Source organism: Zingiber officinale, chromosome 4B, assembly GCF_018446385.1.
Source record: "Zingiber officinale cultivar Zhangliang chromosome 4B, Zo_v1.1, whole genome shotgun sequence".
In the NCBI taxonomy this organism is placed as follows: Eukaryota; Viridiplantae; Streptophyta; class Magnoliopsida; order Zingiberales; family Zingiberaceae; genus Zingiber; species Zingiber officinale.
Genome location: NC_055993.1, coordinates 128112759 through 128254913, shown reverse-complemented (window position 1 = coordinate 128254913; position 142155 = coordinate 128112759). Strand labels below are relative to the sequence as shown.

The 142155-nt window shown below is 41.0% G+C and overlaps 10 protein-coding genes and 1 long non-coding RNA gene across 17 annotated transcripts; 3 read left to right on the top strand and 8 right to left on the bottom strand.

The window, feature by feature from the left end:
• Positions 1-200: 200 nt before the first annotated feature.
• On the bottom strand, positions 201-3836 carry LOC121976638 (histone-lysine N-methyltransferase family member SUVH9-like). The gene is made up of 2 exons (XM_042528889.1): positions 1690-3836; positions 201-776 (listed from the first exon to the last, which is right to left on the bottom strand). The coding sequence occupies exon 1, from the start codon at positions 3751-3753 to the stop codon at positions 1786-1788; it is 1968 nt and encodes a 655-aa protein (XP_042384823.1). The 5' UTR covers positions 3754-3836; the 3' UTR covers positions 201-776; positions 1690-1785.
• Positions 3837-17605: 13769 nt separating this feature from the next.
• LOC121976637 lies at positions 17606-19014 on the bottom strand. 2 transcript variants are annotated; one of them, XM_042528886.1, is made up of 3 exons: positions 18306-18987; positions 18009-18181; positions 17606-17925 (listed from the first exon to the last, which is right to left on the bottom strand). In XM_042528886.1, exons 1-3 carry the CDS (start codon positions 18930-18932, stop codon positions 17799-17801), a joined length of 927 nt encoding a protein of 308 aa, XP_042384820.1. In that variant the 5' UTR covers positions 18933-18987; the 3' UTR covers positions 17606-17798. The 2 variants fall into 2 exon arrangements, with proteins under 2 accessions (XP_042384820.1, XP_042384821.1); XM_042528887.1 differs by lacking the exon at positions 17606-17925 and having other exon boundaries at positions 18070-18210; positions 18306-19014.
• Positions 19015-44002: 24988 nt separating this feature from the next.
• On the top strand, positions 44003-49004 carry LOC121976636. 2 transcript variants are annotated; one of them, XR_006110666.1, is made up of 5 exons: positions 44003-44166; positions 46571-46760; positions 47337-47464; positions 47832-47968; positions 48720-49004. It is a non-coding gene; the product is annotated as an uncharacterized LOC121976636 (long non-coding RNA). The 2 variants fall into 2 exon arrangements; XR_006110667.1 differs by lacking the exon at positions 44003-44166 and having other exon boundaries at positions 46624-46760; positions 47742-47968.
• LOC121976634 (actin-related protein 2/3 complex subunit 2B-like) lies at positions 44789-48504 on the bottom strand. Of its 2 annotated transcripts, none has more exons than XM_042528884.1 (10): positions 48387-48504; positions 48198-48264; positions 47705-47909; positions 47279-47448; positions 46847-46924; positions 46622-46754; positions 46311-46405; positions 46193-46249; positions 45298-45349; positions 44789-44997 (listed from the first exon to the last, which is right to left on the bottom strand). In XM_042528884.1, the coding sequence occupies exons 1-10, from the start codon at positions 48443-48445 to the stop codon at positions 44789-44791; spliced, it is 1125 nt and encodes a 374-aa protein (XP_042384818.1). In that variant the 5' UTR covers positions 48446-48504. The 2 variants fall into 2 exon arrangements, with proteins under 2 accessions (XP_042384818.1, XP_042384819.1); XM_042528885.1 differs by having other exon boundaries at positions 44865-44997; positions 46198-46249.
• A 2745-nt stretch (positions 49005-51749) lies between the features above and the next one.
• Positions 51750-54191, bottom strand: LOC121976633 (cyclin-dependent kinase inhibitor 5-like). The gene is made up of 3 exons (XM_042528883.1): positions 53737-54191; positions 52242-52418; positions 51750-52103 (listed from the first exon to the last, which is right to left on the bottom strand). Exons 1-3 carry the CDS (start codon positions 54114-54116, stop codon positions 52034-52036), a joined length of 627 nt encoding a protein of 208 aa, XP_042384817.1. The 5' UTR covers positions 54117-54191; the 3' UTR covers positions 51750-52033.
• Positions 54192-59531: 5340 nt separating this feature from the next.
• LOC121976632 (putative cinnamyl alcohol dehydrogenase 4) lies at positions 59532-63082 on the top strand. 3 transcript variants are annotated; one of them, XM_042528880.1, is made up of 7 exons: positions 59532-59656; positions 60487-60595; positions 60972-61085; positions 61425-61652; positions 61861-62146; positions 62460-62610; positions 62711-63082. In XM_042528880.1, the coding sequence occupies exons 2-7, from the start codon at positions 60507-60509 to the stop codon at positions 62905-62907; spliced, it is 1065 nt and encodes a 354-aa protein (XP_042384814.1). In that variant the 5' UTR covers positions 59532-59656; positions 60487-60506; the 3' UTR covers positions 62908-63082. The 3 variants fall into 3 exon arrangements, with proteins under 3 accessions (XP_042384814.1, XP_042384816.1, XP_042384815.1); XM_042528882.1 differs by lacking the exon at positions 59532-59656 and adding an exon at positions 59752-59770; XM_042528881.1 differs by lacking the exon at positions 59532-59656 and adding an exon at positions 59785-59980.
• Positions 63083-63552: 470 nt separating this feature from the next.
• On the bottom strand, positions 63553-67386 carry LOC121976631 (1-acyl-sn-glycerol-3-phosphate acyltransferase LPAT1, chloroplastic-like). Of its 2 annotated transcripts, none has more exons than XM_042528879.1 (6): positions 67200-67386; positions 66930-67091; positions 65458-65864; positions 64968-65069; positions 64583-64872; positions 63553-63798 (listed from the first exon to the last, which is right to left on the bottom strand). In XM_042528879.1, the coding sequence occupies exons 1-5, from the start codon at positions 67300-67302 to the stop codon at positions 64645-64647; spliced, it is 1002 nt and encodes a 333-aa protein (XP_042384813.1). In that variant the 5' UTR covers positions 67303-67386; the 3' UTR covers positions 63553-63798; positions 64583-64644. The 2 variants fall into 2 exon arrangements, with proteins under 2 accessions (XP_042384813.1, XP_042384812.1); XM_042528878.1 differs by having other exon boundaries at positions 66930-67100; positions 67200-67385.
• Positions 67387-93285: 25899 nt separating this feature from the next.
• Positions 93286-95323, top strand: LOC121976629 (scarecrow-like protein 8). Its single transcript, XM_042528875.1, has one exon. The coding sequence runs from the start codon at positions 93406-93408 to the stop codon at positions 95140-95142; it is 1737 nt and encodes a 578-aa protein (XP_042384809.1). The 5' UTR covers positions 93286-93405; the 3' UTR covers positions 95143-95323.
• Positions 95324-95433: 110 nt separating this feature from the next.
• Positions 95434-97544, bottom strand: LOC121976630 (NADH dehydrogenase [ubiquinone] 1 alpha subcomplex assembly factor 3-like). Its single transcript, XM_042528876.1, has 6 exons — positions 97372-97544; positions 97153-97224; positions 96528-96644; positions 96357-96391; positions 95818-95918; positions 95434-95743 (listed from the first exon to the last, which is right to left on the bottom strand). The coding sequence occupies exons 1-6, from the start codon at positions 97482-97484 to the stop codon at positions 95660-95662; spliced, it is 522 nt and encodes a 173-aa protein (XP_042384810.1). The 5' UTR covers positions 97485-97544; the 3' UTR covers positions 95434-95659.
• A 5933-nt stretch (positions 97545-103477) lies between these two features.
• LOC121976628 (ATP synthase subunit delta', mitochondrial-like) lies at positions 103478-106545 on the bottom strand. The gene is made up of 2 exons (XM_042528874.1): positions 106154-106545; positions 103478-104128 (listed from the first exon to the last, which is right to left on the bottom strand). The coding sequence occupies exons 1-2, from the start codon at positions 106427-106429 to the stop codon at positions 103784-103786; spliced, it is 621 nt and encodes a 206-aa protein (XP_042384808.1). The 5' UTR covers positions 106430-106545; the 3' UTR covers positions 103478-103783.
• Positions 106546-109143: 2598 nt separating this feature from the next.
• LOC121976626 (putative casein kinase II subunit beta-4) lies at positions 109144-112478 on the bottom strand. Its single transcript, XM_042528873.1, has 5 exons — positions 112037-112478; positions 111285-111503; positions 110021-110130; positions 109779-109944; positions 109144-109598 (listed from the first exon to the last, which is right to left on the bottom strand). The coding sequence occupies exons 1-5, from the start codon at positions 112245-112247 to the stop codon at positions 109468-109470; spliced, it is 837 nt and encodes a 278-aa protein (XP_042384807.1). The 5' UTR covers positions 112248-112478; the 3' UTR covers positions 109144-109467.
• Between the last annotated feature and the right edge of the window lie 29677 nt (positions 112479-142155).

Here is a 142155-nt window from a genome sequence, read left to right as displayed (position 1 = left end):
AAAAATGGCTACCTTTGAGCATTAGAAAAACAAACAAACAAAAACAATGGTAAATAACTTTAAACTTTAGCTCATTTCAATTTTGAATCATGAAAAGGAGACAATTTCACTTTCTTGAATATTAAAGAACAAAAGTAAATCATTTTAAACTTTAGATCATTTGAATTTCCAATGATGAACAAATATAGTGAACTAAAATAAAAAAGGGAAAATACTGACTTCTAATATTATTAATCAAATTCCTAACCACAGAGTCAAAAGCAAAATGAATACATAAGTAACAACTAAAAGGTCTTATTAATAACCATTGAGTTCTACAGATTGCACTCCCAATTGATCATCTTGATAATCAGAGCAACTGTACATCTTGAAGACCCACTTTGGAATAAGATTGCATTCCTTCAAATTTGCTTCACCAAAAGAAACCACTTATCCAGGTTTCACAATCAAACAATTGAACATGGGCGCAGATTGTCCACAAGAAAGCATCATTACACTGTACAAACATATACATGTGGGCCAAATACATCTGATGCTTAAACTACTTGAAAGTTTCAAGCTCCAGCTCTTCCAGTTTTACAAAACTACATCTTCTGTGTGCCATTAGTGGCATGCATCTTCTGAAGCTTGACAAAATTTCTAGCAGATTTTCTTCTTTTTTTTTCTTTTCTTTTTCTTTTTGTAGAACGAACAGGTGCAGTAGTGATATAGATAGTCATTAGCTCCCAGAGAGAACATATCTTTTGGAATCTTGACTCCATGAGATTTAACTTGGTCTGCAAAGCATCAAACCAGACATTTCATCATGGAACATGCATTAAAAGTAAATTTAAACTACCAATGACTCATTTTCTACAGCTTGGACAACTAGAGCTACTATTACACAAATGTTTATTATGAACAATACCCGATGATCATCTTATTGTGTAATCTCTAAGGACACTTAGAATAGATAGATGAGCTATCTCTACTCAAGAGTGCAACCCAATAAAAGAATCATCCTCTAACAAATATACATGTCCATTTGTCTCAATAGACTCTTATCAGGGTTTCCCATTCAAAAAAATAAATAAAAAAAATCTGAAACTAGAGATCACCAGAAATTATGTTTTGTCATTAGGAAAGAGAATGTAAAAAAACTAAAGGATAATAAAAGAAATGAGAATCAGTATGGAGGTTTCTATATGTACTCCTTTCAACGATAAGTCATTTGGTAAGTGTTCTAAGAAAACTCTACTTAGCAAACATTGAATTGTATGCTTGTAATTGAAATCATCCACGTAGAAGTTACACATAATTGCTTGCTGTTGGTGGAAGAAAGGTCTGGGTATGCAATAATGCAAATAGACAACATATTGGTCAAATAAGTTCTCAACAAGCATCCAGAGAGCATCATATTCCGATATGTGTGAATAGTAAAAACTCATATGTTAATGCACATGAAAGAGAGAACATTAATGTCAGAATTCCAACTTAAGTATTTGCATTAAGTGAGAGATGTATGTGAACCATGAACAATAAAACTACATCTAAACTAAAAAAAGTATTACTAAAGACAACAATTGTTGCATTTTGAATCTGGAGCAACAAAGCAAATAGCTGGGCAGTGTAAGCAAATAGAAGCAACTATGCCACAGAATACAAAGGAAACACGGATCTAATATACTACACAAGATTGAAAAAGCTTACCAATGAACCATTGGACTGTATGCCCCATTGATGGCATGCTATAAAAAAACAACATAATTTGACTTCAAAATCTCACTCTGAACGTCTAAGTCACCACTACATTGTTAGTTTCTCCACAGGTTCTCCAACCCCATAATCAATACTCAGTTCCCTCAATGGAGGTATGTTCTCCATTGCGAAGATCATAGCATGAGGATATAACAAATTATTGTGATCATATAGTACAAACTGTGCAAACACATTTGGCCTACAACTATGACTCAGATAACATGCAACATTCCTCGATTTTGAAACATCGATAGAGAAGTTCAGCCTTGGCAAGAATGGAAAGTTTGGTGAAACATATTCAGGAATGACATCTGAAATGTCTCCCCATTCAACCCATCTTCCAGGAAACTGGCCAGGATGCACTAAACAGTGGCCTTTGGTTGAAAGAATCTCAGTTTGTTGACCAGTTTGTATAATGCCGCTGAACTCACAAATGAATGTCCCTGCTAGAATCAAATCCAATGATCTCACTCCCCATGATCCTGTCTCATTTGACCTAAACACCTCTAACTGATGCTTCACCCCTTTTTGACTCACTCTGTTGGGACAACTCGGTGGACAGCGACATGAGGGACCACACTCATAAATCACTGGCTTCCCCCTCACAAGAAATCCATTTGCATCATATGCAAAGTGTCCGCCATTTTTCTTGGCACAGTAACATCCTGCTGAGCAGTTCGAGATGCATTCACACCCATTTCCTGCATCAGCGTTTACCTTCCCTTGAAAAGCTTCAGCTGGGAAAACTGGGTGGGCAAGGTATTGAAAGAGCAATGGTGCCTGATCGTCATCTATGTTATTAAACAATGAAACAGGGAAATTCTCCTTACCCATTGAGATATCAAAACTCAAGTAACCAGTTGGTCTGACACCCAATGGATTCACCTTCAACTCTTCTGCAAGCCTAAGAATTTCACTTCCCATCTCCTCCTGGCCTTCAATTCTCAAAAGCTTGTACTTGCAAATGCCAAACCCAGACTTGCCTACGTCCATCCAGGAATTGACGATCTTGTAAAGACCATCGTAGAAATATATTTTTCCTGCAGGACTCTGACGACACTTAATACCACGAATTACTCGAATTTCAATGCCATAATTCATGCTCCTTTCTAGAGCAAGATTTCCTCCTTCCAGTTTCTGATCCGTGCAATGCCTGAACATGTTAGGGCCACGGCCACCTTGGCCAGTGTAGACGAGCATGAGGCCACTATCCTCGTCATCCTCGTAGCCACCGGACACAATAATGCTGGTGGCGATGGGCTCGCCAGTAGCACTCCGACTAGCCGGAACGTAATCGATTCCTGCCTGAGGAAGCCCGTGCAAGCCGAGCACGCAAAGCTCCGCGCGTAAGAGGAAGACGTCACCGACGCGGACGCCAGGAATGGAGCCGATGATTCTCCTGTCGCGGTTGAGCCAAAGATCGCGATCGGCCATGAGGGTCGACGCCTTGAGGTCAGGGCGAATCTTTTTGCCCCAGTTTGCATCAAAGCCGTCTACCTTCTCTTCCTCCCGGAGCAAAAAGGCACGGAGGGAGTCGTACGTGATCCGGGTTCGGCGAACGATGTCGCGGTAGTGAACCAGGTCGCTGACGTTGAGCGAGGAAGCGCGCACCATCTCAGCCGATCGAGCCTTACGCTTCTTGCGAGAGGCGGAGATGGCTGAGGAGCTAGGGTCGGTATCAAGAGGCAGATTCGGTGGAGCAGGGACTATGGAAATAGGGTTCTGGTCGGCGGAGGAGGCAGCAGAGGCGAACAGGCTGGCGAGGCGGAGGTACTCGGAGAAGAGGGCGGTCTTATCTTCGACGGAAGAGGAGTCCAGGAAGGTACTAGCGCCGGGGATAGGGCTGGGAGGAGGGAAGAAAAGCTCGATTGGGCCGGCGGGACCAATTTCTGTCGGGCAGAGATGATCTGCCGGCTCAGTCTTGGGCTCGATCTTGGGGAAGGGAACGAGGCTGAGATCGAGGTTGAGGTCGGGGAAGAGAGCCGCAGGCGGCGGCTGCGACGGCGACGGGATCATGCTTGGCGAGCCTGCGTCACCGGAGAAGGGAGAAGGGAGAAGGGAGAAGAGGGCAAGCTGCCACAGGTTTTGGGGGAGAGAGCCAGGGATAAAATGGGAACGAGAAACTGGCGCAGCACACCTAGCCAACAAGGGTGTCTTCGTAATTTCAACGCCTTAAACTTCAAACTGCTGTCTGGAATCCATCAGGGAACAGCTTAAACGAACACGTGGTGAGCAACTGGTGCCGTATCTGTGAGTTTCATCTCCTTCAGTTCACTGGACGAGTCAGTTCTCTGTCCGCTGTAGCAGCACGTGCATGGCATACTAGCTGAGAACAACATGACTCGTCGTCGTGTACCGATATAAACGACGACCGATACGTAACAGTTTAAGTGGAAGATAGCGGGATCTCCGCCCTCGATCTCTTCACAGCTTGAGTCACGACTTATCTCGCGGCCGCCAGCTGCCCATACTTGCCAGAGTCGACATTGATTAAAAAAGCGTCTTTATTTTTATTATCATCGAAAGAATATCTATTTTTTAAAACGGTAAATTTTATTGACACAAATGAATTTATCCAATTAAAAAATTAATTAAATTAGTTTAAAAAAATAACTAAGTATTATTAATAAAAATTAATTAGATATTATTTTTAAATTTTTCATATAAAAATAGGTAAGAAAGAATATAATTGACTCATAAATATGATATTAATTGGACATTCTTAATAATAATTTTAAAAATTATAAAAAAAATCTATTTAGCTGGCCAAATTCTAATCACTTAGGATTATCCTTTTTAAAAAATATCAAAAATGACTCGATCGTTACGTCAAAAGCCATACAGTTTGTAGCAGTAGCATTCAATCTCAGCTCTTAAATTGCATTAAAAATATACAAAAATAAAGATAAAAAATATAATTGCGCTTTGTAATTTATCTTAATAATTAATAAAAAATATTATAAAACTAAATACATCATTCCAAATTTGATATTTTAGTTTATCTGATTGTTCTATAAAAATTTTTTTTACTTATTATCAAAATATATCATCCCAAATTTGATATTTTAGTTGACACTATATATATTAATTTTACAATAATGATTATTTTAGCTCGAAATTTTTTTACTTATCATTAAAATATATCAAAAAGTATTAATTAAGCCCTTTTCTCATTAGAGGGAAAACCTACTAACTAATATTTAAACCTTAATCCGGGACAGAAGTCATTTAAATGTTTAGATTAAGGAACATTCAATGTGCAATAAATATACACAACTAATATAAATAATCTATTTGGTTTAGTCATAACTAGCTATTATTAGTAGCAATATATATTTTTTTATCATAATATGGCCAGCTAAAAATGAATTGTAATATATGTATGTACATGTATGTAATTAATATATAAATATGATATTACTAAAATACTCATGTATATACATGCATGTATTCGGACTGGTCAGATTCTGACCATTTAGCATTACCCTATTAGTAATTAATACACCACAATATAACTACTTTTATGACAAATGATAGTGATAAGAATATCTCCAATGTAAACTTTATTAAAAGTTTGTAAAATTTAAAAATCTCATTAAAAATTTTTTATGATTGTGTAGGTGAGGTTTGAGGTTTTTAATTTAATAGCAGGTTTCAGTTTTCAAACCTACTCTTTCTCTTGAAGGTGGAGTCAATAATTAACGTACATGATTGATCCTTTTTAAATAATTTAAAAATAATGTATTTGATGAGTTAATTATAATCTTTTAATTTATAAATAATTAGTAATAAATAAAATTATATATTTTTTCCTTTTAAAAATAAATATATTTGAGGTAAATTTTAAAAAATATACAAATGGCTATAATTAAATTAAATCATTAAATAATTAAATATTAAATAAAATAATAAATTATATTAAATTATAAATTAATTGATTTATTAATTATTAATTATAAATAAATTAAATTAAATATTATAATTAATTAAAATATCAAATGAAAACTATATAAAGATATTAAATAAAAAAATTATATGCATTTTTTAAAAAAAAAATTGTGGAAAGAATAATAAATTTGTATTGAAATTGATGTAATCTATATGGAGTAATGCAACTACATATGGAGAGTGATCCGGTGATAAGGACGGGGGATCCTCGTTGACATAAGGTTAACGACACGTGGAGGTCAATGGTCAAGAGGGTCAACCCCAGGGTCAAGCCGAACGGACAGATGTCATGCCGGGCGGACGGATGTCACGCCGAGCAGACCGATGGGCAACCAAGCACCCAGCTGACCAGACATCCAGCCAAGGGTCCCCAGACCGTACGAAAGATAGCCCGACCAGGGGTCGGGTTTCCGACGCTCAAGGTAAAAGAGTCTATGGTCGGGCGGACGGGCCGCTCGTCCGAGTCGCAGAACAATAAGGCGCAATTCCAGCCGAGTACATGAGCAGGGCTTCCCCGCCCGGGACGAGGTATGTGTATTCCCGGAGGTCAATGAGTGTCGAACGGCTGTTCCGCTCGGCCCGGAAGCAGACAAGAGCGCTAGGAGACAAAAAGGACAGCTGGTAACTTCATCCTCAAGACATCTGCCGCCGACAAACAGCACGGTCGGCGGCCGAAGCGGACAGAGTATCGTACGGTGGAAGTTTCCATCGTCACATCCGAGATATGCTCGGACGATTGCGGAATGGCGTCAGACATGCTTTTCTGACACAACTCTACTGAGGTATGTTTGGGGAAGCGTGCATGCATCGAGAAGCGTGCTCGCGCCTCTCCGGGGTCCTATATAAGGACCCTCAGACTTCGACGGAGGTATGCAATCTTGATCACTGTAGCCACAGTAACGTTACTCTACTTCTTCGTTGCCTGACTTGAGCGTCGGAGGGTCGTCGCCGGGAAACCCCTCCCGGCTCGGCATCTTTGCAGGTTCGCCGGAGATCTACACCACCAGTTGGAGACAGCGGAGAGTGTCACGTCCCTAGCATCCATCGACTCAGCGCTCGGACAGGATCAAATTGGCGCCGTCTGTGGGAATGCACCTGAATCCGAGCAAAGACGATGGAAGAAGCTGGACGCCAACTCACGGTGACACTCTCCTGAACAACTAGATGCACTCATCCAAGCGCGGGCGGCCAAGATAGTTGAGCAACAGCAAAATGCTCAAGCCGATCGGATAGCTCAACAGGCAACGTCGGCATCAGGCGGTCGGGCGACACCAGACGACCGGCCGGAGCAGCTCTCAATATGGGGCCAGAACAAAGGTTTGACCGGCACTCAGGTGGAAGCTCCGCCCGCCCCGATACCATTCCATTAGGTTTTATTCCAAACGCCGTCGGAAGTCGCTCAGGCCAACCTCGATCGAGGATCTTCGTCAAACGAAGCCCCCGCGCGGGACAATAGAAAGGGCAAGGCGCCTTGGACAGACTCGTCTCCCGAGCGGATCAATAAACAGTTCTCCGAGGCCATCCTGCGCGACCTACTGCCAAGGCATTACACGCCCCCGGTGATCGTGGAATACAATGGGACCACTGACCCGGACGACCATCTGGGTAAGTTCGACAACACTGCCACTTTACATCAATATACAGATAGGGTGAAGTGCCGAGTGTTCCTCACCACCCTTTCTGGGTCGGCGCAACGATGGTTCCGGAGGCTGCCGGACGGATCAATAACAAGCTTCAAAGAGTTTTGCACGGCGTTTCTCCATCACTTCGCAAGCAGCAGACGCTACCAGAAGACCAGCGTCAGTCTGTTCGCCATCAAGCAAGGCGCGAAGGAGTCGCTCCAAGCTTACATCCAACGCTTCAACCAGGTGGCTATGGACATCCCAACGGTCACCTCAGAAACTATGATGAACGCGTTCACACAGGGGCTTGTAGACGGTGAGTTCTTCCGATCGCTTATCCAAAAGACACCTCGTAGCTACGACCACATGCTGAACAAAGCCAACGAGTACATCAATGTGGAAGAAGCTCAGATGGCGAGGAAAAAGGAAGCACAATCCGAGCCAACAGTCCACGCCGAGCAGAAACCGCCTTCCAATTATCAACCACCGAGAGGGCCCCGCGCAGAGATAGCTCGTTCTCCTCAGCAAGTAAGGTCGCACGCCGTTCAACAAGTGGCGGCTGATCGACCTAAGCCAAAAGGGAAGGTATGGACTCCCATGTTTTGCAAACTCCACCAATCCGCCACACACAACACCCGGGATTGTCGGAGTCTCCCTCCGATCGCTCATCCCGTTCCCAGGAGTTATCGCCGCCGATCCCCCTCACCTAAGAGGCAACATCGGCAACAAGAGACCGGGAGGCGGATAGCCAGAGAATCCCCCGAGCGGCATCATCACTAGCCGCACAGAGCTAATCCCCGGGCATCGCATGAACGGCCTAGGCCGACCGCTCGGGAGGAGGCGAACAGAGGAAATGCCTCGAGGGGCGAGATCAATATCATCGCTGGAGGACCGACCGGAGGTGACTCCAACAGGGCTAGGAAGGCGCACGCCAGGCAACTGACGATACATGCGGTGGGCTGCAGTCAGGAGCGGGCGAACGAGCCCGAGATCAGCTTTGGGCCAAGGGACCTCGAGGGAGTCTAAGTCCCGCATGATGACGCCCTCATCATCCGAGCGGTAATAGCTAATTATACTATTCATCGCATCTTCATTGATACAGGCAGCTCGGTCAACATAATCTTCCGGAAGGCTTTCGACCAACTACAAATTGACCGAGCCGAGTTGCTGCCGGTGACCACCCCCTCCTACGGGTTCACCGGTAACGAAGTTTTGTCAGTCAGACAAGTCTGACTGGCTATCTCGCTGGGAGAGGAGCCACTCAGAAGAACACTGACCGCCAACTTCATCGTGGTCGATGCTCCCTCGGCGTACAATGTTATCCTGGGGCGATCGACTCTCAACGAGTTCCGAGCGGTCGTCTCCACCTTCTGTCAGAAGATCAAATTCCCAGTGGAAGACCAAGTTGGGGAGGTCCGAGGAGATCAGCTTGCTTCTCGGTGATGCTATGTAGAGATGGTCCAAGCCGAGGCTAAATCCTCTCGGAAAGTGTCACAAGTCGAGGTAAACGCTATAACCAAAAAGTCACCTTCTCTAGTTTATAAAGAAAAGGAGGAGGTACAGATCCACCCTGCCCGACCAGAGGCCACTACTTTCATAGCGTCCGATCTGGAAGCAAGCCAGAAAGAGAAGCTGGTCAGATGCCTCCAGAAAAACTACGACGTTTTCGCTTGGTCGACTCACGAGTTGCCAGGAGTCTCACCGAGCATAGCGCAGCACGAGCTTCACGTCCGGTCGGATGCTCGGCCTGTAAAGCAAAGGAAGAGGGACTTCAGTGTCGAACAGAATATCATCATCATTTGCTTTACAGGCCTCCAAGAGCTTCTCCACATAAGGGAGGTGTATTTCCCGAGCTGGCTCACAAACGTGGTGTTGGTCTCAAAGCCAGGGAACAAATGGAGAGTCTGCATTGACTTCTGGGATCTGAACAAGGTATGCCCGAAGGATTTTTACCCTCTGCCCCGGATCGATCAGTTGGTAGACTTTACCTCAGGGTGCGAGCTAATATGCATGTTGGATGCATATCAAGGCTACCACCAAGTGCCGCTCGCTCGGGAGGATCAGCACAAAGTGAGTTTAGTTACTGCGGACGGCACCTACTGCTACAACGTGATGTCGTTCGGACTCAAGAACGCTGGGGCTACCTACCAGCGACTGATGAACAAAGTATTCCGAGAGCAGATCGGGCGCAACCTGGAAGTCTACGTAGATGACATATCAAGTCTCTCCGAGCGGCCGACCTTCTCATAGACATAGAGGAAACCTTCCAAACACTGAGGAGGTATGGAGTCAAACTGAACCCCCAAAAATGTCTGTTCGGAGCAAAAGGCGGGCGCTTCCTGGGATATATTGTGACCGAGCGGGGCATAGAGGCGAACCCTTGCAAAGTGAAAGCGCTACAAGACATGCCGCGCCCCAGGGATCTAAGGGAAGTGCAACGCCTCACCGGCCGGATAACGACATTGTCAAGATTCATCTCCAAGACAGCCAACCGGAGCTTGCCGTTTTTCAAGAATCTACGCCCAGCCACCAAATTTCAGTGGGATCAGGAGTGCGACCGGGCATTCGAAGAGCTAAAAGTCTATCTCAACTCACTACCTGTACTGGCTAAACCGAACGTGGGCGAGCCGCTCCGCATATACCTATCATCAACCGAGCATGCTGTCGGCTCGGCACTGGTAAAGGGAGGCGGAGAAGAGCAGCCAGTGTATTTCTTGAGTCATATCTTAAAAGATGTTGAGTCCCGCTATACTGGTCTCGAGAAGCTCGCGTTCGCCCTAGTCTTGGCCGCACGGAGGCTCCGTCCTTATTTTTTGGCGCATACAATCATCGTAATGACGAACAGCTCGCTAGGAAGGGTGCTCCTGAATCCAGAAGCGTCCGGGCGGCTCATCAAGTGGACAACGGAGCTGAGTGAGTTCGACATTCAGTATCAACCCCGCTCGGCGATTAAGGCATAGTCCTTGGCAGATTTCGTGACCGAAGTGCAAAATCCCGAGCCAGAAGCTATGTGGAAAGTATTTGTGGACGGATCGTCCACTCAGCTCGGAAGCGGAATTGGCGTCGTGCTGCTCTCCCCTCAAGAAGAGCGGATGCACCTGTCCGTCCGGCTGGACTACCGAGCAACCAATAATGAAGCAGAGTATGAGGCCCTCCTAGCCAGCCTGCAGGCCGCGCGGCACGTGAGAGCCAGCCGGGTGGCACTATTTTCAGATTCCCAGTTGGCTGCTCAGCAACTCTCCGAGACCTTCGAGATAAACAGCGCGATGCTCAGGCTCTACGCAGAGGCCTTCGAAAAGCTCAAGACCAACTTCGTAGAAGTCGTCATACAGAAGATCCCCCGAGCCGAGAACAAGTCTGCGGATGAGCTAGCCGAGCTAGCCAAGCTGCCCAATTCGATATTGTCGGTCGTCATCCAGCAACCGATCGAGCAAGTGTCCCTAGTGGCGCACATCGACTGGATGGAAGGTCTCACATTCCCGAGCGATTGGAGGACGTCCATAATAGAATTTTTGCGATCGGAGGCAACGCCGTCCGATCAGGAGGAAGCCCAACTATTGAGGAGGAGAGTCGGCCGGTTCACGCTCATCGGGGATCAACTCTACAAGAAGGCATTTTCCCGGCCGCTGCTAAAGTGCGTCAGCTCGGAGGACGCAGAGTACATTCTCCAAGAGGTGCACCAAGGATCCTGCGGAGGTCATCCGGGCGGCCGATCTTTGGCTAGGAAGATCCTGCTAGCCGGTTACTTCTGGCCAACTCTACAAGAAGACGCCGCTCGGACCGTCGCTACCTGCTTTTTTTGTCAGAGGTACCACAATTTCTCCCATAGGCCTACGATGGAAATGAAGGCGTCCACCGTATCCTGCCCGTTCGACCAATGGGGCATGGATATCGTAGGGTCTTTCCCCATGGCGACTGGTCAGCGGAGGTTTCTACTAGTGGCAGTCGACTACTTCTCCAAATGGGTCGAAGTTGAACCACTAGCCAAGATAACTGAACAGATGGTCAAAAAATTTATCTGGCAGCATATAATCTGTCGGTTCGGCATCCCTCGTCGACTCATCTCGGACAACGGCCGACAATTCGTTGGTCAGGAGCTCAGAGAATGGTGCAAAGGATACGACATCCAACAACACTTTACTTCCGTGGCGTATCCTCAAAGCAACGGTCAAGACGAAGTAGCCAATCGAGAGATCCTGCGAATACTTCGTGTGCAACTCGATCACATAGGAGGAAGCTAGGTGGACGAGCTATCCGGCGTACTATGGGCCATCCGCACAACCCCAAAGGAGGGAACGGGAGTAACACTGTTCCACTTGGTGTACGGCGACGAAGCGGTCGTCCCCGTCGAGGTCGGGGTGGAGACCGATTGGATCCAAAGCTACGATGAGGACAATGCCGAGTGGAGGCAACTGGAGTTGGACCTGGTGGGCGAAGCAAGAGCTAAAGCAGCCGTCCGGCTAATGGCGTACAGACAGAGAATGAGGCAGAATTACAACAGGAGTGTAATTCCCAGAGCGTTTCAGGTCGACGATCTTGTATGGAAGAAGGTGAAGTCGGTCGGCGATGTGAGCAAAATGGCAACTCCCTGGGCGGGGCCCTTTAAAGTCATCGAGAAGTTCCGATCGGGTGCCTACTACTTGGAAGATGAAGGCGGACGGCAGCTAGATCGACCCTGGATCGCAAACCACCTCCATCTGTACCGTGCTGGATAAAAGGTGCACCATTGTGATTCGTTTCATGTACGTTCCATTCGTATGTATCCATTGGCTGCAGGATTGAAGATAAGAAAAATTACGAAGAGTCTGAGCGTTATTCGCCGAACGACAACCCACATGAAGACCGTTGAGTGGCGACGTTAAACTCTAGAGTCGGACCGGCGACTATAAACCCCCCGGCTTGAAGATCGTCGAGCGGCGACGTTAAACTCTAGAGTCGGATCGACGATTATAAACCCCCCGAATGGGACAGCGCCGCGCAAATATACTGAGGCCCAGTATCTAGGGTCGATGATCAGCAAGCCTTGATCCTAAGGACAAGGGGAAAGCAATGGCGTGCGCTTACCAGCGCCAATCAGCAAACAACATTACGGAAATTCCATACGGAGGGAAGGTCGATGGACCGAGCGGCGCAGTTGAAAAGGACACGAACAAAGAACTAACGGAACTCCCGTACGAGATAAAGGTCGTCTGACCGAGCGAGGAAGTTAAGAAATTACATAGCAGGAGAAGGGTCGAGCAACCGGTCGGCGTAGTTACATAAAGCACTTAAACGAAAAGCTAACAGAGCAAAAGTTGGCATTCCAAAATTACATTTAAAATCTCGCCGAACAAGGGCAAAGTTACAGATGTTATTCACTAAATCAAGGCTGTTTAAGCCGACCGGGAGAAGTATGGAAAAAAGAAAGCAAGTCTTCATTAAAGATAAGGCTATTGGAGCCGACCGGGAGAATTACAGAAAATACTTTCACTCAAGAACGTCGAAAATGGGCTCGAGAATGTGCTCCAGCAGCCCGGCCAGATCCTTGGGGGGGATAGAAGCCGCCTCCGGAAGCTGGCCCTTGGCCTTCAAGTACGTAGTTGTGGCTTGGATGGCTTCTTCAAAGGCAAGGACCAACCGATCGCTGAATTTGTTGCCAAAGTCATCTGATCGGAAGTAATTGTTGTTGGGGTTGCAAGGTTGCAAACATAGTCCCATATTGGAAACACATGGGAAAGATCATGGGTTTATAAGAGAAGAGATATCTCCATTGGTATGAGGCCTTTTGGGGAGAGCCCAAGAGCAAAACTATGAGGGTCTAGGCCCAAAGTGGACAATATCATGTCATTGTGGAGATATCTAAATTCTTTTCGATCCTACAATTGGTATCAGAGCCCGGACTGCCAGAAGGTTTAACCACCAACTGTGCACAAGAGCTATGGTCTGATTGAGCCATGTGAGTACAATATTGACCTCGAACAAAGAAAGTGGGGGCTCCTATGTTCGGATCAAGAGGACCAGACACCAGGCAGGAAGTCCTAGTTGCGACTAGGCAAGGAAGTCCTAGTAGGTCGGGTGGACCGAGGGGCAGGAAGACCTAGTGGGTCGAGGATCGGACGTGGGAAGTCTATGGTCTTTTGTTTGAGGGGAGGATTGTTGGGGTTGCAAGGTTGCAAACATAGTCCCATATTGGAAACACATGGGAAAGATCATGGGTTTATAAGAGAAGAGATATCTCCATTGGTATGAGGCCTTTTGGGGAGAGCCCAAGAGCAAAACTATAAGGGTCTAGGCCCAAAGTGGACAATATCATGTCATTGTGGAGATATCTAAATTCTTTTCGATCCTACAATTGTGCCTCATCGTCGCAAAGTGTCCTGATTCGCCATCTTGGTATTCTCTGAAGGTGGCTCGAGCGGCTTCTAAGGCGTCTTGTAGATCTTTAATGTCTCCTCGAAGTTTAGCCTCAGTAGTCGAGCGACCCTTTTGCTCAGCGAAAAGCAGATCGGCTAACTCCTGGACACGCCGCTCCAGCGCTCGGGCCTGTTGATTCTTGGCCTCTAAATCGGAAATGGTTGTATTTTTTCTGTTGGTCGCCAGCTTCATCTCCCGGTCGTGAGACTTGACTTGGGCCTCAAGGCCAGCTACCCTGGTCTCCAAGCCAGAGGACTTGTGTCGTTCGGCCTCTAGTAATTTCTCCGATTTGGTCAGTTTGGCTCGGAGCGTGGCATATGATGGCCCTTGAGCTGGCGCCCCTCCGGAAATTTGAAGCTTTTTTAACTATTCCTCCAGGGCAGCCAGGCAATGGCTGACCGCAATGTTCTCCACCCAGTACTGTTCGGGTGGAATAATGTCAAGAACCAAGATTAAGCATACAGTAGGTTCAAGAGCATACTCCGGTTGTTTGTTGTAGATGGCTGTCGCCGAGCTGCCCCGGGGGTCATCAGGACAACGCGAGCCCTCGCATCTTCCCATACTTTGGTGAGCGGTCCTCGTATGGTGATCTGATGCTCCGGAGCAATTGGCCGATCAGCGGCCAAAAGGTACTCTTCAGTGGGAAGATGGAGGACGACCTTGATCGTTCGAGGCCGCTCGGATCGGATTGAGAAGAGATGGACCGACCGGATGACTCGCCGAGCGGAGCAGAAACTATTCCTGAGCGCCTGAGCCGAAGACGAACCCGCGGCAGAGAACTAACGGGTCGCGCTTCAAGGGTGGCTGCTGGTTGGTCGAGCTGGGAAGGAGTTCGGTCCGAAGAGATGGCCTCGGTTGAAGCAGGGACTGGGTTGACCGCTTCAGAGGGGGCGTCAACTGGCTCGGTCACTGGTTCCACAAGTGTGAGATCCGTTCGGCGCCGTTTGCGTGTTATCAAGGGGGAGTCACCGGCCGACTGCCCCACGTCTTCAGAGGTAGGCTGACCGGCGGACGAGATTGCGTCACCGATCGCTCCGGTTGCAGGGATTCTACCGGTAGACTCTCGGGCCTCTGTTGGAGCTTCTTCGCTCTCGCCCTCACGCGAGCCGACCGGTACGATCCCCAAATCGGCCATCTCCTTAGCCGCTGCTGCCTCTATTTAGGCGGCCTTCAATTTCATCGGCTCGGTGGCCTTGGCGCGCCACATGATGTCAGCTGCATAAAAGAAGAATAAATCAATTAGACCAAAAGGAGCGGGGACAGGGAAAGCGCTTACCCATGCCGCTCGGAAGCTTCGTTCGGATCGGGCTCAATCCGAATATGTATAACACCCCCTCGTGAAGTAGCTTATTTATACTGAACCTCTGGCCGGCTAATAGATTGGCTGCATGAAGATAATCCGGCTGTCTCTTGTATTTACCGAGGTCCGGAGGGCTCGGCACAGTGGTCTGCCATTGGGTGCGAAAGGATGGCAGTTCGGGAAAGCGAAGGTAAAAATAACTTTCCTTCCAGTGCTTGTTCGAGGTCGGCATCTTGTCGAAAAAGACAAGACCGATCTGCGATTGGAAGAGAAAAGTACCCCACTCGGACTGTTTGGGATAGTAAAAGTAATGAAAAATTCTGGGGACTAAGGGAATGCCGTGTAGCTTGAAAAGGACTACTACGCCGCACAACAACCTAAAAGAGTTGGGGACAAGTTGGTCGAGCGGGATGCGGAAATAATTACAAACCTCACGGATAAAAGGATGTAGAGGGAAGCGCAGACTGGCCACAAATTGGTCGTGAAAGAAGCAAACAGTGCCGGTCGGCGGATTGTGGGGCCGATCGGAAGAGGTGGCCAAAATCAGTCTATGGTCAGGAGGAAGTTCGAATTCGTTAAGGAAGCGTCCCGCGTCATCCTCGTCAAACCGGCTTACCATGGTCATATACCATAGGCCAGGAGAGGGATCAGAAGGTTGCGAGGTGCTAGCCATCGCTGGAGCAGTACCGAGGAAGAAAGGACCAAGGAAAGAATGAAATGGTTGACGGAGGGGATCGAAACTGTATCGAACTGGCGTAAAGGCCACCGGAAGGGAAAACACGGAGGAAGGTAAAGATATGAGAAGGCTTACTGGGAGGCGAAGCGTGAAGAAGGAGGTCGAAAGTTCGTCGGGGCGCCGAGGCAAGTGAACGTCGGGAAGATGGACGCGAGAAGAACCACCAAAAGCACGAAGGCAAGAACGATAGAAGGAGAATCAGCGTCGGCGCCTGATAAACCCTGGGCTCAGACCACAACAGCCGTTCGATCCAGGTCATCGAAAGGAACGATGACATCGGACCGTCGGATTTGAACCGATGTTTGTCCCATCGAAGCTGACGCCCTCGTCGTACGATGACGGCGGACTTGCCAAGTTGCGGTTAGTGATTGGGCAGCATTTAATGAACATCATTACTCGTGCGTGGGCAACTTAATGAGGATTGGCACGAACTCCGAGGAGATCCGACGACTCCTACCGTCCTTGGAAGCGGTAGTGCGACAAGCAGCGAATAGAAAGCCGGTCGGCCGAAAGCCCCAAAGCCGAGCGGAGGTACACTTTTAGGAGCGGCAGGGTGGGTGTCGCTCGACCAAACTCATAGTCCAGTCAGTCGGACTTAGCGCCTCCTTCGACTAGACTTGAGGGGAAGACATGTGATCCGGTGGTAAGGACGGGGGACCCTCGTTGGTAGAAGGTCAACGACACGTGGAGGTCAATGGTCAAGAGGGTCAACCCCAGGGTCAGGCCGAACAGACAGATGCCATGCCAGGCGGACGGATGTCACGCCGAGCAGACCGATGGGCAACCAGGCACCCGGCTGACCGGACATCCGGCCAAGGGTCCCCAGACCGTACGAAAGACAGCCCGACCAGGGGTCGGGTTTCCGACGCTCAAGGTAAAAGAGTCTATGGCCGGGCGGATGGGCCGCTCGTCTGAGTCGCAGAACAATAAGGCGCAATTCCAGCCGAGTACATGAGCAGGGCTTCCCCGCCCGGGCCGAGGTATGTGCATTCTCGGAGGCCAATGAGTGCCGAACGGCTGTTCTGCTCGGCCCGGAAGCAGACAAGAGCGCTAGGAGACAAAAAGGACAGCTGGTAACTTCATCCTCGAGACATCTGCCGCCGACAAACAGCACGATCGGCGGCCGAAGCGGACAGAGTATCGTACGGTGGAAGTTTCCACCGTCACATCCGGGATATGCTCGGACGATTGCGGAATGGCGTCAGACATGCTTTTCTGACACAGCCCTACTGAGGTATGTTTGGGGAAGCGTGCACGCATCGAGAAGCGTGTCCGCGCCTCTCCGAGGTCCTATATAAGGACCCCCAGACTTCGACGGAGGTATGCAATTTTGATCACTGTAGCCACAGTAACGTTACTCTGCTTCTTCTTTGCCTGACTTTAGCGTCGGAGGGTCGTCGCCGGGAAACCCCTCCCGGCTCAGCATCTTTGCAGGTTCACCGGAGATCTACACCACCAGTCAGAGACAGCGAAGAGTGTCACGTCCCCAGCGTCCGTCGACTCAACGCTAGGATAGGATTAGAGAGAATTACAAAAAAAAACTCACTCAAAGTTTTAAACGATTGAGAATGTAATCAACCCAAATCCTCTGGAACGCATTTTGCGATCCAGAGGATGGTCCCTTGATGTGGATTGGTGGGATGAATGGTCCCCTCCTATTTTATGAATGGGGACCATTCATTTCATCAATCCATGCAAAGAGATCATCCCCTGGATCGCAAAAAACGTCCAAAAAATCTACCCTCGAATGTAATGAATTTTTATAATATTTATATGGCATGTTAGAATTTTTTTTTAAAAAAAAACTCATTCAAATCTTTAACCATTAGAGATGCCTAAGACAACTCAAAATTAACCTCTATGACAGTGTCTACTAAAACTTATGTTGTCATATATAAGTCTTGATTTTTTCAACAATTTCTCAGGTTCAACAAAAACATAGCACGGAAAAATCTCTGGATTTTTTTTTCCAGCAATTGGTGGCCACATGCAGTGGCTCTTCAAATTGTAGATTTTTAAGAGTTCAGCAACTGCGGTTCATGTTGACACTAAGAAGTTCTTCTCAAACAATCACAGGAGGAGCTCCGTCGCGGCTAAATTTCATGGAGAAATCTTGCAAGTCTCCGTCTTCTTCTTCTTCGGCTTCCTCTGTTTCCCACAAGAAACCAGCATACGCTGCAAGGACATGACTGCCAATCGCGCAAGTCGGTTCTCAGAAGAAATTCATCGGGTTAGGGGAGTATGTTTTAATGGATATAAACTCGATGTTTACCTGTCTTGTGGAGATGCTTGAACCGCCTGCTGGAAGTAGATCGAAGCTCGTTCTCCATCGTGGTGGAGCTCCCACACTATCTTAGCGTACTGTGACAGGATCTCGCCGTCTCCGGGAGCCGCCAGTATTGCTCGGGAGTAGTATTCCTCTGCTCTTCTGAGATCCCTCTTTGTCTAGAATCATTTTTTATGATGATTGTTAGCTGCCGTTGTTGAATCAATCACAGTCAAATCGCAACTCAAATACAAGAGATCGGCGTCTTCCGTGATCAATCGAATCAAGGAAGTTGAATTATACCTGGTAGAGGAACTCTGCGTAGTTCCTCAAGAACAGAGAGTCGCTCGGATTCTCCTCCACCATCTTCTTGTAGTACGTCTCCGCATCCGACTGCTCGCCTCCGCTCCCAGTCAACACGTCACAGGTTCCCCCGCCGCATCCGCCGAAGTCGCCGCAGATGCCGCAGTCCACGGCGGCGAACAAATCCGACCCAACCCTGTCGATCCCGAGTCCTCTCGCGAGGAACAGAGGCGGTAGGGCGGCGCTGCCCGAACCAATCGACCTCAAAGAGCCCACGGTGTCAGACCCCTCTCGATTCGCACCGCCGTCCTCTCCTTCTTCCTCTTCCTCCTCGGCGACCGCGTTAGTCTTGTAGAGGGATAAAGAGGGGATCGGCTCTAGGAAAGAACTGGAGCGCCGAGAGGAAGAAGAAGAGCACTTCGGAGGGGGGCGATGCTCTTCATCGGAAAGAATAGATAGGACGTTTCCGTCTGAGCGGGTTCGCCGGATGCCGAGAGGGGGGTCGTGGATGCCGTCGGAGGCGGGGGAAAACTGGCAGGCAACAGGGTGGAGGTGTTGGGCGCTGAGTCCGTCGCCGGAGAGGTGGAGGGAGCCGAGGATGGGCGTGGAGGAGCTCCTCAACATCATCGAAATCTCAGTGAGGAACTGCGTCGAACATCTGAAAGGCGACAGGAGCAGAAAGCGGGTATTTAAAGCAGGACAGGCGGTGCGAAACAACGGTGTAAATTAGTCGAGGGCTCAAAAATATCACGCGGCGGACGCGAGTCACGTGATGGGTTTGCCTTGAGCTTCTCGGAATGAACGGTGGAGTGGCGTCCGGAGGACGTCGGCGGGGAAACGTGGAGAACGTGAGTACGCCTCGAAGAACGATGAATAGACGAAATGCTTCGGTCGATTAGGATTTTTTTGATTTTTTGTTTTTTAGTATTTTTTAAAAAAATTAATGGTGCGGTCTTGTTTCGATCTATAACATTCTTTTACGCCACTCAAGTTTAGCAAGATCTTAGTAGGCAAATGCCTCTTTTGTTTGTTCTTAATATTCTCTAATATTCTCTAGACAGGGGAAAAAAAACTAATATATACCACATCAATTGCTATTTAAATCGTAAGCTTATGCATACATTTTTTTTTAAAAAAATAAAAGAGCATCTTTAATCAGAATCGTTAAAAAAAAAAGATCTTTTACTTTTAAAAAGTTAAAGGAACTTTATTGCATATTTTATACTATTTTTAATTTTAATATTATTATTGTGGAATATAGTCGCTTGACTAAGGAATGAGACGTTTGATAGGTTTATTAAAAGACGAGTATCAAATAAACTATATTTGATTGGTTGTATGATTCCCATGCTTTAGTTCATGTTTTCAATGAGACAAGTTTATTTAAAAACTATGAACTTGCTCTAATAGAGGAAAAGGTAAAGTGCTCGGAAAAAGAATCATTGAGTTGTAATTTACTTATCAAAAGAAGTTGCTCTTGATGTGATAAAGATGAAGTGTTCACTCTAGTGCATTCGTCAATATGAATATGGACGTAAATTACAATAATTAAGGAGGTAAGTGGATGAAGGATGAGTTATATGAAGAAGATGCTCTTGATGAATATACTATATGTTCTCGACACGAGGAAAAATATGATTTTTGTAAATTTGTTATACAAGAAGAAATTGAAGACTATTATAAAAGTAGAGAAATTTATAATTTCTAAGAATGATGTATTTATAGGACAAGGATATTTAACAAAATATTCAAACTAAGTATCAATAAAGATAATATTTCTAGTTATATAATTGAGTCTTCATTTAATTTCATGCTCACTTATCTCATATTAATTTTAATTCAATTAAATTTATGTCAAAACATTATTTGATTTCATGTCCAAATGAAATTATGAAAAATGTGAGATTTACATATAAGTGAAAATTACTAGAAATTCTTTTCTAGAAATGAAAGAACAACCAAATTACTTTAACTAATACATTATATACGTCAATCAAATAGTCACTTAACTGGAGGTGAAAAAAAAGATATTACATTACTTTTATAACATCTTGGTTGAGAATTAATTGGAGAAGAAAATTAAAATTCTACAAAATAATTGAAGTGGTGAAAAATTTTCAATTGAATGTTTAAACTTTTGTGAAGAGAATGTATATATGATCAATGTTATGCTTATGCATATATACTAAATTACTAACAAATCTTTAGGGAGAGAGACATTACTAATAGTTTGTCATGTACACAGTCGAATTCCATCAAAGAAAACTAAAACTTCTCCATATGAAGTATGGAAAGGAAAGAAGTTAAATCTTAAGTTACTTGAAGATGTGAGAATCTCAAATCCTAAGAGGAGAAAGTTAGAAGCCAGAGCTTCTAAGTATTTTTGTGAGATATACTGAAAATTAATAAAAGACATATAGATTATTGGATATAGATTCTAATATTATTATAAAATCTAGGGGCGGGGCTAAGCAGTGAGGAAGGATCTAGTTGAAAATTAGGCAATGAAAGTCATAGTGGGGTCAGGCAAGGAAAAAGTTCAAATTAGTCAGAGGTTGACCAGACACTTGGTGATAAAAAATCCAACGAGAAAAGTTAGCACGAGATGGAAAGTCTAAGTGACCGAACACTCTCTTGCAAGTCAAGGTTGACCAGATGTTAAGTAACATGAAATCCCAACGAGTCATGAATGACTTTAGAGTTGGACAAAGGAACCTAAATTCGAGTTTAGAGTTACTCTGCAGGTTTTGAATGGTCAAGTTGACATGACAATCGATTAAGGGTAAGTCAATCGATTAGGAGGCGTCGAAGTAACCCTAGAAAAGGAGTTTTCATGAAGATTTGAAGAAGACTTGTTTTAGCCAGTTCTTAGATGTTCGGAGAAGAAGTGTTGTTACATTTTTCAATCACCAAGAGGTAATCTAAAGTAAAAAAAGAGCAAGCAAAACAAGGTTCATGTTGTAGAGTCATTTTTTATTTACATTGTAATCTAGTTTGTGTTTCTTGGTTGTTTTCTTGTATTTGAGCTTGTATGATGCTTTTTCGCCTCCGGGAAGGAAATTTTCATAATGCATCTATGAGAGTAAGGAGTTGACCCTTGTATTAGTCATCTTAAGGAGGTAGATACTTGCCTCAGGGCGTAGCGCAGAAGGTGTGTGTATGACATCTTTGGTATAATGTCCAGGGGTCGATTCTTAGGAACTGACGACATGAGATTTACTTCATCATGCATCTATGGCCTATATATCTAGATTTACCTCCTTTCATATCCGTGGGGCTGGCACTAGAGGGTCGCTAAGGTAGTGGATCTACCTTTTTATTAAGGAGGTGGATACCTAAAATAGAGGTCTTAGCATTGCTTCAGATTTTCCCCTGCAACATTAAGTAGGGGTGAGCGTTGGTCAGTTTGGTTTGGTTTGCTATACCACGGTTCAATTTTTCAGTTTTCAATTTGAAAATATTCGGTCTGAAACCAAACTATTTTTTATTACGGTTTGGTTCATTTTTTATAATGCAATCCGCTTTTCGATCGGTTATATACGATTTTAATACTTAATTGAACTAATTCTGTACGATTACAAATATTAGTTTTGATCCTGTCTGGAAGCTGAGAAGACGAACCTGCCGGTGTGATGTGTCTGGAAGGTTGACCGCATCCCCATGACCCGGTCGATGAGCTGTCCGCTGTGTTGACCAGATCGTCAGAAGTCCTCCTCCGGTCAACTGTACCTGTATCCAGCGACCGGGTACCTCGGTGCTCGAGGCGAATCCCACAGATATATGAGCAATCCCACAGATATATGAGTAATCGAATACTAATGACAAAATAGTTAACTAAATGTAGAAAAGGTACGAGAACGTACCCTGGCCCAGGGGGGCGCCCTCGGATGGATGGATGGATGAGCTGGTCGTGACAAGTAGATGGGTGTAAACCCGCTGAGAAGTCAAATCTAATGGTGGCGGCACGGAATCCGATGCAGCCCGATGGTGGGAACCTCCTCGACTCGATGACCGAGCACTATCCCAACTCGAAGATCGGAATAAATAAATCTGAGTCCGTCCGATGATGGCTGTCCCGTGGGTGAAGAAGGCAGATACGGTAATCAATGGCGACGCCCACAGCCGCCTACGACCGTAGGAGGTGACAATAGTGGTGGAGGATGTCGCTGACCGCTGGGGAAAGTGGCGACGGCCGCCGGAAGCACCGGCGATAGCTGGAAGGGGCAAGGGCGGAAGCATGAGCAGGCGGCGGAACCCACCAGCTATGGCGTGTGGAGACGGGTCGGCCAGGGAGGTGTGCGGCGATGGCCAGAGGTGTCGTCAACGACTGGAGGCATCGTTGGCGACCGCCAGAGCTGTAGACGGCGTCGAACGCTGGAGGTGATGGCCATCAAAGACGGCTGTGGCCGTGGCTACACGGGACGATGGCGCTGGTGGCCGGAGATGGCTGCGACAGTGGCTGCAGCGAGAGGTGTCGGCGTCGGCAGCCTCTAGAGCCCGGCGATGCTCCAAGGGGGCCATCGGCGGAGAAGACCGGAGAAGAGAGGGGTGGCGGCGATTTCAACAGTGCCTCTTGTGTCGCGGTGGTTGCGGCTCGAAGAACACCCCGTGCCCTTCATCTCTCCCTTCCTCTCCTTGATCTCTGCCGCCGCCTCTCCAAAAATTCCCCCTCCGCGGTGGTGGCCGTCTCCCACAAGCCCGAAGCAGCCCCCCCCTTCTTCACGAACCAGCCCTCTTCCCTTTAAAGCCCTAGCTTGTAAAAAGACCTAAATGCCCCTGTCTTTTCCTCCTAATTTCCTCTCTGCCACTCAACTATATCCGGATCACAAGCCTCCCCTTCAAGTCTAGTCGAAGGAGGCGTGAGTCCGACTGACTGGACAGTCTATTGCAAAGAATTGAACCGCTCTCGATGTCAAAGTAAATCGCTGAACCAATAATATGATGTCGCTCGAACGGTCGCTATAATAGTGGTGTCGAATGAAATAGTAACAAACGCATGACGAGGGCAAGCATAGCAGACCGAACAACACGCTGGACGACAAATAGACCGAGCGGACGAGCGATGCCTAGTACGCGACCATGAAGATACCGATCGGATGATCGAAGTGCAGTCGATCGGATGGATAGATGCTAGACGAACGCTGTCGTGCGAGCGGTCGAAATGACGGCGATCGGATGGATAGATGCGGGGCGGGCGATGCCGCGCGTGCGACCGGAATGATGTCGATCGGTCGGATAAATGTCGGGCGGATGATGTCGTGTCAACGATCGTAATGCTGCCGATCGGATGTATAGATGCCGCGCGTGCGACCGTGGTGACGTCGATCGGTCAGATAGATGCCGGGCGGACGATGCCGCGCGTGCGACCGTGGTGACGTCGATCGGTCAGATAGATGCCGGGCGGACGATGACGCGCGTGCGACCGTGGTGACGTCGATCGGTCAGATAGATGTCGGGCCGCGAGGACTGCTCGACCCCGAACGGGGGAGATAGATGCTCGCGACGGCTACTCGACCCAAACGGGGGAGATAAATGTATGATATACGGGTCCGATATACTGGTCCTCCCGGTCGAACGGCTCGGGGGCCTTCGGCTTCGAGCCTGTGGCTCGGATATAAACCTCCCGGCCGATCAGCTAGGGGGCCTTCGGTGATAACTCGACCCCGAACAGGGGAGATAGAATATATGATATGCTGGTCCGTGCAGAGGTCTTCAGCCCGGGAGGTTTATAGTCGCCGGCCCGACTGCGTCCCGACTCTTGGTCGGTCGCCCGGGAGGTTTATAGTCGTCGGCCCGACTGCGTCCCGACTCTTGGTCGGTCGCCCGGGAGGTTTATAGTCGCCGGCCCGACTGCGTCCCGACTCTTGGTCGGTCGCCCGGGAGGTTTATAGTCGCTGGCCCGACTCTCGATTTTTAACGACGGTGCTCGTCGGTCTCCAAGTGAGACTACATACCCGGCCGAACGGCTCGGGCTTTCGTCGTCGAGGGCTTGGCTCAGAAAAACATATACCCGGCTGACCGGCTCGGGCCTTCACATCGAGCGCTTGGCTCGTATATAATCCTCCCCGAGGTAGTCTCGGCTAAAATGTACCTAGCCGAGCGGCTCAGGCCTTCGCTCCCTGAGGTAGTACTCAGCTAAAATGTACCTGGCCGAGCGGCTCAGGCCTTCGCTCCCTGAGGTAGCACTCAGCTATAATGTACCTGGCCGAGCGGCTCAGGCCTTCGCTCCCTGAGGTAGCACTCAGCTAAAATGTACCTGGCCGAGCGGCTCAGACCTTCGCTCCCTGAGGTAGTACTCAGCTAAGGCAATAACCTCCCTCTATCATCCTGAACAGCGCAGGGTTTTGGTTTCCCATCCTGCCATAATAGTATGCAGCCCGGCCGAACAGCTCGGGGTCTTCGTGTTCGAGCCTGTGGCTCGGATATAAACCTCCCGGCCGATCGGCTCGGGGGCCTTCATCTTCGAGCCCCTGGCTCGGATATAAACCTCCCGGCCGATCGGCTCGGGGGCCTTCGGCTTCGAGCCCCTGGCTCGGATATAAACCTCCCGGCCGATCGGCTCGGGGGCCTTCGGGACTAATACAGATCATATAACTGACAGGATAAATACCAGAAAAACTGACCGTGATCATGAGGATGGCAGAACTATACGGCGTCGTTCATCTTCACGTTCCAGATCAGGCGCGTTCCCACAGACGGCGCCATTTTGATCCTGTCTGGAAGCTGAGAAGACGAACCTGCCGGTGTGATGTGTCTGGAAGGTTGACCGCATCCCCATGACCCGGTCGATGAGCTGTCCGCTGTGTTGACCAGATCGTCAGAAGTCCTCCTCCGGTCAACTGTACCTGTATCCAGCGACCAGGTCGCCCCGGCCTCTGGTACCTCGGTGCTCGAGGCGAATCCCACAGATATATGAGCAATCCCACAGATATATGAGCAATCGAATACTAATGACAAAATAGTTAACTAAATGCAGAAAAGGTACGAGAACGTACCCTGGCCCAGGGGGGCGCCCTCGGATGGATGGATGGATGAGCTGGTCGTGACAAGTAGATGGGTGTAAACCTGCTGAGAAGTCAAATCTAATGGTGGCGGCACGGAATCCGATGCAGCCCGATGGTGGGAACCTCCTCGACTCGATGACCGAGCACTATCCCAACTCGAAGATCGGAATAAATAAATCTGAGTCCGTCCGATGATGGCTGTCCCGTGGGTGAAGAAGGCAGATACGGTAATCAATGGCGACGCCCACAGCCGCCTACGAACGTAGGAGGTGACAATAGTGGTGGAGGATGCCGCTGACCGCTGGGGAAAGCGGCGACGGCCGCCGGAAGCACCGGCGATAGCTGGAAGGGGCAAGGGCGGAAGCATGAGCAGGCGGCGGAACCCACCAGCTATGGCGTGTGGAGACGGGTCGGCCAGGGAGGTGTGCGGCGATGGCCAGAGGTGTCGTCAACGACTGGAGGCATCGTTGGCGACCGCCGGAGCTGTAGACGGCGTCGAACGCTGGAGGTGATGGCCATCAAAGACGGCTGTGGCCGTGGCTACACGGGACGATGGCGCTGGTGGCCGGAGATGGCTGCGACAGTGGCTGCAGCGAGAGGTGTCGGCGTCGGCAGCCTCTGGAGCCCGGCGATGCTCCAAGGGGGCCATCGGCGGAGAAGACCGGAGAAGAGAGGGGTGGCGGCGATTTCAACAGTGCCTCTTGTGTCGCGGTGGTTGCGGCTCGAAGAACACCCCGTGCCCTTCATCTCTCCCTTCCTCTCCTTGATCTCTGCCGCCGCCTCTCCAAAAATTCCCCCTCCGCGGTGGTGGCCGTCTCCCACAAGCCCGAAGCAGCCCCCCCCTTCTTCACGAACCAGCCCTCTTCCCTTTAAAGCCCTAGCTTGTAAAAAGACCTAAATGCCCCTGTCTTTTCCTCCTAATTTCCTCTCTGCCACTCAACTATATCCGGATCAAGTTTTAAAGACAGAAAAATAACACTAGATTAAAATTATGAGTTTACATTTAAAATGAAAACCAAAACATAAAAAAAAATATTAAAATTTTATTACAAACTAATATTAATATGATATATCATTTGATTAATGCAATACAAAATATAGACTCAAGTCACTCAACGACAATAAAACATAAATTGTTCCAATATCAAAGAAGTAATTTTAATAATTAAATAAGATAACTTGTTACTATTAAATATAAAAAAAATTAAAAGCTCAAATGCATGGTTTATAGTTTATAAAATATGAGTAAATTATTAAAAATCTAAATATATATCCAATATTTCAGAAAGAGTGAAAATATTATTGGAAAACCTGATCGAAAAAATCGAAAAGAAAGTTTCTTCAGTTTGTTTGGCCGGTTCGATTTTTTCTGTTCGATCGGTTTATGCCTGCCCCTAGCATTAAGTTTGAAGAAGTGAAGTGAGCTATTCACCCTCCCCCCCTTTAGCTCTCTACATGTCTTAACAAGTGGTATCAGAGTGAGATCGCTCTTCTTTGGACTAATCGTCGAAAAGAGAAAAGAGCTAGATGAAGAAGAAGAAGGTGAAATCTTGAAGCCCTAAATTGCAACAAGTCAAAAGACTAACCATTGAAAGAGCTTAACTTTACAATGGAACCCCAACACGGATTCGGGTATGGCACCCGAGCGCCTCCACCATCAAGGTGCACTTTGTGTACTTCACATGCAATCAAAAAGAGACATTATTGGAACTAATGTCCAAGGGGGAGGAATCCGATCAAGAACAAAGGAGGAAGCTCAAGTCAAGAAAGATAAAGTCATGATAGAATGCATGCTAGAAATAACTTTTATGATTTTAGAGCATGTTAACATGAAAATAGGAAGCATGATAATCCTAAGGAGAATTATAAGTCATATCATCTAGAACAATCCTACCTAAGGATAGGAAGGTAGGAAATAATTTAGGTAAAAATTCTAACGATGTAATTAGATATATGCTTAAAAGCAAAAATGCTCAAGGAAATCATGAAAATCCAAATTTGAGGATTTATGGATAGAAAATCAAGTCTTGAGGTCATAACTTGAGAAATTGGAAATGACCCTAGAGAAAATGACAAATCATGTCAAAGAGTTAAAGAAGCAAAACCTAGGGCAAAATAAACAAGAGTCATCTAAGGGCAAAAGAGGTTTATGATATAAAACTAAGTCCAAGAAAAATGTACCCTCATACCATAAAATTCCACATAATTATGGAACTAATGTAGGTTTAGAAGTCAAGTCAATGTTACAACAGAAGTTATCCCTAGAGTTGACTTTGAGGAAATTAGTGTGACTAAGGCTTCTAAGAAGTCTAGGAAGGTATCAAGGGAAGTTATCCCTAGTAAATACTTGGCACACCTAAGGAGCACTAATAGGTATTGGGTTTGTAATAGTGTGTTCTCATCACACTAAATGGGTTTAAAGTGTGTCAACACTAATTAGAAGGGTAGTTAATCCTGTTAGGATCGGTTGAGCTTGAGGGGGGGAGGTGAATGGCTCACTTCGTTTTCTTGATTTTGCACAGCGGAAACTCGAAGGCAATGCTAACTCGGATATTTACTTGGTATCCACCACCCCAAGGAGATGACTAGTCCAAGGATCCACACCACTCACACTCTCCCACTATCAAAACCCTGTTAGAGTGTATACTAAAAGCCTAGCTTTTGGTATAAACACTTATCTAGAAATAAGAATCACATTGGTCAAATGTCTACATTTATGATAGATGTAGTTGCTCAATTAATTTATATTGTAGATAACATGGTGTGTGGTGTCACACACAGAAGATCATGTTATCGGTTCCTTATAAATTATAAACAGTAGCTCACGACCAAGATGAAAAAGGAACAAACCATTGGAAGGTCGTAGTGTAATTAGGTATTAGTTTATCTTAACTATATAATTACACTAGTACACTTAGAGTGTATTGAGTAGGACCATTTGAGGTCGTTCCTTTTATACTGACTTTATGAAGGAACAAAGACCTCAGTTATTATGGAAGTGTGTGCTCTTAATCCTAATATAATAACAAGCACATATATTTGATATTTATTTCTTTAATTTATCAATGGGTGAGATTTAGTTCGATAAATCAATAAGCCCGATAAGTTGGGAAATGATATCACTTATAGTGTGTGTTGTTGATTATAGAAGGAAACTGTGTCCTAGTGATCTAGGATGAGAATGTCCCCAAGAGGAGCTCATAAGGATTGTCATGTTAAACCCTGCAGGTGGACTTAGTCTGACATGACGATGAAGTTGAGTGGTACTACTCTTGGAGCTAGATATTAATTAAGTGAGTTGTCAGTAACTTACTTAATTAGTGGACATTTGTTATCTTAAACACAGGGAGACTAACACACTCATAATAAGGAGCCCAAAATGTAATTTGGGATTGGTGCGGTAATTCAATAATAGTTCTTTAGTGGAATGAATTATTATTGATGAAATTAAGTTGTGTGTTCGGGGCGAACACGGGATGCTTAATTTCATCAGGAGACCAAAACCAATTCCTCCTCTCGGTCCCTATCGTAGCATCTAGTATATAGAGATTTATACCCACCGCATACCCACCTTCTTACCCATCCAATAGGGCTAGCCAAGCTAGCTTGAAACCCAAGCTAGGGCCGGCCAAGATCAAGTGGATGAGTCATGTAGGTGGCCGGCCAAAGCTTGGGTCCCAAGCTTAGGTGGCCGGCCACTAGAATATTAAAAAAGAATTTTTATTAAAATTATTTCTTATGTGGATATCATGATTTTAAAAGAGAGTTTAAAAATTAAAAATTTCCTTTTATAGCTTTCTACAAAAGATTAAGAGAAGAGATTAATCTCTTTCCTTATTTGTAGTTTAAAAGGATGGTTTTAATTTTTGGTAAAAACTTTCCTTATTTGTAAATCATCTACATGTTTAAAAGAGAGTTTAAAATTTAAAATCTTTCCTTATTTGTTGATTAAAGGAGGATTTTAAATTTTAAGAAAACTTTCCTTTTTAATCATGTTCATGATTTAAAAGAGAGTTTAAAATTAAATATTCTCTTTTATAAGTTTCTACAAAAGATTAAGAAAAGATTTGATATCTTTCCTTATTTGTAGATTAAAAGAGATTTTAATTTATAGAGATAACTTTCTTTTTATCCACATGTTTAAAAGAAAGATTTTAATTTATTAAATTTCCTTTTTATAAACCAATCATGAAGGGATAAAAATTATTGAGAAATTTTTATAAATTTCCGGAAGCAAATAAGGAAGTTTTAATTGGTGTTTAAAATTTTATTTGCTTGGAGATTTCTTGGTGTGGCCGGCCATTGCAAAATTGAAAAGAAAAATTGTTTTTAATTAAATAAATTTTCCTTTTCAATGGCAAAAGAATTAAGGAAGTTTTTATTAAATTTTCCTTATTTGCCAAGACCAAGGATTATAAAAGAGGGGGTAGAGGAGGCTTCAAGGCTAAGAACTCTATTCTATTTTTCCTCTCTTTTCTCCTTGGGTGTGGCCGACCCTTTCTTTCCTCTCCTCTCCTTTGTGTGGCCGAAACCTTCTCATGGTGGAGATAACTTTGGTGGCCGGATCTAAGAAGGAGAAGAAGGAGAGAAAAGAAGCCTCTTTTCTAGCATCCCTTGGAGCATGGTGGTGGTGGCCGAACCTCTTCATCCTAGGAGAAGTTTTGATGGCCGAAACTTGCAAGGAAGAAGAAGGTGATTGGTGGTTTCTCATCTCGGAAGATCGTTGCCCACACAACGTCCGAGGTTAGAAGAGGAATAAGGTAGAAGATCAAGAGGTTTTTCTAAAAGGTATAACTAGTATTTTTCTTTCCGCATCATACTAGTTATTTTTGGAAATAATACTAAATACAAGAAGCATACGATTCTAGAGTTTCGAATTTGTTTTCGATATAGTGTTCTTTTGTTTTTCTTTTCCTTGTGATTTGATTGTTCTTTTCGGTAACCTAAAGTTATTTTAGGAAATTAAATATTAGCTTTCAATAAAAGGTTTTGTCTAGTCGGTGGTGGTTGCTCCCATATCCAAGAAGGCCATGTGCCTCGCCACGTCAGTACTGGGAACCAATTATGGAAATTAATATTTAATGGAATTAATAACTTAAGGTGACTTGGGTCGAACGTGTTAAGTTCCGCAGGAGATCCAAGTCAAAACCTAAAAGAACAAATAGATTAAGTTTTGGATCAAACGTGTTAAGTTCCGCAGGCGATCCAAAATTTAATTTAAAAGAACACATGGTAGCTAGGAAAAGGTTCAGACCTTTGTACAAAATTTTTGTACAGTGGAACCTCTAGGTTTTCCGAGTAGCAACCAACAAACCCTCCTTCTCGGAATCACACCGAAGGTGGAGAAACCTTACACGGTTACAACTCTCCCTCTCTAAAGTAAAGGATCACACTCACCACAATGAAGAAGAAAAGAAAGATTACAGGCTTTAGAAAGGCTTCTTCTTCGCTGAGTGAGATTTGAGAAAGTAGCGAGAGGGAGATTCTGAACTTGAGCACTTTTGAAGATCTTGAGCACTTGAGAGAGTTGAGACATTGGAGAGCAATGAAACAGTATCTCTTTGTTTTCTTGTGTCTTTTCTTTTTCTTCCATGCCTTTAAACGTTGAGAAAACTAGCCGTTTCTCACATAGCCGTCGCCGTGAATCGATCAGAGTCATATTTGAATTGATTCATAAGTATCCGTTGGAAACCATCGCGTCACGATCAACGGCTTAGATTGCTTCACTTGAGTTTGAATTGATCGGTGCAATTCTTGAATCGATTCAGACCACTGCTCGTGAAATCGCAGCTCCGTGAATCGATCGTCCGATCGATCCAAGGGAAATCTGTGCTTCTCATAAAGGCTTCCTGGATCGATCGCTCGATCGCCCCAATCGATCGGCTGATCGATCCAGAAGCATTCTGTGCTTCGCACAGAAGCTTCCTGGATCGATCGCTCGATCGATTGGATTGCCCCAATCGATCGGATGATCGATCTAGAAGCATTCTGTGCTTCGCACAGAAGCTTCCTGGATAGATCGCTTGATCGATTGGATTTCTCCAATTGATTGGTTGAACGATCCAGAAGCACTCTGTGCTTCACGCAGAACCTTCCCAATCGATCGACTGATCGATCCAGAGGCATTCTGCCTCACAGTCGTGTTTAAATAGATTTTCCAATCGATTTCTGATACGTGAGGGATCATGCATCCAACTTTATGACATGCAGGAACTTCTTTTGCCAAGAATCCGGTCATCGACCTTCTTGGACTTCTCTTGCCTTGCATCCGGTCTTCTGACCTGCAAGGATTCTTTTGCCAAGAATCCGATCCTCGACCTTCTTGGACTTCTCTTGCCTTGCATCCGGTCTTCCGACCTGCAAGAACTTCTCATGCAAACTCACACTGTATGTTAGATCCAACGTATTAACCTAAACTTAAATAATTGTCAACACATTGAAACTTCCAGGGCATGATTGCAACAACAATCTCCCCCTTTTTAATGTTTGACAATCTATTTAAGTTTAGGCCAATTTCCAATATACCATAATAGTACAATTGATAAATAATGATTGCAACAACGCTGAAAATCATAAGCAGTAAGTATGAGCATACATAGTAAACTTGAGTTTAAATTTAAATTTTATTTAGCATGAACTTCAACATATATCTCCCCCTTTGGCAAATATAAAAAAAAAACAGAACTCCCCCTCAAAATGTGTACTAAGTAAACACAATAAACCCTCCCCCTAAACCACACATATATCAACAAAATATAACCACGTGAATTGGAGAAACAAAAGAAAAGGTAGAACAAGTAGCATATCATATATCCAAAAATAAAATAGAGTTCACATAAGGACTCCATAACAACCATCCATAAGACATACAATAACATATCAAAAAGAGACATAAAACTCGATAAGATCATCGCCCGAATGAGGGGGATCAACAGCAGCAGGAGGAGGAGCCGAAGTAGTAGCTGGAGCAGGAACCACCGCAGAGTTAACACCAGCAGCATCCTCAGCTTGGGGAACGGGAGCTGTGGATGGAGCAGACTGAGACGGATTACCCGTCACCCAGGAGCTCACTAAATCCACTAATGTATCCATAGTCGCCTACATCGAAGTCTGTCGATGGACCATGGTCTCCATCATGGAACGCAGGTCGGCTACCTCCATGGTCAGCTCCTCCAGGCGAGTGTCGACAGTCTCCTCGAATGTCGGAGAAGCTGGCTCGGGGATATCCTCCTCAGCATCATCCGCCGCAGGAACCAATGCCTGTGCATCCCCCCTGCGGCGAGCCCTGGGTCCCTCACCAAAAGCACGTCCATCGCGCCATCAAACTCCCGCTGGACCACCAACTAAGCCCGTCTTCGTGAAGGAGTGGGAAGAAATCCGAGAATAAGCCACAGTCATGTGCTCCAGTCGTCCCCGGGAGACATCTATCTTCTGGGACTCCAGCCAATCTGTGATAAGATGCCCGAAAGACATATGGACCGTCTGCTGCACGGGCTGGGTAAAATGAATGATGCAATGAAAGATGTTCAGAGCGATGTTGATGTCAAGGGAATGACGAATGACATAGAGGACAAACATGTGAGGAGGTCGCAGAGCGGCTAAGGCATGAGAAATAATGGGGAAAAGACAGTTGATGATCACTTTAAATAAGGCGGCGTTCTCAGCCGATAACTCAAGTGAAGAAAACTTAGTGATTTGAGCATTTGGCCCATCCAGACGAGGACGACCAAAGAGGAACTGATGCATGGATGCAATGCTGATATGCTCAAAAGGCGGAGGCAACTTATCGGGAAGATTGGGATAAAAGACAAAATCATTGGTGGATGGTAGACAGTCAAGAAAAGATTGAAGGATCTCATAGGAGAAGTCCAAGCTCGGTTTCGCAACGCGAGTGCGATAATTTACACCATCAGAAGTGTGCAAATTATTATAAAATTCGGAGACAAGACTTACATTTACATCCCTCTCACAGGTTAACAATGAATCAAGTTTATAGTGCTTGAACCGGTTGTAGGTATCAAAACAAGACGTCCTATAGTATTGCAAATCAACTGATCTAGGGGTTATGAGTTTGAAGGTGTGTTTGCTAAAGGCTTGCTGCATGGCAGCATTAGGGAATCTTGGATCAGTAGGAGGTTGAGGACGTGATGGAGGTACGGACGATCCTTCGCCCGATTCACGAACCTTTTGTTTCTTTCTGTGGGATAGGAAATGAAAAAATAAAACACAAAAGGTGGCACACGATTTTGCAGTGCAACAGAAAAATGCAGGGAAAGATATGCAAAAATGCAAGGGCAGTGCAGATAATGCAATGCATGACGAAGTTGACACTTTAGGCATTTCTAAGGTATTGTGATTCCTTGAAAATGAGAAGTTGATTTTTATTATTAAGGAGTTTGAAATGTGTTAATAGTAAACTTTAAAGGTTTGAGCTTAATCAAATTGACACAAATAGGATAGAGTTTAAGAGTATACCAAGTTGAGACTTTGGTACTTTCTAACGAGCTAGGACAACTTATGTTTATTTTGACATAGCGATTAGTTGATGATACTTAGATAGAAAATTTAGGAAATTATTTTGTGTTTCAATTACCATGATTATATGCTCTATCATATTTTGTGCTTCAACTACCATGATTATATGTGATATCATATGTCATGATGTCATATACATTCATATTTGTATGAAAATACTATATGTCTTATCATATATACATTTTTAAGCTATAATAGTTTTTCCTTCGAAAATGCTTATTTTATGCATGTCATATTCATTTACAAGCATAAATTCCTAATTTATTAAAATTAAGGACAATAGCATTAATTGACATCCTAGGTAGCATGATCAAAGTTAAAATGTCTAAATAGAGATGTGTGATTCCTTAGTTTTAGGAAAAAATCATTTTACATCTCACAAAGACCATGGAGTTGACTTGTATGTGTATTAAGGTACATTAGATACAAGTGAGATATTAGGAGGATGAACAAAACTCAAGATATTAATTTAATGCATCTATTTAACTCTTAGTTTCATCCAAATATATAGATTATGTGAAGTCCAATTATGGGGAAAGCTAATGTGGAAGTCATCTGTTGGTGCGGTTAGCATTAACGATTTAACTCAAGTTTTGGCGAATGATAAAGTAGGTTAAGTTAGTTTCATTGTAATATAATATTGTGACCAAGTATGCAGAAGAAGCCCAACTAGATCAACGGACCGATCGGATAGCTAACACGAAGTTCAGACAAGTTGACGGGCTGACCGAATGTCTGGCACGAAGCCCACCTAAGTCGATGAGCTGACTAGATAGCTGGCACGAAGTCCAGACAGGTCGACGGACTGACCGGATGTCTGGCACGAAGTCTAGATGGGTCGACGGGCTGACCGGACGTCTGGCAAGTAAGGTGAGGTAAGTCACTGGAGGGGAGTGACTGTGAAGACACGTTCTCGAGAAGGGAACTTAGGCGTCGATCTAACTTAGAACCATTTCGGAACTCTAAGTTGAGATCTTGACTAGATTCCGATCTCGGTGAGCACGAAATCTAATTACTATTTTTTTATTATTATAACTATACTATGCTAACACTTTGTTTTGCAGGATAGTTTTTCATTTTACCTCGGACTAACGTTTTCTTGCCAGTTGCGGGAAAATAGAGGTCTGAGCGCCCGGAATACAAACTTTATCCCCTTGCTGCGTCGCCACGTGGAGCTTCATGATTGACTGAGCTACGTCACACTCCAGGCCCCCGGAAGGGATCCGGGCACCTGAAGCCTCCTATATAAGGAGGATTCACCTTGGAGCAAAGAATCAACAAACAACAAAGCCTTTCAACGCTTACTTTGTCGTGTTGTGCTCCTGCGACGCTGAAGCTTCTCCGACAAATGCGCTGTCTTTTTTTATTTCTTAATTATTGTCGGTACTTCATTTCTTTTAGCATTCCTATACTTTCATTATGTAACTACTCTTTCGAATTGCTAGTGGATTGTCCAACGAAAGCACTCAACGAGTGCGGGCCTTGGAGTAGGAGTCGACGAAGGCTCCGAACCAAGTTAAAAATTACTTGTGTTAGCATTGTTCTATTTTTTATTTTTCCGCTGCGTACTTGATCTTCTTGTTTAAATTCTTAAATCGTTATTCACCCCCCCTCTAGCAAATTACTCGATCCAACAAGTGGTATCAGAGCAGGTACTGCTCTGATTTGGTGCAACCACCAGTCAGACAGAGGGTGAATTTTTTTGTCAGCTTTTAATTTTACGTTATAATCGGGGTCCGATCTGATCTGGTTTGCCAGTCAGAGAAGGTTCTGATCCCGAGGGGAGAAGGTTCTGATCTGATCCGACCTTTGACACAGGGAAGTGTCAAATGACCGACGCTCAAGGGAGTAGTGGACGCGGAACGGAAGAGGAGACGATGTGCAGAAGTCGGGCCGAGCAGCTACCTCGCTCGGCCTTGCAATAGGACTTGGTATTAGCACAGTGGAGTTCCGGTCGGTCGGACGAGACACAAGAACAACGGAGTTACGACCGAGTGGACACATGCACCGGAGCAGCGAAGTTCCAGCCGAGCGGCTAACCCGCTAGGCCTAGCAACATACTCCCTCTGTTATCCATCGACATCTTTTTGGGAGTTAGTACGGTTGACACCGAGCATGGACAATCAGAAGATCGTGCGGCGGAAACTTCGACTATCACTTCAGGGATATGCTCGGCCTGTTAAGGTATTGTGTCAGGGACACTTTACTGTATTGTGTCAGGGACACTTTACTGTATTGTGTCAGGGACACTTTACTGACAAGTCTTTTTTGGAAAAATTTTGGGAAGCATGCTCACCTTGGGGAGCATGCACATACACTATAGGAGCTCTATATAAAGGGGGTCCAAGTATCGGCAGAGATATGCAAAAGACACTATTCGTGCTACTGTTTATTCTTGTTGTTGCTCCACCTTCTACTTCATCGTGGGTGACTGACTTGAGCATTGGAGGGTCAATGCCGTGGACCCCTTCCGTGGCTCGGCACTGACGTAATCTGTGTGGCAGGTCAGAGCGAAGTCTACAGGTGGTCAGCAGGAGCGCCACATTCCCAGCTTTTCATCTCATCAACTTTCGGACGAGATCAGAAATCAACTGTAATTTTTAGGTTAATCAGGGATCATGATGCACTACTATGTGTCACTCATGATCGTTTCATAATTAAGTAGTTAATTATGGACAACCAAAATAAACCAGAAACCTATTGGGTAACATGCACTACAAGTCTAAAAGACGTAAAATAAGTTAGAGGATAAGATTCTCAGATCAAGAGATAAATATTTGGTTGAACCATACATAAAACAAATATAGAAATATTTATCAGAATGGAAGTGTGGATGAGCCGTATCTCTTATGAAAGAGTTGGACCGTATTTGATATAGTCATGAACCAAGTTGGTTTATGGGTTTAGCCATAAACCAACTTGATTTAGTTATGAATCAAATTAAGGGGTTAATGGATTAATTTTACTTAAGACATAATGGGTTGGATTTGGACTTTCTAATCCAATTTATTAAAGAGGACTATATATTGATATAGTTAAGAAAGAATTAATATATAATTCATTATTGGCTCAGATTATGTTTTCGAAATCTAAACCCAATTCATCTCTCTCCCTCTCTCTTGCCACCGATCACAATAAGAGGTTCTCCTCTTATTGTTGTAAGCTACCCAAAGAAGAAGATCTTCCTTTTACTTCTTCTTTCTCTTCTTGATCCTTCTCCTTCACTTGTGGTTGTACCTTCCGAAGGTGAAGCTTGTTCCCTTGGAGTTGTCTTGAAGAGCTCGACATGGATACGGATAGAGACAAGGTTTGATAACATCATAAAAGGTTAATGTCCTTCTCATTACAGGTCATCCATAATGTATACTTAGAATAATTATTATTCAATTTCATTTTATTTTATAATCTTGTCTATGCGATTATATCTTACATGCATGTGGTGTATGTGATATAATAAATTAGTTTATTTATCGTTAAATTTTCTGCTATGTATATTTACGAATTGTGTTTTTAACACACATCATATCGAACATATCTCAACACTACATACTCTCAATCGATGCACAAGATCACAAGGCTCTGCTCCTCTATATCCTCCCAATCGGCTCGTAGAAACACGGGGTTCTACTCCCCTACATTCTCCTGATCAACCCATAGGATCAAGAGGCTCTGCTCCCCATATCCTCTCAATCAACTCACAGGAACACGGGGCTCTGCTCCCCTATATCCTCCCGCTCAACGCATAGGACCACAGGCCTTTGCTCCCCTATATCTTCTCGATCGGCGCATAGGATCACAGGGCTCTACTCCCCTACATCCTCTCTATCAGTTCACAGACTCGCGGAGCTCTACTCCCCTATATTGTCTTAATCGACTCACAGGATCATGGAGCTCCGCTCCCCTATATCCCCTACATCCTCTCAATTGGTTATATCCTTTTACATGCTCCCGATTGACATAAAGGATCATGGAGCCCCGCTCCCTATATCCCCTATATCCTCCCACTAGGCTCCTGATCGGATCTCCGATTCATATCCCTCAACTCCCTATAAGATGAGCAGGCATATAAGAAGACCCGTCAGCCAATGATCATAGATTGAGCTCCCCTTTTTTACTAACCCATTATCCCAATTTAGTTCAAGCCTAGAGAGCCCAATTAGCCTCTCAACTCATGAGACTATTCCATAATTAATGTTGTGTTTAGGATTCTCAGTGTTGGTTGCTACTCGGAAAGCCTAGAGGTTCCACTGTACAAAAATTTTGTACAAAGGTCTGAACCTTTTCCTAGCTACCATGTGTTCTTTTAAATTAAATTTTGGATCGCCTGTGGAACTTAACACGTTTGATCCAAAACTTAATCTATTTGTTCTTTTAGGTTTTGACTTGGATCTCCTGCGGAACTTAACACGTTCGACCCAAATCACCTTAAGTTATTAATTCCATTAAATATTAATTTCCATAATTGGTTCCCAGTACTGACGTGGCGAGGCACATGACCTTCTTGGATATGGGAGCAACCACCACCGACTAGACAAAACCTTTTATAGAAATCTAATATTTAATTTCCTAAAATAACTTTAGGTTAACCGAAAAGAACAATCAAATCACAAGGAAAAATAAAACAAAAGAACACAACTTCGAAAAACATATTCGAAATACTAGAATCGTAAGCCTCTTGTATTTGGTATTATTTCCATAAATAACTAGCATGATGCGGAAAGAAAAATTACTAGTTATACCTTCTAGAAAGACCTCTTGATCTTCTACCGTATTCCTCTTCTAACCTCGGACGTTGTGTGGGCAACGATCTTCCGAGATGAGAAACCACCAAGCACCTTCTTCTCCTCCTAGCTAGGTTCGGCCAACACAAAGAAGCTTCACCAAGGACGAAGAACAAAACACCAACCAAGCTCCAAGGAATACAAGCTTTCTCTCCTTCTTCTTCTTCTTCTTCTCCAAGTAGTATCCGGCCACCACAAGAGCTCCAAGCCAATAGAGAAGGTTCGGCCACCACCAAGAGGAAGAGAGAAAGAGAGGTTGGCCGGCCACAACACCAAGGAAAAGAGAAAGAAAAATAGAATAGAGTCGTTAGCTTTGAAGCCTCCTCTACCCCCTCTTTTATAATCCTTGATCCTGGCGAATAAGGAAAATTTAATAAAAATTTCCTTAATTCTTTTTCCATTGAAAAGGAAAAATTATTTAATTAAAAACAATTTTCTTTCTCAATTCTATTTGGCCGGCCACACCAAAGCTACAAACAAGGAGAGTTTTAATTAATTAAAACTTCCTAATTTGTCTCCAGAAATTTATAAAATTTCTTCAATAATTTAATCCCTTCATGATTGGTTTAAAAAAGAAATTTAATAAATTAAAATCTTTCTTTTAAACATGTGAATAAAAAGAAAGTTATCTCTAAAAATTAAAATCTCTTTTAATCTACAAATAAGGAAAGATATCAAATCTTTTCTCAATCTTTTGTAGAAACTAATAAAAGAGAATTATTAATTTTTAAACTTTCTTTTAAATCATGAACATGGTTAAAAAGGAAAGTTTTCTTAAAATTTAAAATCCTCCTTTAATCAACAAATAAGGAAAGATTTCAAATTTTAAACTCTCTTTTAAACATGTAGATGATTTACAAATAAGGAAAGTTTTTACCAAAAATTAAAACCATCCTTTTAAACTACAAATAAGGAAAGAGATTAATCTCTTCTCTTAATCTTTTGTAGAAGCTATAAAAGGAAAATTTTAATTTTTAAACTCTCTTTTAAAATCATGATATCCACATAAGAAATAATTTTAATAAAAATCCTTTTAAATATTCTAGTGGTCGGCCACCTAAGCTCGGGACCCAAGCTTTGGCCGGCCACCTACATGGCTCATCCACTTGGTCTTGGCCGGCCCTAGCTTGGGTTCCAAGCTAGCTTGGCCGGCCCCATTGGATGGGTAAGAAGGTGGGTATGCGGTGGGTATAAATCTCTATATACTAGAGGCTACGATAGGGACCAAGAGGAGGAATTGGTTTTGGTCTCCCGATGAAATTAAGCATCCCGTGTTCGCCCCGAACACACAACTAAATTTCATCAATAATAATTCATTCCACTAAAGAACTATTATTGAACTACCGCACCAATCCCAAATTACATTTTGGGCTCCTTCTTATTATGAGTGTGTTAGTCTCCTGTGTTTAAGATAACAATGTCCACTAATTAAGTAAGTTGACAACTCACTTAATTAATATCTAGCTCCAAGAGTAGTACCACTCAACTTCATCGTCATGTCGGACTAAGTCCACCTGCAGAGTTTAACATGACAATCCTTATGAGCTCCTCTTGGGGACATTCTCAACCTAGATCACTAGGACACAGTTTCCTTCTATAGTCAACAACACACACTATAAGTGATATCATTTCCCAACTTATCGGGCTTATTGATTCATCGAACTAAATCTCACCCATTGATAAATTAAAGAAATAAATATCAAATATATGTGCTTATTATTATATTAGGATTAAGAGCACACACTTCCATAATAACTGAGGTCTTTGTTTCTTTATAAAGTCAGTATAAAAGAAACGACCTCTAATGGTCCTACTCAATACACTCTAAGTGTACTAGTGTAATTATATAGTTAAGATAAACTAATACCTAATTACACTACGACCTTCCAATGGTTTGTTCCTTTCCATTATGGTCGTGAGCTACTGTTTATAATTTATAAGGTACTGATAACATGATCCTCTGTGTGTGACACCACACACCATGTTATCTACAATATAAATTAATTGAACAACTACATTTATCATAAATGTAGATATTTGACCAATGTGATTCTTTTTTCTAGATAAATGTTTATACCAAAAGCTAGGCTTTTAGTATACACTCTAACACTCAGATGCATATAGAACCATATATTTGTACAAAATATAGGATACCAGTAATGTATGGGCTATGAGACTACACACTACAGCGGGGATATACAAATTTGACATATCCCTTACGTTGATACGACATTAATTAATATGGGAATTACAAAAGTGTTATAAAAGGGTTCCACCTCACAAGTGCAAGTACATCTTTTGCTTTGCATACATCTCACATTCTTCTAATACTATCCATCTTCCACATTTTCTCCACCTCACTGACTTGAGTATTGGAGTGGTTGTGCCAAGAACCCTTGGTTTACTTGTTAACACTTGTTCTTTCTCTTCCACCTTGTGATCTTACAGGTCATCTCCATTCAAGTTTTTTTCTCCCTTTAAGATCATTTTTTCTCCTTTAAGATCTTCTTGCAGTCAATTTCAAAGTCATCTCGCCGATGACCCAACTTTCATTTCAGACAAGATTAGGATAATTTCTACATTTGTTATTTATAAATTCTATCTTTATTTTGAGTATCCTAGATGAATTTATCATTAAACTCAACAATAAACATAGCTAGGATAAAATTTAATTAAAGAAAATAATTCACTTACTATCATCGATTTGTTTTCTTACAATTATATCACCCTAAATAACAGTTATTAAATGATTGTCATATTGACTACTATAATAATTTTTGAATAAAATTTAAAAAGTGCATTTCATTTTATTGAAATTAGAAAATATACATTTTTTAAAATTTACTATTAAAAAGGCATCATATCACATCTATATATCTAAAATTATCCTTTATTTTTTACATAATTATAATTGTGACAATATAATTATAAACTGCTATGATCTCATAATTATTATATAATTATAATAGTTAATTTCATAATCTACACATAGTTATAGTAGTTATAATCTCATATGTAATAGACTAAAGACGAAATATCTATATTACAAGAGTAGAGTTATGATCTGTAATTGTTATAATACAATGTTATTAGTGTTAATCATTATTGACCAGAAATAAAATAATGCTATGATACAGTTCATTAGCCACTAGCACTAAAAATAAAAGTAATTTAGGAAAAATTAACAAATAAAAAAAAGCATATCCCCTCCATAATTTCCATAAAAAGGACACCTTTTGATTTTGATCCATAATTTTTAAATAATTTTAAAATATATTTAAATGATTTTTTAATTAATTTTAAATAAAATTAATAAATAGTTTTTTTATATATAAAACGGCCTAGCTACTACATATTATAATAGATACTCCATAGTTATTAAAAAAAATTTAAAACAAAAGTATGCCCAGATAAAAAACAAATATATTAATATCTTATTTTAACTTCTTTTTTAATTGGCATTATCTATCTTAGCTTACCCAATTTTCCACCGGCCAATAAATCAAAAAATGTAGCCAATTGAATGGCTCGTTAGTTTAATGTTCTGAGATCAATTGTCTATTAAGAGAAGTTAATTAGCCGAACATGCTGCACCGAGGACAAACATTTTAAAAGCAAAGTTTGTTGTTTTAAAGATTATTGGTGGCAAAAAAAAAAAAACCCCACCACTCCCGCCAATTCGTCTCAGGATCAATACGGAGGAAATAAATCACGGACGGCTACTAACCTTTGGAATAATGACTAGCACATAAGGGATTGTTGTTTTAAAGATTATGATAATTAGGGATATGGTTTTGATTTTTGCCAAAATAGGGCCAAAAGATGTTAATACTCGATCTTCTTCTAATACGACAACATCAATCAGTTCTATGTATGAAACCAGCAGCAAAGAAATTACATGATGGTGCAGAGACAAGAGTCCAAGTACTCATCCTCCGAATCACTCGAATCACTGCAAATAAACAAAACAAAATGTCAAGAACTGATGTAAATTGTTCTATATATAAATATGAAAGTAAGTTAAAAAAAAAACTTTGTTAAATCCTGAGAATTTCATGATCAGTTACCGGAGAACAGATCTGAACAAAAAATTTAGTGTCTTTTGACGTGAAGATCATGTATTCAGCCATTTTCAAAACCTAATGCATTTCTAAATACTTGAAAATCTCGGATCAGATCAAGATTGACATCATCTGTGTGTTGAAATTGTCTTCAAGATTTGAAAATGGACTAGGGTGGGTTCGAATAAAGATTTGAAAATGAACGCAAATAATTCTACATGGGAAGAATATGATCAAGAGATTTAGAGTTCATCATCTGTTGCGGTAATTGTCTTCGAGGATTTGAAAATAGACAATATGAAAAATAAAGATTTGAAAATGGACGCAAATTGTTCTAGAAGCGAAGAACATGATCTGAGAGATTAGGGTTGGTTCGAATAAAGATTTGAAAACGGAAGAAATTGTTCTACAAGCGAAAAACAAGAGATTTAGGGCTTACCTTGGTTCGAATTCCAAAATTTCCACCAGATCGTTCCCTTTCCGATCATTCCACTGGACTTTCCTTGCCACTCGCTTCTTCCTATCGGCTACCACTGCCACCCCTTTTTCTTCCGAGTCCAAGAGGGACTCCTTCTCGGCTTCCGTTGCCTCCTTCCCGTTCACGTCATTTACCGCAATAGCGGCTCCATTCCTATTGCAAACCTTAAGCTTGTGGACTCCCAAATCCATGCTTCATTCATCAGAACCGAGGAAACCTAATTCTCCCAAATCCAATCTAAATCTCGATGCCACAAATCTCATTGACTGCTATAAAACAGACGACGAGAATCAGATAGCGAAGAACTGCAAAAATTACTCGGATTCACAAAAACAAAAACAAAAAAAGAGGAGTTTTTAGGTACCGTGAATAGAAACGCAAAGTTTGATGTTCAACAACACCAGCAAAAATCGAAAAATTTGGCTTGCCGATCCGATTGAACTCCGAAACATCCAATGGAGGCGATGACTCCAGTAAATCTCTACAGATCCTCCGGAGAATTGGAGAAATCTGTAAACTGCGCGAGTGCAGGGGAAAGAGAAAGAGGAAGGCGATGAAGAAGGCGGGCAGGGGAAACGAATGCGTCTCCATCGGCGACGAGTTAAATGAACCTAATGTTTTCACGTGACAGGAACGTACCCGCCACTAGCGCTCCCAGGTGGGTCCAAATTAGCCTATCGAGTTGTTTGTGTGCGTTTTCGTGCGAATGAGAGGGTGAGAATTGAAAAAGGACCGGGCCGAAATAGCCGCTGAGCTTGTGCTGGCTTGCTAAAAATAACGAACCGAACCGGTTCGGGTACGAAATAAAGGGCGAAGGTTTATTTAAATTTTCATTTTTGAAGGAAGAAGGGCATCGACGTCGTTGTCTCCGGTTTGCGATCGGAGCCCAATCGCCGCCGTTACTTTTTCAGATTTGCCATCATTAGTGCAGACAAAGCTCTCTAGTAATGGTTCGATTAGGGTTCGGAAGGGAGCCCTTGTTGCTGATTCATCGGTTCATTGGTAATACCTTCTCCGTGATCCAGTTGATCGAATTTTTGTTTTTTTACTTTTAAAAAATTAGAAAAAAGTCTTCTTTTTTTTAGCATTTCTTAAGGGAAAAAGAGAGACCTTGTGAATTGTGATTGCTATTAACACTTCTTCGTAATGCATTTTGAAATTGGAAGTTTGATATTGATAGAATCATACTGATAAAGTTAGCTATTGTTAAGACTCACATCCTTGTTTACGGTTTTTCCCTACTTCATAAGATAATTCATTTTAGCTATGATCTGACAAACCCTACTTTGTGGCGTGACTAGAGGATGATATATTGAGAGCAACGTTGATATTGATTAATGATAAACCCCTTATTTGAGAAGCGACTGCCATAGAAGGGGCTGCGTGCAGTAGCATGCCCACTAAAGTAAGCAGTTAACTGTGTTTAAGACAATGTATATCTCACATATTCTCATGCACTTTGAGCTGGCATACTGAATCTTGATATGGAGTTTTCCTTCCTACCCTAAGAGAACAAAAGCATAGAACAATGGGAAGACATAGTTTTGGTTAAAATTCAAACCATGTGATATTATGCCAATGGAATACTATGATAGGCTTACATGTAGTATTTGTTGCACTTCTATTAGTGAACATGAGAGATAGATGATGATGAGTCTGATTTTCTATGTTTCCTCAATAGTGGGATCTTGAGCCATTGCCGTCGGAAGCGAAGTAGCAATTTTATTCTGACCCCAGAATTGAATTTCTTGATTTGGTTTGTTATCATGCCATACCTCCCTTTGAATATGGTTGATTTTGAGAAATTCTTCCATTTCTTAGCATGTTTAAGACCTGCATTCGCATGCAAAGATGAGCATGAGAAACTAGTATATGATTATTCAGTCTTATAATTTTTAAGACAAGGAGTCAATTCTAACCATTTTCTATTATATATATATATATATATTAAAACTTTTTTTTTTCTTATCTTGATATGCACATATATTTCTAACTAGAAGTAAATGACATGTGAAGCCATATTTTGTAGATTATGTGCCTTACTATTCTTCATTGTTATAAGATTATTTGAGGAGTCAAATTACTGGTTGAGATTTTCCTCAAATATAGGAACCCAACTTTGTGATTTATCACCTTGGTCTTTTTTGTTGTCCTCGTGCCCTCCTATCCTTGCATTTCTTATGATCTGCAATTAGTAAGAAGGTATTGTACTATCAGTTAAGAGTCATAAAATTACGACATCTGATAGTATTTTCTACAACAAAAAAAAATAACATGAATGATTTTCAAGTTCATTGAGGTTTTGGCTGTTTCATGAATGGCAACATTTTGTCAGTCAAGTGTTCCTTGTAAAGCATAGGATCAGATGTATGATCTATTAACGTTCAATACCATAAGATGCCTATAGCTATCTGAATGGATAAGCATGAGTATTAACCCTGGATCTAGCCTCTACATGCAAAAGGCAGATTACTTGTCCCCATTCAAAATTTACTGAATAACAAAGCACATTTTATCAACCAAAGTGCTAGAAGACTGATGGTTGCATCATTTTCATCTTATTAAATTGCATGAACAATATAGTTTTTTTAATATCAGTCTACTTATTGAAATAATAATTGCATTAGATATTATGGGGGAAATACTTCTAGGAAGAACAAGACGAACAAATTGGCACATATAGCAGTCTGCTAACGAATATCAACGTAGATTCATAAGCATCAATCACCTGTCAAAAGCAATAAAAGGATTCATGGGCAACTCATCTGAGATTGGTGATCTATCTCTTGATCCAGTAAGTTGCCAGTGATAGTTACAGGTCAAGTCCATGTTGAACTATGGTAATAGGATCCTAGTTACAGGAAATCACTGTTTTTACTTGTATGAAATAGCTATCACATGCACGTGCATATACTGAACCATCGGAACCTTGACACCAATTTTGTATGTCATTTAAATCTGATAATCTAAAAAATATAAAGCTTTTTAATAGTATTGGTGACGTGTTTAGGTACTGAGTAGGAGTCACTTCACTTAGGCTTTCCTGACGCTGCCTCATCTTTCTTTGAATAAAGCTTCTGGTACACTGCTGAAAAAACTCTATGAGGTTACTGATTCATTAGCTAGTCAGCATAAATACATTTTACCTTTACATGATACTTAACATAGGCAATAAAAGTCAGCAAGTTTCTGACAGTATTTTCTCCTTTTGCACCGACTTTGATTTGTTGTGAGAAAATTTCTGTAGAGTTACCATGAACAAACGTTTTATTCCAGCCGGACTGTAGGCATTATCTTTTAACTATGTTCATAGATTTAAGTTGGTGGTGCACAATAAAATCATTTAAGCCCATAATTTTCATAAGAAAAATAACATTTAGAAAGTTCGTATTCATTATGAATATAGATGTTGCTAAGTTTTCTTAAGAAGGGGAGGCCAAATGAGGTGTAAACATACCAAAGGAGACGAATCCTCCATTTGTTGTTAGATTTTGGAAAGATTCTCGTCTCAACTCAGGAGGAGGGATTGGCGACCAGGTACATCGTGGCGCTTTGGAGAATTCTGCTGAGTTGCTAACATCTACAAGCTCCTGCAGGTCAGTACCTCTGCTTTAAGAGTAATCAAATATTTATTGAGATAGTTTATCAGTTTGATGAATGATGAGTCATCTCTAATACTTACCTGAAAGAATGATGTTGCTAGAACAACATCTGAATCATCTTTGAAGCGCATGGGATATATCACAGTGACCTTTTCTGGCTGCATCACAAATATTACATTATTGCTTCATATTCTCACTAGTTTCGCATTTATTGGATTGCACATCATTTATCTTTGTTATCATGTCAACTTTCTTTGCTGGATCCAATATAAAGTTGATTTAGGGGTTTCATATTGATACAGATAATACAGTATATTCTAAATTTATGATTCCAGGAAGAGAAACATTGTTATAAAGCATTAGAATTTGAAAAGAAAAAAAAAAGTCAAAAAATTAGAGGATAGTTATTTGGACCATCTTGTGAACAAACACAAAATATTGATCCACAACTTAGAGAAACAAACAATTTTGCTAGGGAGTTCTATTATATAATAGTACTATTCTTCAGTTACCATTTTGATGACAAAGAAAGGCTCTCTGGGCTGATAAACAATTTTAACTGGTCTGCAGATCCCACTGCCCACGTCCTTCAGTTTGAGGCTACACAACATATCTTTCAGTTGCAAACTCAGTATGACTGATTGTATCGAGGAAATCTCAGTGATAGTCATCATACGAGCTTCTGAAAGAGATTGGAGGTTAGCATATTTTTTCAAGTAGAATCTAGCTACTTCACACAATAGTTAAGTAATCAACACAGTTATATATCTTTGCAAAACAATAGCGTACTAGCAAAGGGGTCTATATCTAAGAAGATGTGAGCATTCATGGCAGATGACATGGATTTATGATAGCATTAACTTGACTGATAAATCACCATAATGTTTCTGGCATTATTATTATTCTTTGTTTGTTCTAAGTATATGAAAATTCCACACCTTTTCTTTTTGGGAATTGTGAGAAATTTATTCTCAGAGTAATCATGAAACCTTGCTTTGGAGGCTCTACTAGTTCTGCAGCACCAAGATATAAATTTCTGATGTCTTGAATGGTACAATTTGGTAGACAATCTGAAGCAGTTTCAAGATATATTGGTGGCATCCATATCGACAGGTTAACAATTTGAGGACTTGATTCTGATGCCTGCCCATAGGTACTGAATTTATCAAAAAGAACCTGAATGGTGCAACTTACTGCCAAAGGTTTCAATTTTCTTTAGCTATTAAATGCTAATTATTTGGTTTAGTATTAAACTAAATTATGCCCGTTTGGTGTTGCGGGTTGGATGACATGTGTTTATTTCTTATCAAATGTTTTTATACATTGTTGATCCAAAAAAAATATTAAAGACTAGTGTGATAAATCATGCTGTGAAAAGGAAACCTGTGTTTTATCGAGATAATATGATACAATTGCTGTCAACACTTTTACCTGGATGTTGTAGCGAACAGACCCATACTCATATAGGTTGTGATCAAAATTTGTTGGTATTTCAGCCCTACAAAAGAGAAGAGGACGTTGAGAAATTGAAACTAAGTTAATGAGTGTTTTCATGGGTGAAGAGATGCTCCATAGATTTGGAATTCATAAAACAAATCTACGAGTGTAGGTATTGCATACCTCTGTAACTTGTTCAGAATTTCCACCACTGCGGGTGATGCCTTGCCGAATAATGCCATCCTGTTTTATCTGTCTTAAAATTTTCTAGTGACTGTAACATAAATATCCATTGGTTAGTGGTTTATTGCTTGCTATGCAAGTCTTCATTTGAAGAGTAAACTGATGAGGAAACAAGTGAGAGAGACTTCTTTACAAATATGAATGATGTATTCTTTGTCTATAGTATTTTTTTTTCTATCATTCCTTGCTTTGATTAAAAAGCACTCTACAATGATATGTATGTCCTCTAAGCATGTGATGTGATTCATGATGCTCATTTGTAAAATTTAACAGGACTGAGAAAGGCACCCTTCAACTATGCCACCAAGAGTTAACTGTTGTGGTTGGTGAAATAATGAAGCCAGTTCTAGGCACAATGTATGCTGCAGATGTGGATTAGCAAGGAGGTTTGTGCATTGTAACTATGCACCTGTTTCCTGTTGAATTGATGGTTGATTGATAGATTACTTGAGAACTTCCAAGGAAAAAATAGGAACTTGAGAGAACAGTTGTGATGGTCATCAGTCCTTTGTTATAGCAACTTTAGGAGTATTTGGGAGAGTTTTTACTTATTTAAAAGTGATTCTTATAGAGATTATTTTGAAGTTAGTGAGAAGCTAAAGTATGGAGTGTTTGGAAATATAAGTCAATAGCTAATACAAGGTAAAGTTGGAGTGTTTGATGAAAAATTGCTTCCAAGATTAATTTTTAGTTAAATGACAACAATATCCTTAAACTATATAAATTAATCTTTTTTAATTATCTAAATATAATTTTGATACACTATTTGTTTATATAATAATTATTATATTTTAAATATGGTATCAAAATTATTTTTATAATGAAAAAATATATAAATTTAATAAAAATAAAAATATAAAAAATGACAAAATTTATATAAATACACAAAAACATGTATAAAAATTCTAGAAATACAAATTATATAATAATATAAAATATTATTTAAAAATTAAATATCGCAAAAGTGTGGTAACAATTATATAAAATGAAATTTATTAAGGTCAAAAAAATGTGGTGGCAACTATATAAAATAATAAATTTATTAATGACATAAATGCCAACTTTTAATTTTAGACCATAAATAAAAAAACAGAAGCAAGAAAAAATATCAAATTCTTATTTCCAGCTTTTGAGTAAAAGTTAGAGAAGCTGAAACAGAAATTAACATTCACAAACACAAAAAAAAAATACTTCCGTGTAACTAAAATCTAAAAAGTACTTAATAGAAGTTCTACTAAACACAGCCCCGGCCCAGAGGCCGGGCCACCCTGGGCGATTGCCCAGGGCCCAAGTTTGGGAGGGGCCCATAATTTTGAAACATTTATATAATTTATATATGCATATATTAATTGAGAATTAACCTTGTAAACTTTCACTGTTGCACATCCTCTGCTGCCGCGCCTGTTGCGATTTCTGCCTCTCCTTTCTTATATTCTCTTTATTTTTCAATTTTATCTTGAATTTATTTATAATTACATCACTTTTCTCTCTTCCTTTTTCTTTTTTGTTTCCTCGATATATATAATCCAAAGAATTGAGATAATCTTGATAATAATACACATAATATTTTAATTAAAAAGTGGCCTACAAAAGAAATGAATCTATTTCCTTTTGATCATTACTATAGGCATTTTTCAAATACTCATTATTTTAAAAAATTAAGCAATGAAGAGGTAAGTATACAGTAAACATGTAGATAAAGTTTCTTAAAATTATTCAAAATTAAAATTGTTAAAAAGGAGATCAACAATGTCACAAGAGAAATTAAATGGATTAACAATTTTATCTATTGAAAAGATATTTTAGAAAGTCTTGAAATTAATAATATTATAGATGATTTTACATCTAGAAAAGTTAGAAGAAATCATTATAAATAAATTTTACTTTATGAAAATAAAAAATTAAGGACCTATTTTAATCGTTTCACCCCGGGCCTCCCGAATGTTAGGACCGGGGCTGACTAAACACTCTCTTAGTCTTCTTCAACTTATACTATGAAATTCTGCTTGTAAATTTCCTTATATTGAGTATGTTTTCTTCTGTTTTTTTGTTTTTTTTTTGTCACTCTCTTACTTCTCGAGATAAGGTTACACAGCAAAAATTATATGAATTACCTGCAGTTGAAGATTGTGTTGACATGCCTGTTCCTTGGCTGGTGGCATGGACCTGCCAATCCAACATGACCATGTCTGGCAAGAACAATCCCCACGCCATCTCTAAATCCCACCAAAACCTTTCCATGCCAACTTACAAAGCTTCTGAGAATGAAACGCTTTAGGAGAATAAAGGTACTGCAAAAACATGCTTATGCACCATCTAAAGTTCATGCACTGATTGCTAAAAGAATAGTCAGTTCAAGTGTTAGTTGTTTGTATGTCTCTTATTTTTAGAATTTCTTCTTTTTCTTATTTTTAGAATTTCTTTTTTTTTTCTTATAAAGTTGTCAGTTGTGTGAAAAAAAAATTATCTTTCCATTTGCAATCGTTAACAAAAACATGGGAAACAAATTGAACTCAGATTAATTTTCAGAAGACTAGCCCCACTGAAGCACTCAGCAGAAATCAAAATTTATTTTGTTATATTATTTTTAGTTTACCTGACAAAGTTGTGTCAGAGTAAAATAAGGCTTAATTTCATATCTGACATCAACTCTGAAAGGCTGGTACAAGTGCTAGATTTAACTCACTGAAGTAAGATGATGATGCCTTTTGTACAGAAAAAAGAGTGCTTTCTTTTAAATCATTTTCACTGCTCTGCCGCTTGTCTCTTTCTCAGAGTTTTTTTTACCATGATGTTTAGGGTCCTGCTCTTCATACTTCCAAGTCCAAGCCCAAACATAATACAAACTGAAAGTCTCTCAAACCCAAACAAGATGATAAAGAAAAGGCATTGTAAATTTTCATTTTGTCTTCTCATAGCTTCTAAATTGTTTCAAGTACACAAAATCTTAGAACTTTAGTCATTAACATTGTGAATGAGCACTAGGAAATGGCGGAACTCTATCCATTTCTACATCAAAATTCATGCTCACCAACAGCTACTCATCATAACCTTTTCAGTTTTTGCCTGCCATTGAAATATGTCATACGTACACAGGTGATATTTTTCCGAGTGACATTTGAAACAATGCAAACATAGTGCCAAAGAGGAGCAATATGTTCTCCATATTCTTGACATGGCAGTGACTAATGAGAGCTATTCTGGACCATAAAATTCATTGCATGTACTTGTACTACCAGAACTAGGTCTGGTGCATCCCTGTTCAACTCCAAAGGACAGACAAAAAAAAGGTCACATTAGGTCTTTCAAGCCATGAACTACAAATAAAGGTAATGGAATCCAGTGATCACATGGAATTGATCTGTTAGGAGTTACAATACAGCTTCAACATGTTTTCTCCTTCTCAGTCTAAGTGATTCTTATCAGCTCTAACCATTGATCCTACATCACTAGACTAGACTGAAACAACTAGACTTACATTAGAGGATTTTTACAACACAAAGAATATGAGGTGATGACGGATGGTTCTCGCCCTCAGAATCCTCAGCGAGATAAGTTGGATGAGACAGAGGAGAGTGAAAGATTTTCTAGGAATCCAGTTTTTCCCATTCGAACCGGCCTGGTAGCGGGCATTGGTTTACAGGATCAAAGTTGTACCTGTAACAAGGTACATGCATTAGGATAAGATAAATGCATAAAAAAGTTTCAAGGTTTAAAGACATGGCTGTGGAATTCATCAAGATATACTACTTTCTGAGTTGCTACTAAAGTGCAAGTAAATCATGAAATGCGTACTTTTTGATAAATTGTTCTTGCTGAAGTTTCTCTATCCCGGCAAAAAACTCTTCCATTTCCTGATTTGAAGGGATGTACTGGCTGAAAGCATTTTGTTTTCTCTGCTTACTGACAATTGAATATGTGGATTTTGTTGTAGAACCCCGAGTGCCTATTGTCTCAACGTCCCTCACCTCCCTGATAATGCAGTAACCAGAAAATGGCATCAGAACCACACCAAGTTAGAATTAGAGTCGAGCAATGCATGTAAACATGAATGATCAAGGATTAGCAAACATTGACAAACATGAAGTAAGCTAGAAAAAACACTAGTGGCTTGATGATATCTACAAGGTCACAAAAGAACACTAAAGGTGCAACATGAAGTCATGAACCCACCTAGAACACCCAACATAATGGCATCATCCTGACAAAGGATACAGTCAAGTTAATAATAGTACTCAACATGTCAGAAGGACATTTGTCTCAAAAATTCAAATCAAATCAAACAATTGCTTGAACATTTATTGAAAACTCTCAATGCATGACCAGTACATTTGCAACAGGTGAGGATAATTGAGATATGGACACGATCACATAGTTGTCATCTACTAGGATACTTTGTGGAGGAATGTGCTGGCAACCTCAGCATTAACTTGGATATCTCACTATCCTTTTTTTTTCTTCTTTTCTTTTCATTCTTTCATTCACTTGCTCTCTCTAATGGTTGTCCATCTCCACTTTTCTTTAATGCAGCCAGTGGCCCAACCACAGAATCAACAGGGAAAAACTCAACTAATGTAGAAATAATAAAAATAAGTGAAAACCAGCATACACACACTAGTATTGTCTTGTTCAGTGAAACTCACAAATAAATGCTGACATTCAGAAACTTTTGGGGGAAAAGCATGGAATCAGAAAAGAAGAAAACATTACTGAAGCATGTGATGTATATAGATATATATTTTCAGGAAAAACTTGATCAAGAAGAAATTGTTAGGAAGTGTGAGTGAAACAAAGGATTGCTTGGCATTTAGCAGCCTGAAACATATTGTAAGTACCAATGAAGCAAGAAAACAACAGTTTAGGGGATGTCAGGTGTGGCGAATCCAAGATGAGGCATAACTTGGCTTGGGACACACAAAGAAGGTCCCCCCCAAAAGAATAGAGGGCAGACAAAGGAGTTCCATTTATCATGGTGAGTTTATTGTAAAAGGAAGCACAGATGAGGGGGCTACTCTGCTTGTGATGCTTGAAGCTAAAACATGAGGCGATTCTCAAATGAGTACAGTAGGAGAAAAGCAAACAAAATCAAGGAATCTAGCAAAAGTGTGAACTTTAGACAGTTCTGTTCTTGAGAAAGAAGCTATAAATGAAGGTATAAATCTGTGCTAAGCTTCTGAGTGTGGTAGAAACGAACAGGGAAATACCAAAAAAAAATCTTTTTTTCCCTTCTTAGTTTTAAGAGAAAACAAGCCACGGTTTCAAAACCCTAAGGAGTAGAACGAAATCCCACCTTTCTCTCGAATCGGGCTCCAGAACGTTCTCGTCGCACGAGACCTCCACATCCGGCGATCGCTCGTTCGAAGACCTAGCGGAGCTAGCCGGCCCGGAACTCGGCGTGCCGGATTTTTGCAAGCTGATCCTAGGGCTAGCGATCGGCGCAGGGGAGTTCTTCTGGATCGTCGCCTTGGGCTTGGAGGCGTGAGGTGGGGAAAGCGCCTTCTCGAGGCGGCGGCTACGGAGCTCGAGGTAGGCAGGAGAGGTGTCCTGGGCAGCGGCGGCGGCGAGGAGGGTTCGGGCGCGGGTTCGGACGCCGAGGGAGGGCTGGTGGGTGGAGACCTCCACGACGGCGACCTCGCCGGCGTGCTTGTCCTTCCTCATGTACTTGCCCATCGGCGACGACGAGACGAAGAAGGAAGGGAAGGTGGAAAAGGAGCGATTTTTGGGAAGTAATATAGCGGAGAAAAAAAAAAATTAAAGTTGGAGTTTTTTTTTGTAGGTAGAGAAATAAATAAATATTACAAAATTAAAATATATATATATATATATTTAAAAAATATTACTTGATCTAAAAATATCAAATTATTGAAAAATAAAAAGAATAAATTGTATCTTTATTTGAGAGGGAAAGTAGTGGCATAATTGAATAACAAGTCCGTGGTACTGTTTGAACAAATTTGGAAAAAAAGAAAATTATATTTTTTTTTATTAATAATAGAAGTTCAAAATGTTTTCCTTTTTCATTTTAGTATGATAAAAGGTGATAATTATTAGAGTCCTTCTAGACTTAATAGTTGATCTTGTCCGAACAATGAATCAACGGACGTTGGGCACGTGACACTCTCTCAATTGCTGACGTAGATCTTCGACCGGTCGTACGAACCTCCGGCGAACCTGCAGGGAAGTCGGGCCGGGATGAGGTTCCCGGCGACGACCCTCCGACGCTCAAGTCAGGCAAGTGGACAACAAAGAAGTGACTCTCAATATTAGAGAATGCGTACCTCCAATGAAGTGTGAGGCCCTTTATATAGAGCTGCGAAGAGTCTCACGCACACATACCGAGGTGAGTACGTGTCCTCAGCCCATACTTTAGCATGAGCTTGCCAGACAAGCTTACCTGACATCATACTGCTACAGTTCGAACACGTTTCTGATGGGACAACGGAACCCTCTATCATAAGATCTTGCGTACGGCCTACTCATCAAACATACCCGCTGTCAGTAGATGTTCCCTTGTCCTTTTCTCTTTCTACTCCCTGCCGAGTGCCCGGCCGGTTGGCAGTCCCCACACGTCCGGCCGTCCGTACGTGCTGGTACACTCGGGAGATTCCCGGTAGTGTACTTTGTGGACTTCGCGGTATTGATACTTTATGCCTTCCGCTGAGCGGGCCACCCGCTCGGCTATACGACCCTGTTCAACATAAGCATCGGAACCCTAACTCCTCGCCGGGTGCCTTTGACTCCGATGAGACCTCGTTCGGCCTCCCAGTCTCACCTTCTCCGGTCGATCGTTCGACCCTCTGACTTCCACGTGACGTTGACTTCCCTCAAAGGGGGAATCCCTGTTCTTACCGCCAGATCAATAGTCATTTTGGTCAGCCAAGTAGCCTCCTAAGTAAGGGAGTTGAGAGGATTTATGATGAGATAAACTTTGCAATTTGAATCTGAGACTTATTGTGACATCTTTTCACCCGAGTACTAACTCAACTACCGGACTTTTTCTCTCATTTCTAGAACTTTGAGGGGAAAGAAAAAGATAATTTAGGAGGACTTAAGTTTCTTCTTTCTTAGACTTAATCTTCCTTCCAATTAAACAATGGGATTATTTGTTTTGTTCTTATCATTCTTATCCTATAAATACTACAAGAAAGACAAATATTCTCACATAGTTTACTATTGTTTCCTATCATTCTTATCCATCAAAGTCTTATTCCAAATAAACAATCATAACATGTCTTCTCTTTTTGCCAATTAATTAAATGAACAAATCACGTAAAGTCAAGAAACCTATTCGGCTATTCCCCTCTTTTTCCTTCTTTTTAGCAAAAACAAAGGTATCCAAGAACCCTAATCTGTTCTCCACTTTGCAATCCCAATTTCCAAGATCCTCCCTTTATCTAAATATTTCATAAAACTATTAACCCATCCGTGCAACTCCCACACATTCTTTACTCTGTTAATCATTCCATCAACACTTTCACGCATCATTATCATTGTTAAAATCTATGCTTGTTTATTTATATATTTAATATTTCTCAGAGAAAGTGTTGGATTTGCATGCGTCATCACGAATCTTTTCAATGAGAATCCTATGTTCTTCACTATATATATTTATGCAGATATGAATTTTATACACGCATGCATTGCATGGGATGCCAAGTACGACTATTCTCATGATTATTATTCCTCAAGTTTGAAGAACATGTTTACCTCTGATAGGTTCTTATCGTTTATTTGTCTATTTTTAGATTATCAATTTTATTCCATAAAAAATTTTTACCATCCACTAAAATAAATAAAAAAGGTACACGTGAGTAACTGAATTTATTATTCATTTCTATGTTTTTTCTGCATATAACTTGAATTGAGTTATCTACATTAGATTTTAAGAAAATATATTTTAGCTCTACAATGGGTGTTTACATAGATGATTATTTTAATAAATTTTGAAATTAATTTTCAATCATATAAAATATTTCACTAAATGTATCCTCTATAATTTAATCTTTTATAAGAGCACGAGATTTTTCTAGAGAGATTGTTAAGACGACTTATCCTGTCCGTGTACTGAGTCGATGAAAATTAGGGATATGACGTTCCTTGTTACTCCCAGGTGATCTTCGTAGCAACGTAAGCCTCCGATGGACCTGCAATAAAGTCGGGCCGGGAAGGGGTTCTGACGACGACCCTCCGACGCTCAAGTCAGACGGTGACGAGAAGAAACAGAAGCAGAACAGAGACTGTGGCTACAGTAAATGAGTAGAAAAATCATACATTCGTCAAGGGTCTTTATATAGGACCCCGGTGAGGCGTGTGTACGCTTTCCAAGGTGTGCACGTTCCTCAAAGCATACCTCAGTATGGTTGTGTCAGAAAAGCACGTCTGACGTCATACCATAATGATCCCAGCATATCCCTGCCACGACAGCGGAAACTTCCTACGTACGATCCTTGGTACGGCCCGGCCGCTGACCATGCTGCTTATCGGCGGCAGACGTCTCGAGAATGATATCACTATCTGCCCCTTTTGTCCTCTTCTAAGCCCTTTGTCTCTAACTAGGCCAGACGGGCTGATCGTTCGGCCTCCAGGGCGTCCGGGTATACACGCACCTTGGACCGGGCGAGACGGTCGCTCGGTCACATACTCGGATGGGGCACCAACTAATTGTTTTGCAGTTCGGCTGAGCAGCTTAGCTACTCGGCATAACGATTCCTCTATAAAGGAGCTTGTGAGCGTCGGAAGCTCAACCCGAGGTCGAGCTATCTTCGTGCCGGCTCGGGGTCTACTCAGGTCGATCGGCCGGGAGACTTCCTCCTTGCTCAGCTGGACCTTTGACTCTCCCGTGTCATTGACCCCTTTCTCTATGGCCACCGATCCTTACCACTGGATCAACGACCATTTTATTTTTGTTATGATAGAAAAATATATTTTAAAATGTAACAATAACAACTAATGATAAAAAACATAAAATCTTAAAAAAAACAAAATAATAATTTAAGATTTATGTATAAATGAATTCTAAAATCACAATGTTCTTTTAAAAGTATGACTTTTTCCGTATCAAACAAAATAAGAATCGGCGCAATGAATAAAAAATCTTTTATTGGAATCGGTTGACATGGTGTTGTTTCCCGCCCTCCCTCTGCTTCCCGCCAAAATTTTCCTGGCGGAAATTTAGGCCACGTGGCACCGCACCGCCGCCATGGGTAGAACCGACTGCGATCTAGGGTGGTACACGCGGCGCGTAGCAATTGGCGATGCAGAATTAATTAAATACGGCGCGGATCCCTTGGCAAACCTCCGCGCCGCCCGCTTGCCGCGTCTGGGCCCACGGCCCGGTTCTCGAGCAGTTAACTCGTTGGCCCAAACAGCCCAAAAAATATTTTTTTTAGACACAAAATTAAACCTTTTTAGTACAAATACTCTTCAAAATACCATCCAAAATTTTAAACTACTTTCATTTTAACCCAATCACTATTTTTTTCCTACAAAATATATCCATAATACATTGTATTTGAGTTAGATTTGAGGCCATTTTCCTTAAACTAAATTTAAATTTCATTTCCATTTCGTCACTAACATTTTATTTATGAGACGGGATCTTCTGTCCCATAATCTCCATGTCCTAGTGTCCCATTTGCCACAGCTTGTCCATCGTCAGCGCCCTCTGACAGCGGCAGCCGATTTCTTTCTAGGAAAAGAAAGATCTCTGTTGATGATCGTTCAGGTTTATCTATTATGGTTGTAATTTCAATTATTCATCATCTATTCTTATGCACTTTGTTATTCCTTGTTCCACATTGAAAGACTGGATTTATTTAGACAACCACGCTCTTTCGATTCTTCAATGGAAAATTGGATATCATTATATCAATATCTAGACATGCTAAACATTTCTAAATCGTCATCCCACACGTCATGTGGTTATATTTTACGCCTCAACCGTTAACTAGTTATATTTTAACTGTGGGGTCGGTAATTCAAAAATCGTCATCCCACACGTCATGCAATCAAATTCAACCCCTTATAGTATACAGCTCTTAAAAATACTCCCCATAATTTAGAAAGCCACTATTTTACCCTCCACATCCACATTGATTTTAATATGTAAATTTAATAACTTTATAATTGGATGAGTCTTATAACACCTACCTAACGCATTTAATGAGCATATTTTATAAAAAAAATTTCAAAAAATGAGTTGGACTTTGAATGATCAGATTTTATAAAAAAAAATTCTAGAAAATGATAAATTCCAATGTATAACTGTCATTCAAATAAATTTTTAAAAATTCCTCTATAAATAATATCTATTTCTAGAAATTATTTCATTCATCCAAATGCATTAATCATCCTCAAAATTTCCGTAAACGAATAAATAATATAAAAATATTGATATTTATGTTTGATCTCGAAAAATATATGAGATCTTTGGATTTGATTAAAGCTAAAAAAAAATATATATCTAATTTTGGCCCGAGTTCAATTTGAAATAAACTTCAATCCCGAGTTTGGTTGGACGGGGATCATATGTTTTATGAAAAAATGATATATATTAACGTTTAAGCTAATACAAACCAATATGGATCTTTTAAGGGGAGCAAGAATTATAAGAATATCCATATCAATTTCTCTATTACTATATCTAAAATTTAGGATAAATGACTCACTTCATTAAATTTAGATAATTATTTTTTACTACACACTATATCCACTATCTTAAAAATTCTATTATTCTTAAATTTTTATTATTTTTTTATTATTATATTTATGAAATGAGGGGAAAGAAAGATCAAAAAGATTGAGTGGAAGGAGAGAGATTAAAAAAATATTATTTTATTTTTAGGATAAAGATTTTATTCTATAAATTTAGATAATCATTATTCATCAAATATAAATTTAGGCAATGAATATGATAATTGATATAAAATTTTTTTTAGTTATTCTATCTAAAATTTATGATAAAATATTTGGATAAGGTAGCTCATGTGACTGTTCTATGGGGGAAAGAATGATGATATTTCTAGAATTCTGAGGATAACTTTGGTAATCTATAACTTTACGAGGGCATATGAAAAAAAAGTAGGGCGAGAGTCTGCTATAAAATAGGAAGGCTGAAGAACGAAGCGCAGCCAGTGAAAGTTAGCGACGCATCGGATGTGAGAGCTCGCTGTTTCTAGGACTAAACAAATCCAACGCTATTTTTAATCAAGGTAAAATTGAACGCACAGTTCTTTCTTTTCTGTTCTTGTCCTTTGTGTTCCTCCGGAAATTTTACTATCCGCTGATGATTTTGTCATGTATTTATCCTGCTTTGTTTGAGCTTGGTATATCCCCAATATTACGTCCGTGTTTGTTTGTACTCCTCTTGTTAAGAGATTTGCAGGATTGTGTATGGAGGATTTATGGCCTTGATTTACGATCGGTTGTGGTTTGAGCTTCTTCGATCTCATAGATTTTAGAGAGAAGGGCATGCTTAAAGATTAGGTTTTTCTTGAGTTGTATAGGTTTTGGAAAGAATTCCAAAAATCTGACGAGTGAGCCTTTTTAGTATGAGTTTACTTTTCTTTTCTGTTTGAAAGCCTTTGCATCATGGCTTATTTAATGGAGAGCAACGTGATTGAAAATAACGCGACTAACCTTCGAAAGATCTAATATTTTAAGGCGGACAAGTGAAAATAAAGAGTGTATCATGATGACTTATTCAGATGAAAATTAAGGATTGTCGTGATGTTTATTTGTCTCAGCCAATCTAGTTGCAGATACGCAGTTTGTGATTTTTTTTTAGTGGAAAAAATATTTAATTTCAAGAAATAGACAGACAGCAACTACTTTGAATGGAGTAAACCTCATACGTACTCGTTGTTGATTTATATGTTATGTTCATACCAATTTCCTTTTCTATAAAAAAAAAGTTTGCCATTTTATTCAACATGCTGATTTCCTGTGTTTCTGTTGTCTTCTCTAAGTGGACATGTAAAATCTAATACAGGAAGATTTTTTTTGTAAGCTTTGCATCATTTAACATTCTAATCTTTTGTAGAGTAAGTGGCTAACTGAACAATGGAAGCTGAAGTTGGCATTGGAAATTGTCTCGCTTGGGCTGCAAGAGATGTATCTGGAATCCTATCACCTTATAGGTTTGATCGCAGGTGTGCTTAAAATAAGGCAAAATTTCAGTTGCATATGTTCCTGATAATTCTATATTGGCTGGATTCTTTGGATCTAAAAAAAATGAGGAAGAAATCTTTGAGTGGCCGGGACTAAGTAAATTGGGACCAATGCATTCTTTCAAAATGTCTGAACTGTTAACTCATTTGGACAACTGACACCTGGTTATTTGTTTTGCTGAAGTATTGTTTTAAGGGATAATAAACTAAAAGTATGAAGAGAATCTGACTTTGGAAATGACTTTTAGGCATCAGCAAATGCTTCAGAATTTTTTCACATGAAATGGCTTTTTGTGAAGCATTTGCTATTTCATACTTCACTGAGGAGCTTCGTCTAACTTGTTATTTTTTTTTCCAGATCTGTTGGAGCAGATGATGTTTCTATAAAGATAAAATACTGTGGAGTTTGTTATGCTGATGTTGTTTGGACCAAGAACTTGCATGGTGACTCGATGTACCCAGTAGTCCCAGGGTATGCTATTTCCAGTTCTTTTAGATTGATTGTTTCTACTTTCACTGTGAAAATGCTTCTTCATAAAGATGTGCTTAAATATCACTAGTTGATGTGCTCGTATATGTATCAAATCTAGAACTTTGTGGTGGTTTATTAGTTTTTTGTATAATATGTAACCAAAGCAAGTTCCATCTGGTCTAAAAGAAGTTAACAAAGGAAATGCAAATACTAATCAGGTAAAATTGGTTCATATAAACTTATTGACTTTCAGAATTACTATCTGGAAAAAGTGAAAAACCTATCCATGTTAAATTTTTTCCCCTTATTTTTTAATTCTTATTAAAATAAATGTTTCAGGCATGAAATTGTTGGAGTGGTTACAGCAACTGGTCCCAATGCTGGAGGATTCAAAGTTGGTGATCATGTTGGTGTAGGGACATTTGTAAATTCTTGTATGGAATGCCAGCATTGCAATGACCTCCGAGAGATCTTTTGCCCCAAGTCAGCATATACCTTCAATTCAATCGATTCAGATGGTACAGTGACGAAAGGGGGATACTCCAGCTATATTGTTGTTCATCAAAGGTGAGTCCTGTTCTGCGACTGTGAGCTTGTCAATCTTAACCATAATCTTTTCTAAATTTTAGAATCTTAGCAATTATTTCTAGATAATATGAAGAGCAGACAAACAATTATGATCTGAATGGGATTTACAATTTTACTCTGCACTTGTTTAGTTCAACACTTCAATTGATACTTGAGTGGCATCCTTTCATTGTTGTCCTTCGAACAGGTTCTGCTACAAGATACCTGATGGCTACCCTTTGGATAAGGCTGCACCTTTGCTATGTGCAGGCATCACAGTTTACAGTCCCATGATGCGCCATAAGATGAACCAACCTGGTAAGTCCCTGGGAGTTGTAGGGCTCGGTGGCCTCGGTCATATGGCTGTGAAGTTCGGTAAAGCATTCGGTTTGAAAGTAACAGTATTCAGTACTAGTGAGTCCAAGAAGGAGGAAGCCCTGAATATCCTAAAAGCTGACAAATTTGTGCTTTCATCAGACAAGCAACAGATGATGGTATAATGTCACTTCCATCATGTTTGTGCTCGATTATACTGCTTCTAAGTATTTAGTTCAGCATATCTTAAATCTTTCTCTACAATTGCTTATCTTAAATGGAGTCTTTATCCGTTTAGGAGTTTCTTTATAATTCTCATTTAAGTTTATGCAAGCTATATAAAAACTAGACTGCAAAGATGTAACTATTTACAACATGAAACAGATAATTTCTCTAGGAAAGAAGAGAGAAGAAAAATATGAAACAAACCTATATGTGATTGGTGTATTCTGTTAGTGTATTTAATGTATCTTCTATACTTTTTTTGCTCAGTCCTTGACACAATCATTGGATTTCATCGTTGACACTGCCTCCGGCGATCATCCTTTTGATCCTTACATGGACCTATTGAAGGTAGAGGGTGTTTTGGTCCTCGTAGGCTTCCCGAGTGAGATCAAATTATCGCCTAGAAGCCTAAACCTCGGTATTGTTCTCTTCTTATCATGTTGCTCTATTATCCTAGAAAACACTTCAATATAATGTTGAATTGGTTCTGATGCTTCCTTCTATTCAATTCAATGTAGGCGCTAGAAGTATAGCTGGGAGCATAACAGGAGGCACAAAAGAGACACAAGAAATGCTCCACTTTTGCGCGGCAAACAAAGTATACCCTGAGATTGAAGTTATTAGCATTTCTTACGTCAACGAGGCTCTTCAAAGACTCATTAACAGGGATGTCAAATATCGGTTTGTGATTGATGTGGGAAACTCTCTCAATTAGATGTCAGATTGAACTAGTGAATTGCGTGTGATTATGTGGTCTTCAGTTGCGATGCATCTTTTTCTTCTCTCTTTAGAAGCTGTTGTTGGCATGAAAACAATAATCCTCATCTATTTCGATAATTCTGTCAACAATATGAGTTACTCTTATACAAGTGATTGTTTATTTTTCTTTATTTGAAACTGAAGACATTGCTCATTTTTTATAAAACCTGACAACTCAGACAATATAAAACCTGAACTAAAGAGCCAAATGTGAAACATCAGGTTTTTTTTTATCGATTGCTCATTTCAATCAACATCAAAATCTAATGATCTAAATCCTTAAAATAAGAATGCAAACGAATTGAGTTCCAATTGTACCCGCATAAAAAAAATTAAATGAAAAGAAAATCTAACTTGTTACAACTATCAACAGAGCAAGGATTGTTCAAAATCTTGGCTGATGATTATACTTCAATTGTTCTAATCAAACTATTTTACCCTTTTTCAAAGTAACACATTCAAACAAGAGATTAAAAAACAAAGAATCCATTTTGTCTTCTCTTTGATTCCCTTTTCTCTTTCCATGTTTTTAAGCAAACTTAGCTGACAGAAAATTGGAAACCTCAGCATAATTGCTTATAGTTCGGCATAGAAGCTGGAATCAGCAGAAAATAAATACTTTATTATTGCTTGGCTCTTGACGTTAGAAATATCAATTTCATACAGCTTTCCAAATCTTTATTTCCAGAAGAGAGTTAAAAAAAAAAAAGAACAAACAATTTTTACTTCAACTTTCTGGTTCAACTTATCTGCTAGTCAAACTCTCTCGTAAACCGGTAGTCTTCTACGCAATAACAGGTTGTTATCTCCTCATCTTCCCCTTGTATCAAGTTAGAAAAGTCTGCTCCTGCGATGTATAGAAAGCAATGACAAGCGCTATAAAAGATACAGTAAAGATCAAACAGGAGATCAACTTCAAATATTCAATGGAAATGTTATTTCCCCTGACTTACATCAGAAATACTAATGTTTTTGATGTATAAAAGCCAGTATATCGACACTGTTATTATGTCTGACAAATATTAGAGACTAGACCAGTCATATTATTTTGGTATATCTGGGACTAATCTATTTGTTTCAAAAATTTCAGCTTGGATATATTGAGAATCCTAATGTAAGATTCAACTTATAATGACATGACAACAAGCTAGTGTTCAGACTGTCAAGATTACTGAATGCAACTGCAATCTGGACCGTGCTAGTGGCGAATAAATATGCAAAACCAAGTAATTGGCAGTTACAAGAATAGAAATCAAAATGACAAAATGAAATTGCGATGGATAACTGCATTAAGCTAGATGATACGTTAGTATAAAAGAAACACGTCCAAAGTAATCACATTTGTTTAACCCTGACACAGACAGCTATAATTGCAACCCCAAAAGCATGAATTCTACAAACATCGTTGACAACTATAAGTTTACGCAATGCATTAGGTGTAAGCGTGCTAGAATCAGCAAACTAAAGATGGCATCCCACAAACAGTATTCAGATATAGTAATCAGGCTTCAGAGTGAAGGTTAGTAGTTAGTAGCTTAGATAACATATTACTTATAAAAAGGTGCCAAAAGATCAAATCGTGGAATTCACCCACATGTCCCGTACACATATCTAAGAAAAGAGAAATATACCTGAAGAACTTCACAGGTCAAAACATACTATGAGATGCCCAAAATTGCAGTGCCCAGTTAATTTAATGTACACCATAACCATGAAGCAAGAGTGTTTGAGCAATTATGTCTCTAGATTCACTACAAAGCTTCTCTGCATCTTTTCCATCTAGAGGCTTGTGTATCACGACTTTCACAGCTCCTGAATTTATTATACCTTCCCTTCCTGGAGGCATAATCTTACCTGTCCCCATAATTGTTATAGGCAAAACAGGAACACCAGTCTTCGTAGCAACACTAAATGCTCCTTTCTACAAGAACACCAATTAAGTCAACTTATTTCCAAAATTCTATTTTCAACATTGTGTTTAACTACATACAATCAAGTAGAACAACACAAAATCACCTTGAAAGTGCCTAGCTTTCCATCTTTACTCCTGGTTCCCTCCGGGAAGAAAAAAACAGATGCCCCCTTCTTAATGAAATCCATACACCGCTTAAGACAATCCTGTAAGCAAGCAGAATAATAAATTTAACAACTGGAATATTGGAGAACAAACAACTTGCAAAGTCTTTCTACAAAAATCCTCTAGGACTGATTAACCAAAGCTTCAAGGTTCAAATACAATACAAACATCCATATTAGTACGATTAATAAAATGCTCAAGAAGGGTATCATAAAGGTGAAAAGGCATCACCAATTTTGAACAGTCAGGAAAAATTACATAAGCCCAGCATTAATTATCATACAACTTAAAATGTCAGATTATATCTATCAATTTGAGGTCTTAATCATTCATATATAAGCAAAGATTGATTTTCCTCATCCAACAAAAATAGAAATCATTTCTAAAAGATGACCAATGTATTTAAACTCAAAAAAGAAAACAAAATACCAGCTGGCTCCTGCTATCAGTTCTGGCAATAGGAATTACACCAATGAGATACATCGCCCATCCAATAATTGGGAAAAGAAAAATGCTTCTTTTGCTTATAAATTTGAAGCTCCTCCCAATGGTCAGAAGAGTGTATATATCCAAGAAGCTCTGATGATTGGAAACATACACAGTTGGAGCATCTTGAAGAGGTAAGTTCTCCATCCCCTCAAATTCAAACTTATAAAAAGGAATTATAGTCAGTGTTGCCCAGATCTTCGCAATCCAGTGATGAAATCTGCGTTGATGCCGATCAAATAGGAGGACTAATGGGTGCACCACCGCCATAGTAGCAAATAGAAAAATTGCAGCCACAGCCGTAACAGAGTAAAACAAAACCGCCCTGACTTGTGAAACCAATTGAAATTCTGCTCAATAACAAATTCATTTCTGGGTGAGACTTCATATTCTTGAAAATTTTAGGGTGTGTTTGGTTTGTTTGCATTTTCATTTCATTTTCCAGAAAACTGCATTTTTTTCATTTTCAGAAAATGATTTTTCTGTGTTTTTCGTTTTCTTAGAAAATGCTCTCTCTTTTTCTTGAAAATGAACGTGGAAAATGCAAGCCAAACGCGTTTTCCATTTTCTCAGAAAATGAAAATAGAAAACAACATGAACAATGCAAACCAAACGCCCCCTTATTTTGCCAGTATGATTTTCATGATATATGTTCTATAATCAGGATAATGGAATTCCTTTATCCTGGTCGCATCCTACTGTCTAAATATTATTTTCTTCTTCGATCAGTATTCTAGCAAAAGTGGCTCTTCTATTGTCAAAAGATGTCTATTCAACTGGTTTGGAACCAATTCTCATGATAAAAGAGTTCTAACTCCATAAAGAAAAATGAATTTTCAAGAATAATATGCCAATTATTGTATCAGAATGAACATAATGTGGAGCATCATTTCACAAATTACTTAACTAAACTACCCTTGTATAGTTGTATGTTTCTCGAGTATGTTAAGAACTGGATTTCCGTTGGACATACAACTAATGTTGCAAAATAAGTGGAAGGAATTAAAAATACCACCAAATTGATTTACACATCAGAATTATCACTCGCAATTTTCAATTCCAGCATAACCATCCACTATAAGGTGTGGAATTGAAATGCTAATTCATATATGTTTTTTTTTCCTAGCAACTAGAACCATGATTGATTTCTCTAAATTTCAGAATTTCAATTTGTCACTAATTTTTGCAAATTTTTACAGGCAAAATGTGATCAAGGTGAATCATGTGATGCGATAAAACAAACAAAACTAAAAAGTCAATCCATGATCAGTTTCGCATTTCGATTTGTAAAAAACAAAAAAAAAAAAAAACCTTAGAATCAGGTACGCTACTTGCGATTGATTCCAAGAAGACGCGAATCGCAGAAGATAACATCAAATGACAAAAAGCTAAATTGATTTCTCGTTCAGCCGAACCTGACGCGGAGCTTGACGAGTCACCAACGGGACCAACAGCAGAGACCTCCGACCTCGCTATGGTGTCTCGCCGCACCGTCGCCTCCTTTTTAATCGGAATCACCGATTTGGGGCAGAGAAACCTGACGCTACAGTCGCACTGGTGATTCCGGTGACCCGAAACTACGACGACTAAAAAAATCAAATCAGATCAATAAGAAAAAAAAAAAAATGAAACCCGAGATTAATCAAGAACCAAAAGCATAAAAGAAAAACACAAAATTTGCGTACCAGGAGGAGAAACGGCAGTTCTCGGAGCTGGCGAGCACTTGAGGGGCGCGGCCGCCAGGAAGCAACCACTGTGTCTGAGCCACAAGAGCGATCCGGTCGCCATTACGCGCTACCCTCCCTTCTTCCCTCGAGCGAGATCTCCTCGACTCGAGACGAAGCCTTAAAAAGCTTGGCGATGGTGTTGGCGAAGAGGGCGGTGACGGACAAAGCGAAAGATCTGGTCAAGGAAGCCTCCATGCACGACACGTGTTAAAACACACATCTCAAAGCTGATTATTGTTTTTGTTTTTTTTTTAAATTTCCACCTTACAATTTTATCATATTTGTCTCCCACGGTCCCACCTCTCTTCTCACGCTAAAATCCCCTCTCTTCCCTCGCCGTCCATCTCTTCCGTCGCGTCTCGCCGTCTCGGTCCTCTGCAGCGACGTCGGTCGGTCAAGGAGTTCCGAAACCCTAACACTTCCTCTGAATCGCCGCGAGAAACCGGGAAGATCACTAGTTTAATGGTTCAATTTTGGCTCTCGAATCTCTCTCTGCGTCAAAAGTCATGAGATCATTGGGCGTGGAGAAGGCGACGGTGACTGGGCACGTTGGCCGGAACAAGGTGCTGAAGGAGGGGCGGCGTAGCGGGAAAAAGGCGGAGTTCTGGACGGGTACCGGCCGGCAGCTCCACTTGACGACGACGGAGTAATTTGGCGACGAGGAGCTGATTAATTTATTTGTTTTTTACATACAGATTTTAAATTTTGTGGTAGTTTTTTTCTTCGCAAAAACAAATTTTTATCGTCAGAATTAAAACAGGATAAACTGACAATTTATTAAGAAACGACAAGACTCTGCTTATCCACAGGTAGGTGAAAGAGCTCGCAAACGTTAATCATTATCTTCCAAATTAAAAAAAAAAAAGATTCAATTTTTTTGTTCAAACTCAAGAAACTACTTGCGATCTCAAAGAAAAACTTGAACTTGGTAGGCGAAGCCGGAATTTCTACATGTAGAACGAAGGAAGCAGCTTTCTACGCGCCCGAAGCAGAGGGCGTCGCCGGGCGGAGGCGGGTGCGGAATGGCAGGGCGTACGGAGGCGGCGGAAGCGGCGGCGGCGGGGCAGCGAAGGGGACGCAACGGAGGATGAGCGTGCGGACTCGCCAAGGGATGGGAGCTCGGAGCAGCAAGTGCTCCAGCACGCCGGCCACCGCCGCCGTGTACTCCTCCAGCAGCTCCGCCATCTCGGCCACGAGCATCATCTCGCTTCCTTCTCGGTTGGTCGGTCGGTCGGGCCCGCGAGCTCAACACAGGGAAACCCTAAATCAGCTCCTCCCTCAGCTCCCCGAGATCGATGGCGAAAAGTGCGGGAAACTGATCACAACTAATTTGGCACAAATCGCAGGATGCGGCTCCGCTTTAACAATCGGCTGACGCATTGGATTCGGTAGAACGATCGTTATTTTAAAAAAGAAGAAACGGGGGCAGTTACCGAGCATGATTCTTGAAACTTCCAGTGTGCGGCCGCATGTCACGAGATCCGCTTTCAGAATGCTAACACGCACAATCACCTGCGTCCTGATTAGATAGTAAGTGGACCCCTCCTAATTATACAAGTAAAACAAAAGGGTAAGGATCGGGTGTAAGTTTTACAAGTAACTATTACCTTACGTTGAATAGCTTAACTTATCCGATGAGTAATTTGCACTTTACCCCTGGTTTTTTAATTGTGTTCAGAATAGTCCCCAACGGTGAGTCGGATGTGGAGTTTGGCTGATGCGAGAAATTATAAACGAAGTATGGTATGCACGAAAGGGTACGTTCACTCTCATACATTCATCTCATTTTGATTATAGTTCTATTATTTTTATTCTCATCTTTTGATTTAGTATAGGAGGAGATCAGATTTTCTGATCTAGAATTTTTTGAATCAAAGAAAATCATACATGTTTATTGGTGGGATGAGTTGGACTCCACCTATTTAATAGATGGGGTACAACTCACCTATCCAATGAACATACAAGAGTCCAAGATTGATCTAGGAATTTTGTACCAGAGAATTTGGCGTCCGTATCGGAGGATCTTTATCAAAACTAGATCGACACCCTTTGACTATACGTTGACTTTGAACAAAAATTCTTCTACGTGACAAGTAGAAGACGTGGAGCACTCTACCATCATTTCCGGCTGAGAGGTTCTGAATTTTGCCGCATCATAATTAAGTTTATGGTCTATTATCTCTAACACCTCAAACAATGACTGAGTTGGTTCGATTGATCTACTTGATCTGTGGGTCATGAGGATTGATGCCAACATCATCGATCCGGGTTAGCCACTGACGTTGATGTCGTCACCTCGGGGTAACCGCCTCTTGTCCACGTTTTTTTTTTTCCTTTCTTCCCTCGTGTATTTCTTTACAGCCGTCATTGGATACCCGAGCCGTAGTCCCTAACTTCAAAGGAGGATTCTCTCCAAGCAATCCCTTGTCTTGTATCATTTTTAGCAAGTGAGAGCTTGTGTTCGCCAAAACCCTAACACTACCACCCTGCCAATCTTATTCACTTAATCCTTTTTTTCATAGTCACATATCTTAATGGCTAAGGAATGAGAAATATTTCTCATGTTACATGAATCAAATATTGAAAAGTCATCCCCTTCTCAACACTATGTTTTCATTTGATACAAATATCATTTCCTTAGGAAGAAAGATATTTGATAAAGACTAATAACTTTCGGATATAATATTAGAATAGAAAGATCCATTACATAATAAACTCTTACTTTTAAACCATTTATGGTGATAGTCAACAATTCGTAGTATTTTTCTGATGTATTCTCGATGAACTAGTATGTATATATAGATGTGAGAGAATCTGCTTGGGAAGTAATAAACATCTTTGACATCTCTTCGTATGTAAAAAAATTCTCGACATGAAAACAAGGAGACAAAGGATTGATCTTTGAATAGGAAAAAGAATAGATCCGTAAGGTCCCAAATGAATTGATTTATTGTAAAAAAATGTTTAGTCTTTGAAAATTCTATTCGGTGTCTGTATGGTTTCCCTTTGCAAGAACTCCTCCTCATGCTCTTGAAGTTCATCCTCTTCGTTATAAATGCTCCGCTTGTCCCAAATTGATCCAGCCCAATAGGGAGATCTCAATTAGTGGGCCTTTCAATATAATCAAATAGATTGATCTATGGACGCCATATTCTAAAAGCCTAAACTATGTGATTGAATAAATCCTCCTCCCTTTGTTGCAAGTAGATATCCTCTTCCTCTTCTTCAATCTCTGATTCATATTTTTCATAGTTTTGAATTATATCTAATTGTTTTAGAGATTCATATTTTTCATAGTTTTGAATTATATCTAACTGTTTTCTAGGTTTGGACTGAAAAAGTAATGTCACTCGAATATTATCAAGCCGACTGAAATCTTTTTCTATCCATGATGTTCCTAACAGAGTGTCTTCTAGTTCTAATATACCATGAATAAATAAGAATCATTCTCAGTGAATCTATAAAAATTGATCCAATTATTTTCATCAAATCCAAGTGAAGACTAAATATCTTAAGCGATCAATCCAGCAGAACAATTCAAAAGATAAAAAAAGTATCATTAATTTCTTCATGCTCGTTCCAAGCTCGAAGTACCATTTATACAAATAAAAACCTCCTTTACATGATTTCTTCTTCATATAGATAGATATAAGATATACGGGGCAATTACTTAAGAGTATATTTTGTGCAAAATCCCTTCCTATTTGATAGAAAACGATCCTATGATCTTGAACCGATATTAATTGGAATTGCAAATCTCAAGTTGTCTATAAAGAGATGAATCTAATTGTATTAGTTTCTATAATTGATTTCTTTTATATAATACAAATAGATAGGGTCTCATTATAAGTGTTGCAAGATCTTGTGCATTGGAATCCATAATTATGGACCCAAATTTGTTAGGGTGTGTTAGTACCCCAAAGTAGTTTTGATATGATCAACCAAGTCAGGTTAGGTTCTGTTGATATTTAATTCATGTGTCTAAGTGTGCAGGAACTTAGGAGCATAGGAAGTCGAGCGAAAGACGTAGCTAGCGAGAAGGATGGCACGGGAAAAAGCCGACAGGCTCAGTGCGTCCGAGGGACGAGGTGCTACGGAAGAGTACGCTAGCAGACGAGAAGAAGGTGTACAGCGTTTTCGAGGGACGAGAAGCTAGAGTGAAAAACTGCTTGAAGATCATAAAAGAAGTTCAGCTGAGCCTTATTCTGGATGGCCAAAATCACCTAAGCGAGCGGAGCCGAAGCGAAAGATCCGGACCAATGTGAGCAGAATCGGAATAGAAGACCGGGACCGAAAGTCAACAAAATGTTGACTTCTTGGTCCGGGCACCTGGACCAAGAATTTTATCCAAATTCGACGTTACGCTTCCCGTTATGACAGGGATAAAAGTTATCCCCCTCCAGGTGTCTGGAACCCTTCCAGGCGCCCCAACCAGAGCTATAAATACAGTCCTAGTCCCAGAAGATCAGAACAACACTTGTAAATGCTTATCTTTTGTTCTACTACTGGTTTGTGAGTCATCAATACTGTAAGAGCCTTCTCCACCAGAAGGAGACTTTGATAGTGAGCTTCAACTACTACTTTGGATTAGCAATCATCTACTTGCAAACCAAGTAAAAAATCTATACCTCTTTTTTTTTAATTAGTCTCTTATTTATTTTATGCAAGTGTATTGATCCGGCGGTAAGAATGGGGGACCCACTTCCTGAAGGGTCCCAGCTTGAGGATAGATGGAGGGCTGACTAAGCGGGTAATGGCCGCACCGAGCAGTTGAGCAGGTCCGAGCGGAGCCAGAGATAACCCAGCCATGGGCTTGGGTTTCCGACGCCAAGGTGGGAGGACTGAATGGCCGAGCGGGTGTCTGCTCGGCTGGGACCGAAGGGCCGAGTGGGTGGTCCGTTCGGCCAGGATAAGGGCGAGGATACAAAGGTTAGCTGAGCAGCCTATTCGTTCTGCTCGGGATATGGGATGTCAGTAAGGGCATGTCTGATGATTAGGTCGTACACAAGATTGCACGATGGTGGATCTCGCCGTCACATCATGGAGAGGTTGATACAGTAGAGGTATGGCCTTATGGATGCCCTTCTGACAAACTCATACCTGGGCATGGTCGAAAGCAGGTGATTGCTTTGATTGGCGCGCCCAGGCTCCTTCGAGAGGTCTATATAAGGTCTCTATTTCTTCACCGGAGGTACGCGGGTCTTAATCTCTGAAGCCACCTCTTTGTTATTCCTCGCCTGACTTGAGCGTCGGAGGGCCGTCGCCGGGACACCCCTCCCGACTCGGTTTGTTGCAGGTTCGCCGGAGCACTCGAGGGTCCAGCAGGGAGCGCCACGTCCCCAGCGTCCGTTGACTTCTGATTCGGACAGGATCATGTATGATTTAATTAAGTTGTAAAATTCGAGAAAGGTTTGCTTTTTCTTTTGGCAAGGCTATTCACCCCCCTCTAACCGCCCACCAAGGGTCCAACAAGTAGTATCAGAGCTAGGACGCTTCAGGAGGACTAACTGCCAGAGCTAGCATCTACCCGCCAATGTTTGAGGGGGAATTCTTATTCTGTAATCGAAAAATGGAGGTATTTTTTGAACTAATTTTGATATAATGTTTTCTATGAAATTTGGTTTTGATATCCCCAAAAGAAAAGATGGAAAAGAACTCGAGGAACATCTTTGGACTCAGACGTAGCGTGACAAATTCATAGCAAATGGTAAGGTCAAGCTCCACCTACTGAGTGTTCTTCCCACTCAAGAACTCGACAAAATAGGCAACTACCAATGCGCAAAAGAACTTTGATAAAAGTTCTTGTACCTCTATGATCAATCAACGAAAGAATAATCTGATTATGCTACGGATACCAACTCGGCTACAAAAGGCATCCGGATCCTAAGAGATTATCGGAACATCACTAATTGCCGAATACCTATCCGAAAATGACGAAAGTACCTTGGAAATAAGCATCGAGAGCATTGATGAAAGAGGAGACATTGTAAAAGAAAGTGTCAATGAAGGGGGAGAATCTACCGATGAATATATGGTAAGTCAGGTAAGTAAGCTTCCTCCAGAGCAATTATTTAAAATTATGTAAATGTTAAACAAATCATTATATAGAAAAAGAACAAAGTATGTAAAATCAAAGAAAGAATATGCATCTTAAAAGAAGAATTTCAGAAATTAATTGATGAAAATATAAAATTAAAAGATAAAATAGAAATATTAGAAAAGGAAAATTCATATTCAAACTTTGTGCATGTTCCAGAAAGAAATTATAAACATCATCGAAGGCTTAACTGGTATTTTAAATACCATAAGAACCAGTAGATAGGAACTTATATTAGATTCCAAAGCCAATTTTAAAGTGAAAAAACATCATTCATGCTTAAATTCTTCTTGCATTGATTTAATTTGCTTGCTTAGAATTGTCAATTTTTTTAAAAATTATTTCATATAATTTCTATTTGAAATTAATTCAATCTAAATTCTTCTGGAAAAAAGGAATTCAACATCTATCAATAAAAAAAACTTAAAAATATTTTTTCTTTTATCTTTGAATCATTTTTTATTATATCGTACAGTGTAATTTTTTTACAAATCTTATTTTTTTATGAATTATTATCATATTATCAATCAATGAAAATTTTTTCCGTTGGTAAATTTTTTATAAATTACCTAACTGCAAATTTTTTATCAAAAATCCTTGAACAATAATTTCTTTTGAAATCTTTTTATTTTTTATGCTAATTGTCATAATACATACTCAGAAAATCTCTTAAAACTTTTTGTTCAAAAGCTATTTTTAGGATTTTTTTTAAGAAAATAATTTATTTTTACTTAAATCAACTTGATAATTTAGTAAAAAAAAATTGGCTTTGATTATATTTGCCTTACTGCTATAAAAAATTGTTAGAATTTTTTACCAATTAAAACTAATTTTTTTCTTTTCCAAAGATGGTTTATAACTTACAAAAAAAAAAATCAGATTTTTAAAATTTCAACTTAATAATTTTTTGGATAATAATTATCCCTTAGACTTTGGTTTATATTTATTTTCAAAAGCACTTTAGAGTACTCCATTTTTAATATGATAAGAATTCGATATTAAGTCTAGGGGAGAGTAGTTAGTTTTTTTTGTACTTGTAAATTTTTTTTGTACTAGCAAAAATTATAACTGTTATTTGTTTGTGATTTACCCTAACTTAACTTGGAGTTGCTCACATAAAAAATGATAGATTATTAGTACCCCAAGATAGTTTTGATATAATTAACCAAGTCAAGTTAGGTCATGTTGGTATTTAACCCCTGTGTCTAAGTGTGTAGGGACTTAGGAGCGCAGGAAGTCGAGCGAAAGACGCAGTTAACGAGAAGGACGGCACGGGAGAGAGCCGACGGGCTCAGTGCATCCAAGGGATGAGGTGCTGCGGAAGAGTATGCTAGCGGACAAGAAGGAGGCGTGCAACGTTTATGAGGGACGAAAAGCCGGAGCGGAAGACTGTTCGAAGATCGGAAAAGGGGTTTGGGTGAACCCTATTCTGGATGGGCGAAATCACCCAAGCGAGAGAAGCCGGAGCGGAAGACTCAGACCAATACGAGGGAAACCGAAGCAGAAGACTGTGACCAAAAGTCAATAAAATGTTGACTTTTTTTGTCCTAGCACCCGGACCAGAAATTTTATCCAAACTCGACGTGGCGCATTTCGTTGCGATGAGGATAAAAGTTTATCCCCCTCTAAGCACCTGGAACTATTCTAGACACCCCGACCAAGGCTATAAATACAACTTTGGTCCCAGAAGGTCAGAACAACACTTGTAAATGCTTATCTTTTGTTCTACTATTGGTTTGTGAGTCATCAACACTGTAAGATGCTTCTCCACCTGAATGAGACTTTGATAGTGAGCTTCAACTGCCTTGGATTAGCAATCATCTGAGTACAAACCAAGTAAAATATATGTGTTTCTTTTTCTTTAATTAGTCTCTTATTTCTTTTATGCAAGTGTATGATTTTATTAAACTGTAAAGTTCGAGAAAGATTTATTTTTTATTTTGTAGGGCTATTCACCCCCTCCCCTCCCCCTCCAGCCGGCCGCCAAAGGTCTAATAGGGTGCAATATTTTATTTTCCAAGTGAAAGAATGAAAAAGTGTTTTTGTTGTTGTTGATCAAGAAGTCTTCGTATCTTAAGGCACGTATTTAATCTATTTAGAACTATTAGAGCGGGATCCAATTTTTGGAGAATATGAGTCTAACCAGTATAAAGAATATTTATAGTAGAATATATTTCACAATCTTTGGAGAGAGAATTTTGTAATAGACTAAAGCAGGGGTGTAATCGAGCCGAGCCGAGCCGAACTCTTGGATGTTTGAGTTTGACTCGTTTATAATCGAGCCGAGCTCGAGCTTTATTTAACTAATATATTCATGGCTCACGAGCTTATTCGAACCTAAACGAGCTTAATAAATATAAATTATAAATTTAAATATTCATTGCAAACTAAATTATATATTTTAAAAAAATTATAATATTCTTGTTAAAATTTATAATTTTATTCTAATAAATAAATTTAATATATTTGTCTATGTTTTTCATAAATAGAGTGTAAAATCTATAAATTCAATATCAAAATTATTATTATTTTTAATTAAAAGTTGATTTATGAACTTAACGAACATGTTCACAAGCTAACGAGCCGAATATTGTGAAGCTTGAGCTTGGTTTGTTTATCTTAACGAGCCTCATTAAACGAACTCAAACGAGCTTTTATCGAATCGAGCTTCGAATAGCTCACGAGCGACTTGACTCATTTACACCCCTAGACTAAAGGATCTATAATTCACATATAGACCATGAATATTTGGAATTCATATTATGTAAGGAGACATTGCTCTTACTAATGTGAATTGAAAGGTGATATCAATCCGTATATACTCAATGACATATCCATAGTTAACATTGTTAGACACAAACAATCTGCCGGAGATTTTAGGGGTATTAGCTGAATTCAAATAACACTGATTTAAATTCAACTTACAGTAGAGATGACCTGAGCGAATAATCTCAGGCTGCCAGCAGGGGCTGGTTTCTGCTCCGAGCTGAAGAATTGCCGAGCAAGAAGATCGGCTAAGCCACTAGTCTGTGTTGCCAAGCGGGCGGATCGACCGAGCAGAGGGCATATCAGCCAAGCAGATCGGTCGAGATGAGGTCGGTCGGTCAGCCCGGTCGGTCGACCGGGTCGGCGGGTCGGTCGGTCGGCCGGGTCGACGGGTCGGTCGGTCGGCCGGGTCGGAGGGTCGGTCGACCGGGTCGGCGGGTCGGCGGGTCGGTCGGTCGGGTCGGCGGGTCGATCGGTCGGTCGGTCGGTCGGGTTGACCAGGTCTGTTCAGAGCAGATCTGCAGAACAGAAGACCAGGTCTGCAGAGCAGTCTCGAAAGAGCAGTAAGGTCGGGCAAAATCCCGACCGGGCAAGCTGACCGAGGCCTGCAAGTAGCAGTTTCCTTGAAACAGATTCGCCCCCACCTCCGGCTGTGCTTCGAGGCTTATTTGGGAGATCTGTTTCCCATGATACAACGGTCTGACCGCGAACTCCACCAAGCACCGGTGGTCATGGCGAACTGAGTGGTACCCGAAAGCTACCGCGGGTAATCTGTCGAGCAAGAGTTGCACGACAGAGAAGGGGAATGAGGAGGAGAGCTTCTGCTTGCTTTTGCTGTGTTATCTGTGCAACCCTTTTGCCTGAGGTCGCAGCCTTCTTATATAGGAGCTCAAGACCAAAGGACACCATTAATGGTCATTACTCAACGCCAGCTTTTCACTTGGCCGTTTTGAATATGCATTAATTTTCCTTTAATGCATCCGTTACACAAGCAGCAAAAAGATATATGTGTGGCAAAATGTTGGTTGTTCCACTTGGGCAAGTTTTTGCTCCGACCGGTCCGACATTCGTGTGCGCAGGTCGCGCTCGCGCACGAGTCAACTTGGTTCAATGCAATCCGGGCCCTGAATTTGCACCCCCCTGCGCACCCACGCGTGAGAGAGAGCCTCTCCCCATGCATTTGTTCACATCCTCAATGCATGTGAATCAATATAAACCAACAAACTTGCCTTGAAACTTCCAATGTGGGACTAAAGTCTCATTCACAATGGAGCTTCTTCTCTTCCACCTCTTCTCCATTCACACTTATTCAACAATCCCCCACATGAATGGAGATAGGATATGTGATAACATTCAGCAGTTGAGTCAAGTATAGGATAAGTAGGGTTTACCCTTTGAACCTTCCCTTGTGAAGATCTGGTTGCTTACTGGCTGATAGTAGACACGATGTCCTTGAACTATACTGCCGTCTGTGTAAGCAGTGACAAATCTCACCCAAGACTCTCCTTGATACAACTCAGTTCTCATGAGTGTGTTCGTTCTTGGCCATGAACACGTCTGGTTCTATGAGAAGCTCTAAGAATTGTGCCTCCAATTCTCTTCGAAGCGGTCCCACTTCTTTCTCACATAGGTGATCCCTCAAGAGTTACCATCTACTCTTTTTGATCATTAAAAGCTCATTAGCTTATCCTGTTCTAGTCACTGTTTCAATGTGCTACCCCCCACAATGTCTCTAGTCAGTGCAGATTAGTTGTCCCTTTGAACCTAGTTCTTGGGATCTCCAGTCAGCATAGGTTGGGTGTCCTCTGCACTGATCGTTGACAACGGCACCAAGCCCATTCCCTGTGATGAGCTTGCTACTAACTCTAGATTTAACCCCTTGGTTAACGAATCCGCTAGGTTATCCTTTGACTTCACATAGTCAACAGTGATAACTCCAGTTGAGAGTAGTTGTCTAATGGTATTATGTCTTCGACGTATATGTCTAGACTTACCATTATACAGATGACTCTGATCGTTGACAACGGCACCAAGCTCATTCCCTGTGATGAACTTGCTACTAACTCTAGATTTAACCCCTTGGTTAACGAATCCGCTAGGTTATCCTTTGACTTCACATAGTCAACAGTGATAACTCCAGTTGAGAGTAGTTGTCTAATGGTATTATGTCTTCGACGTATATGTCTAGACTTACAATTATACAGATGGCTCTGTGCTCGACCGATTGCTGATTGGCTATCGCAATGTATGTAAATCGCCGGCACAGGTTTCGGTCATCGAGGAATATCTTCTAAGAATTGCCGTAGTCATTCAGCCTCTTCACCGTACTTGTCAAAAGCTACAAACTCAGATTTCATCGTGGATCTGGTTATTACGGTTTGCTTAGAAGATTTCCAGGAAATGGCTGCACCTGCTAGAGTGAAGACATATCCACTCGTAGACTTAGAGTCTTTTATGTCAGATATCCAACTTGCATCGTTGTATCCTTCAATCACAGCAGGATATCTCGTGTAGTGCAGTCCATATTCACGAGTATATCTCAAGTACCTTAGTACTTTTGTTATCCCTTTTCAGTGCTCAACACCTGGATTACTCGTGTATCTACTCAGTTTGCTTACTGCGTAGGCCAAGTCTGGTCGAGTACAACTCATTAAGTACATCAGACTTCCAATTACTCGAAAGTACTCTATCTGCGAGATACTTTCACCTCGATTTTTCGATAGATGTTGACTCGTATCTATCGGCGTTCGTGCCAACGCAGTATCACCCTTGGTGAATTTCTCAAGAATCTTGTCCACGTAATGGGATTGACCAAGAACAAGTCCTTCTGTCGTTCTAAGAATTTTGATTCCTAGAATCACATCAGCTAGGCCCATGTCTTTCATATGAAATCTTGAGTTCAACATATCTTTAGTGGATTTGATTATCTTATCATTGCTCCCAATGATAAGTATGTCGTCTACATAGAGGTACAAGATGACATAGTCACTCTCTGTGGCTCTTATGTAGACACATTTATCACATTCATTGATCTTGAATCCACATTCCTTCATGGCATTATCGAATTTCTCATGCCACTGCTTTGGTGCTTGTTTCAAGCCATATAATGACTTCACTAATCTACAGACCTTGTTTTTCTGTCCTGGCACAGAAAACCCCTCAGGTTGGTCCATATAGATTTCCTCTTCTAAATCCCCGTTTAGAAAGGCTGTCTTTACATCCATTTGATGTACTTCGAGATTCCATAGAGCGGCAATAGCCAACAATACTCTAATGGAAGTTATTCTCGATACCAGAGAGTATGTATCGAAGTAATCAAGACCTTCTCGTTGTCGGTATCCTTTAATTACCAATCTGGCCTTGTATTTATCGATTGTGCCATCTGATTTCATTTTCTTCTTGAAGATCCACTTGCAACCTAGTGGTTTAATTCCCGGAGGAAGATCCACAAGTTCCCAAGTGTGATTTTGCAAGATAGATTCTATCTCAGATGCAATTGCCTCTTTCCAGCGAGGTCCATCAGAAGAGCCTACAGCTTCTGAGTAACTTCGGGGCTCACTCTCCAACATGAAAGTGATAAAATCCGATCCATAGGATTTTTCTACCCGAGCTCTTTTGCTCCGTCTAGGCTCAACCTCCATGGGTTCCTCGTCGTCATCATCTTCTTCTTCGCCTTGTGTTTCGATTGCTCGTTTTGAGGAGCTAGCATCCTCACGAGTCTTATACGGAAACACATGCTCAAAGAAAGAGGCATTTCTCGATTCGATTATCGAGTTCCTGTGTATCTCCGGTACGTATGACTCATACACACGAAATTGATAAGCACTGCTGTTATGTGCATATCCAATAAATATGCAATTAACAGTCTTTGGTCCTATCTTAATCCTTTTCGGATCAGGTACCAATACTTTGGCAAGACACCCCCACATTCGTAAATATTTGTAGGACGGTTGTCTTCCATTCTACAACTCATAAGGGCTCTTATCTATTTTCTTCCGGGGCACCTTATTTAAAAGGTAATTAGCTGTTAACACAGCTTCCCCCCACATGGACTCTGGCAATCCAGAACTTAATAGAAGAGCATTCATCATCTCCTTAAGAGTTTGATTCTTTCGCTCAACAACTACGTTTTGCTGAGGAGTATACGGAGCTGTTGTTTCGTGTCTGATCCTATGTTCAGCACACAACTCAGCGAACGGTGACACATATTCACCGCCTCGGTCACTTCGAACCACCTTAATTTTCCTATTAAGTTGGTTTTCAACCTCATTCTTATAGAGAGCAAATTTCTCTATAGCTTCATCCTTACTTTTAAGAAGATACACATAATAATATTTTATGTTATCATCTACAAAAGTGATGAAGTATTTATTACCACCACGTGTTGGTGTACCTTTTAGGTCGCACACATCAGTGTGGATTAAGTCAAGTGGTTCATTACTTCTTTCAATATGTTGAAAGGATGACCTTGTCATTTTCACTTCAACACAAATCTCACACTTATGTTTTGGGTCAAGGTGGAATGTAGGTATGCTTTGCATGTTTATTAATCTACGCAACACATCGTAGTTAACATGTCCTAGTCTACCATGCCACAAACACGAAGACTCAAGCATATAAATGGAAGAGCTTTCATTTTTATTTATCTTGGGCCTAATGGCCATTACATTGAGCTTAAACAGCCCATCAGATACATAGTCTCTTCCTACAAACATTCCATTATTGGACAATACAACTCTGTCCGACTCAAAAACAATGTGAAAGCCATGCTTGCTCAAAAGTGATCCGGACACTAGATTCTTCCGAATCTCCGGAACATACAGCACATTGTTCAGAGTGAGGTCCTTGCCCGAGGTCATCTTCAGCACCACCTTTCCTTGGCACATGATGTCCGAGGTTGCTGAGTTCCCCATGAACAATTTGTCTCCAGTGACTTCCTCGAAGTTGTGGAGCAGCTCCTTGTTGCAGTACACATGTCTGGTGGCTCCAGTATCGATCCACCATTACCGCGGATTTGAACCAATCAGATTCAGTTCTGAGACCACAGCGCAGAGGTCGTCCATTTCTGGTCCCTCATTCAATTTGGCCTCTTGCTTCTTCTTCGGCTTTCTGCACTCCGAAGATTTGTGACCTACTTTGTCACAGTTGAAGCACTTCCCAGAAAACTTCTTCTTACTGATGCCTCCTCTAGGTCTCATCTTGGAAGACTTGGGGTTCTTCCGTTTCGAGCTTTGACCGTGCTCGATCACGTTGGCTTTCACAGTAGCCTGAGAGAACAGTTTCCTCTCTGAACTCTTGTTGTCTTCTTCGATGCGAAGTCGAACAATGAGTTCCTCTACATTCATCTCCTTCCGTTTGTGCTTCAGGTAGTTCTTGAAATCCTTCCAGCAGGGAGGCAGCTTCTCAATGATAGCAGCCACCTGGAAGGTTTCACTCAGAACCATCCCTTCTGAGTGGATCTCGTGCAAGATCACCTGAAGCTCCTGGACTTGGCTGATCATAGTCTTGAGTCTACCATCTTGTAGTCCAGGAATCGGCCCACGATGAACTTCTTTGCCCCTGCATCCTCCGTCTTGTATTTCTTGTCCAGGGACTCCCACAGCTCCTTAGTCGTTCTCTTCATGCTATACACAGCGTACAGCGAGTCGGCAAGGCAGTTGAGGATGTAGTTTCGGCAAAAGAACTCAGAATGAGTCCATGCCTCCACTGTACTGATGGTCTGTGCATCAGCATCCTCAGCTCGCTTGGGAGGGTCCTCAGTCAAGAACCGAGTCAGGTTGAGCGTGGTCAAGTAGAAGAGCATCTTCTGCTGCCACCTCTTGAAGTTCAGTCCACTGAACTTCTCTGGCTTTTCCTCATGACTGATTGGCACAGTTCCAATCGGGGCGGAGGGGGCCTGCACTTGTTGAGTCTGTTGCACCTCAACATTTTGTTCCATGGCCATCTCAACAGAAACGAGTCTGTTTCAAGATTGTTAGACACAAACAATCTACCGGAGATTTTAGGGGTATTAGTTGAATTCAAATAGCACTGATTTAAATTCAACTTACAGTAGAGATGACCTGAGCGGATAATCTCAGGCTGCCAGTAGGGGCTGGTTTATACTCCGAGCCGAAGAATTACTGAGCAAGAAGATCGGCTGAGCCACTAGTCTGTGTTGCCGAGCAGGCGGATCGACCGAGCAGAGGGCAGATCAGCCAAGCAGATCGGTCGAGATGAGGTCGGTCGGTCAGCCGGGTCGGTAGGCCAGGTCGGCGGGTCGGTCGGTCGGCCGGGTCAGCGGGTCGGTCGGCGGGTCGGCGGGTCGGTCGGCCGAGTCGGTCGATCGGCTGGGTCGACGGTCGGTTGGGTCGGCGTGCAGCAGAACAGGTCTTGACAGAAAGGAAGACCAGGTCTGTTTAGAGTAGAATGACCAGGTATGTTCAGAGCAGATCTGCAGAACAGAAGACCAGGTCTGCAGAGCAGTCTCGAAAGAGCAGTAAGGTTGGGCAAAATCCCGACCGGGCAAGCTGACCGAGGCCTGCAAGTAGCAGTTTCCTTGAAACAGATTCGCCCCCACCTCCGGCTGTGCTTCGAGGCTTATTTGGAAGGTCTGTTTCCCAGGATACAAGCTTTTCACTTGGCCGTTTTGAATATGCATTAATTTTCCTTTAATGCATCCGTTACACAAGCAGCAAAAAGATATAAGTGTGGTAAAATGTTGGTTGTTCCGCTTGGGCAAGTTTTAGCCCCGACCGGTCAGCATTCGTGTGCGCAGGTCGCGCTCGTGCACGAGTCAACTTGGTTCAATGCAATCCAGGCCCTGGATTTGCACCCCCCTGCGCACCCACGCGTGAGAGAGAGCATCTCCCCATGCATTTGTTCACATCCTCAATGCATGTGAATTAATATAAACCAACAAACTTGCCTTGAAACTTCTAATGTGGGACTAAAGTCCCATTCACAATGGAGCTTCTTCTCTTCCACCTCTTCTCCATTCACACTTATTCAACAAACATATTCATCATATCTGGTAACTCCGTATCAAAATCAAGATCATCGTCAATATCGAGACTATCATTAATATTGATATAGTCACGATAATCACTATCGTCATTATCACTATCATCAATAAAAAAAACTTCAAGCTTCTACTATGAATACAGAAAATTATTCGGAAATATCATAATGAAAGGAACATGGGAGTTTGTTGTTGGTATTTGACCAAATAGGATCGTCCAGTTCCTATAAAGTCTATCACTAAAATACCCCTAGAAGGGGATAGGGCTAAACAGAGCGAGAAGGGTTTTTTCTGTAAGATGGGAAATGAAAATTATTAGCCTCATATGAGGTTTGTGAATAATTGATTGTTTGATAATGAGTAAGAAATATCCGTCTTTCTACTAAATAGAATCTATTGAACTCATTGTTGGACCCCGTAGTAGTTTTGATGTGATCAACCAAGTTGGTTAGGTCCTGTTATGTTTGATCCCTGTGTCTGAGTGTGCAGGAGCTTAGGAACACAGGAAGTCGAGCGGAAGACGCAGCTAGTGAGAAGGACGGTACAGGAAGGGAGCCGACGGGCTCGATGCGTCCGAAGGACGAGAGAGTTGCGGAAGAGTACTCCGGTGGGCGTGAAGAGCGTGCGCGACGTTCGAGGGACGTTAAGCCCGGACGGAAGGCTGCTCGAGGAAAAGGCTGGGAATTGGGTTCGGGTGAGCCTTATTCCGGTTGGCCGCAATCACCCAAAAGAACGGAGCATCGGAAGCTGAAGAAACCAGGCTAAAAAGTGTGCTGCCAGCTTGGAGGCGCCTAAGGCGCCTTCAACCCTGTTGAAGGCGCCTTCAACAGGTCAAATTTGACCATTTATGCTACGGATAAAGTTTTATCCGCTAACCGAGCTGGAGGCACCTTGAACCTTGTTGGAGGCGCCTTGGACCCTCGGGATAGAGTTTCCAGGAGCTATATAAAGGCCCCTGGAGCTAGGAATTCAATAACAACTTCTACATTCAACTCTGTACTTAATTCCTAGCAATAGTTCTGAGCCGTTAGTGTGTAAAAGGCTTCTCCGCCTTCAGCAAAGGAGATTCTTCTAGTGCGCTTTTTCATCGCCCTGGATTAACAACCTCCTTGGTTGTAACCAGGTTAATTGCAGAGTCTCTTTTTATTTCTGTTGATTTAATTGTTATTATTTTACTATTGCTTTTATGAGTTGAAATCCGAGGAGGGTATAGTTTTTACTTTTGATTTCAGCAATTCACCCCCCTCTTGCCGGCCTCCGCTGCACCAACAATTGGTATCAGAGCAAGACCGCTCAGAAGGACTAACCGCCGACTGATGCACAACGATCAAAACGATGGCCGCAGACAGTGATTACCCACCTGCATTCGAGGGGGAGTTTGCTTCATGGAAGCAAAAGATGGAGGTATACCTTAACACTGATTTTTCTATTTATTTAGTAATGAAATCTGGTTATGAAGCACCAAAGAAAGCAAATGGAGAAGAACTCGAGAAATACTTCTGGAATGAGAAGAAACGTGACGAGTTTATGGCAAATGCACGGGCTGAATTTCATCTCCTAATCACAATACCAAATGAAGATCTCAACAAAGTCGGAGAGTACAATAACGCAAAAGAACTTTGGGAAAAATTCTTAAAACTCCACGAAGAACAAATTGATGTTGAATCCGACTCCTCGATGGACACTGATCCGACGTCAGAAGAGTCTGAACTGAGGTAAATGCCGAGACAGAACCAATAACCGAACTCCAACTTGAAGACCTAGAATGCTCATCACAAATGAGCATTGATGAAGGGGGAGAAACATCAGAAGACGAAAACAACTCGACAGAGGGAGAATCAACCGCCGATAAGGTAAGTCAGGTATGGTCTCCACCTCTTGGCAAATTAATTGCTTCAATTGAAATATTGCCGAAAAGTTTTCGTGAATTACAAATTATTTCGTCGAAAGAATATTTTAAATTAAAAACTGAAAAACTATTAAAGAATATTGAGTTAAAAGACACAATTTGTCAATTAAAAGATTTTGACAAACTAACAATAGAAAATGTACAATTTTTGCATGCTCAATATTTGTTGCCATAATTCTAAAAAACTATGAATTAAGAACTTATGAGAAGTTAAAATGGAAATTTAAAAATCATGATACTTGATCTTAGGTGGAATATTAGACCTAGCGCTTTCAGAGAAGAAAATTAAACAGTAAATTTCCTTATAAAGCTTTGTCAAGGAAGTGGTTGTTGCTCCAATAACTAAGAAGGCCTAGTGCCTCGCCACGACCTGGAAGCTGAAATACTGAAATGAAAGGTTTAATTAACTTTCTGAAAAAGCATTTAAAAAATTAGAATTAAATAATGCTTTGAAAGTTTAATCAAACATTTTTGAAAATTTTGTTTATAAATTCATTTCTAGAAATATTTTTTCCTGGAAATATTCTAAAGACTTAATTTGCTTTTTGACTTGAAATTCTTTTATAAATCCTTAGAATTTTTGAAAATTCAAAAAGTTTTTTAACTTAGAATTTTATTTAAAAGGTTCCCTCTAATTAGGACCCCATTTTTGCTATGATCAAAGGGGGAGAGAAAAGTACAAGTTAAGGGGGAAGTTAAGGAAAATGAAAATTTTACCTATTTTTTGAAAATGTGTTGCAATTTTACTAATTGAAAAAATTATGTTTAACTTGTTAGTTTAGTAATTTTTTCTTTAAAAATTACTTTTTATGTCTATTTGTTACCCTAACTTGAACTTGAGTTGATGCACATCAAAAAGGGGGAGATTGTTGGACCCCGTGGTAGTTTTGATGTGATCAACCAAGTTGGTTAGGTCTTGCTGTGTTTGATCCCTGTGTCTGAGTGTGCAGGAGCTTAGGAACACAGGAAGTCGAGCGGAAGACGCAGCTAGCGAGAAGGACGGCACGGGAAGGGAGCTGACGGGCTCGGTGCGTCCGAAGGACGAGAGAGCTGCGGAAGAGTACTCCGGTGGGCGTGAAGAGCGTGCGCGGCGTTCGAGGGACGGAAGGCTGCTCGAGGAAAAGGTCGGGAATTGGGTTCGGGTGAGCCCTATTCCGGTTGGCCGCAATCACCCAAAAGAACGGAGCGTCGGAAGCTGAAGAAACCAGGTTGAAAAGTGTGCTGCCAGTTGGAGGCGCCTCCAGCAGGCTTGGAGGCGCCTCCATCATGATGGCGCAGGGTTGAAGGCGCCTTCAACAGGTCAAATTTGACCGTTTATGCTACGGATAAAGTTTTATCCGTTGACCGAGCTGGAGGCGCCTTGAACCTTATTGGAGGCGCCTTGGACCCTCGGGATAGAGTTTCCAGGAGCTATATAAAGGCCCCTGGAGCTAGGAATTCAATAACAACTTCTACATTCAACTCTGTACTTAATTCCTAGCAATAGTTCTGAGCCGTTAGTGTGTAAAAGGCTTCTCCGCCTTCAGCAAAGGAGATTCTTCTAGTGCGCTTTTTCATCGCCCTGGATTAACAACCTCCTTGGTTGTAACCAGGTTAATTGCTGAGTCTCTTTTTATTTCTGTTGATTTAATTGTTATTATTTTACTATTGCTTTTATGAGTTGAAATTCGAGGAGGGTATAGTTTTTACTTTTGATTTCAGCAATTCACCCCCCTCTTGCCGGCCTCCGCTGCACCAACACTCATGATTCATTAGATATTTTTTATGAATGTCAACTAATGCAATAAACATCCATATGGATACTAACTATATCACCGTTCACGACCCGTGACTATATTTTCTCATCAATCGAATCATCGTTCCTCTGCTCCACCAAATTTTAGTCACCAAAATTGTAGCCTTCTTTCTTTTAGCTCTTTATGCAGTGACAGATTAGATTTTCAAATTCAAACAGTAGCTTCTTTTCTCCTTCTTCTAGTAGTCGTCCTCTTTCATCAAAGGCAAAAGTTCATAACAATATCAGATCTTTCGTATTGTTGATCATACTAGTGGTCATTGCTTTAGAAGATTTGGTTGGTTATTTAGTCAAAGAAGATGTTTCGATAAATTGGCAATCAAACTCAATGTTTGATATCTCCCCGTTGAGTTTGTCTAAGATTCACAAAAGTAAGCATTGAATGCTCTTCTGAGAACACCCGAATGGTTCTCAATAATCGATTCATATTATATTTCTAAGGATTTAGAGGTGAGTTCATTAAAAAGTTTATTTTCTACTTTAGAATTTCACGAATCTATATGTGCAGAACTAAGGAAGGAGTCAAATCAGAACATTATCCTAAGGGCAAAAATGAACGAACTAAACTCCAAATCCTCTATCGATGAAGATGAAGCGGCATTAATGGTAAGAAACTTTAGTAAATATCTTAAGTCTAACAAATTCAGCAAGTTGCAGACTAGGAAACGCGTGCGGAGTAAAGGAAGGTACGATGCTATAATTACCAAGAAGAGGGCACATCAAGGACAACTGTCCTAAACTAAAGAAGGAGAAAGAAAAAGGTAAAGGGTCAAGACAAACGAAGCACAAGAACTTAAAAACCACATAGGATGAAATCATCATCCTTCGAATCTGAGATCGAAGCCTATGCCGGACTGACACTGATGACAGGCCATCAAAGAGACGAAGAAAGTATCTCAGAAATGAGTATCGACCAAGGGAGAGCATCAGATAACGAAATCGTCACGGTACGTAAGGTAAGTTCCCGATCTCCTGAAGAGTTATTTGAGTTTATTAAAATATTTGCTAGAAATATGATTAAATTAGAAAAAAAATACAAAGTTAAAATTAACCTTAGCAAATACGTGTAGACTAGAAGATTTTGATAATTTGAAAATCAAAATTGAAAAATTGAAAGCATAAATAGAAAAATAAAAAAATGACTATACATGCTTAAATACAAATATTTGTCGAAATTCAAATGTTAGATATAATGGTGGCTTAACTGGTATTTACAAAATCACATTGGCCAAATTACAAAAGTGGCCAGAAATTATGTTTCTAAAAGTTATTTGATAAATCCAGTTGAAAAAAAAATGATTAATCAGGCTAGATAAATATAGTAGAAGAAACTTATATTGGGTGCTTAAATCATGTTTAGTTTGATTTAATTATTTTCTATGTGTGCCTTAATTTTTTTAAAAATTAATTATCTCGCATGTCTTCAGTTAATATTTTTGTGTTAAATTTGTTTCTATGAAAAATGAAATAATTATATGTTAATAGAAATTTTTTTAAAATTTTTTTTGACATTAATATTATTTTTTATAAATTTTTTAGATTAATTATTTTAAAAAGATATTTTTGAAAAATTTAATTTCTATGTGATAATAAAATTCATTTTTTGTTAGATTAATTTTTTTGAAATTCTTTGATAATTATCCAATTTCTTATGAATTTTTAATAAAAAATGTAATTTAAATTTTACAATTTATTTGTAGGTAAATTTTGAAAATATTGATTTTTCTACATATTACTTTTGTATTTGAACGTTGAGAAAAATAACCATTTTTTTTTATTTCAAATCTATTTTTAACACATTTAAATTTGAAAATTATTAAACTATTTATTCTATCAAAATAAAAAATAATTTTGGTGAAAAATTTTGTATTAATCTAACTACTTTTATTTGACTTTGACAAAATGTTTCAAGATTTTTCAAAATCTAAAATAATTTTTAAAATTATTTTTGTCAAAATAAAGAATTAATTAATAAAATTGGATTGCTTTTAAAAATATTTTTTTTTGAAAAATATTAGTTTACTATTAATTTTGTTTACAAACTCCTAGCAACGTTTTCAAAGTTTTTATAACTATTTTTTTTTTTTTTTTTTAAATGTGATCACATGGGAGGAAATTATTGGATAATGACATGATATTGTTCACTTTAGGCCTAAGCCCTCATGACTTTACTCTTAGGTTCTCCCCAAAAGGTCTCATGCCAATGGAGATATCTTTCATGATCTTTCCCATCTATTTTTAATGTGAGACTATGTTTGTAACCTTGCAACCCCAACAATCCCCCCAAACAAAGTACCACAGGCTTCCCACGTCCGATCTTCGACCCACCAGGTCTTCCTGCCCCTCGGTCCACCTGACCTACTAAGACTTCCTTGCCTAGCCGCAACTAGGACTTCCTGTCTGGTGTCTGATCCTTTTGATCCGAACATAGGAGCCCCCACTTTCTTTGTTTGAAGTCAATATTGTACCCACATAGCTCAATCAGACCATAGCTCTTGTGCACAGTTGACAATTAAACCTTCTGGCAATCCGGACTCTGATACCAATTGTTGGATCGAAAAGAATTTAGATATTTCCACAATGGCATGATATTGTCCACTTTAGGTCTAAGCCCTCATGGCTTTACTCTTGGGTTCTCCCCAAGAGGTCTCATGCCAATGAAGATATCTTTCATGATCTTTCCCATATATTTTTATTGTGGGACTATGTTTGCAATCTTGCAACCCCAACAATCCCCCCAAACAAAGTACCACAGGCTTCCCACGTCCGATCTTCGACCCACCAGGTCTTCCTGGGTCTTCCTGTCCCTCGGTCCACCTGACCTACTAAGACTTCCTTGCCTAGCCGCAACTAGGACTTCCTGCCTGGTGTCTAGTCCTTTTGATCCGAACATAGGAGCCCCCACTTTCTTTGTTTGAAGTCAATATTGTATCCACATAGCTCAATCAGACCATAGCTCTTGTGCACAGTTGACCGTTAAACCTTCTGGCAGTCTGGGCTCTGATATCAATTGTTGGATCGAAAAGAATTTAGATATTTCCACAATGGCATGATATTATCCACTTTGGGCCTAAGCCCTTATGACTTTACTCTTGGGCTCTCCCCAAAAGGCTTCATACCAATGAAGATATCTTTTCTCTTATAAACTCATGATGTTTCTCATGTATTTTTAATGTGAGACTATATTTACAACCTTGCAACCCAAAATAAATAAAGAGTAATTTAAGGAGGAGGTTTTTTTTTTTACTCAATTGCAAACTTCTTGTTATAATTATAATTTCATTTATTTAGTACCAATTATTTTATTTTGATTTAACCATAACTTAGATATACATAAAAAAAAAAAGATTGTAAGTATCCTGGGTTAGTGTTGATGTAGTCAACCAGGTTAAGTTAGGTCCTATTGTGTTTAATCCTTTCGTCTAAGTGTGCAGGAGCTTAGGAATATAAGAAGTCGAGCGGAATACATAGCTAGCGAGAAGGATGACACAGGAAGCGAGTCAACGGGCTTGATACATTTAAGGGACGAGAAGCTGTGGAAGAGTACACCCGTGGACAGAAGGACGTACGCGACGTTCGAGGGACAAAAAGTTGAGGAGGAAGCCTGCTTGAGAAGAAGACTGGAGTTGGATTCAGGTGAGCTCAATTCTAGACAATCGGAGTATCACCCAAGCGAGCATGGAGAAAAGTCTATTCGTATGAACAGTGTTCGATGCACCTCCAATGGCTTTGAAGGCGCCTCGAGCTTCAGCAACGAAGCTACTATATACGGGACCTGAGGCACCTCTAGTGTGCTTGAGGGTACCGTGGTGAACAGTACCGAAGGTGCCTCTAACTCGACAGAGCCGTTAAGTGACTGTTGTTACGTGAATAAAAGTTTATCCAATTAAGGGCGTCTCGGATGACCTTAGAGGTGCATCCAAGCCAGTCAGCCAACGATAACTTCATCTCAGGAGGCTATAAAAAGTCCCCTGGAATTAGGAATTAAATAACAACTGAACAACAACTTCTGTAACTCATTGTAATCTTTTTCTGAGCTTTCAAAGAATATAAGAGGCTTCTCCACCTTCAACAAAAAGATTTCTAGTGAAGCTTTTTCAACGCCTTGAACTAACAACCACTTAGGTTGTAACCAAGTAAATACTATTGCCTCTTTTCTTTTTATATTGTTGTTTATTTTAATTAATTGTTCTTAACTAATCAAATCTAAAGATTGAGAAAGAATTTATTTTTGTCAGGCAATTCATCCCCCTTTTGCCAGCCTATACGGACCTACAGCAGCCATTACCTCCCGAAGGGCGTGAACTACGTAGATGTTTATCATGAAAGATGTGGGTAACGTAGTCGTTTATCCTAAACGACGCAGGCAACATAAGCGTCCATCTTGGAACATGTGGAGAACGCGAAGGTATAACTACAACTCTATAAAAGATCGTTTATTCCCGTGAGTGCAAGTACACACACACAACTATATGGTCTCCTCTACTACTCTGCCATGCTCATCTTGTCCTATCCCTATGCTAACTTGAGTATCACAGTGGTCACGCCAAGTCCAACCTCGACACTCATTCTAACCTTTTGCTCAGTGTCTGCAGGCTCTTCGCACGGCTCCCTCACCATCGTGCCACTTGTAATCTTCTTCGCAACAATGACACTTGTAATCTTCTCCGCAACAATTGATCTTTGCTGACTCACCATATGGTCCATATCATTCTTTCATACAGGAACAATGGTCTCATTGTGTAGGGCAGGAATAGCCTTGCAAAGAACATGGGAGCTAGGGTTTCGTGCAATCTCTCAAACTGTCCGTGACAAGTTTTTCTAGTGAAAATTTCTAATCCAATTACCTGAATCATTTAAGTTAGAAAATAAAATTGAATTTGGAAGTTTGATTCAAATCTTCGTTGATCTTAGTAAGTTTTAACCGAGATTAGGGATGATTAGAGTAAGACTTAAATTTAATATAATGAAGGAGGGTTGGGGTTTGGGGTGCAGAAGGGATTTACTGGGCTAAGTAAAATATTTAAATATGTAATAAAAAAAATTAAGCTAGACTAGAGCCTAGGACAACCCTAAATAAGATCCCATCCAAGTTGACTTCGAGAAGGAGTAAGATATGGTGACGGGGGCGCTGGGGACGAGCGTATTCGTCTTTTGCCACCAAGATACGAAAATATATATAATTAATTTTTCATTTAATTTTTTTTATCGAATAGTATAGACTTAAATTTTTTGCTAAAACTAGTTAGCCTTGAAAGGCAAACAAACTAATCTCTATTTTTTTAATTTTATTTTATTTTGACCACATTCTATACTCTAAATTGCTTGAAACTATATTTTTTTTCCTAATTATTGATTAGAACAAAATTTTGGTGTTGGAAGATTTAGTGTTGTTGATCAATTGAGTACATGATGCTTGCAGCCTTCAAATGTCTATGATCGAGACTCTTATCATACAAATCATTTTTTACTTTGCCAAGACTTGTCATAAAGGTGGCTTTCTCAAACATTGTTTTCATCCACGAATCAATCAATTTACGGCATCCCTCTCCTGTATTCGAATTGGCCTTTTGGCACGAGAATTACATTTGAATATCCAACTGCTTAGACCACGCTAAAAGATCCTTCGTGTCACTAGATCAGTTGACTGAAGTGATCGCTGGAAGCTGAAGAAGAAGAAGTATCGTTATAGTTCTAAGTTTATGATAAACAAACTCTAAAGTTACTCAAAATTAAATTGCGATAAAGTTCTACATATGAATTGATTATTATTAATAATACATTGAGTATTTTTAATAATTAAAAAAAAAACTTTTAGCTTATCAGAGATGTAGTGTGATGATAAAATATTTAGGAGAATAAATAAGAAGATGAAGATGAGTATGTTAAAAGTGTGTAAGTGTGCACTAATAAAAGTAATAGGTGGATGAAACTTAGTGGAATAAAAGTAATTAAATTGGTAGGAGCCGAGAAGGACACGACATAAATGAATCAAAAAGACTTCGGCCACTCTTTTCCTTTTTCTAAATTTTATCGGGCTTTGTGTCTTTTTTTAATTGATTTTATTTGACTTACCATGCGACATCAACCAATCGAGACCTAAATCAAGACCCTACAAAATTATTTTATAATGGAAGATAAATAATAATAATAAAATATATAAATAACAAATTTCTTATTTTAAAATAAGCCGGTTGGTAGGTGCCTCCGCCCGCGCATCGGCTCGCTCAGGCGAACCCCGTCGCCGACGCCGGCGAGATATCCGGCTGCAGCTGCGCCCGCATAATTATTAAAGCGGTTAGATTTCGTGATTGGAGAATAAGTGATGCTGATGCCTCATCATCGCCGTCGCCGTCATCTCTCTCTGCCCTACCAATTAATTAATTAATTACTAATTGTAATATGAATCGGGCAAAAAAACAACGTACTTGTCTTCGCTTTCTCTCCTTGCTTTTATTATTATTTACAGGGCCAGACGGCGAATTCTCTGTTGCTTGCTTGCTTGCAACGAGCTCTGTCATGTTGATATGAGCCCCTCTCTCTCTGGTTTCCATTCCTCTTCTGTTTCTCTTCTGTGTGTCTTTTCTCTAGAGGAGCATGGCGACTGGTTTTCCTGGCCGTGAACTTGGATTTGGCCTGCATGGGCCGCTGCCGGAGGCCGGGAGCGGCCGCCTGCTAAAGCGGCCGATCTCGGAGATGGAGAGGCTGCTGCTGCAGCAGCAGCAGCAGTTGCAGCATGCGCTGTTCCTTCGGTCGGTGAAGCAGAGGAAGCTTCTCGGTTCCTCGGTTTCTTCGCATCTCTCCGCGCCTGCGCCTCAAGATCACATTTTGGGATCGTTGGCGTCTTTGGCTTCGTCGAATTTGATGGATTCCGGGTTCCTTGGCCGACCGGAGATGTCGTCGATGGAGACGAGGCCCTCCGCCGCGCTCCGTGACGGGCTTCAGGAACTCGAGCGGCGGCTTTTGTTGGACGACGACGAGGAGGAGGAATCGGTCAGCGCTTCCGCGTCCGCCGTTACAACAGAGGAGTGGAGCGAGGCGATGCGGCAGATCGTCGCTGCGCCGGTGTGTCTGCCGGCTGTGCAAGGGCCTAACCATCTCTCGCCGTCGCCTACCGACTCATCCTCCTCCACTGTGTCGTCCTCCGCCTCGAGCTCGCCTCCCTCGTCCTTTGCTGCTCCTGCAGGAGCTGCCTTGCGGCAGATGCTTCTCGATACCGCAGCCGCTATTGCCGATGGGAAACTCGAGACGGCCACCGGGAACCTTTCCGTCCTGAAGCGCGCTGCGAATTACAGAGGCGACGCGGAGCAAAGGCTTACGGCCGTGATGGTCACCGTGCTCTTCGCCCGGTTGAATCCGGCGCCGCCGGCGGGGTCTTCTCCCCCACTCGCTGAAATCAGTGGAGCAGAACACTTCGCAGCCTCGCAGATGCTCTACGAGGCCTCTCCTTGCTTCAAGCTCGGTCTCACGGCCGCCAATTTGGCGATCTTGGAGGCCACCAAGGACCGCCCCAAAATTCACATCCTCGATTTCGAGATCGGTCACGGCGGCCAGTACGTCGCCCTTCTCCACGCCCTCGCCGATCGCCACCGCCTCCGGCCCGCTGTGCGTACCCCTGCACTCCGGATCACCGCCGTCGCCGACCCCACCTCTCCAATCACCAACAACGAGACTGGCGGAACCATTAGGGCCGTCGGTGACCGCATCGAGAAGCTCGCCCAGCGCCACTGCCTCCACGTCCGCTTCGACGTCGTCCACCTCCGCGCGGCCGAGCTGGACGCCGCTTCGCTGGGCTGCGAACCCGACGAAACCCTAGCCGTCAATCTGGCCTTCGCCCTCGCGCGAGTCCCTGACGAGAGCGTCTCCCCCGCCAACCCTCGCGATGAGCTTCTCCGCCGCGTCCGCGCCCTCCGCCCGCGCGTGGTCACGCTGGTTGAGCAGGAGATCAACACCAACACTGCCGCCTTCGCCGGCCGCTTCGCCGCCGCATGCGCCCACTACGGCGCCTTCCTGGAGTCGCTGGCCGCCACCGCCAGCCTCGACAGCGGCGACCGGGCGCGCGTCGAGGCCGGCCTCGTGCGGCGCGCGGTGAACGCCGTGGCGAGGGAGGGCGGCGACCGGTTGGAGCGGTGCGAGGTGTTCGGCAAGTGGAGGGCGCGGATGGGGATGGCCGGATTCGAGTCGGCCCAACTCGGCCCGGTAGCGGTCGACGCCGTCAAAACCCGGCTCGACGCTATCCGACCGAACCCCGGTTTCACGGTCGAGGAAGCGCCGGGCCGGCTCGGATTCGGGTGGAAGGGACGCGTGCTGACGGTGACCTCCACGTGGCGGTAGGCCAGGACGGAGAGAATTAACCGAATCAATTATGCGAGTTGGAAACGGACCCAACAGACCCAAATTGTTGGCTATGGAATGTAATGGATATTAATGGAAGTAAGCTATTTATTGCTCCACATTATCTTTCTTATTTATTTATAATTAAAATAAATTGAATGAATTGTGGACGTTTCTTTTCGTTGGGGCAATAAAAAAGGGTGATGGGGATGGTGTGTAATGGCAGTGCTAGTGCTTGTGTGCTTTTTTGTTTTAAAATCGATTGGCTTCTAGTTAAGATAATTGTCAGGCTGGAGGAGAATGCCTATCACTCTTCTCATCAAACTGACAAATTGTGCATCAAAGATACAGATCGACAATGACAAATGGTGTCTCATCCAGTCTAGTTTGATCGATGATCATTCGGAGCTTAAAAATACATCTATGTAATCTAGCAAGGGAAACAAGGGGAGTCCCAAACTTTTTCTGTCCATATCGCCGTTCTCCTACATGGATTCTTGTAGAGAAGTCGGGACGATTATTCAACTCCGTAGGGTAGAAGAGCAGCAGCCGTCGCCCTTCCTTCTTCGACCAATATATTGTAAGTTGAAGTGGCGTTCCTCTGTCAGACAAAAGCAATGGTTCAAATTCCTTTTGATCTTTAGAGCATGAACTACTTAAACTAAGTAAACACACCGAGTCGATTGCTTCTAGTTTCATTCCGGTTGAGCGAATGAATTGACGCAGCTGAGGACTTACTGGCTGAATGTACCTTCCACAGCCAAGAATCAGAATCTCTGAAAAAAAGGAACATAAGATGGAGGGAGCTCCAGACAAATTAAGTAAACAGTAAAATTTATGAATTGATAGTTGGTAAAACTATAAATGAAGACAAAATACAAGGAGTTAATATTGATGGATTGACAGTTCCAAACTATTTGTTGGTATTATGGAATTTAGGTACTGTCTGATGCTATAATGTAAGCCCTCCATGATAAAAATCCAAAAAAAAAAAAAACTAGATTTTTTAATGAAGCATGCTCCAAATTGAGGAAGGAAGAGCCTTGGGGTTAAGGGAGATCAAGGAAACAAGGAAAGAGGGTGCAGACACCAGTAAACCATGCCTAGAAGAAAAGAGTATTGGTCCAAATTTCCTAATTACAATAGTACTAATGCAAACCGCCAAAGCTACTAATCTATGATAATCCACATAGAACAATTAGTATAGCATATACCTGGAACTGGCCTCAGGATTTTGAATACAGATAAACTGCACATTATGGGAACAAGCAAGATGTTAGACAGTGAAATCACAGAAACAAATTTTGGTTATGTAAACTAAGCTACAGGACAAATGATATAGAAGACAACATATGAGATCAAAGTGTAATCAAGTTTGCACCAACCTTTCAGGGGTTATATCAGAAAATGTCTTTGGTGTCCATGCCATAACCTTATTCTCGACAACAAGCAAGCTTCCCTCATACTTTACATCGTTAACAGTAAACCCAGTATCAGTGTACCTGCACAAAATTGCAGAAAAAATGACTGATGAACTCAATCAGAAAGAAATTTATACAGTAGCCACTAAGCTAGCCTAAACACAACCAACTGGTCAGGAATTTGGTAATGCTCACAACATTCTTCAAAGCTTGCTCCATGAGCTTTAGTGATCTATAAGGGTGAAAACCCATGCTAGTTCCTTTACACATTACACATTAAATAAGTTGTTTTCCTACAAAATGACACGAACCTCTATCACTAATCTAATCCCTTCCAAGATTTTTTTTTTTTTCCCCAACTAACTATTGCAGGGCCTTCAAGAACAGAAAAGGGCTACGGATCACACAGCAGAAGTAAATTCAAATTCCCAAATAAATGAAACGAAAACGATGGGAGTATTGATTAGTATGAAGATAATGGGGCACGGATCCAGATAATTCCTTCAAGCATGTGAACAAAAGATCGAGAACCTAAACTACGAAAGATGCTAACTTGTGAGTTGTGAAGAGAGAGAGAATATAAACGTACCACCGGAAGCGCAGTTGGTCCTTCGGAACATTGTCGATAAGATTAATCTGATCATACAACGAAAAGGTGCGCCTGATGAAACGAAACCCAGGATCATGAAAAAAAAAACTGACATGAGGACGAGCGCACAATAGATCGACAAGATAGTAATCCAAATCAAACGAGATAAGGACCTAGCAAAATAGGGTTTTTCCTGCGGCGGGGCAGGCGGGGAGATACCTGAGCGAAGGTAGGATTCGATTCGAGGGCTTCAGAGATTCGTTCCGCAGTGTCCTCACCAGATGCGGCAGCATCATCGCCGCTCTCTGCCTTCCGGAGCCGCCCCCAGCCATCCTTTCCAGTCGCTCTCTCTCTCTCGCTCGTTCGCTCTGTACAATTTGAGGGGTGGGTTAGAAAATAGCGATCAAGATTCATCCAACGGTCCAGGGCTTTTTCTCCTCCTTCATATTATTACAATTAATATCATATAAATAGAAGATAATTTTTGAATATATTTGTTTCCTTATTTTCTATTATTTAGGAAAATAATTTTACCAGAATTGGAAAGTTTATAAAGCATAAATCTGCTATCGAGATCGGGATTGGGATCACTACCAATGATCTTTCAGTCAACGTTTCAGATTCATCCCAGCGCGAGTTATAAATAAGTATATTCTCACGACCAATGACCTTTCGGTCGGCATTCCAAACTCTCACTCGAGCTCGAGTTATAAGTATGCATACTCTTACGACCAACGACCTCTAAGTCGGTGTTCCAAACTCTCGCCCCAGCGCGAGTTATAAGTGGGCATGCTCTCATGCCCAATGACCTCTTGGTCGGGATTTCAAACTCTCGCCCCAGCGCGGGTTATAAGTGAGCATGCTTTCACATCCAACGACCTCTCGGTCGGGATTCCAGACTCTCGCCCCAACGCGAGTTATAAGTGGGTATGCTCTTATGCCCAACGACCTCTCAATCGGGATTCCAGACTCTCGCTCCAGCGCGGGTTATATAAGTGGGTATGCTTTCACTTCCAGCGACCTCCTAGTCGGGATTCCAGACTCTCGCCCCAGCGTGAATTATAAGTGGGCATGCTCTCACGCCCAACGACCTCTCAATCAGGATTCTAGACTCTCGCTCCAGCGCGAGTTATAAGTGGGCATGCTCTCACACCCAACAACCTCTCCGTCAGTATTTTAAACTCACCGCATCAAGGGTGATAGACCGACAGAGCCCTTGCCCTGGCTTAGAGATGTACTTTTACTAGGGACAACTAGTGTCGCTATTGTCACGTAATTCATGGATATTCAAAAACGTCTTTTTTTTTTTAAAGATGTCGGCCTGAATCAAGGGAGTTTCAGTGAGAAAAGAGTAAAGAAACAGGAACAACGACTGAAACACGGTCAGATCTACATTCAATTGATAAGTTAGAGGGGAGCGCCCCTCAAGATCTTATTCTTAAATCAGTAGGAACATAGAGGTCATCCAAGGGCGTAGAATTCTCTTCTGGGGACAGTCGTGAGTCGGCATATTGAGCAAAGCGTTCTGCTTGACCTGCTTTCTCAAGATGGATTCGAGCCTGTTCTAGCTCAGCTTGAGTCACCTGAAGAATGCACTGTTGTTGAGCAATTGTTTCATCTTTCAGCTTTGCTTCTTCCTGCAAAAGGGACATGGAAGAGGCATGTTTCTCTTTCAAATAGGTTAGGAATTGAGCTTGGCTCTCCAGGTCTGAATAAGCTTTCTATTTCAGCGCTACCTCAGCACGGACCTGCGATTTTGCAACTAGACAAAGTTCTTCGATTTCCATACAAAGAGAAAACTGAAGATCCCTCTCCTGCATCATCTCAACTAAGGTCGTATCCTTCTAGGCAAGCAGTTGGGTCATGTGAGCTAGTTGCTGGCGAAGGTATTACAGTTCATCCAACTCGGAGTTCAAATCCATGATTAAAGAGCATCAATTAAAGGAAGTATGTCTCTATGGATGGAGGTTGGCCCCTTTTAAAGAGGAGGAGAGGAGAAGTCAATTCCTGCAGAGATTAAAGTGGTCATTTCCCTAAGGTTAATTGAATAATTAAACAGGTTACAATACCGATGGTCTGGGAAAAGAAGTGGCATTTATAGTTATAATGGCGAAGTAAGTGAAACTCGGGTTTGGGTCTAGTCAGTTGAACTTGAGCCTCTTTCAACTAGATTTGGAGGGGAGGCTTATAATGTTGGAACCCCAAGGTTATTTTGGTGTGATCAACAAGTTAAGTTAGGTCTTGTGTGTTTCTAACCTTGTGTCTAAGTGTGCAGGAGCTTAGGAGTACAGGTAGTCGAGTGGAATACGCAGCTAGCGAGAAGGATGGTACACGGTGCGTCTGAGGGACGAGGCGCTGCGGAAGAGTACACTGGCGGACGAGAAGGAAGCGTGCGGTAGTTCCGAGGGACGAAAGTCGGAGCGGAAGACTGCTCGAGGAGCAAGAGACGCAGCTAGCGAGAAGGACAACACGCGGTGCGTCCGAGGGACGAAGACTGCGGATGAGTACGTCGGCGGACGAGAAGGAAAGACACGGCGATTCCGAGGGACGAGAAACCGGAGCGGAAACCCACTCGAGAAGACCGGAAGTTAGGTTCGGGTGAGCCCTTTTCCGGATGGCCGAGATCACCCAAGCGAGCGGATCCAAAGTTGAAAACTCGGACCGAGGCGACCAGAGCCGGAGCAGAGGACCCGGACCGAAAAAGTCAACCATAGTTGACTTTTTGGTCCGGGGCGCCCGGAGCTGACCGGGACGCCCAGACCCCTCCTGGGCGCCCGGAACGTACCGGGGCACCCAGAGTTGACTTTTTCACAGGATCGAGCTTTGACTCAATCTGAATGTTGGGGGATAAAGTTTATCCCCCAGGGCACCCGGAACCCTTCGGGGCGCCCCGACCAAGGCTATAAATATAGCCTTGGTCCAGAAACTTTTTAACAACTCAGAGCAATTCATTTCCAACGCTTCAGTTTTAGATTAGCTTCTTTGTTTTGTGCTTTCACTGCTGTAAGAGACTTCTCCGCCTGAAGGAGATACTAGTGCGACATTCCTTGGATTAACAAGCTCCTTGGTTATAACCAAGTAACTCCTTTTGCCTCTTCCTTTCTTTTGTTTCTATTCAATTTATTTTATGCAAGTGTTTTGTTGAAAGTTCGAGAAGGGTATTTTTATTTTTATTTTACAGGGCTATTCAACCCCCCCTTCTAGCCTGCCGCAACGGTCCTACAAGTGGTATCAGAGCCGAGGCGCTTCAGGAGGACTAACCGCCAATCGAAGCAAAGATAATGGCCGGACCAAGCATCCACCCACCGAAATACGAAAGGGATTTTGCAACCTGGAAAAAACTAATGCAGGTATTTTTCACAATAGATTTTGAATTAATTTTAACAATGGAACTTGGCTTTGTAGCTCCAGAGGGTAAGGAAAATATCAATGGACGAAAAAGGAGCAGACTGACTACGTGGCGAATGACAAAGCAGAATACCATCTGTTAAGCGTTCTTTCGCCACAAGAAGTCAATCGAATCGGGAACTACGACTCGACAAAGGAACTTTGGAAGAAGTTCCTCGAGCTGCACGAAGGAACGTCCGAAGCCAAGCTCGCGAGAAGAGATCTACTTCGCAATCAGCTCACCAGCCTGCGACTTGGGGAAGACGAGACAGTTGCACATCTGTACTCAAGAATTAAAGAGATCATCACCGGACTGTCGAATCTCGGAGAAAAGGTAAGTAACCAAGATTCGCTAAGGTACACGTTAAATTTGTTTCCGAGAAATTCAAAATGGGCATCACTAGTAGATGCCTTTTACATTTCAAAATATTTAGAAAATATTTCATTAGAAGAATTTTTCTCAACTTTTGAAGTGCATAAATCAAGATGTGCAGGTTCGAAGGAGCCCAAGAACAACGTCGCCCTCAAAATTTCGAGAGACGAACCTGAGTCGGAATCTTCTCTCGATGACGAGGAAATGGTAATAATGGTAAGAAGATTCAAGAAACTTTGTAAATCTAGATCTACTAATCATCCACAGGGGAAAAAGAAAAGGATGATCTGCTGCTACCACTGCGACGAAGAAGGACACGTCAAGGACAACTGCCCAAGCTGAAGAACAAGGACAAGGAGAAGGGTAAGAAGTCTATCCAAGAGCAAAAAACCCTTAAGACGACGTGGGACGATACGTCGTCAGAGTCGGAAGTCGAGGCCTTCTCCAGACTTGCTCTAATGGCAAGTCATCAAGACGACGACTGTGAGCCAAGCTCTTCCGAAATGAGCATCGATGAAGGGGGAGCCACGTCTGAAGAAAGCAGCAGTTCAGGGAGAGAAACGGATAACGAGATCGACAAGGTAAGTGAGGTACGATCACTTCCCCCCGATAAAATTCTTTAAGTTTGTTAAACTATTAACAAAAGACTGTTGCAAATTAGAAAAGGAGATTAAAAATTTAAAAATAATCTTGGCTAAATCTTGTCCCTTAGAAGAATTAGACAAATCAAAATTAGAAAATAAAAAATTGAAATTAGAAAATAAAGATCTGAAAATTCAAGTAGATAATTTTAAAAACCATGCATGCTTATCTAATTTTAGAAAATTTAAAAATTTAAATTGGTATTATAGATATCACTAGGAACAAATTAGGAATATTTCAAGAAAATATGTACCTAAGAAATATTTAGTTAATCCAGTAGGCTGGATCCTATATTGGGTTCATAAATCTTGCTTACTCTAAATTTTAAACGAAATTAGCGCTTTCAGTGAGAAAATTAGACATTGAATTTCTTTATGAGGTTTTGTCTAAGTAGTTGTTGCTCCAATAACCAAGAAGACCTAGTACCTCGCCACAACCTGCAAGTCAAAATATTGAAATAAATATTTAATTAACTTTCTGTCAAAACATTAAAGTTAGAATTAATTAATACTTTTAAAATTTTTCAACCATTTTTTTTCAAAATATTTTTTTTCTTAGAAAAATTCTCTTTTATACTTAAAAAAAATTTCCTTAGAAAAATTCTCTTTTTTTTAGAAGATATTTTTTGTCTAAGTTAAAAGTTGTTATGAAATTGAAAATTTCTACTTAAATTTTTAAAAAACCTTTTAAAAAATATTTTTACAAACTTATCTAAATTAATTTTTTTTTTATAATTTCACTTAGAAAATTTTATGTATTCCTTATATTTCGGGCAACATCATTTACAAAAGTATAAATCTGATCGATCGGGATCGTGTGTTTTACTGTTCGAGGGAGACCAAACCGCCAAAGCAAATAGATGATGAGTTGCAATCGCCACCCCTCCGAGAGCACTGTCGGTGTCTGCGCCGTCTGCCTCCGCGAGCGCCTTCTCGCCCTCCTCGCCGCCTCCTCGCCTGAGTCTCCGCCCTCCCTCTATTCCGCTTCCTCCGTCGCGGCAGCCGCCGCCGACCGCCATGGCCACCGCGGTCGAGACAAGAGCAGGCTCCGTCGGTTTGGGTCCTGGGCCCCTGCTCTCTCGCGCCTCTTCTCCACCTCCAGCGCCGCTGCGGAAACAGCGCGAGGAACTTCGCCGGGCGACGCCTCGCCACGGGTAACGTCCCCGAGGAGAGCGAGCAGGAAGACGACGAAGCCCCGTCGTCTCGGCCTCGGAGGTCTCGCCCTGTGCTTCGTTTCCAATGGCGACGACAAGGGGGAAGAGTTCTCCGGTGAAATCCGAGGGTCTCGCAGCAGCCAGCGAGGTCAGCGCCACCACAAAGCCGCCGCGCGTTGGCCGGAGATGGAGGAACTGGGACGTATTAATTTACTTTAATTGCTTTCTTTAATTAGTCAACGTGCCAATCGTGGCTTGTGATTTTACCTTTTCCAAATTGTTGATAAAAGTAAAACTAATTATATGAATATAGTAAATTACAAGGAATTTCATATATATAAAGATTTGATCGAGTCCGTTCACTGTTTTATTTTAATTATCTGACGTAATATATTTTATATTGAGATATAGGGATTGATGTCGTTGTTGAGTGAAAACTTGGACATGAAGAATCGTTGAACAGGTGTAATATTTTATATTTGATTTTCGATAAAAAAAAAAATTATACTTGGCGATGGCATCACCATTAATTTTTTTTTTAAAAAAAAATACTTGCACAAGTAATTCATTAATTTATCCCAATTATTTTTATCAACTATACTTAAATAAATTTCTAATTTTAATATTTATCATAACATTTTTAATTTAAATATTTATCATAAATTGCACTATCTTAATCTTAAATGTGTGTTCCATCGTCATACATTCACATATTATCCAACTTCATATAAATATATAATATATAACATATCTAAGTGTGAGACATAATATCATACTAAATTCCCTGCAAATATCAAAAGTCGATTAATTCATCGAAAGCTTGTAACAAATAAACCAAAGGAGTCAAACACAAGAAATGTGTGTTATTGAAAACACAGTGCAATAGCTAAAAAAAAAACTAGCAGGAAAAAATATCAAAGGTTCCAGAGTTGTGTACAGCAGAATCACAGAACTTGCCGGAGTACAATGTGATTGCAGCTGAAACTATAATTTTATTGAATATTCCCGTCGTCCATCTCAAGCTGGGAATTGATAACTTATCTTGCACTTGAACAACTGTGTTCAGGAGGATTGCGTCAACCAGATAGTGCGGCATTTAGTGCGCTGTGAACATCCACACCAATCTGTGCTTCAGCCTTTTCCAAGTCTGTCGTGGCCGAGTTAAGCTTCTGTGTGAAGTCAGCAAGGCCCTGTTGGACTAGAGTTGGATCAATATGGTCGATAGGTGCAGCCTCGACGGTGATTATGTCCGTAACAGAGTTTGCATGTATGAATGCGAACCCACTGCTAACGAAATACTTGGTAACATCATTTCCTTCGTGCACAGATAGCACACCCGGCTTCAGCTCAGCAATGGTAGCTACATGTCCAGGCAAAACACCCATTTGCCCTGTTGTTGCTGGAACGATGACCATATCAACCTGATAAAAGATACAATTTTTAGACTAAGGGCGAGAGAAAAAGTCAATCCACTTTGCAGCATAAGTAAATATCAATTTGATGCCACACAAATTCCACAAGTCCAACCTACTGGAAGGATAACAATGAAATATAACAATCCAACTATGGAAACTAGTGTTTGAAATTCTCTACGTTTTTTATAACTTAACAAGCCTTGCATTTTACAAGAGACTATCCTCAAGGTCACATGGCAACAACTTTACTTTGTGCCAAGGCTCCCCTTCCACACACATCACATTGGTTTTTAAAAATTCTCAAGATGCACTTATACTTTTGATAGACCTCAGAATGACTTGTATACCATGAGCAACTCCTAGCATAATTGATACAAAGTACAAACCAACAAAATGAACATGTGGAGGCGCCCTCTAAAAGGAGTGCTCATGACAGTGGTGTGAAATATGAAGTATCTCACATCCTTAGAAGCTGATGTAACCACCTACAACACACATCGAACTTCAAAAAAGAAAAACAATAATGCACAAACTTTTGTAAATGACAATTATCCTCTTTAATTCTCATTATAAATGAAAATAAGACGTTGGGGAGTCATTAGTGTAGTATTCTATAGCTTAACCATGAAGAATAAGTCTTCCTGTCTCCTATCTATTTGCATATTGACTAAATTGTCCCAGAAAAAAAATATTTTTCAACAAAATTTCTTTTTCTTCTATAGAATGCACAAAAAGTAGAAACTATGAAAATATTTTACTGACTGGATATGCATAACAAATCCAAAACTCATCCATTGTAGACTAATATGTATAGCTATAATGTCCAGTGTCCAATAACTTTTTTTCAACAATTTTTTTTTTCTTGTAGGAAATGTATAAAAGTAGAAACTATGAAAAGATTTTACTGACTTGATACGCATAACATATCCTAACTCATCCATATGGATTACTTTATCAGAGATTGAATTAGACTGAGGTAAATATGTACAATGTCCATGTTAAGTCACAACATATTGCATGGTGAAAGAAACATTAAGGGGGTGCTTGGTTCATTGAAGGGAATGGGAATAAGAATGGGATTGAGAGAAGTAGGGAATGGAAATGGGGGCTTTCCCATTCCCCTCCTTTTATTAGGGAATGGCTCATTCCCATGTTTAGGGTAATGAATCCATGGGACCCACCCACTAATCCCCCAAACCAAACACCACTTTCAATCCCTTTCCCATTCCTCACTCTCATATCATCCAACCAAGCACCCCGTAACTTTGTAAGCCAACAAGTAAGATTTTCTGCATCTTGAATTATTTCTTAAAAGCAAAATTAAACCTTGAAATCATAAATATAATTTCCAGATTGCATTCAGTAAATTAGATTTACATTTGAAATCATTTGCACTAAATTGCCAAGACGGGCATCCTGAAATAATTTCAGTACAGCACTAATTCAAACAGGATGGTTTGGTCTAAACAATTAGCATCCAAAAGGTAAGGAACAACTTAAAATGAATAATGACTTCTATACTTTGACTAAAACGTATCATTCTTAAAAATCACCTAGTTGGCCAGCAGATTATTCTCTAAAGATAAAGCAAACGAGATTAAAGCCAACCCTACACCAAGACTCAAAAAAAATAAAAAATAAAAAATCCAAAGATATGGACAGTTAACCTGGGAATCCATTCTTTGGTGAAATGAGGTGAACAATATTGCTAAAAGTTACACCTTTTTTCATAGATTTCAGAAGGAAGTATCATCCTTACAAGATCTCAGTCGCACAAGAACTCAGTGACCAAATGCTTGTTCACTATTATTCTTATCAAAAGATTGAATCCCAAGCAACCACAAAATAGTATGTAATCATATTCAGTTATGTCTGAAAATAACTTTACCTGAGCCCAAACTATAGCTATTCAGATCCTAAACGTGCAAATAAATTGATCGGCAAATAAACGTAGCAGCATCCAAACATCAGCCATCAGAAAGAAACCTTAGGTTTAATTTGGATACATCTAACGGGGATAGAAGAGCAAACCTCCTTATTTGCAATCTCGGATTGGTAGGGGAGGACGAAATTGACGGTGAGCTTGGTGGGGATAGAAGCAGGCGTGGAAGGGCGAGGCTTCATGAAGGCCAAGGGGGTCTTGGGGGGGTCGACGTTGGGGGCTACCTTCCGCCATGCCTCCACGAACGTCGCGTCCTCCGTCGGTGCTGCGGGGAGATCAGTGGAGAATGGACGGGCCGGGGCTGCGCTGCGACGGCTCCCTCCGGCGATGCCGCGGATCAGAAGGCGGGGGGCAAAGCGGTACATGGCCGGCGGCGGCGCTTGCTCGATCGCTGGATGTGCGATATGGGGACAACCAAACCCTATAATTTTAGATCTCTTAACTCCGGCGAGTTAGAATAAAAATAAAGGCTCATAGAAAAATATTCTTATTCTATATATATATATATATATATATATATATATATATATATATATATATACTCTACACATTCTTACCCTGTATATTCCTTGATGACCCTCACAAATCTAGACGCCTGGAGCCCTGAACATTCGGATTCTAAAAAGTGAATCGGAGAATTCGGGAGTTCTTTCGGGTGTCCGAACCCATAAAAATCGCCCAGGAATATACAGGGTAAAGATATATAAGTTAACATTTCTCTCTATATTTATATAATTTTTTTTAACCATAAAAATAAAATTTAATTGACTTAACACATAGTTAAGAAAAAAATAAACAAAAAAAATATTAAGCATTGAAATTGAGGTGCCTCTTAACATTCTAACAAATTAAAAAACAAATTGACAAAGACACTGTTAATGAAGGCGCCTCAAATCAATTCCAGATGAGTCCGTAGAGTAATAAATTTGTGTGTGTATATATATATATATATTAATTTTAATTAATTAACAAAGATACTTTATATATATATATAATATTTTTAATTAAATTGGATTAAAATATATTTTAATATATTATAATAGTTACTTTGTATTTACTATAATAATATTAAAATAAAATTATTTTTTGAATAAAAAATAGAAGAAAATATTCTTTTGAATTTTTCTTTTATTTTTGTAAAGATAGGCGAGCTCTTTTCTTTATCTTCTCTTCTCTTCTCTTATTTTTTTTATTCATTTATTTACATTACATTTTAGATTAGCATATACCTGATGTTATTGCTTACTAGTTTTCTTTAAAGTCAAATTTCTAGGTAAGGAGAAGGTAGAGCGTAAAGCCAAACACTTTAGTTTCTTATTTATGGAAAAAAATAGAATAAATGATTAATTATGTCAGATAATAATATCAAATCCGAATTACCTATTATTTACGGGAAACACTCGCAAAAGGTGATGCAAGATACTTAGCCGGCTACAGCCATTGCTTGATCGCTTTCGCTCAGTCGATATACGATACTATCGGGACAACCAAACCCTATAATTTTTTATCTTTTGGTTGGACGTATTATAGAGGAAGCAATCGATTCAAAATTAGATGGAGTTGAATCAAATCAGCTAACCAAATTCTACCTTCAAAATCAAATAAATTTAAAGGATTTAGGTATCTTAGTCACCTGCTATAATAGCAGTGGACTGATGATATTTTGATTTAATTTATTTTTGAATTTCAATACTAAAATCGAACTAAATATATTTTAAAAACTACTTTTTATGTTAAAAATTAAATTTCTAAATTAATTGTGATAAAAAATGAATATGCGTCCCCACTAATCCGTTCCAAGGCCAATACAGAGGAGATAAATCACGGACGATTACTAGTCTTTGGATAGTGATTAACATATAAGGAAAATATTTATCTCAATTTTATCGAGATTCGAATTCTAAATTTTATTATGATAATATCTTATGTGCTAATCATTAGATTCATCCGAGTGAATTGAATTTCTAAATGAATTGATGGCAAGAGGCTGCTTTGGGTTGGTTAATTTGGTTTAACGTATTTAGATCAGCTGCTTTGTTAATCTTCGAACACGAAATTGAACCGAATATCAAGCTGCCAAGTGGCTCCAGCTAGTCCTCTGCTATTAGAATTACACCTGTTAAAAGAAGGTTTTTTTTATATAAAAAAAGACTATACCATATTTTTATATTAAAAATTCTCTTATTAATAACTGTTAAAATAAAGCAGTTTAACTTTATCTTTATATTATTTTTATTAATTTATTAAAAATTATTTAAAATTAATCATTTTAATGTGATTTTAAACTAAATTAAAATTATTTTGATCAACTTTGATTAAATTTAATTAATTTGGTGAAAAAATACTATAAAATATTTATAATAATTTTGATTAAATCGAATTTAAAAATTAATTTATCTTAACACATTGAAATGAAATAAAAGTATTTTTGATATGAGAATTTAATAAATTATCCTTTTTTACTTTACTTTAAAAAAAAAACTCTTATAATAATTAAGGACACTCTTTTTATTTTCTTCCCCAATTTAGATCAGCGTATTTATTTTATCCACTTACTTTCACTTAATTATTTGATATTATTGTTTATTAGTTTAGTTTCACTTATTTATTAGAAGGCAAATCTCCATAGAAGGAGAAACTAAAGCTTAACAGACGATTTACTGTTTTTATTTATTGAAACAAGTGCAAAAGCTGATTTCAATATCAAGGTACTTGTTTCAAGAGGTGGTTTTATTATTATTTTTTTAATCACCAAATAAATCCGAGAAGCAATAAATCCCGACACCCCAAAAAGGTGATGCATTTTTGTGCATTGCAAAATGAGACTACATAACTCTAAACAATTAGGATAAGCAGAGTTTAATGGCGATAATCACAGATTTCTGCAAGAGTTGAAACACTCACAATCAAATTTGAAGTGGAAACAGATGAGACTGATAGATTGAGCAGAGTGAGTAAACTCAGATCTTAACAAATCAGATTAACTAGGCAAATTGGGGAAGCTGAACAAGCATATCAACTGAGCAGACCATGCAGTGACCGTGTTGTGTAGATACTCTACAAACCGAACAGAAACCAGTTCCAGTAAAACACACCATCTACATTTTTAACATAAATCCCCAAAATTACACTAATGGATGCTGAGTGTCATAGAGCCAAGATACTGCTTTATAACAAAATGGCTGACTTGAGAATTAAACCAACTATGAGATAATACAGTTGTTTAGTAGTTTTGTTGAGATCTAAGATAAGCCACACGATTCCTACACAAGACAACGCAACATATAGATAACATTTCTCAATCATTAAGAATGGTCGGTGCTTGCTGCAATCTGAAATCCCTGCCTGAGCAAACCACCCGCATATGGCCCATGTCATAGCTTAACTGACATGTCGTCGTCTGTCATGGTTTGTGGAGTTTAAAGCCGAAAACTCTCGGAATGTACCGCTGCGATGGCTTCTGCGGTTTGAGGTGCCCATATGTCATCAAAAACAGGTGGGGGAAAGTTGTCCCAAAGTAAGCTCCATCAATATCTAAACACGGTCAAGTAAACACATAGTATTTTCTTTTTGAGCAACTAGAGCTTAGGCTGAAAACATAACATCTAGGAGATCGATAAGACATATACGTATTTCTGAAATGCTAAACTATACATAGAAATTGTTAGAAATGAACATAACAAGGGTACTAAATAATGTGGGTAAAAAGGATACTGCCTTGGTACTTTGATCTTGGATAGTATATATCTTCACATTTGGGGCAATAACTCTTCACAGTGCTTGATCGAGGAATATCTGATTGCCCAACCGGAAGACAAGGTTGGCCGCAACAGTAAACTCGAGGGCATCTTCCAAAATCGTAGTTCTTGTATTTCTCTAGCTACACAAATCATTATGGAAAGACTGCATGACCAACCAATCATGAAATAAAAAAATACTGAGAAAATAAGGTTTACCATAGCAGCCATCCCTTTACTAGTTAATATGTATCGAACATGAATCAAGCCATAAAGCATCTCTGCTGCTGATTCAACTAACTCATTCTGTTCTTCAGTGAACATGTCCCCTATTCAGATTTAAATCAAGGAAGAGATCATTACTTTATAACAAAAGAGAGGCACAAATATAAGCTTCTATCTATTAGGCAGTTCATGGCAAAAGCATACATATAGAAATAACAAGGTAGACGTAGGCAAAGATCTATTCTGCATTTGTGTGTTAGAGGAATTCTTAATTTCAATGTAGAATATTACTTTGCAACACAACTTACTAAGTTTCTAGTTGAATGGCTTTGCTCATACATATTATGTAAACAGAATTTTATGCATAGATTTGTAAAGTCATAGGAAATTAATAACAAAAATATGAAAAAACTGCTGTAGAATCATAAAATACCATTCCTCATCAGTATTCTATTAGATGCCACGCATACAGATGTTATGAGAACCAAATGTCATGGTTGTTTGACACTGCATTTGAGAAATTTAAATCTTATGGAAGCATTTTTTGAATAATCATGACAAAAAATTAGTAATCATTCACTGATTAGAAGTGTAGCTACTCTGAAAACATCAATAACTCTACTTTTTGATACTTCAAAGAGTAATCATATTATTTAAGCTTGTTTACATTGTTGATGAACTATTTCTTCAAGCACTGTGTACTGTTAGAGTAAAGCAAACCATGTCATGCAAACTTGTCAAACAAACAAAAAAACATGAAGCATATTTAAAGCACTCATATATGAACAGCTTATCATTAGAGCATTGGAACTCAATGACCAAGAAAGAAAAGTATTGTAGTTCACCTAGAAAGGGATTATTTTTCCATCTGAATAAAAGATCTAGAGAAGAAATGTGAGGCTTCCAACAAAGATAAAATAATATGTAGGAAATATCAACAATGTACGTGATTCGGATAGGAACATAGTAATCAATCATGAATTCCATTAACACATTAATCAACCTTACCGTGGGAAGATTCAACATCCAGGATCAGATCAATAGCATAATCATAATAAGGAACTTGACTGCTTAGTCCACATAGGTTGAAAATAATCAATCATGAATTCCATTAACACATTAATCAACCTTACCATGGGAAGATTCATCATCCAGGATCAGATCAAGAGCATAATCATAATAAGGAACTTGACTGCTTAGTCCACATAGGTTGAAAATAATCAATCATGAATTCCATTAACACATTAATCAACCTTACCGTGGGAAGATTCAACATCCAGTATCAGATCAAGAGCATAATCATAATAAGGAACTTGACTGCTTAGTCCACATAGGTTGAAATCATCTTGAATGTACTCATCATCAACTTCACAAAAAAACTCATTGCCTCTTAGATTACAGAACCATGAAATCCAAGATGTGTCTTCCCCATCAGATCCACTGACATCAGATTCTTCATTGTCTGTTTCTGATTCATCTGTGGCATCAGATGTAGAACAAAGTTATACATACGAAAACAAACAAGAACAAGGAATACCAAGAATTTTTATAAATATAAAATAATCAAGAATCAGTAGATTCAATTGCCACTTATTATTATTGCTAAATACAGAACAAAAAGAACAATGACTCTAGCTTAATTTTTCAAACATACCACATCAATTTCATGGGTATAGCAAAACTCGGCTTCCCCAGGTGGTATATTTTGATGCACGAACAAATGATTGTCTACAAATGAGTTTACTGAATTGGGCTTTCTTTACTCTTTTTCTTTTTGTTATTTATGGAAAGAGGATGCCATTATTTGGGGCTATATCTCTACTTGATTTACATATTCAGTACAAATAAAAATGTAAGAATCTAACCAAGTTAGTGGAGACCCGAAGAAAATGATAAAGAGAAGATATTTCTACAAAATTAGATTTTGACGAAACCTCGTTCATGGCAAAACATATACCAGAAAATAATTCCCCCAAAAGAGTAAAAAACAACAAAAGGGGGGAACTTTACCGTCAGAAGCCTTATTCTTGGACAAGGGACGATGCTCCAGCTGCTTTCCAGGGGCGGAAGGGGGCACCGGGAGCCTATCCTTGTCCTTTCCAATCAAGCCCCTTGAGGTCGACGGTGAGGACTTCTCCAGGTGCTTGTCGAGCACATCGTTGATCCGCTTACGATCTAAGGATCCGCTCTCCACCTTCGACACGATCCCGGACCTATACATATCTCCCCGTATCCGAAGCTCCGACCAACCCTAATGCGAACCCACAGCTCAAAATCGATTAATCGCAGCATTCCGACGACGAAAGCAAGCAAAACTCCTATCATATGAAGAAATCGCCAACTCCAGTGACATGGTTCCCTCAATTTGGAGAAGAGGAAGGATGGATTCGAGGCAGGAGATACGTATTTGGGGAAGCACCTCCACGCTCTGCGCCTCTGGAGGAGACGGAATGGTGAGGAGGAGGAGGAGGAGATGCTATATCTGAACTTAGATTATTAGCTTTAAGATTCGTGAGGTGTTCCATCCTGTGCGTCCGTAATGGGGTCAGGCTGATGATTCGTTTTACGCCAGTACTTGGTGCGTTTGGTTCTATAAAAAAAAAAATATTAACCGTCCATGATCCATCATGGTAGTAAAAGATAGAATCCATCATAGTGATCCTACCCCGCCATGCGCCTATGGCCTGTGTACCTGCATGAACCTCCCTCCATATCCGTGGGGCCGGCACTAGGGGGGCCGCTAAGGTAGCGGATCTACCTTTTTAGTAAAAGATAGAATCCATCATAGTGATTCTACACGATCGACTTCATGATTATTTGTGAAGAGATAAATTAGAAAGTTATAGTCCACCAATGTGGAGGAGGGCTTTTTTTCCTCGACTTTACCGAAATTCGAACCCTTATCCTATGGTAGCAAATTTACTCCGCACTACAGCACTAGCTAACTCAACTTTGCCTTGTGGGTAGAGCTATCAAACGAGCCGACCCGTAGCGGAGCGGGTCAGCCCATGACCAACCAACCATTTAATAGGACGGGGTGTGCCAATTCGTCAACTTGACGGGTTGGGAAATCTCCAATCCAATCCAATCGAAGGAGGGTTGCGGGTTAGGCGGGCCAACCTGTGGACCCATAATTTTTTAAAAAATAATTTTAAAAAACTTTTATATCTTTAACATTTTATTTTAAAAATATTTTATCAATCAAATATATTCAGAAATAGATATTTTAAATGTAAACTGACACAAACGAATTCAGATATTTGATGAAAAGTATTATGTTTGTAGATTATTTTTCTTATCATATTTTATTACATTTTATTGCTTTATCATGGAAAATGAATCGAGATTCGAAACTCTCGGCCTTATGATCAGAGCTATCGTTTCTCAAAGAAGATGAATGTTTTTATTTTTACGAATTGAAGTGGATATGACATGATATTTTTCCAAAGATGAAACTTCAAGTTTTTTTATAATTTATACATATAACATATTTGACTGTTTCGTTCATGTACTTCTAGCACCGAATGAGGCGTTCAAGTAAGACGTTCAAAGAATAAAGGCAGCAACAGGTGAAATGTTAAAACACGATGAAGCATACAACATTGAATTATATAATGTACCTTTCAACCCATTATTCTTCATGCTTTCCCAACAACAGTCGATCTGTCTTCAAGCTATCCAATTAAGACCGTCTTTATTCGACCAACAAATGCTTCAACAACTCGATCAAAAAGACTATCCCGATGAACTATAGCAAGATCCCCTTGGAAGGCTTCAGGGATTGGATATTAACATAGGTTCCCAACACACAAAATCTGATAGTTCTATAGTTTCTCAACCCATGGGCCAACCCAATCCCGTTGCAGGTCAACCTGCGCGGGTCACTGGCCTAAGCGGGTCGGGTCGTAACAAGCTTGGGTTGATAAAATTTCAACCCGACCCATTTAAATTATTTGGCAGGGCGGGTCAACCCGGCGGACCCAACCCAAATTGACCGGTTTACCGCGGGGTCGTCCATGATCCATCATTGAAGAGTCACATTTGGTTCTATAAAATATTTTGCCAAGTTTCATGGAATAATTTTAGGTCAGGTGTTGCCACATGAAGTCTTAAGATCAAAACTCAACGTGTCCGAGTATGTCTCCCCCATATCTTGCAACCTACACTAATGGCTAGTAGTCATCCATAATTTACCATCTCTATTTTAACCTAGGGATGGGTTGGCGGGAGCGTTAGGGGCAAGCAAATCGCCTTTTACCATATGAAATATTTTTGGGTCTATTCATTGTTCGGTCCTCTCGGGATGGTGCGATAATTGAGATATAGAATATTGTTATACGAGGTCTTGGAATCAAAATTCGACGCGTCCTATTATACCCTTCCCATACCTAGATCATCCATAATTTACCTTCTTCATATTAGCTTAAGGATGGATTAATAAGGATCTTATTGCCACATGGAATATTTTTGGACAAATTTTATCGCCTCATCGTATTTTTATTTCTAAAAATATTCTCTGTTTTTTTATAGCTAAGGAATCATAATTATTAGCATATAGATATTTCAATTATTATTAACACTAATAATACTAAATTGAAGCAATTATAGTTCATAACCGCAGATCGCTACTTCAAATTTGAGATATTATCCTTTCGGCTATAGGTCATCGGTGGATGCTACTTAGAGGATAACAGATTGGTTTGAGTATGATGAAGAGGTGGTCAAGGCTTATGACTCGATCCTAAGAAACCCCTAAGTGCAAACGATGTGAAAGCCCTACTTTAAACTTAATCATATAGTTGCGCTTTGAATGTTGGCATGGAGACGTCTTCCAACTAGAGACTGGTAATACTATCTAGCAGTGGCGTAGCCAAGATTTTAGACCATGAGGAGTGATTTTATAAAAATTCTAAATATTAGTGTAGATCAATTTTAATCCTCCAAAAGTCTAACTTTCAAATTTAAGGAGTTAAAAATGAACTTAAAATTTAAAAATTTTTAGTTTAGCCCTTGATTTTAGTTGAAACAATGATCTATGGATCCTCAGACCTTATCTATGACTTAAAGCCTAAGAATCAATTTAGATGGAAGAGAGAGAGAAGGGAGGATGTAGTGAAGGGGGATGCCCTATTTGAAGTAAGTATATCTCATATATTTTTTAAATACTTCGATATTATTATTTCACCTAATTTATCATTAATATAATATTTAGACACATAATCACTTAATTTAATGATTATTTTTTTAACCATTCAAAAATAATAATAAAATTGATAGGAAACAAATAAACATGAATATGAAAAATCGACACTATATATTTTTTTCGACACTTATATCCATAACGAAAAAGAAAAAATAAGAAAACTTTACTTCAATCAAAAGGTGTTTGTTGTGGAGTATTGGTGTAGCGACAACGATGACACTGGTAGCAAACAATGGCGGCACTAGTAATAATATCGTGCGATGATAATAATGTGTATGGTAGTGGCAACGACATGAGATGAAGAATTTTGAGGATAAAATTAAGGTTAGGAAAAAAAATAAGAAGGGGATTAGAGGAGAAAAAAAGAAAACACGGTGAGAGAGGAAAAAAATAAGAAAAATTAAGGGAAAAAATAAAATACAATATTAAAGAAAAATAAAAAAAAAAAGGGAGAGATGGAGGGGAATCATGGGAGAGAGAAAAATATAATTGGTTTTCATTGGATTTTTTTTTATAAAAGTCTATAAAATTTAAAAATTTATAATTAAGTGTTTTTTTTTTTTTTTTCTTCCCAATGTATATTTTTTTTTCTCAAATTTCAGGGGGTGCGGTCGCACCCCCAAAACTTCACCTAGCTACGCCCCTACTATCTAGAGAATTGATAGTGTATTTGTTGTAAACATGTACTGAAGACACAGGAGCACATATTGTTTGGATGTCCACCTATCACAAAATTATAGAGAATGATCAAAGATTATCTACACATGGGACAAAAGATGTTCATCTATCGATGAATGCTTTGGGTTTATAAACAATATTATAGAGGTGGATAACTATTGACAAAGATAAGACATCTTCCTTTATTTTCTTTGATCCACTCTGTATGAAGGGCACCTAATAGTAATTTTTCTATAAGGGTAAGTTGGATTGTAAGAAATATATATATATATATATATATATATATATATATATATATATATATATATATATATATATATATATATATATATATATATACACGGTTCTGAGACATGTCATTGGGGGCGATGACCTACTATATATATATATATATATAATTACATTGTTTTAATAAATGCCCAAAAAATATGTATTGTTGGCTTAAAAAAAAGAAAAGATAGAAAGAAAGAAAGACAAGAACGAATGAAAATGGTCTTTTTTTTTTTTTCCTTTCCAAAATTTTATTCCTTGTATGACTTTTTATTCATTAATTTGTTTATAGAAGTCATAAGACTTTAAAAGTGAAGTATTAATTCTGAACATCAATTTCCTCCCTTATTCTCCTTTATCTTCTAATTAAATCAGAAAAGCTTATTCTCAAATTAAAATTTTGGTTTCATTAATATCATTATTTATCATTATATAAACCTACAACATAAGTTACCTATGTATTTGTACTTTTTCTTATTGTCCAAGGGCGGATCCAGAATTTTAAATTTAGAAGGGAGTCACATATTAAGTGTCAAAAATAATTACCGTAAAAATTTGTACACCCTCGAATAATCTCTGAATTCTAAATTTAGGACTGAAATCGAGTCAAAAACTTCCTAGAAATCACCATCCTAGGTTACACGATGGTCAATGAAACAACGAAACAAGTTTGAATGTAGCTCCGACACGAAACAAGGCCGAACGACCATTCTCAAGTTGCGATATTACTTCAAGATTTTGGTATCAAACTACCAATGGAAAGTTTACGTTACGGACTTTTTAAATATGTAATCAATTCTGGATTCTGCCGATCAATGTATTAGGAAATAATTATTATTAGTAAATACTTATTTGTTTACTAGTTATTAGGGAATAATTATTATTAGGAAATACTTATTTGTTTCCTAATTATTAGAGAATAATTATTATTAGGAATACTTATTTATTTTATAGTATTTTATATGTTTTCCTATTTTTCACTTTGTAATGGTATTTATATACCACATATTATCATTAATAAAGTGTATGAATTCTATCATTAATATGATATCAGAGCACTAAGTTTAACAACAATCTTTTTTTCTTTTCTCCACAATATCCACCAGTCGCCTTCTACAATGGCTGCCACCGACGACATCACTCGTCGGTTATCTCTCACAAATACTCCCGATTCACCTTCCACCCTTGTGGTTCTCAACGTCAATGCTCAAGCATCGTTGAAACTTACCACCTCTAATTACTCTGCCTAGCGCTTGTAGTTCACATCTCTTCTATTCGGATATGACTTACTGGGTTTTGTTGATGGCTCACATCCTTGCCCCCTTGTGCAGATAACGCCTACAGATGTCACACTCCCTCAGGCGAATCCTGATCATATTCTCTGGCTTTGTCAGGATCAACTTCTCCTCAACGCTATTATAGGTTCGATGTCTCCTACTCTTGTGCAGTTTATTTCTTCATCAACTTCATCTAGAGATTCATGACAAACGCTAGAGAGAACCTACGCTGCTCCCTCACGTGGTAGGATTATGACTCATCGTCAAAATCTTGCCAGCCTTCAATAGGGTAATAGATTTATCACTGATTATATGTAGGACATCAAAAGAAATATTGACGCTCTTGTGCTTATGAATGTCAAAGTTGATTTTGATGAGCTCTCCATTCGTATCTTGAATGGTCTTAGCCAGGATTATTGCAATATCTCACATGCTCTGCAAGTTTGTGACGTCCCTATTACCTTTGATGAGCTATTTGAGCAGCTCCTCAGCTATAAAGCCCAATTTAAAGTCTCGACACCATCTCCATCTTTGACGCTAATGACTGCTCTTGTGGCTCTAGCAGGAAATTCTCGTAATCGGTATTCAAACTATTGTGGTGGTCGCCAGTAGGTTTTGTCGATGTCCCATTAGCCGCGCCTATCTACTCCTAGGCTGTTTGCGCGTACTCTTGCACATCCAACTGTGTCCAGTCCCAATCATTATCTTGGGCGCTATCAAATCTATGGTGTTCAAGGCCACTCTTCTCGCCAGTGTGGCCATATGACTGTCTCAATGCTTGCTTTGCTTCCGCCGACTCCTCCGCGTGCTCCACATCCAATGTATAGTGCTGCACCATTTGCGCATACTACTGTTCATTTTACACCTCCGTCTGATTCTCAGGAATGTGTGGTCAACTCTGACGCCTCTCATCATATCACCACTGATCTCACTACTCTCTCGTTGCATAAGGCTTAATCTGGGAATGATAACATCGTCATTGGTGATGGTTCTAGACTACCCAATACACACACTGGTTCTTTCTCTTTCTCCACTCCATCTTTCCCTTTAGTTTTCTCTAATGTTTTATTTGTACCACCTATGTCAAAAAAATTGATTTATGTCACTATACTTTGTGCTACTAATCCTATTACATTTCTTTTCTTTGATTCCTATTTCCAGGTATTGGATCGTCGTGCAGGACCGATACTGGTTAGCGGGTTCCATAAGACGATGTCTATTACTGGCCAAAATTTATGTCTTCACTATCATCCCCTTCTGCCTTTTCTGTGTCTATCTCGTAATATATTTCTTTATAGCATAGTCGTTTAGGTCATCCGTTATTAGATGTTTTGCAACATTTTTTGTTATCCTTGGGTCTTTCATTTCCTACGGATACTTTGTCTAATTTTTCATGCACTTCGTGCAATATTAATAAAAGTCATAAATTACCCCTTCATAAATCTAGTATTTTGTCTCTTGCTTCTTTGGGTATTATCTTTTCTAATGTTTGGACATCTCCTATATCATCATTTGATGGATTCAAGTATTATGTCATCTTTGTTGATCATTTTACAAAGTATATATGGCTTTATCCCTTACGCAAAAAATCGAATATATACTCTACCTTTATTGCATTCAAAACTCTTGTTGAAAATCGATTCTCGATGATTATCAAAACACTCTTCACTGACAATGGAGGTGAATTCTTAGCTTTTCGCTCCTTTCTTACTACTCATGGTATCAGTCACCTTACCACTCCTCCACACACTCCTGAACACAATGGATACTTTGAACGTCGTCATCATCATATTGTCGAAACTGGTCTCACTTTATTGCACAAAGCGTCCATTCCACTCACTTTCTGGCCTTATGCATTTGCTGCGGTAGTCTATTTGATTAACCGCGTGCCTAAGGTCGGTCTTTCCCATATGTCCTCTTTTGAAAAATTATTCACCACCGTTCTTGATCTTTCTAAGTTTTGAGTTTTCGGGTGTTTATACTTTCTGTGGCTGCGCCCCTACTCTCACCACAAGCTTGATCCCGAGTCAACCTCTTGTGTCTTCCTTAGCTATTCTCTCACCCAGAGTGCCTTCCTGTGCTATGATGCCACTCTTAAAAGAGTTTTTGTATCTCGTCATGTTAATTTTGTGGAGCATGGTTTTCCATTTGCCATCACCTTCGTCTTGGATTCCACAGTAATAGACATTGATTCTGAGCTCTCTGTTGCACCAGTCCTCTCATGGGACCCTCCGACACTGGTTCCACAACCTGCCACTAGCCGTAGCCGCCCACAACCGACTTCTTCACTGTTGTCATCGTCGCTACCATCATTGTCTCTTGTTGTCGGGTCGTCCACGCTGCCTAGTGGCGACTGACCCTCAAGCCCACTGCCTTTCTATCCCCCTCTCACTTCTCAAAACCAACATCACATGCAAACTCACTCCAAAAATGTCATCTACAAACCCAATCCAAAGTACTTTTTTTTATACTAGCCTTCCACAACCCTGTGAACCCTTCTATGTCACGCAAGCGCTCAAAGATCTGAATTGGGTACAGACCATGCACAAAGAGTATGATGCTCTTCTCCGTAATTAGACTTGGAATCTTGTCCCGCCTTCGCCAGACCAAAATCTTGTGGGTAATAGGTTGGCGTTTCACGTTAAGCGTAATTCTGATGGCTCAATTAATCGGTATAAGGCTCACCTTGTTGCCAAGGGTTTTCATCAGCGTCCTGGTTTTGACTTTCATGATTCATTCAGCCTTGTTATTAATCCAGTAACAATGCGTATTGTTCTTAGTCTAGCTGTGAATCAAGGGTGGTGTCTTCGGCAACTTGATGTCAACAATGCATTTCTTAATGGTCGCCTTGAAGAGGAGGTTTATACTGTTGGTGTAGGTTGCACTTGTTGGTGCCGGTTGCACTAACGGTCTAACTCAGATTTTGATAAATGAGAAAGTAAGTTAAGTTAGGTTTATTGTGATCTAACAGGTTAACTAAGTATGCAGGAGAAGTCCAGATAGGTCGACGGGCTGACCGAATATCTAGCAAGAAATCCAGCTAGGTCGGCGGGCTGACCGAATAGCTGGTACGAAGTCCAGATAGGTCGATGGGCTAATCGGATATCTGACACGAAGTCCAGCTAGGTCGACAGGCCAACTGGATAGCTGGCACGAAGTCTAGCTAGGTCGACGGGCTGACCGGATGTCTGGAAAAATGGTAAGTTAAGGTAAGTCACTAAGGGGAGTGACTTTGTGAGGACGTGTTCCCCGTTTGAGGGAACAATAGGCGTTGATCCAACTTAGATCCATTTTAGAAATCTAAATTAAGATCTTGACTAGATTCTGGTCTTGAGGAGACAGAATCTAATTACTACTCTACTTGTTATACATTGTACTAACTTTATTTTGCAGGGTAGTATAATTTTTATTTGCCTCTGACTAACCTTTTCTTGTAGGAAAATGGGTTGCTGGGAAAGGTGGTCTGGGTGCCTGGAAGGGAGCCGGGCGCCCGGAAGGGGTCCGAGCGCCCGGAACTGGTCCGAGCGCTCGGAATAGTTGAAGCTTATCTGCTCGCTAGCTTGGAGCACGCTGATTGGTTGGTCGATGTCGCGGTCCAGGCGCCTAGAACTGCCTATATAAGTAGTCTTCCACCAGGAGCACAACACATAACTTTCTTTTGCGATTTCTTTCTTGTGCGTTGCTCCAAAGAAGTTCCTGCGACTCCACGATACAACTCTAACGGCCAAGTGACACTGCTCCGACGACTGAGCAACACAACCCCGGCGACAGAGTGACGCGACTCCAACAACTGAAAGCACAGCCTTCCAGATCTCTGAGAAGTTGTTGGTATACTTGTTTATTTCTGCACTTAAATTATAGATCCATTGTATTCCTCTTGTAAAGATTTATGAATTGTTAGTGGATTGCCTAACGAAAGCACTCGACGAATGCGGGCCTTGGAGTAGGAGTCGACAAAGGCTCCAAACCAAGTAAAACTTGATTTGTTCGCATTCTTATTTTTCTCTTCCGCTGTATACTCGATTTAATTCTCGATTTTCGTCGATTGCTGTTCACCCCCCCCCCTCTAGTGCTCTTTTCGATCCAACAAGTAGTATTAGAGCAGGTACCACTCTGAATTGGTGCAACCACCAATCAGGCAAAGGGGGTCTTTTTAAAAAAGAAAAATTATATATCATTTTTTCCCTCCAATTTTTTTTGAAAGTTCACTACAATTTTTTCATCATTACTTAGAATTAACGAAATAACCCTTCTAGTAAAATTTGTCATAATATTTTTTATTACTATTTTTTTATTTTTAATTATTTAATTATTTAATTATTATTTTCAAAATTGGTGAAATACTTTCAATTCTTTATCTCCCACACTACTTACCCCAAGACAAAATCTTGGAAATCACTTCGTGTCTATAATTTTTGTAAGTATATTAATGTCTCATCAAGAAGGACAGAGCATCCATGAACCGCCACCATATGAAATATACGAGAGGCACAAATTCAATTTATGGAGGATGCAGATAGAAAGCTTCATCTTTATGAACGACATTGATGGCGGCATGACACTGAGATAATCAACCCAGAACTCGGAAGCAAACCAAAAGGTAATAAAGTTAACCTCAGATATATTATCTAACAAAGTTACATGCAGGATAGGAAAGGTCAAGGATGCCCACGAGTTTTGCACCTGCCTGACCAAGCTTCACGAGAAACCGTTGGAGTTAGAGAATTAAGTAAAAATCAAATCCAAACTCAAGTCAGATCCAACGAAGAAGTCTACTGAATTAGGGGATGCGCTTAAGGTCAGTATAATTTATCAAAATACCCCTGTCAGTAATAGTTTAGATTATATAATAATCTAGATAATTATGAAATTATCCCTATTATGCTACATGACAATCTAGAATTTGATCAAATAAATCAAGACTTTGATCAAATTGACATCAACCGTGACTTGATCAAACAGAACATTGACCAAATCAATTCAGACACATTAATTAATTTAGAAAACTTAAAATTACATAAAAAAAAATTAGAAACAATTAATTTAAATGATCCGGCGGTAAGAACAGGGGACCCTCGTTCTGAGGAGTCAACGCCACGTGGAAGTCAAAGGGCCAGGTGGTCGATAGGAGAGGGATGAATCGACCGGACACTCGAGAAAAGGTTGGATCAATAGGCCGACCGGATAAGGGTTGGTCGACCGCCCGGCCGGCCAACCGGTGTCCAACTGAGCAAAAGGTGCCCGAGGTAGTCGGGGCTCCAGTGCTCATGGAATAGGATCATAGGGCCGAGCGGAGGGCAAGCTCGGTCGAAGACATAAGGTCGCATACTGCTAACAGTCTCCACAAAGCACATTACCGAGAATCTCCCAAGTAGACCACTATATATGCCCGGCCGGACGTAAGGCGGAGGCTGGTCGGCCGGACGCCCGGCAGGGAGTAAGGGGAAAATGATAGGGGACATCTTTTTCTGACAGCGGGCATGTTCTACGTTCAGGCCATGCTCAAAATCCTACGACAGAAGGATCCGTTGTCCCATCAGAGACGTGCTCAAACTGTAGAAGTATGGTGTCAGGTAAGCTCCTCTGACAAGCCCACACTACGGTATGGGAAAGGACACGTGTACACCTCGGTAGGTGTGCACTCGCTTCTCCACAGCCCTATATAAAGGCCCTCACCCTTCGCCGGAGGTACGCGTTCTACGATTCTTGGAGCCACTTCTTTTTTGTCGAGTTTTACCTGACTTAAGCGTCGGAGGGTCGTCGCCGGGAACCCCTTCCCGGCCCGACTTCCTTGCAGGTTCACCAGAGGTTCGTGCGACCGGTCGAAGATCCACGTCAGCCGGCGGAGAGCACCACGTGCCCAGCGTCCGTTGATTCAGCGATTCGGACAGGATCAATTTGGCGCCATCTGTGGGAACACTCCTGCATCCGATCGGAAGCAATGAACGAAGCTGGACGACAGCACTCAGTGATGCTCTCCACAGAGGAGCTCGATGCTTTGATCGAAACAAGAGCCGCCAAGCTTATGGAACAGAGACAAAAGTCACAAGCCGAGCGGGCGGAGCAGCAAGCAACATCAGCATCAGGCGGCCGAGCGGAAGCACCGCAGGCCACAATTGCATTCCATCGGGCCCTATTCTGCACTCCTGAAGCCGCAGCAACTAATCATGATCGAGGATCTTCTTCGGATGAAATGCCAAGACGAGACAACAAAAAAGGGAAAGTCCCCCCGAGCGGACGCCTCTCCCGAGCGGATCAACCGTCAATTTTCAGAGGCTATTCTACGAGACCCCCTGCCCAAGCATTATGTGCCTCCAGCGATCGGTGAATACAACGGAACCACCGATCCGGATGATCATTTAGGTAAGTTCGACAACACGGCTACTCTTCATCAGTACACAGATGGAGTGAAGTGTCGAGTTTTTCTTACCACCCTCTCGGGATCGGCTCAACGATGGTTTCAGAGATTACCGGACGGATCTATCTCAAGTTTCAAAGACTTCCGAACGGCTTTCCTCCACCACTTTGCAAGCAGTCGACATTATCAAAAAACTAGTGTTAGTCTGTTTGCCATCAAACAAGAAGCCCACGAATCGCTCCGAGCCTACATCCAGCGCTTCAACAGAGTGGCCATGGATATTCCAACGGCCACCTCGGAGACCATGATGAATGCCTTCACACAAGGCCTCGTAGATGGGGATTTTTTTCGATCGCTCATTCGGAAGCCGCCCCGAGACTACGACTACATGCTACACCGGGCCAACGAATACATCAACGTAGAGGAAGCCCAAGCGGCCCGGAAAAAAGAAAATCCACCTGAGTGGGCTCCTCCTACCGAGCGGAAGCCGCACGCTGCTCATCAGCCACCCAGAGGACCGAGGGCCGAAGCAATCTGCTCCCCCCATGCTAGGTCCCATGTGCAAGAGGTAGCTGCCGCGCGACCCAAGCCAAAGAAGAAATGGACCCCAATGTTCTGCTCCTTCCACTGGACGGACACACATAACACCAGGGATTGCCGGAGTCTTCCTCTAATCGTCCACCCCGTTCCCAGGAATGGCGGTCGTCGATCGCCATCAGCCGACAGGCGACAGAGGCCCCGTGAAGCCGATCGGACGATAGCTGACAGGCGACAACAACAGACTCCCGAGCGACATCGCTCTCCGAGGTGGGAGAATCTCCGGATGTCTAGGGAACGACCCCGATCGTCCGCTCGAGAAGAAGAAAATAGAAGTAATACTTCCCGAGGCGAGATCAACATTATTGCTGGCGGGCCGACCGGAGGCGACTCTAACCGAGCAAGGAAGGCAAGCATCCGGCAGCTCCAGATCCATGTGGTCGGCTGCAGCCAGGAACGGGCAAGCGGACCCGAAATCAGTTTCGGGCCCAGGGACTTGGAAGGAGTTGAAGTTCCTCACGACGACGCTCTTCTCATCAAAGCGGTAATAGCCAATTACACAATACACCGCATTTTTATTGACACAGGAAGCTCGGTCAACATCATGTTTAGAAAGGCCTTCGATCAACTACAAATTGACCGAGCCGAGCTGCTGCCCATGACAACCCCCCTTTACGGGTTTACGAGCAATGAAGTTCAGCCGGTCGGACAGATCCGGCTGGCCATATCGCTGGGAGAGGAGCCGCTCAGAAGGACGCAGACTGCAAACTTCGTCATAGTGGACTCTCCGTCGGCGTACAATGTCATATTGGGACGACAGGCTCTAAGTGAATTCCGAGCGGCCGTCTCCACCTTCCACCAGAAAATCAAGTTCCCAGTAGAAGACAAGGTGGGAGAAGTACGAGGAGATCAACTGGCAGCTCAGCGATGCTACGTCGAGATGGTCCGAGATGAAGCCAATGCCGCTCGGAAGGCGCCACGAATCGAGGTGAACGCTATAATTGAAAAACCTCCCTCTTTGGTTTATAAAGAAAAAGAGGAAGTGCAGATTCACCCGACTCGATCGGAGGCCACAACGTTCATTGCGGCCGATCTGGAGGCCAACCAGAAAGAGGAAGTGATCAAATACCTCCAGAGAAACCATGATGTCTTCGTTTGGTCGACGCATGAGCTGCCCGGAATTTCACCGAGTATAGCGCAGCATGAGCTACACGTCTGACCGGACGCTCGGCCGGTGAAGCAAAGAAAAAGGGATTTCAGCGCTGAACAGAATGCCATCATCCGGGCGGAGGTTGAGAAGCTTCTGGAGGCCGGCCATATACGCGAAGTTCAGTTCCCGAGTTGGCTGGCGAACGTAGTATTAGTCTCCAAGTCAGGCAACAAGTGGAGAGTGTGCATAGATTTTCGGGATCTCAACAAAGCTTGCCCGAAAGACTTTTATCCCCTGCCCAGGATCGATCAACTGGTGGACTTCACAGCTGGCTGCGAGTTGATATGTATGCTCGATGCTTACCAAGGTTATCATTAAGTGCCGCTCGCCCGAGAAGATCAAGAAAAAGTCAGTTTCGTTACAGCCGACGGCACCTATTGCTATAATGTGACGCCGTTCGGATTGAAGAACGCGGGAGCCACATATCAGCGTCTGATGAACAAAGTGTTCAAGGTGCAGATCGGGCGAAATCTGGAAGTATACGTGGACGACATTCTCATCAAGTCCGTCCGAGCAGCCGATCTCTTCGAAGACATGGAGGAAACTTTCCAAACGCTACGGAAATATGGAGTCAAGCTAAACCCTCAGAAGTGCCTGTTCGGAGCAAAAGGCGGGCGTTTCTTAGGACACATAGTGACTGAGCGGGGCATCGAAGCAAATCCCAGCAAAGTGAAAGCATTACAAGATATGCCGCCCCCGAGAAATCTGAGGGAAGTGCAGCGCTTGACCGGTCGGATAACAGCATTGTCCAGATTCATCTCAAAGACCGCCGATCGGAGTCTCCCATTTTTCAAAATCTTGCGCAAAGCCACTAAGTTTCACTGGGACGAAGAATGCGATCGGGAGTTTGAAGATCTGAAGGCATACTTGAACTCTCTGCCTGTGCTAGCCAAGCCAACTACGGGTGAGCCACTTTGTATTTATTTATCTTCAACTGAGCAAGCAGTCGGCTCGGCACTAGTGAGGGCGAGCGGAGAAGAGCCTGTATATTTTCTGAGCCATATTTTAAAAGATGCTGAATCTCGCTACACCGGGCTCGAGAAGCTGGCTTTCGCTTTGGTCCTCGCCGCTCGGCGCCTCCGTCCCTATTTCTTGGCTCACACTATCATCGTCCGGACGAACAGCCCACTGGGAAGAGTGTCGTTGAATCCCGAAGCGTCCGGGAGGCTTATCAAATGGACAACGGAGTTAAGCGAATTTGACATCCAATACCAGCCTCGGTCGGCGATAAAGGCGCAGTCCTTGGCGGATTTTGTCACCGAAGTACAAAGGCCAGAACCCGAAGCCATGTGGAAGATATTTGTGGACGGATCAGCCACTCGGCTCGGGAGCGGTATTGGTGTATTATTGCTTTCTCCCCAGGAAGAAAAGATGCATCTATCCGTCCGGCTTGATTATAGAGCTACGAATAATGAAGCAGAGTATGAAGCCCTTATAGCCGGCTTACAGGCCGCCCGGCATGTAGGGGCCGGACGGGTGATGCTGCATTCAGACTCTCAGTTGGCCGCTCAGCAGCTCTCTGGTACCTTTGAAATTAACAACGCTCGACTCAAACTCTACGCCGAAGCTTTTGAAAAACTCAAGGCCAACTTTAGAGAGGTTACTATCCAGAAGATACCCCGAGCGGAGAATCATGCCGCAGATGAGCTAGCTAAACTCGCAAGTTCAATAACGCCGGTCGTCATCCAGCGGCCTATTGAGCCAGTATCTCTGGTGGCGCACGTCGATCGGATGGAGGGCCTCGAGTTTCCGAGCGATTGGAGAACAACCATCATGGAGTTTCTTCGATCGGGGGCAACACCATCCGATCGGGAAGCAGCCCAGCAATTAAGGAGGAGAGCCGGTCGGTTCACGCTTATTAGAGACCAACTTTACAAGAAGGTTTTCTCCCGCCCGCTATTGAAATGCGTGAGCTCGGAAGACGCGGCGTACATCCTCCAAGAAGTGCATCAAGGATCGTGCGGGGGGCATCCGGGCGGACGATCGCTGGCTAAGAAGATCCTGTTGGCCGGATACTTTTGGCCAACCCTGCAAGCAGACGCTGCTCGGACCGTGGCAACGTGCCTTTCTTGCCAGAAGTACCATAACTTCTCCCACCGATCGACGGAGGAAATGAAAGAAGCTACTGTGTCCTGTCCGTTCGACCAATGGGGAATGGATATTGTCGGTCTATTTCCTATGGTGACCGGGCAGAGGAAATTTCTACTAGTGGCGGTCGATTATTTTTCCAAATGGGTGGAGGCCGAGCCACTGGTCAGGATCACCGAGCAGATGGTCAAGAAGTTCATTTGGCAACATATCATCTGCCGGTTCGGCATCCCCCGCCGACTCGTCTCCGACAATGGGCGGCAATTCGCGGGAAAGTTGCTTGAAGATTGGTGCAAAAGCTATGACATCGAGCAACACTTCACGTCCGTGGCGTATCCCGAAAGTAACGGTCAAGCTGAAGTAGCCAATCGGGAAATTCTTCGCATTTTGCGCGCTCCGCTCGACCATTTGGGAGGAAGCTGGGTGGATGAAGTGCCAGGCGTCCTATGGGCCATCCGAACGACCCCGAAGTAAGGCACGGGCGTGACACCATTTCACTTGGTGTACGGCGGCGAAGCAGTTATTCCTGTCGAAGTCGGCGTAGAGTCCGTCCGGATCCAGAATTATGATGATGATAACGCCGAGCGGAGGAACCTGGAGCTGGATCTGGTCGAAGAAGAGTGAGCCAAGGCGTCCGTCCGGCTGATGGCGTACCGACAACGAATGAAGCAAAATTACAACCAGCGCGTAATTCCTCGGTCGTTCCAGGTTGGTGACCTTGTCTGGAAGAAAGTAAAGCCGGTCGGCGACGTCGGCAAGCTGGAAGCTCCTTGGACGGGCCCCTTCAAAATCATCGAAAAGCTCCGCTCGGACGCTTATTATTTGGAGGACGAAGACGGGTGGCAGTTAGATCGACCATGGAGCGCGAATCATCTCCAACCATACCGAGCTGGGTAAGAGGTGCGCTGATGTAATTTTGCATATGCTTTGGTCGCCTATGTACTTGTAATGCAGGCAGCAAAAATGATAAGGACGACAAATGACTTCGCCGAACGGCAATGTTCAAATTAGCATTGAAGACCGTCGAGCTCCGACGTTAAAAATCGAGAGACGAGCCGGCGTCTATAAACCCTCCGAGCGGAAGACCGTCGAGCTCCGACGTTAAAAATCGAGAGACGAGCCGGCGTCTATAAACCCTCCGAGCGGAAGATCGTCGAGCTCCGACGTTAAAAATCGAGAGACGAACCGGCCTCTATAAACCCGCCGAGCGGAAGACCGTCGAGCTCCGACGTTAAAAATCGAGAAACGAGCCGGCGTCTATAAACCCTCCGAGCGGAAGACCGTTGAGCTCCGACGTTAAAAATCGAGAGACGAGCCGACGTCTATAAACCCTCCGAGCGGAAGACCGTCGAACTCCGACGTTAAAAATCGAGAAACGAACCGGCGTCTATAAACCCGCCGAGCGGAAGATCGTCGAGCTCCGACGTTAAAAATCGAGAGACGAGCCGGCGTCTATAAACCCTCCGAGTGGAAGACCGTCGAGCTCGGACGTTAAAAATCGAGAGACGAGCCGGCGTCTATAAACCCTCTGAGTGGAAGACCGTCGAGCTCCGACGTTAAATATCGAGAGACGAGCCGGCGTCTATAAACCCTCCGAGCGGAAGGCCGTCGAGCTCCGACGTTAAATATCGAGAGATGAGCCGACGTCTATAAACCCTCCGAGCGGAAGGCCGTTGAGCTCCGACGTTAAATATCGAGAGACGAGCCGGCGTCCATAAACCCTCCGAGCGGATGAGGCCAATAAAAAGGACTGCAAGTGTCCAAGAAACTCGCCGTCAATATCGTTCGATCGTCTCTACATTCCGCTCGGCCCGTCAATATCGAGTGATTTATGCTATCAAAGCGGAATGTTACGTATTCGGAATATTACATATTTAGCCGAGCGGAAGGGTCACGCCAAATACTTCGTAAAAATCCCTTTCGGATTCTAGAGGCGTGATAATAGATGAGCAGACAACACACACATTGACTGGCAAAAGGGCAAAGTACGCGAAAGGAAAGCATTGCATTAACAATAAAACTTTAGGCCGAGCGGCCTAATTACAAAAAAGGATCATTTTCTGGCCGAGAAGCCGAATTACATATAAAACGCCTACTCAATATAATCGTAAAGGTCTTTGGGGATGTTTTCCAGAAGTGCCACTTGATCTGCAACCGGGATAACATGGGACTCGGGAAGTTGCCCCTTTGACTTTAAGTATGTGGTGGTGGCGGCCATGGCGAGGTCGAAAGCAGTATACATTCGCTCGCAAACGTTTTCTGAAAATTCGGGCGAGCGGATGTAATTCTGTCTCAGAGCAGCAACCCGGCTCGGCTCGGCCTCTTGGTATTCTTTGAAAGTCAATTGAGACGCGGCGAGGGACTCCTGCAGAGTCTTCTGCTCGTCCTGATGCTTGATTGCGTCGGCCGCGCGGCCCTCCTTCTCTTGGTCGAGCTGCTCCATCAACTCTTTGACTTTCTGCTCCAATCCCCGAGCCTCAACATTCTTTTTCTCCAGATCGGAGATGGCTGTGTTTTTTCGAGTGGTGGCCAGGGTTATTTTTGTGTCGAGCGACTTGACTTGTCGCTCGGGCTCGGCCAAGGCGTGGGCCTGATCGGCCGTCTTCTTCTGCTCGGCCGCCAGCAAAGATTGAGCTTTCTTCAACTCCTTTTGCAGCTCGGCATACGAAGGGTCGTGAGAGCCGGACGGACCGACTGCCGCCTTCAGTTGCCTTAGTTCTTCATCTACCAAGGCCAGGCGGTTGGATACAGCAATCTCCTCCACCCATCTCTGACAAAAGTAATTACAAGTTGTTAGTGGCCGATCAGAAGGAAGGCATACGAAACTTGGAGAAAATAAACTTACCCCCGTGGCCTCCTGCATATGGCTATTGGCCAAATTTCGGAGGGGGATCAGCGCGACGCGCGCCCGAGCGTCAGCCCACATCTCAGCTAGGGGCCCCTTCAAGGTGATGGTGTGCTCGGGCACGGTTGGGCGGTCGACCTCTGGCAACAGCTCTTCAGTCGGGAGATGAAGAGTGACCCGTACTGTGCGGCCATGACCGGGGGTCGACCGACCGGCGGTCGGAAGAGGATCAGAAGCCGACGCCGAAAACTGAGAATGAATGGTTGAACGCTGGACTGGTTGACGAGCGGGCGGAAGGGTACTGACCGGAATAGCCTCAATTGGGGCTGCCGGCTCGTCCCATTCAGAGGGCGTCCGGTCGGACGAAATGGCCTCAACCTCTGGAGCCTTGCCGCGAGCAGTTGCAGCGACACGCTCGGGTGGTTGGACCGCGGAGGTAGCCGATCGCAGGGGAGTCTCCACTCGGCGCCTCTTTTGTCGAGGTTGCTCCTCCTCCCGAGCGGAACCTTCCTCTGGGACAGTTGGTCCTCCGCTGGGGGTGACTCCACTTGTCACGTTCTGTTGAGAAGCCTGAGCGGCCGACTCTTCCTGAGTCCCGCTTTCTCCTTCATGCGATCCGACCGGCTGGATGCCGAGCGTTTCCATCTCCTTTGCTGCCGTGGCTTCGAGCGCCGCCGCCTTTCTCTTCAGAAGGCCGGCCATTACCGACTCCATGACGATGCCCGCTGCAAAGGAAAGAAGAGAAATCATTTAGCAATCAAAGCAAATGCCCAAGTAAAATGCTTACCGAAGCTGCTCGGGAGAGGAGTCCGCATGGGACTCAGGCCGAAGATGTACATTACTCCTTCGTGGAGAAGCTTATTGATGTCAAGCCGCAGACCGGCTAGCATATTTGCAGCATGAAGGTAATCCGGTCGGGTCTTGAATTTCTTCAGCTCAGGAGTGGGGGGTAGGTTAACCTGCCACTTGGTCTGGAAATTGGCCCGATCGGGCATACGAATATAGAAAAAAATACTCCTTCCAATGTTTATTGGAAGAAGGTAGTTTGTTAAAGAAGACTAAGCCGGGCCGAGCTTGAAACATGAAGGTGCCCGGCTCGGACTGCTTGGGGTAATAGAAATAATAAAAGACCTCCGGTCGGAGGGGGATGTTGTGGATCTTGAACAAAACAACAACACCATAGAGAAGACGAAAGGTGTTGGGTACTAGACTGCCGAGCGGAACACCGAAAAAATTACAAATATCTATAATGAAGGGACAGAAAGCTCCGCGCGGCGGCCTGTGTGGCCGAGCGGAAGGACCGGCTAAAAGAAGTTCAAAATCACCGGGGATTTCAAAATTATCGGTCAGAATATCAAAGTCACGCTGATAGAATCGTGACTGCATGGTAGTGTACCAAGGGCCAAGAGACTGGTCTTCAGGATGAGAATAACTAGCCATGCTCCGATCGGAAGAAATCGAAAAGGCAAAAAGGCAGAAGAAAGACGACAGCAAGCGAAAAGAGTACCCTGGGAGCGAAAACTGGGGAAAGATATGTAAAGAAAGCACCGGAAACAAGAAACAAAAGAGGAGAACCTTACGAGAAAAAGGAGGATCGAAGGAAGAACACCGGGGATCGCCGGAAGCAGGAGAACACGATGCCGGAGCTCTAGAACGCGAGGGATAACCGGGGGCACGCGAAAGAGGAAGTGAGACGACGGAGGAGAAAACGAAGATTTTATAGGGCGGAGGCCGGGCGGCCTCCACCGTTGGATCCAGGTCACGGGAATCAAAGCGCGCATCGCGCCGTCCATTTCGAACCGCCTCGATCCCATCAAAGCACCACGCCGCCGCCGCCGTACAATGACGACAGCGTGCCACGTGGCATTCAGCCATTTGAAGCATTTAATGAGCTCATGCTCAGCCTTAATGTCGAAGATAGGCGCAGACTGCGAGGAGATTCAAGGAATGTTGCTGTTGACTAACTTTAAGGCCATCACTGCGGGAGGCCGAGCGGAGGATATTGGCACGAAGGAACCACCCGGCTAGACTTGCAGTCCAGTCAGTCGGACTAATCGCCTCCTTCGACTAGACTTGAAGGGGAGGCAAGTGATCCGGTGGTAAGAACAGGGGACCCCCGTTCTGAGGAGTCAACGCCACGTGGAAGTCAAAGGGCCAGGTGGTCGATAGGAGAGGGATGAACCGACTGGACACTCGAGAAAAGGTTGGATCAATAGGCCGACCGGATAAGGGTTGGCCGACCGCCCGGCCGGCCGACCGGTATCCAACTGAGCAAAAGGTGCCCGAGGTAGTCGGGGCTCCGGCGCTCATGGAATAGGATCGTAGGGCCGAGCGGAGGGCAAGCTCGGCCGAAGACATAAGGTCGCATACTGCTAACAGTCTCCACAAAGCACATTACCGAGAATCTCCCAAGTAGACCACTATATATGCCCGGCCGGACGTAAGGCGGAGGCTAGTCGTCCAGACGCCCGACAGGGAGTAAGGGGAAAAGGATAGGAGACATCTTTTTCTGACAGCAGGCATGTTCTACGTTCAGGCCATGCTCAAAATCCTACGACAGAAGGATCCGCTGTCCCATAAGAGACGTGCTCAAACTGTAGCAGTATGGTGTCAAGTAAGCTCCTCTGACAAGCCCATACTACGGTATGGGAAAGGACATGTGTACACCTCGGTAGGTGTGCACTCGCTTCTCCACAGCCCTATATAAAGGCCCTCACCCTTCGCCGGAGGTACGCGTTCTACGATTCTTGGAGCCACTTCTTTGTTGTCGAGTTTTACCTGACTTGAGCGTCGGAGGGTCGTCGCCGGGAACCCCTTCCCGGCCCGACTTCCTTGCAGGTTCACCGGAGGTTCGTGCGACCGGTCGAAGATCCACGTCAGCCGGCGGAGAGCGCCACGTGCCCAGCGTCCGTTGATTCAGCGATTCGGACAGGATCATTAAACATTAAAATAAATTTGAATTTAAAAAATAACAAAATAGATTTAAATAAAATCAATAAATATCTTAATAAATTATTTAATAATCTAGACAATATCAATCTAGAAAATTCTATCCAAAATCAATATAATTTAATTAATAAAAAATTACATTTTAAAGATAAGACTAATCTAATAAATTCAACTAATAATATAAACTTAAAGGAAAAGAAAATATAATGATAAATTCAAACACTTTAATAAAAATCAAAATCAAAGTTAATAAATCCAAAATTAAATATTAAAGATAACATTTTAAATAAAGATAATCCAGAAAATTCCAAATCAACAATTAATACAATGTTAAAAGATAAACCTTTAAAAAAATATAATTCAAACAATTCAAATTTAAAAACTAATAAAAACTTAAATACTAAAAATAATCTTAACTTAATAAAATTAAGATTTAAAGTAAATTTAAATATTAAATGCACTCCTTTAAAGAAGGACAATTTGACCCATTTAATTAATTCAAAATTAAAAACTTAAATTACAAATTAAAGATAAAATCTCAAATAAAATTAACTTAATTATACAAAAATCTTAAAAGGGAAATCAATAATTTAGGGGAGGCTCCAAATTAGTTGACACCTCCAAAATAACAACTTATCCGGCAGGATAATTAGGACCAGATTAAAAGGAGACAAAATTTTAATTTGACCTACGACACTGGTAAAGTTTTGGATGATAGTAGGTTAGGAAAGCTCTGTCTATGCATGTCTAGGAAGATATTGCTTCGATGCTTAGTGGAACTAACTGAAGCTATCTCTTACGAATCCTAACTAGTTAGACCAATGTTTTATCCTAAGTTCAGTGGATAGAACTATTTGGAAAACCTTGAACGTATGGTTACTCTAACGAGGTCCAAGTGACTCACCATAACCCAAAAGTTATCCGAAAAATTTCTATCTCTTGAACCCAAAGGTAAACTTGAATCTAAAACAAAGTTAAATTAAACCCTGAAATTGAACTTAATTCATCTCACAAAAATATAGGATTCCCAGATTGAAAATATAGATCCGGTGAAATGACTAAGGAGTTAAATTTTAAAATTAAATTAAGAGTTAAATTTAAAATAAAATATAAATTAAATCAAGAGTTATATTTTAAAATTAAATTTAAATTTAAAAAAAATAAAAATGAAATTAAAATAATTAAATTAAAATTAAACTAAGTTAAAAAAAGAAAAACTATTTTATAAATTATTTTAAAAACTATTTTAAAAACCATTTTAAATATTATTTTAAAAACTATTTTATAAATTATTTTAAAAACTATTTTAAAAATTATTTTAAAAACTTTTTATAAATTATTTAAAAAACTATTTTAAAATTTTTTTAAAACTTTTTAAAAATTACTTTAAAAAACATTTTAAAATTCTTTTAAAAAATTTAAAAATCATTTTAAAAATTCTTTTAAAAATTACTTTTAAAATTATTTTAAAAATTCTTTTAAAAATTCTTTTAAAAATTCTTTTTAAAACTTTAAAAAGCATTTTAAAATTCTTTTAAAAATTATTTTAAAAACTTTAAAAATCATTTTAAAAATTCTTTTAAAAATTCATTTTTAAAACTTTAAAAAACATTTTAAAAATTGGTTTAAAAATTTATTTTTAAAACTTTAAAAAACATTTTAAAAAATTCTTTGATTTTTTTTAAAACTTTAAAAATTATTTTAAAAACTTTAAAATTTATTTTAAAAATTCTTTTAAAAATTACTTTAAAAATCATTTTATAAATTATTTTTAAAACTTAAAAAAAACATTTTAAACATTCTTTTAAAAATTACTTTAAAAGTCATTTTATAACTTATTTAAAAAATTCTTTTAAAAAATCATTTTAAAAACTTTAAAAATAATTTTAATTTTTTTTTAAAAAAATTATTGTAAAAGCTTTAAAAGTCATTTTAAAAATTCTTTAAAAATCATTTAATTTTTTTAAAAATATTTTTAAAACTTTAAAAATTATTTTTAAAATTCTATTAAAAATTATTTTTATCCCACACTACTAATCCAAGATCAAAAGTTTTGGGATCATCTCTGTTTGTGTTTATTGTGTGTAAGAGCAATGACCCAAAACTGTTAAGGTCGAAATGTGCTAGAGGGGGGGGGGGGGGGGGGAATAGCTCGTCGTGCGCTCGTCATCTTGTATAGACTCACACAACAATAAGAAGAAAAGAAGAAGCAAATACAAGTAAATCTTACAAGATTTTATACAATGAACCTTAACTAGCTTCTTCTTCTGGTTTGGAACGCTTCTTGACCTTGGAAGTGCAAGAACACCTTACTCTAAGAAGCTTCAAGAATTGGCGGTTAGCTCTGGAGATGTCGCAGTAAGGATCGGAGAAGAATCGGACGAAATTCTGAAAGAACTCGCTCGCAATGACTTTATCCAGCGCCAACGGTCGGATCCCAATCGATTATATTGCTCCCAATCGATTGGGGAGGCTTTGGATTGATCGGTCGATCGATCCAGAGCGCCTCTGTGCTCTTGGAAATCATTTGAATCGATTGTCCAATCGATTCAACATGTCTCACGATTTTCCAGCACTCCAATCGATCGCCCGATCGATTGGAGGCTCCCAATCGATCGGGTGATCGATTGGGAGGGCTTCTGTGCAATCGGCGACAACTTCCCAATTGATCCACTGATCGATTGGGAGGAAGCTTTGTCGCGACATCTATCCAATCGATCAACCGATCGATTGGGCATGATTCAATCGATCGGTTGATCGATTGAATCAACTTGATTTGCCCTAATCAAGTCCTGAACCCCTAAAACCCAACATCTGGTCAACCATGACCTGTTGGGACATCATGCCTAGCATCCGGTCACCCTCGACCTGCTAGGACTTCCTCACCAAGTGTCTGGTCAATCTCTTTGACCCACTTGGTCTTTTCTCCTCGTGCCAAGTATCCGGTCAACCCTTTGACCTACTTTGACTTCTCAATACCAGGTGTCCGGTCAACTTTGACCCACCTGGATTTCCACGTGCCTGGCTTCACTCACCAGGACTTCCCTTTCGCCTAGCTTTACTCACTAGGACTTCCCATCTGCCTGGCTTCACTCACCAGGACTTTCACCTAGCTTCACTCACTAGGGTTTCCCATCTGCCTGACTTCACTCACTAGGACTTTCACCTAGCTTCACTCACTAGGGTTTCCTATCTGCCTGGCTTCACTCACCAGGACTTTCACCTAGCTTCACTCACTAGGGTTTCCCATCTGCTTGGCTTCACTCACTAGGTCTTTCACCTGGCTTTACTCAGCAGGATTTCCCAACTGCCTGGATTTACTCACCAGGACTTCTCAGTCAAGTATCCAGTCAGTCTTGACCTACTTGACTCTTCTTCACATCTAACTGGCCAACCTTGACCAGAGGAGAATTGTACCAACAATCTCTCCAAATAAATGATTGCACCTGTAATTTTCATGTATTATAAGTCTCCATGTATTGTCAAATATCGAAACCCAAACATCAAGACTCAAGCTTGAGCCTTCTCAAGCTTAGTCAACCAGGTCAACCTTGACCTAGGGAATATTGCACCAACAATCTCCCCCTTTTTGATGTTTGACAATACCTTTAAGTTAGGCTAATCCCATAGCCTCAAACTTGATTTCATGCCAAGGCATGAATGAGAGTTTCCCTCATTCTCCCCTTTCCTAGAGGGCAAACTCCCTCTTTAGGTAATGAAGGCCTAACTTAAACCCTACATTCTTCCCCTATTGGCACACATAAAAAAAAACTCTCCCCCTAAAAGTTACTCACCGTTGTTCACAACTTCACTTGTTGTTCATAACCCCATAATGAAGGTTCCATACCCTTCATTATCTTCAACGCTCACTCTTGAGCGTTAACCAATCCAACAATGAAGGTCCCATACCCTTCACTGTATTAAATGCTCACCCTGGAGCATTATTCCATGTTATGATGCTTATCCTAGAGCATCCATAACCCCTCAATGAAGATATCCACTCTCCATTATTTTTCAACGCTCAACCTTGAGCAATTATCTTTCTAAACGAAGGTTTAACCATCTTCAAAGGTTTTGGAAAATAATTTCCATGTCCTTAGTGAATGACTCCCCCTAAAGACATGTTTCAAACTTCTGTCATTGTACCAACAATGACTTGGAATCCCTAAATCTTTAGGAAACCCACATTTAGAAGTTTTGAGATTCAAAAATTCAATAATGAAACCAAACCTCACTCTAAACTTCTACTTAGTCTTCCTTAACCAATCCAATCTTGTTTTCATCATGAAAACTCCCCCTAAATGTAAATAAATGTGTTTTGAGGGGTTAGGAATGATTACCTAGACTCAACATGGTCTAAAATGCTGAAAACAGGCTTTCCCAGCCAAAATCAGCACTTCAATCGATCAATGGATCGATTGAAGCAGTGTGGATCGATCGGTGGATCGATCCACTGAGTTTCTGTTCGCGTAAAACACCTTCTCAATCGATCACCCGATCGATTGAGGCACTTTAATCGATCGGGTGATCGATTAAAGGTCTGACATTCTGAAATTTCATTTCAGTGAATTTCATAAACTCCCTAAATATTCTACAAAATTTCAAAAATCATAAAATTGTTATAGACATAATTTAGAGTATATACTATCAAGAAAAAATAGTTTTCTATGAAAATACTTCCTATTTTCAAAGATTGACACAAACTTGTAAAAACTTTAGTGTTTTCTTCAAGTTTATGCCTATCTTTTCAATGATGATTACTATCAAAAGATAGTCTTCACCAAGGTTTTCCAAAAGTATTTTGAAATCATTTTCAAAACCAATATCCAACCATGTTATTTGGGCTCAATGCACATGACTTGTACATTAGCTTTCCCAATGATTGGAAAACACACAACTATGTGTTTTAATAGACCTAAAGCTCAAAAGAATGCACTAAATCAACATCTTGAGTTTCGTTCATCGTCCTAACATCTCACTTGTATCTAATGTACACTAAAATATATACAAGTCATCTTATAAGTCTTTGTGAGATATAAAGTTTGGTTTTGCCCTAAACTAGGGATCATGCATATCTACCTAGGTATTTTGAAATTATGAACCTCTACCTAGGATGTTACTTGTTAGTAAATGTCATTTGTCCTTAATTGCAAGGAATTAAAAATAATGCATGGTGTGCTATGACATTCATCAAAATAAATAATTTCCAAAAGAAAATTTGCTATAACTACATGATGTATGTATGACATGACATAATATTTTTATATTTTTCATAATGAAATATGAATGCAACATATGATGTCTTGGCATATGAAGGGCAAACAAAGCATGGTAGTTTAGCTTAAATAAAGTACCTAGATTATCTATCTAAGTACCCTTAAATCCTTAGCTAAACCGAAAATTAACCTAGATTGCCCCTTATCTACTCATGAAAATGCCAAAATCTAAATTGACATTTCTTTAACCCATGATTAAATTGTGCCAATTAAAATTAAGTATATTCCTCAATGTTTGACACACTTTACTCTTTCAAAGAGTAATGACTTTAAATTAAGGCTTAGATTTACCTTTAAATCCCTAAAAAAAAATACCAAAATCCCAACTTAGTATTTCTTATATTTTCTCAATTTGTGCCAATTTAAAATAAAATCAAAAATTTCAAATTATGACACATTTTACTCTTTTAAAGAGTAAACAAGTAATTTATTTCATTTTTAAAGGTTAATAAAAACCTTGAAAATGCTCTTCGAGTGTCAACTTCATCAAGGTTGGATTAACTATCCTTCCAATTTGAGTTGACACTCTCTAACCCATCTAAGGGGTAGAGAAAATGCTCCTAGGAACTCAAAACCTATTTATGCTCCTTGGATACTCTAGGTACTCACTAGGGATAACTTCCCTAGATACTTTCCTAGTGACCTTGTTAGGTTTCTTAGAAGCCTTTGTCACCTTTTCTAGGTCAACTCTAGGGATTTCTTCCCTTGTGACCTTCTTAGTGACTTTCTTAGACTTCTTTGAAGTTTTAGTCACATTTGTCGCAAAAATACTCTTAGGGATAACTTTCTTAGTATTTTTGACTTGACCACTAGACTTAGGGATAGTTCTATAGCTATATGGAACCCTATAATAAGAAGGCACATCCTTCTTGGTTTTGGGTTTGTATCCCAAACCCCTATGACCATTGGATGACCCTTGTTGTTTTCCTAGACCTAGTTTTTGATTCTTGGACCCTTGTGTTTCATTTTTGATTCTTTTAAGGGTCCTCTCCAATTTATCAAGTCTTGACCTCAAAACTTGATTTTCTCTCCATAATACCTTAACCTTAGATTTTTCACTAACACCTTGATTTTTCTTTTTCTTAGGCAAATACCTAGAATCCTTAGAGTTATTGCCTAAATTATTTTCTACCCTTCTAACCTTAGGTTGAGTGGTTTTAGCATGATAGGCTACATAATTCTCCTTAATTTTATCATGCTTCCTATTTTTATGGTAAATAGCATTAAAATGATATAAACTAGAATTAGCATGTTTTTTTACCATAATTCAAGGGGATAGGCTCAATAAATGATACCTTGGGTTTTACCTTGTAAGCTCTCCCTTGACTTGTGCTTCCTCCTTTAGCTTTGACCGCTTTCTTTCCCTTTGGACATTGACTCCGAAAATGCCCTTTTTGATGACACGAGAAGCACATAATGTGCTCCTTGCTCTTCTTTATTGTGGGGGTGGTCTCCTTGGGCTTCTCCTTGCCCTTTGGTTCTATTTGGCCCTTCTTCTTGGCCAATTTAGGGCACTTACTCTTGTAGTGCCCATATTCCCTACACTCAAAACATATAATATGATTTTTTATTATTAATTGAAATTGTTATACCTTTGCTTGTAGGGGTGGCATCTTCTCCTTTTGATCCGGATGTAGAGGCTTCCTCTTGATTTGACAATGATGATCCTCCAATCAATTTGACTTGACTTTTGGAGGTGGAAGCTTCTTCATCTTCATCCCTTCTTGATCCGGAGATGGAGCCTTCTTCTTCTTCTTCTTCTTCATCCTCTTGTACATGAAACAAGGAATATGCTCCCTCCTTGCCCTTCTCATTGCACTGCCTTGAGGATGAAGTTTATTCTTCTTCTTCCGATGTTGAGTATCTCTCAACCTCGGTGTCTTCCTTTTGGTCTTGCTCCAATGAGTTGCCCTCTTTGGATTTTTCTTGGTTTGGTGTAGTGGAGGGTTCTTCATGAAGCTTGGCCAATTTGCGTCACAATTCTTTTGTATCTTCAAATTCTCCAATTTTGCATAGAATTGTTCTAGGCAATAAACTAACCAATAATTTAGTTACCTTGTCATTCGCCTCGCACCTTTGGACTTGCCCTTGGCTCCACTTGCTCTTCTTGAGAATTTTGCCCTTAGAATTTGTTGGAGCTTCAAAGCCTTCCATTAGAGCAAACCATTGCTCTATCTCCATCATAAGAAAATTTTTGATCCTTGATTTCCAAGAATCGAAGCTTGTCATTGTAAATAGTGGAGACACCTTTGTGTCGAATCCGAGTCCATCTCGGAATTCCATTTGAAGTTGAGCTTTGACTTGATAAATTTTGCTCCAACTTCTTCACCCTCTAGCCTTATTGCCCCTTCCGGCGATGATTCCGGTGAAGAGCGACCTCACTCTGATACCACTTGTTAGGGTTGAAATGTGCTAGAGGGGGGGGGGGGTGAATAGCTCATCGTGCGCTCGTCGTCTTACTTCTAACCTTAAAGTTATTTTTGCAAAAAATTCCTTTTGAAAACCTTATGAAAAATTAGTAGATTTTGAAAATAATTTCAAATTTTCAAATCTTTAAAGTTATATTTGCAAAAATTTAGAATTATCAATTTTTTTTTGTATCTTTTGAAAATCTTATATTTTGAAAACTTAGTAGATTTTGAAAATAATTTCAAAATCACCTTATTTTTGAAAATCCTGACAAAAAATTTAATCTTTTGAAAATCACTTTATAAGATATCTTTAAAATTTTTTTAAGTTAATAAACTTATTTTATAAGTTAACTCCCCAAGTGATCCTGAACATTTTCTATTGTCAAATTTTTTTGGTGAATTTACTTAGCAAATTTTTCCATGAATTGTCTATTTCTTTTGATGAATGCCAAAGGAGGAGGGTTAGGTGAATTAGGTTAGCAAAATACCAAAGCATAACATTAAACCAAGACTAACTTAAAAACCAAACCATATCATTCTTTGCATATTATTTTTTTTCCTAACTTAACCCAAGTTGTCATTACATCAAAAAGGGGGAGATTGTTGGTACAGGTTGTATTAATGGTCTAACTCAGATTTTGATTAATAACAAAGTAAGTTATATTAGGTTTATTGTGATCTAACATGTTAACTAAGTATACAGGAGAAGTCCAGATAGGTCGACGGGCTGACCGAATATTTGGCAAGAAATTTAGCCAGGTCGACGGGCTGACCGGATAACTGGTACGAAGTCCAGATAGGTCGGCGGACTGACCGAATATCTGGTACGAAGTCCATCTAGGTCAACGGGTCGACCGGATAGTTGGCACAAAGTCCAGACAGGTCGACGGGCTGACCGGGTGTCTGACAAAACGGTAAGTTAAGGTAAGTCACTGGAGGGAAGTGACTTGGCGAGGACGTGTTCCCCGTTTGAGGAAACAGTAGGCGTCGATCTAACTTAGATCCATTTTAGAAATCTAAGTTGAGA

Coding starts and splice junctions, on each gene's coding strand:
- LOC121976638 (XM_042528889.1), bottom strand. CDS start 3,753: ATGATCCCGTCGCCGTCGCAGCCGCCGCCTGCGGCTCTCTTCCCCGAC.
- LOC121976637 (XM_042528886.1), bottom strand. CDS start 18,932: ATGATGTTGAGGAGCTCCTCCACGCCCATCCTCGGCTCCCTCCACCTC. Junction 18,182..18,305: donor ACGCAGAGTTCCTCTACCAG/GTATAATTCAAC, acceptor AAATGATTCTAG/ACAAAGAGGGATCTCAGAAG. Junction 17,926..18,008: donor CAAGCATCTCCACAAGACAG/GTAAACATCGAG, acceptor CGCGATTGGCAG/TCATGTCCTTGCAGCGTATG.
- LOC121976634 (XM_042528884.1), bottom strand. CDS start 48,445: ATGGCATTATTCGGCAAGGCATCACCCGCAGTGGTGGAAATTCTGAAC. Junction 45,350..46,192: donor GTCAGGAAAGCCTAAGTGAA/GTGACTCCTACT, acceptor TACTAATTGCAG/ATCATAAGAAATGCAAGGAT. Junction 44,998..45,297: donor GGACAACAAAAAAGACCAAG/GTGATAAATCAC, acceptor ATGCGAATGCAG/GTCTTAAACATGCTAAGAAA.
- LOC121976633 (XM_042528883.1), bottom strand. CDS start 54,116: ATGGGCAAGTACATGAGGAAGGACAAGCACGCCGGCGAGGTCGCCGTC. Junction 52,419..53,736: donor GAGCCCGATTCGAGAGAAAG/GTGGGATTTCGT, acceptor CTGCATTATCAG/GGAGGTGAGGGACGTTGAGA. Junction 52,104..52,241: donor CAAGAACAATTTATCAAAAA/GTACGCATTTCA, acceptor ACCTTGTTACAG/GTACAACTTTGATCCTGTAA.
- LOC121976632 (XM_042528880.1), top strand. CDS start 60,507: ATGGAAGCTGAAGTTGGCATTGGAAATTGTCTCGCTTGGGCTGCAAGA. Junction 60,596..60,971: donor CCTTATAGGTTTGATCGCAG/GTGTGCTTAAAA, acceptor TTTTTTTTCCAG/ATCTGTTGGAGCAGATGATG. Junction 61,086..61,424: donor ATGTACCCAGTAGTCCCAGG/GTATGCTATTTC, acceptor TAAATGTTTCAG/GCATGAAATTGTTGGAGTGG.
- LOC121976631 (XM_042528878.1), bottom strand. CDS start 67,302: ATGGCGACCGGATCGCTCTTGTGGCTCAGACACAGTGGTTGCTTCCTG. Junction 65,865..66,929: donor CTCGTCAAGCTCCGCGTCAG/GTTCGGCTGAAC, acceptor GTTATTGAGCAG/AATTTCAATTGGTTTCACAA. Junction 65,070..65,457: donor CTGATAGCAGGAGCCAGCTG/GTATTTTGTTTT, acceptor GCTTGCTTACAG/GATTGTCTTAAGCGGTGTAT.
- LOC121976629 (XM_042528875.1), top strand. CDS start 93,406: ATGGCGACTGGTTTTCCTGGCCGTGAACTTGGATTTGGCCTGCATGGG.
- LOC121976630 (XM_042528876.1), bottom strand. CDS start 97,484: ATGGCTGGGGGCGGCTCCGGAAGGCAGAGAGCGGCGATGATGCTGCCG. Junction 96,392..96,527: donor TCTGATATAACCCCTGAAAG/GTTGGTGCAAAC, acceptor CATAATGTGCAG/TTTATCTGTATTCAAAATCC. Junction 95,744..95,817: donor AACTAGAAGCAATCGACTCG/GTGTGTTTACTT, acceptor TTTGTCTGACAG/AGGAACGCCACTTCAACTTA.
- LOC121976628 (XM_042528874.1), bottom strand. CDS start 106,429: ATGTACCGCTTTGCCCCCCGCCTTCTGATCCGCGGCATCGCCGGAGGG. Junction 104,129..106,153: donor CCGAGATTGCAAATAAGGAG/GTTTGCTCTTCT, acceptor ATCTTTTATCAG/GTTGATATGGTCATCGTTCC.
- LOC121976626 (XM_042528873.1), bottom strand. CDS start 112,247: ATGTATAGGTCCGGGATCGTGTCGAAGGTGGAGAGCGGATCCTTAGAT. Junction 110,131..111,284: donor GGATGTTGAATCTTCCCACG/GTAAGGTTGATT, acceptor AAATCTGAATAG/GGGACATGTTCACTGAAGAA. Junction 109,599..109,778: donor AAGATCAAAGTACCAAGGCA/GTATCCTTTTTA, acceptor GACCGTGTTTAG/ATATTGATGGAGCTTACTTT.